Source organism: Phocoena phocoena, chromosome 7 (genome assembly GCF_963924675.1).
Source record: "Phocoena phocoena chromosome 7, mPhoPho1.1, whole genome shotgun sequence".
Lineage (NCBI taxonomy): Eukaryota > Metazoa > Chordata > Mammalia > Artiodactyla > Phocoenidae > Phocoena > Phocoena phocoena.
In genome coordinates this window covers 51,905,100-52,049,278 of record NC_089225.1, presented here as the reverse complement: position 1 = coordinate 52,049,278, position 144,179 = coordinate 51,905,100, and the positions used below count along the sequence as shown (strand labels likewise).

The window sequence follows — 144,179 nt, the reverse complement described above, 5'->3', positions numbered from 1 at the left end:
AAGTGGTGGTTTAAGACTTGGACTCAGCTCTAGCCACACTTCAGAGAAGCCCACCTCATGAAGAGGTAATGGGTTTATCCTACTGAGTGAGAATGTGCATTGTGTCCATGGAGAATTTGAGAGGTGTGTGGAACCCCTTAAGCTCCCAGGGTAGCATTAAGTATCAGTGGCTTGATAGGATTACCTGAGATTGGGGAACATTAGCAGAGAGAGTCAACATAAAACAAAGGACACTAAAGCATTCAATGACACAACTAAAGGTAAGTGATCATATTTACCACCAATTACTCCAAGAATAACTTGATGAGGAAAATGTGTTGCTATGAATACTCTGGAGATGCAGACACTGATTTGAATCAACCAAAAAAGACTCCAAAGAAATGACCAGGTGAGTCTACGATGGAAGAATAGATACAAGCATAAAAGGCAAAGAAATTGTATCATTCATAAAAATGCGGGGGGCGGGGGAAGTGACACCAGATGATCTCTCTCAGAGGAATCTTCTAGCTGTGATATAATATCATGATTCTAGAGTTTTTTCTTCCAAAAATTTTTTCTATGTACTCCATAGGATTTGAAAAGCTTTAACAGATGTTTCTACATTCATCAATGCATTAAACTTAACCAGTGCTATATCCTGAGATTTTTAATAAATGCTATAAAAGGAAGCCAACTTGGCATCCTGATAATTATTTTAATGAAGTAGGGGAGATTCAAGTTTGGGGGAATTATTAATGTCCACAACGATCAAGAACGAATTATATATATTTTTTGCTCCTTGTCATATGTGCTTCCTCTTTCCTCTCTCAGCCTCTCTTTGCTTGAAGAAAACTCACTGGAGAGGCAGCTGCCACGCTGATGAAAACACATGAGCATTCCATCAAGGGCAAGTTTTCACTGGGTTTAATTTCACAGACTCTCAAGAGTCCTGGCTCCTTGTTTTTTGACACATAGAAAGTAAGGAACAGAAAAGTGACCTATGGGTTATATGTCTTGGATTAGAAGCAGCAGTGTGCAGAAAACTTATAAAACTATTTAAATCCAAGCAATGCTCATCATTTTAATAAAAAAAGAATTAGCAATAATGAGTTCTAGGAATCCTTGAGTGTTCTGAATGATTTGTTCCTGATAATTGGACCAAACTTTGATTGCTGAAAAATTAAGGAATAGAGAGAAACAAGACTTTCAAAGAGAAAGTAAGCAGGAGTTATCCATATGGAAGAAGAATCAATAAGGGTGTGGTAATGTTTAGGTAAGGTGTAGGCACTCAGTACATTTTGATGGCTGAAGGAAATGTTGCAGTTATAAGAATCAAAGAGGAGTCAAGAGAATTTCTTTTTAGAAGAAACAAATGATTTTCCAGGTTTGGGAATTGGAGGAGCAAATGAACTAACAGAGAAAAGGTGAGGCTTAGCTAGATTCCTACTTTGAAAACTGTCTACGGATAGAAAATGCTAATTTCTTTAAATTACAACAACTCTCTACTGTTGTTGTTTGAGATAATGAATACTTTAAGGCATACAGGTCACAGTCTCATCAGGATAAACTTTAAAGATACCCAAATTCCTTTGGTTACTTGTTTTGTATATTACCCAATATTACTCTGAAAAGTAGAATATGAGATGGATCTTGGAAATTTTTTATTATGAATAACTTATATAATGGTGTACGTTTCAGTATTTTTTATGCAATTAACTGACAAATCTTATCTAAGGTGGCCTAATAATTTATGATTAAAGTGGTGCTCAGAATTGTTTTAATGATAAAGTATATCAGGAAAGAAAAGAAGGAAAAAGTCTAATTTCTACAAAAATTTTGAATAATCTTAAAGGTCTAGGCCTTTCGGAATGTTATTAATCTACTAACATTAAATCCACTAACATTCAAATTTAAGTTTGTCTCTAGAATGTTTTTAATTAAAAAGGTTGCGTAGTCTTTAAAGCTAGAATATATTTTATTGACTTCAAAATCATTGGCTGTTCAAAGAAGAAAGCATAATTATACGAAAGTAACGGATACATTCAAGGGGAATGATGCTTCTCAAAATGTCTAGTTAATCTTAAAGCAAGGGAATGTGCATGCAAAAATACATCATTATATAATTTTAGATGACCTATTTGTGAGCTACCAAAGTGATTATTGTATTATGGATTACATTGTATTATTGTATTATGGATTATTGTATTAATGTACCCAAAGGCACATTTAGAAAGTCATTAACCAATTAAACATATCCAACCCTATAATGTAATTGCTGTGAACTAATTAAGGTATTATCTTAAAGCAGAATCTTAATTTTCTATTCATTTTGCTATTTTGGATATGATAGAATTGAATAAGCACATTTCAATAACTAAAAATACACTAAGCTGAATTTTTCAAAAGACTTTCTGTGTTTGAAACTGTCATGTTCCAGGGCTACAGAGACTGGAGCAAAGCTGACCTGTGCAGAGTGGTGAATGACTTATCCATCCGACTGATGGTGTGGCCCAGGGCAGCTGTCACCATGACATACCAGACACATGATGAGCCCATTGCGTGGCCAGATGGACTTCCTGCAACAAGAAAGTGGCAATCCATTTGAAAGGTGGTTAATAGAGTATCACTATCAGAAATGGACAATAGAATAGCACATTAGCCATGAAAATTACAAACAACTCAGGAAAAAAAGCCACAGGGCACAGGCTCTATGTAATGTTTAGAAATAGGTAGAAATAAAGAAAACTGAGTCAAATTGAGCCTCAAAATACTATTTCAAAAATTTTCCCCAGGTTATTCAAGTTCATCAAAGTCCAGAAATCAAAATGTTCAAGGGTAAGTAAGAACTCAGGCTGCTGCATCAGAAAATCTGCCACATCCTTAGTCATTCTTCATATCTAATTGTTTTTAATTGATGAGAAAACTGAAGTACTTGGATTGGATCTTGAATCAGCTTATTTTCCTTGGGTTGAAAAGTCAAACATCTAAAGGCTATCATTGCTATGTCTGATTTACCAACTGACTGCTGGGTACCAACAGCTACCCCCATGCCTATCTTTTGGCTGGCCGCTGCAGAAGGAGTCTTTGTCATTAAAAGGATGAGGGAAGCTATAAAGGGGTATTAATCCTGGCAGAAGAAATCAGCAGACAGGTAGCCTTTCTATTCCCAGAATGCCTTTCCCATGTTGCTTGATCTTTTTTAAAAAATCACTTTACTTTGATGTCCTCCCTGAGTTTTTACCAAGGGGAGATTCATTCAAGTTAAACATCAGTCTCTCTCTCTTTTTTTTTTTTTTTCCGCGGTAGGCAGGCCTCTCACTGCTGTGGCCCCTCCCGTTGCGGAGCACAGGCTTCAGACGCGCAGGCTCAGCGGCCATGGCTCACGGGCCCAGCCGCTCCGCGGCATGTGGGATCCTCCCGGACCGGGGCACGAACCCGCGTCCCCTGCATCGGCAGGCGGACCCTCAACCACTGCGCCACCAGGAAAGCCCAACACCAGTCTCTTTGAAAAACACTAAGTTAAATAAAGACTAATCTATTTCTTCTAGATCTGTTTCTTTCAAGTCTATTTCTTAAACAGGAATTTTCAGAGCCTTTTATATGCTTCATGACTTGTAAATCTTCAAGGAGTGAATGTAAAATGTATTATTTCTTTTCTTTTCTTTTCTTTTTTTCAGAAAATGTCTCATAAGACAGAACACATGCTGGGAAGTTCTGGGGTAAACCAAAGTACCATTTCAATTGTCTGAAAGGCTATCCATCCATCCATCCATCCATCCATCCATTCATCCATCCATCCATCCCACATTGCTTTCACAAAGATAAAATACACACCACCCTGACATGATGGAATGCACAGTCTATTGGAGGAGCCAGATATTAAAGAATTAACTATAATATAGTTTGGTAAGTACTATAACAGATGGATGTCTACTCTTATGAGAGCAAAAAATAAAGATATTCAGAAAACTTATTAGGAACTTACACATTGACTGTATTCAGGGTTAGTCTCAGGATGTCAAATGCCAAGAATTTTAGTCTATGTAACAAATTGTGGTGAGGTACAATATAACACAGTCTTAGAAATTAAAACAACGTGTAGTTTACCTTTATATATATATATATTTAAAAACCTTTTTAAAAATCTTAAACTCAACTCCCATAGTAAAGATTTTACACTCATACAAATCTTATAATAAAAAAGAAAATGGATCAAGAAGTCTACTTATATACTGTATACACAAGAGAAAAAAGAAATTTAAAAGAAATAATTATAAGCTTAGAGAGAATTTCTATAGGCAATAGTAATACCAGGAAGTCCTTATCTTTCTTACGGAAACTGTGTCTATTGTCTCCTCATTCATGTGATTCTCAGAAGATCTATAATAACTTTGAAAATTGCAGAGCAGCAGATAAAGCTACATTTCTAGAATTTTAATATAGTTTTGGGGTAATTTGTTCTAGCTAATTGTTTTTTGTTTGTTTCAGTATCAAACCATGACATTTTTCTAAAAAACACCAACTATAAAATCATGTGGGGCTTCCCTGGTGGCGCAGTGGTTGAGAGTCCGCCTGCCGATGCAGGGGACACGGGTTCATGCCCCGGTCCGGGAGGATCCCACATGCCGCGGAGCGGCTGGGCCCGTGAGCCATGGCCACTGAGCCTGCGCGTCCGGAGCCTGTGCTCCGCAACGGGAGAGGCCACAACAGTGAGAGGCCCGCGTACAGCAAAAAAAAAAAAAAAAAAAATCATTTGGGGAATATTCTCTTAATTAACCCTTTTACAAATAAAAAAAATGAAAATTTCTTACTCATAAAACTTTTGTCCTTTTCATTAGCAATTTTTGTTTATGGACTTTTAGCATCCTCATGCATGACATTTTCTTTAGTACGCTTTATGATATCGTCCAGTTATTAGCTGATAATCATGCACAATGGCTCTCTATTGTAATATCTTTAGTTAACCTGCGGCTGCTATAATTGCTTACCTGGACCTGTTTCACACGTAGTGGGGAACTGTTCAAGGCATGGACTTGAGTGATTTGGGTAAATCTGAGTTTCTTGGACCCACCAGTAAGGCCGATGACCAAATAATATCCTGTATTTAAAGAAATATAAATATGCATATATATTTAAATATACAACTATTACTTAATTGGAGACCAACGATTCTCTCCTATAAAAATGAGTCAAGCAGAACATTGATGGGGAAAACTCGTGATTAAAAGACTTTGAAAGAACTTGCTTTCTGGCCTGTGTCTCAATACAGAGGATGACAGTCATTTGGAGTTTGGGCATCCTAGGTTCCAATAAAAACAGGGACATTTTTCCTTGCAGGGGAAGTCCTTGGGTGCTTAGGATACTTAGACTGGAAATTTCAGAGTGGTTCCTGGAATTATCCATCTGTTCATTACGATGCTGCTCGTTTAACTCACTTCTTGGTTAATCACATCATATACGTAACAGTCTTTCGGAATTTTCTTCTAAGTCAGATCAAGTATACATTTCTATGCCTTTATGTAAGTTCTATTTAGGAATAGGTGTTTCAAGTTAACTGGTATGTTTGAAAGATTTTCCAGGTAAAACTATACACATCTGAAATGTGATCATTAAGACCAAGCTACAAATTTAAGAATAAGCTTTAGGAAAAATGAAACAAAACAGAAGGCTTACCATTTAAAAATAAGATTGAACCAATCCCCAACGACTGCTACCCATATCATCTTGGTTCCAACTGCCTGATTAAGTTGAAACCAAAGTGGAAAATAAATAGAAAAGATATTCCGGGGATCTCCAACATTGGACATAAAATTTAGAAAGCTGTAGTAAGCTCGGTAGTCCTTCTGCAAATGCTGAATAATGAGCACTCCGTTCCTATGAAGGAAATCCATCTTGAAAGAGAGGCAATTCTACACATAGAGCAAGTGGAGCCGAAGTTCTCTGAGTCCCACTGTTTTTATATGGTACCTTCATGGCGTGTCCAGCCATTACTGCAACATGTGATACCGACCATCTGTGGAGAGGGCATGTCTGCCCTCCTCTACTGAGAAGCTCATCTGTTTATGATTTTAACTGGTGCCAAAGAGGTGAAGTACATGCTGATCTGTGACAAGTAGAGGAGAAATTTGGGTAGAGACACAATGCATTTCTTATGCAATCTCTCTTTTGTGTGAACAGTTGGATCATGTTTGCTTGAAATTTTTTGCACAGCTCATTTCCTTCAAGGGCAGAGACATTAGCAATTTCTATGCTTAGCTAGAAGACTATGCAAATAATTACTGCATGTCAAATAGCCCTTAAAGCCATGCATTTTAATTTAAAATAGACTGTGGCTCTTTGACTATTTTATTGGGTCTTTCAGGAAAATGGATGAGTAAATATCTGGGCATGAAAAATTTATATGATACGACAGATTGTTTTCTGATTGCAGACTTTTAAATAAAAAATATTTTGAGATTTCTTTAGCAAAGAGAATAATATGATGGATATGGAACAGAGAAGGAAATACATGGAATATATGAAATCTGGAAGTAAATGTGTTGCTTTTTGACCATGAAGCCAGAAAGCAGAGCTAGAGATCACTGGGTAGTAGATCTCCTGGGTAGTGGAACCGTTAGGAATGAGGCATATTTTTATTGACTAGAAAATACACTTGAGAGCACGGGAGAGTTGCTCACGTGACAGATTTCAAAAGGCTTTTGACCAATCAGGAAAATGGTTTGCTGAAAACAGAGCGTGCATTACGAGTACCTGGGAAGCACCAAAACAAACACGTAGATTGGGAATAAACAGAAGGGCAGCTCAAGAGGAACTGTGAATCCAAGTCAGAAATGAGATGCTGGATTTCAGAGAGCAAAGTTTTCTCTGCGAGGATGCCTGTGAAAGCTATCAAGCCCCACCAGGTGGCGGAAGGTGAAGGTAGGTAACCTGACTTATTTTACTATTCATAGTGTTGTCTTTGCTACTCCCAGCCACTTAGGCATCTTCTTCACAGGCTGTAAGTATCACTTTGAGCTTCTCTTGGAGCCCTGCCCCATCATTTAATGGCATCTTGCTACGGGGATCCGGTGTCTACAGGTACCTCCACAGGCTCTGTGGCTTCTCCTAGAGGAAATGTCTTGATTGACCATTAATCAAGGGGTCAATTTGGGGTGCTTCCAAACATCTCACGTCTTTGTCCTACCCCAGATAAATTAAATTTCTGGTGATGGGACCTAGGCATTGGCATTTTAAAAATACTTTCCAAATGATTGCAATGTGCAGTCAGGGTTAAGAATCACTGGGATAAAGCATTCATATATAACCTGTTCTCCTTTTGATCTTAAGCCCCTCTCTATGCCAAAAGTCAACCTGAAAGAAACTTCAGTGACATTTAATATGTCAGCTATTGGGTGTAACTGGATTTCCTGTCAAATTCGATTTTTGCACTAAGTGATTTATCTTGTTATCAAGGCTTCAGAGACTCTATCTCTAGAATTAAAGAATAAACCACCCTAATTTCCAGGAGAGGTGAAGCAATGGTGGCAGTTGAAATGCACTCCTCATAAAACAGGACGTAATGATGGCAACTTTGCTCACTGAGTTTCCTGGGCTGCTCACCTGGAAGGAGCTTAAAATACAGCCTGGTTTCTGTGGATGAGAACTCGGGTCTGATAGTCACTAAGTGTGATGGCAAATGGCACCAGGTCATTTTTCAGAAAGTGACTTTACAAGGCTTCCAGGAAGTGAATATTAATCTCTGTCCACAGTGAGAGCCTTACCAGTCTCCTTTATTATTCTTATTGCAGTGGGAGGAGAACCAGGGAGTAGTCAGCCAGCCCTGGCTCTCTCCACATTTCGCTCTTCCCTCAGGCAGCCCATGAATTACACTCACCCTCCTTCTGCCAGTAGTGTGCTAATCTGAATCCGAGTGATGTAAACGCTGGGATAAAATCAATTGTGCTGAAAACTCATTTGTGCTTTAGAATGTCTTGCATTTATGCTCTGCCAATTATTTACCTTTAAAAATACTCCATCTTATTATCCAATTTTAACTTCACAGAGGTCTAGTAATCCTCATTTTGGGGATGAGGAAATGAACAAGTAACCTGCCCCAGGTCATTTCTTTAGTGCAGGAGCCCTGTTTGGAGATGAAATTTTGTTTCCAGAGCAATGTTTCTTCTTAGTCTAAGCCTTGGCTGGGTTGCTCAAGGCCAACATTGGTGAGATTTTTAAACACCTGCAAAGTGAATAAAAGCTGATGCTATAACCAGCTTGTTTCAAATGCTTTCAACCACCCAGAACTCCAGTTTACCTGGATCATGACTGGTTGACACTGAAGCACATCTGGCCAGCTGCTTGATCACTAAGAACTTCACAGATACATTCACCACTTTGAATTGTTGGCTGGCTTATCCCATCATTTGACAGCAGGGACACAGTGGGGATTCAGTGGCTATTCTTACCTTCCCAGTCACTGACATCTTCCCTGAAGGAAATATCAAGTGGCATGAAGGTGGGCACCTCAGGGCTTGAAGGGGGCTCTGATTCCCATCCTCTACTGATGGCCCTGGGACCCAGCACACATTTTCTTCTCTGGGAACAGTCATGTATAGAAATAAATTAAAGCCACCCAAATGAGAGCAAACAGAGGTTATTTACTATTCTGCTCACTATAGCAAGAGTCAGCCACCATCTCATGCATCTGACACAAACTCAAAAATGGGCAGAGGAGTGGAAACACTTTATAGTGAAAAGAAGGAAGGCCTCAGGTATGTTCTGATGAGAGGTTGTTGGCATGGGCAAGCTAGAGAGGAGTTTACAAGAAACAGAGCATCTTAGGTGATTGGTTTGGGAAACATATTTTGTTTTCTCTGGTTGGTCCTGAGTTGAAGCCAGGGGCGAAAAATAGGGAAGCTAACAGTCACTGACCAAGTCCTGACCATTCTTGGCGTTTTGCTTCAGAGGCTGTGGTCAAAGTTCTGTTGTCATATTTGGTCCAGCCATTGTCCGTTTGTATGTTCAGTCTTTCACAAGACAAATTGAATAAGCATATGTCAGAAGTAGTTTATGTGGCATCCCACCAAGAAATGAGGGACTCCCATGTCTATCCTGTGGTTCTATAATTCTTATTATTCATTGAGTTAAAATGAAGACATACACTTCCTTGCCAAGGACAAATCAATTTATTCAAGTATATCACTACTCTGTGAGGCATTAGCCTTGACTAATCAGAGTCTGTGCTCCTGGCTTTTTTGTTTTTGCATATTCAGGTTCTATAATTTCCATAATCTCTTTAATGAACCATAAGGAAGGACATTGTTTTATTCTTTTTCTAAGAAGCGTTTGAGCTACATATTTCATCATATGCATTTTCTTCAGAAACGTCCTTAAATCAAGGTGTGAATGATATCAATACATTGTGTCTTATAATTAAAAATTCAACTTCCTGCTCATTCAGTCCTTCAGAGTCTGTGGACTGTACGGAAGTTGGCTGCATATTAGCTTTTCATCTTAGGTGGATAATTTTAGAAGACTGTCGCCTGGGGACCATCTGGTTCTGTAGACTGTGGGATAATTAACCAAAGCAAAGCACCTTGATTTCTTTTGCCTTTTAACAGGATCTGCAAAATCGGTTTCTTCCCCATAGTTCATCATTTTTCGTCTTTTCACATCTTAGCTTATATGAACTTTCTCAGAGTTGCCTTCTCTGATCAGCTTCCTCACCATTCCTGTAATAGTGCTTTCTCTCCAACACTCTTTTCTTTTACGGATTGTATTAGTCTTCCAGGGCTAATATATGCAGTACCGGACTGGGTGTTTTGTTTTCATTTTTAATTAATTAATTTATTTTTGGCTGTGTTGGGTCTTCGTTGCTGCACGCAGGCTTTCTCTAGTTGTGGTGAGCGGGGGCTACTCTTCGTTGCGGTGCACAGGCTTCTCACTGCGGTGGCTTCTCTTGTTTCGGAGCACGGGCTCTAGGCACGTGGGCTTCAGTAGTTGTGGCACACGGGCTCAGTAGTTGTGGCTCGCGGGCTTAGTTGCTCTGCGGCATGCAGGATCTTCCCGGACAAGGGGTCGAACCCGTGTCCCTTGTATTGGCAGGCAGATTCTTAACCACTGCGCCACCAGGGAAGTCCAGACTGGGTGGTTTAGATAACAGAAATTAGAGCCTACAAGTCTGAGATCAAGGTGTTGGCAGGGTTGATTTCTTCAGAGGCCTCCGTCCTTGGCTAGCAGGTGGCATCTTCTCCCTGTGTCCTCACATGGTCTTCCTTCTGTACAAATGTGTCCTAATCTCTTTTTATAAGGACAACAGTCGTACTGCATTAAGGCCCACCCTAATGACTTCGTTTTAACTTAATTACTTCTTTATATACCCTAACTCCAAATAGTCACATTCGGTAGTACTGTGGGTTAAGACTTCGACATATGAATTTGGGGGGGATGCAATTCAGCGCATAACAGGAATTTAATTACAATTTGTAATTGTATATTTGTCTTGAGCTTATGTGTTTAATCTCTCGCTCCTGCACCACAGTACAAGCTCCACAAAATAAAGGATCATGTTTGCTGTGTATACGAACCACCAGTACAGTCCCTAGCACAAGCCCATGCAGGGGCTGATTTCCCATGATGCTGGAGAATCTTGCGCGGGCCCCTGGCAGGGCAGGTTATTGCTGAGAGCTGCTGCAAGTTGTAATACTAATTTTATAGTCTTTTTCTTAAAGAGAGCACCCAATATTAAAGAAGCTTTAGATCCCACAAGATCTGGAACTAACCCTAGGCCTGTTATAGTTATTTAGTAAATGTTTTTTGAATGAATGGATTTATTAAGTCACAAAACTTGATATGACTGCTAACTTATACAGAGGCAGTTAATCTAAACTCGAATGCATTTTTCCACAGAGATGATGTTATAAGGTGTCCAGATCAGGAAAGCTCCTTTAAGGTAGAGAAAATTATGTAAAATGTTTATCTAAGAGAAGAGTAATATTTGTAAGCATCTGCTTATGTTTAAAGATAATAGAAGAATAAACAATTTTAAATGTTTTAAGGTTATCTATAAAGGAGAGAAGGGAATAGAGTATAGGGAATGGGAAAAACTAAATTTCTTCCAAGACACTTATTTTTTAGATTTGAATTAGAAGCCATGTAAATAGTTCACATAATTATAAAATTAAATTCAATTTTAAAAGCAATTCCTAAAAAATGTTAAAATGGAACACATGATGAAAAGGAGAACTGTGCTTACTTGACCCATTGTACCTGTAAACTCTTCACTTCCAGCTCTACAGTACTTATACGTGTTTATGATTTTGTTCCTGTGGGAACCCTGTTTTAAAGCATTTCCTTGGTCCTCCTCAGTTTGCCATCTGCCACCCGTTGCTTGGGGTGGAGATGCTCCCCAGAACTTTTCCTATGTGGGTCACAGCAGGAGGGAGATTCAGGAGGTTGGTTCTTTTTGGTACTAATAATCTTTGAGTGGATTTTTCCCACCAATAACAGAGCCTGCCTGATAAGCTGGGTCATTTCGAAGTAAAGGTTGGTAGAGTTCAAGGTTTCTCCCAGATCGATTGACCAAGTGATGGAGCAAAGCCATTTCTAAGCTCTGTAGATCAAGATCCAAAAATGGATAGTTTCCTCTTCCTCCTTTTCAGGTTGTCTTTCTCAAAGTGTGGTCTATGGACCACCTGCATGCAGATTACCAGGCGCAGTCCAGATCAGCTAATCAGACTCTTTGGGAACATGGTCCAGATATGTGCATTTTGGTAAGCTTCCTATGTGGTTCTTATGCGCATTAAATTTTAGAAGCTCCATCTTAATTCACCTCTCCCTTGATACAAGGCACCATACTCTTCCTGTGCATCCTATGTGTAGTTTACCCTTCTTTACAGAACTTTCTCACTTCTACCCTAAGGCATTTTCTCTCAATTACCTTATTTGGGGCCTATACTATCCCACTCTTTCCCGTGGATGTAGGCTGTGTGTTCTGGCATTCATCCTTTTATAATCTCATTTTCTTTCTTTTTTTATCTAAGGCCCATGGTAGACACCCCAAAAATCTTACCTATAATTAACATTAGTTTTTCTTATTTTGCAAAATAATGTGTATAAATGGAGTTGACTTCCAATTGTGAGATTCTTGATCAGAGTAGAGTAGAAGTAGGGCAAAGTGATAAAATTTCAGTCTTCCACTCAATTCTTCTGTTGCTTCTCCTTTGCACTGTGACACCTCTGCCTCTTCCTCCCTCTCTCCCTTTTCTCTCTCCTTCTTCCTCTCTCTCTCTCCTTGCCTCTGTCCCACCCTCACACTAAATACTTATTGAGCTCACTCTTTGAATCGGTCACAAACGTCAACCTTCTCCTATAGCCTGAGAGCAAAGACAACTCGAAGGGAGCAGACCCAAATCCGTACTGTTCACCGTTGTATCTCGGAATCAAGCCGGGTGTGCTCCACATAATGAGGGGCTTCAGAAAATTGTACAGCCAACCACCATGCCCTTTAGGATCAACACCTTTTCTTCCTGCTGTGGTAGAACTCTGCATTTAACATGTTCTGTTCATGTTTTGTATGATGACTAGAACTCTGCTAGTCAACTGACATGTGCCAGTAACAGCATGTCTGAACAAAAGAAATCTTTAGGAGTGTGTGCTTTGGGGTCTAATATTAGCCAAATCTGGTCAGTAGGCTAGGAGTCCCTTACCTGAATTTGATTTATTTAGAAGTCGTTGAACTTCTTGAAATCATATGCAAAATATCAGTGCATGTGCACATTTCTTTGAAGAAGGCCATAGCTTTCACAAGATTCTCAACGGCATCCCTGACTCAGACAAGTTAAGTAGAACATAAGGTTCACTGGGATCCCACCCACTCACTGTCCGTGGTGCTTTTGCCCAGGATTCCTTCATTTCCTCAGTCTCTTCAGAAATATCTTCAGTCCTCCAGTCTCCTCAGCACAATTTGTTTGTCTTAATGCCTTTTTTCCTCTTAACAGCTAGATTTAAAAAAATCTTTTGTTTGGGGGGCAGAGATAAATTAGGATCTTGGGATTAACATATACACACTACTATATATAAAATAGGTAAACAACAAGGGCCTACTGTATAGCACAGGGAACTATACTCAATAGCTTATAATAACCTATAATGGAAAAGAAGCTGAAAAAGAACATAGCACTGTGCTGTACACTTGAAACTAACACAACATTTTAAATTAACTATATTTCAATTAAAAAAAGTCTTTTAACCCGATAGCCAGTCTCAAAACCCTGTACTTGTTGCCTTATTTTTAGTTAATTCCAGTAGCTGAATGATTCCAGTTCTTCCCAGAACATTCTTATTCTGATTCATTTAGATTTTCCTGAGGTTTTGATTTTCAGTAAATCTTGCCTGTTTTACTTAGATTGCAACCTGTAGGGCAGAGGCTAGAATTTCTTCGATATGCTTTGCCATGCCAAATATTATATAACCACAAGATATATTCTTATAACATGAACCATTCATCTATGAGTTATAGCACTCACTGCAATTCAACATCATTCAGAGATATTTGATTTTAGCTTGTGTCACTGGTGCAGTGGCAATAAACAATAATTTCTTTTGGAGGCGTTGACCTTTAATGTCTCTGTGCATGGTCGTTATCCTTTTACCACAAGCTTATCTGCCTTCTGCCAAATAAATTGTATTTAAGATCTCTCCAGTGTCACCTTGCAATGTAAAATGGATTTATTTCAGACCGAGTTTATACCCTAGTGACTTTCAGAAAATAATTACCTCCACTCTGGCTAGCATCCCAGGAATACTGGCATTCCATAATGACACTATTATAAGTGACCCAGCTACAGCTGTTCCAGGTACCCCCTCCATGAGTCTCATTATGCATTCTTCCCTAGAAATGATCATGAACTATACATTTATAAACATTTTCCTGGATCACCAAAGGACCCAGTGGAGTTACCCTTGGACAATACTATTCATTTTCTTCACAGTAGGGTTAAGATACTTTATAGCTGGGTTCATATTTTGTAGATGGTCTAAAGAATTCCTACTGTGGGCTTCCCTGGTGGCGCAGTGGTTGAGAGTCCGCCTGCCGATGCAGGGGACACGGGTTCGTGCCCCAGTCTGGGAAGATCTCACATGCCGCGGAGCGGCTGGGCCTGTGAGCCATGGCCGCTGAGCCTGTGCGTCCAGAGCCTGTGCTCTGCAACGGGAGAGGCCACAACAGTGAGAGGCCCGCGTACCGGGCCTAGAATTCCTACTATGGAATTCTAGAAAATAGAATTCCTACTATGTGTATTCTCAAACTTCAGTGTGCATTAGAATTACCTGGATAACTTGCTAAATCACTAATTACTGGGACCCACACCCAGGGTTTTCAATTCAGTGGGAATGGAGATCAGTCTGAGAAGTTGCATTTCCAACAAATTCCTAGATGAGGGTGATATTGTTGGGTGCATGCAGAACATCACTTTTGAGCAGCACTAGTGGTGCAAGACATAATTCTTACCTGTACTGGTCAGGACAGGGCTAACTCATACCTCAAGGAGCTTGTGGTCTCGCAGGGAAGATATTTATGTAAATGACATACTGCTGTCTCCTTAGGGGGTAACAGATAGAGTAAGTGGACAAGAGGAAAAGCAGATTTAACTTTCAGCTTATGAGATCAAGGCAGCCTTTGTGGAGGAGGTGGCAAGTGACTGAGCCTCGACTGATGGGTAGAATTTAGAAATGCAAGACAGCAGGATGAAATGGAGAAATGCATTCCATTTGAAATATATTGCATTAAAAACTGTAAAAAAAATCCCCTTTTTTGATATTTACGAGGCAATTCAAAATTTGAAATTGTTAAAATTTTCAATTGTCTCATAGATGTCAAAATTGTTTTTTTTAAACAGATTTTTAATGCAATATGCTAATCAATTAATGTTAATGTTTTTAGTGTTCTAATGGTGTTGTGGTTATGTCAAAACGAGTCCCTAACTTTTAGAAAGTCATACTGAGATATTTGTGGGTGATATGACGTGCTGTCTGGGAAAGTGGATGGGGTCTGGATAGAGCAGTGTTGGCCAGTGGTTGATGATAGCTGGGGCCTTGTGACGAGTACATGAGAGATTCATTATACTATTTTATTCACTTTTGTGTATGTTAGAAATTCTTCATAATAAAATTTTTCAAAAACAGAAATTATATGAGCAAAATTAACCTAAAGAAGTGCAGGGCTCATTGTTTATTTCTATCAGAATATAAAGTAAACAATTGAACAATAAGGGTAAAATGGTAACTTGAGACCAAGTCAATCAATGATTTGACTTGAATGCCGCTAAGGAATATGGATTTTTAAAGATATTTTTAAGATAATGAAGGAACACTGAAAGCGTTTTGAACAGGGAAATAATATGAAAAAAGTGCACTTTGAGAATATTATTGTGGCAATGGTAGGCAAAACTGATTGGGAGGGCAAGAGTCTGAAGGTAAGGACCAGGTAGTAAGGGCCTGAATAGAGATCTAGAGAATAGAAAAAAGGGAAGGTGGGGGTGGTGGAATATAAGTGAATCTGTAGGTGTTGGCAACCAGTTAACTATAAAGAAGTCATGGAAGATACCAAGATTCTGAACTGGAGGACTGGGAGAACTCCAGTGCCATTAAAAGAAAGGGAATATTGTGGGCTTCCCTGGTGGTGCAGTGGTTAAGAATCCACCGGCCAATGCAGGGGACACGGGTTCGACCCCTGGTCCGGGAAGATCCCACATGCCGCAGAGCAACTAAGCCCGTGAGCCACAACTACTGAAGCCCGAGTGTCTACAGCCTGTGCTCCGCAACAAGAGAAGCCACTGCAATGAGAAGCCCGCGCACCACAACCAAGAGTAGCCCCCGCTCGCCGCAACTAGAGAAAGCCCGCGCACAGCAACGAAGAACCAACGCAGCCAAAGATAAAATAAATAAATTTTTAAAAAAGGGCATATTTACCAAGAAAATGATAAAGTTTGTTTTTGAAATGTTACTAGTGAGGAATCTTTGTGATATGACCAGAAGATAGCTAGAAATCTGTGACTGGAATGCAGAAAAGTGGGCAAAACAAGCTGAATCTGAGAGACAACTATATGAGATGGGATGAGATTGCCCTGGGAAATAAGTTGGTGGGAAACGAGGGTCAAGGACTTTGGGAAGCATCTAAATTTAGGGATTAGGGAAGAGAAGAGGAACCAGAGAAGGGACTAGTAGAGAGGTAGAAGGTATAAAACTTCACATTCGTGTAGGTACTTTAGCTTAGTGGCATCAACTATTCTGCCCATAACAATTAGACCAAAATTAAATTACGAGAAATAAAAACTGAATATTCTTTGTACACGCATGTTCATAGCAGCGTTATTCTAAATAACCAAAAGGTGGGAACAACCCAAATGTCCATCAATGGATGAATGGAGAAACAAAATGTATATGCATATGTATTAGTCAGGGTGCTACAGAGAAACAGAACCAAGAGGATGTGTATACATGTGTAATAAGGAATTTGCTTCTGTGAGGATCTTTTGGATGTTTCTGCCCACTCATACTAGAAGTCAACCTAACAAAAATAGTCCACTAAAGAGGGCAAAAAAATGTCAGGTACAAGATGTTCACCTTAGTCTAAGAGACGTAGTTGCAGCCTGTGTCAGTCTTGATTATCTCAAAGCCTTGCTAATGAGCAGTTTTTCCATTTTGCTCACGGATCAGTCATGCGCATCCAGATTCCATCAAAAATACATTAGAGAGATGGTGCAAGCATTATTCTAATCTGAAGAAATAATTTATTATCTTGAACTAGTAAATGGCCTAAAGAAATTGCTGGAAATGTTTTTGATTATTGTTAAAAATTTAGTATTCATTATGCTGAAACTAAAATTGTATTTGTGAGACACTGGCAAATTATTAAATGGATAATGCTAAATAACCACACCTAACTGATTAATTAATTCAACTTGGATTGGGGTGGAAGGGTTGAATTCTGTATTTATCCAGACATAGCAGAATGCATGTTTCCTTAAAAGAAGAATTGTACAAGTAGTGTGATTGTCTTGTTTTGGGAGCTACATGCATCGCCTTAGCTAAAGTTAGTAATGAATTGCAACAATTTCTCTATTTCTTTGCTAACTTAGATTTTGTTCTATTTAAAGTCTTATTTATATGTGTTTTAATATGACAACCTATTGTATAGGAAGTAGGTAGTGTATAAATCATAAAAACAAGAAGGCATTTTGAGTACTTACCTTATAAGGACCTAGTCCAAGGTATTTGCATTTACTTTCTCTTTTAGTCTTCACATTGGGTATAGGAGGAAGATACCACTCTTACTGTTATTATTATTATTACCCTCACTTTACAGATAAGGAAACTGAGGTTCAAGAGACCAAGTAGCTTACCCACCGTCACACTTATCAAATGATGGAGCCTGGATGTCAAACCCAGGCAGTCTTACTACAGAGTTGAAGCTGTTACCCACTGTGTAATTAATTGAAGAAGTAAGTTGACTACAGGACATTAGTACTTGGTTAATATGTACAACAATATCCTCTGAAACTGAACAGATTAAAATTATAATTCATGATGCTTCTGCCTCTCCACAACACCCCTCCCCCAACACACCAAGTCTACTGTGAAGGCAATTTCAATTCTGCCAGCAGTATCACCGTTGTCTCAAACCTTAAATTACCTCTGACTTATGTCTCTCCTTGCACTTTTATATACAGTACAGCCAATCAGAGACAGCAGGTAGCAAGAATCTTAGTTATTAAAAAATTTTTTAATCTATTATTTTTTATTTTTTTATAGTATTGAACAATACTATATTAGTTTCAGGTATACAACGTAATGATTCAATATTTTTATAGAGTATATTCCATTTAAAGGTATTTATAGGGCTTCCCTGGTGGCTCAGTGGTTAAGAATCCACCTGCCAATACAGGGGACATGGGTTCTAGCTCTGGTCCGGGAAGATCCCACATGCCGCGGAGCAACTAAGCCCATGCGCCACAACTACTGAAGTCCACGTGCCTAGAGCCCTGCTCTGCAACAAGAGAAGCCACCTCAGTGAGAAGCCCGCGCACCGCAACGAAGAGTAGCCCCCGCTCACTGTAACTGGAGAAAGCCCGCGTGCAGCAACGAACACCCAACGCAGCCAAAAATAAATAAATAAAACAAATTTATTTTAAAAAGGTATTATAAAATACTGGCTATATTCCCTGTGCTGTACAACACATCCTTGTTGCTTATTTATTTTATACATAGTAGTGTGTACCTCTTAATCCCCTACCCCTATCTTGCCCCTCTCCTGGCTCTTAAAAGTTTTGTGTCATTGAATTTCTACTGGGTTAGGGACTACCAGTACTAGGTACTGCCTTTTAATGTCTTTGCTTTAATTTACAGGATCAAAAACAGAGAATGAAGAAATTTTGGAATTTGTTATTATTAGAAGCCAGTAAACAGTAATATTTCAGCCACTTCCCAATGGAGAGTTATTAAATCATGAGACAGATTATGCAATGGTAGTTTTATTAGTTTTATTTAAGCTACGGGTAGTATCAAAGAAGAGGCTATATACTTGGCAACAGAATACAATTAAAGTCCAATATTTATATCTGTTACATAAACTTTTATTTGAAATGGATGAATGGTCCGTCAGGCCAGTCCTCCAGGAACTATTGATACCTTTCCTAAGGAGAGCGGAGAGTCCAGCCGCTCTCAGAAAGAACTACCTATCCCAGAATGCCCTTTTCTCCATCTTTCCCGCGAGAATCCCGGAAGGCTAGCTCAACCAATCCCTTCATGAAGAGCCTATACTATCAGCCAATCAGAAAGCGAAAGGGTGCACAAAGGCGGGAGGCGGAAGGCGCCATAGGTTTGAAATAAGAAAGTTGGCGCGGCTGCGGGATCCGGTTTTGGAGACCCGCTGTTGGCTGGTATCGGTTCGTGTCTTTGTGGGGCAGGTGGTCGGGCTCAGGCCTGCCGGAGAAGGTGGTAATTGAGCTGGGCTCCGAAACCCGCCTGTCGCGATTGGGGAAAGTGGGTTTGGAGGCGGAATGCGTGTTTTCGGGGGCGGAGTCTGAAATGCAGGTCTTGTTGCTGTTTGGGCGTCTGGGCCTTGCAGGGTGGGCAGCGACGAGGCAGAGGGGTTTGGGGTTTCGCCAAGACATGTCTGTGACCTTCCTGGAAAGATTTGACGTCACTGGGAAGGTTTTAGCGTTATAGAGAACTGGTGGGTCCTGGAGTCTTACAGGACATCCCTTTACAGAGGAGGACACTAGGCCCAGAGAGTCGAGGTCAAGTACTAGTCCTGGACTAAGCCCACTAAACTCCCCTCCAGTCTCCGTTTTACTGGTATCTTTCCCGGTCTGGGGGTGGGGGAGGGAGAGGGAGTGTAGATGTGTGCGATCTTATTCTATGATAGGGGCCCTGTCATTTGGGACCTGACAATCCAGGGTGGAATCAGAAAGGTCAGAGTTGGAAGGGGCCTTAGAAGTCACCAATTTTACTTGTGAAAAAAGGAGGCAGAGTCATTTCCCCAAGGTCAGAGAGTGTGTAAGTGTTATGTGTGGTCACACTACTAACGAATTCCTGGGAGGTAGAGTGTCCTGATTTCCTGCTGCACCTTGACCGTAGTTAAGTCTAGGAGGCTTGATCTGCCCTGGAATATCTGGAGTTAAAAGTAAGTCGTTATGAGAGTAGGGGATTAACAGATGCACATTATCCTATATAAAATAAACAACAAAGGTTTACTGTATAGCACAGGGAATTATATTCAATATGTTGTAATAAACTATAATGGAATAGAATTGAAAAATTATAGATATATACATATATATATAACTGAATCTCTTTGCTGTACACCTAAAACTAACACAATACTGTAAATCAACTGTACTTCAATAGGAAAAAAAAAAAAAGTAAGTTGCTAACCATTTTCTAGCAAAGATCAAACTGCCAAAATATACTTGATTGGAATATGTGGCTGATATGGTTTCAATAACTTAAAAGATATAATGTGTCCTGTTTGTTTTCTAGCATTGTCTTACAAAATGGTAGAGGACGAACTGGCACTATTCGATAAAAGCATAAATGAATTTTGGAATAAATTCAGAAGCACTGTCAGTGACACCTCCTGTCAGATGGTGGGCCTAAGAGATACCTACAAGGATTCCATTAAAGCATTTGCAGGTACCTCAGTTTAACTTGTAACATGCTGTTTTTGTTTGTTTTTTAGTGTAATTTCAGCTGAATTGAAACTTCACCTCCCAATTTCTCTTTCAGAAAAGCTGTCTGTGAAATTAAAGGAAGAAGAACGAATGGTTGAGATGTTTCTGGAATATCAAAATCGTATGTGACAATCTGTAGAAATGGATCACAGAGGGTTTTTTTCTAAATTAAACATCTTCATGAAATCCCTCATACAAGTAAAACAATGTATTTATAGATATACAGTGTATACACATATGAAAATAATGAACATATGTGTACCCATAATGCAGCTTCATAAATGGAACATCCCATGTTATACCTTCCTCTTCTCTCACCTTCTAGAACTAATCTGTCAATATTTTAATTTAGTATTGAGTTTTTGAATGTTACATAAATGGCATCATTTTGTATGTATTCTGTCCCTTTGTTCACTCAGCATTATGCTTGTGAGATTCATTTACACTGATGTGTAAATGCCTGAATTTTTTTGAAATGAGTTTCACAGACTAGGGTTTGAAAATCTGGAGTTCCCTCAGCTCTTTGGGTGTAGGGTTAATACTCTGACGGTTTCTCTTTCCATATTTTTACTGCTGTTCTTGCCTTCTCTTTACTGCGCCTCTGCAGATTGTCCAGAGTGGATCGGCAGCTTTTACTGAGTTCTCACACACAGACCACAGACGTGTAGCCACAGTGCGAAATCCACTGGAGATACTAAACTTAGCTGCACCATGTTTTGAACACTGCTAAATCAGAGTGCCTTTACGTGGGACACATGTGGTTAATAGGCCACAGTCCCTGATTGTTTCTTCTGCTTTGCTCTGAGCACTTAGTTTACTCATTATCTGGACCCTGAAGGCATTTGATCTTGGAAACCTGGTAGGCTGTTGTGGTAGACTTCTACCCATGTTTATTTTCTAAGCTGCCCTGAAGCTTCCATGTCCTTTTACTGCTTCTCATTCCCTCTGTAACCACTAGCAGGAAGGAAAACCGTGTGTGTGTGTGTTTGTAAGAGTGATATTGAGTTTAGGTCCTTTACACACTCTTGGTTTGTAGAATCCCTAGGGATTAGAAAATTAAGTTTGAAACTATAAATTTTCAAAAACTACAGTTCATCTCAAAGTGTGCTCTGAATGATTATCTGTAGTGTGAAGATGTGTTCTAAATAGTTTAAAATCTAAAAGCATTATCAATTATTTTTCTTTAAAAAAATCAGTTTATACTTGAACAGAAATATAATTTACATAAGTTTGATTAATTCGTTGAACATTCAACTGCTATTTGCCAAGCACCAAGGAGGCCAGATGTAAGCTATACACTGCTCACTTACATTCGTAAGATGTAAGCTATACACTGCTCGCTCACAATTTAGTGGAAGACATAGGTAGGAAAACTACAATTAAAATACATTGTAATAGTTGCTATAATGATGGGATGGGAATTTAGTGACGTAGAATCTGGAGAGCTTGAATTTTCCAGTGAGGATTACAAAATACTTAACAGCTAACCCTTATGTTATACACCACATGCCAGGCCCTATACTGAGCTCTTTACATATGGTGATTCACTGAATCCTCACAACAACCCTCCGAGGTATATTTATTGTTTTTAATCCTACCTTATGGATGAGGACATAGGCACAGAGAGGTTAAGTAAGTTGCTCAAGGTCAGACAGCTGGTAATCAACAGAAACATGATTTGAATGTGCACAGTCTGTCACACTGCCCTGGAGAAGGTCACATAGAAGAGGGTTGGGGAAGTCCATCAGAGTCAGTGCCCGTATTCTAGAGGAGGGAAGAGCATATGGAATGTGGTGGAAACATGAGAGCTTGTTGAGTTGTGGGATGGCTAGAGTACAGTGTGAATGGGGAGTGGCAGAGAAGTGGCCGGTCAGATGATGAAGTACATTATGTGTTGGGCAGAGGAGATTTATTTTGCAGATGAAGAAATTAAAGGCTCACTGAGGTTAGGAAACTTGCCTAAGATCATATATTTTGTAGATAGAGGGACTAGGATTGCAGCTGAAACGTCTGTGCTCTTTCCAGTGTACCATCTCACCTTTCCACATAGAAGGGAAAGTGTAAGGGCGGGTTCCCATGGTGAGTAGTGAAAGTTTGAAATATTGGCCCTGGCGAATAAAAGAGCTGACTATAAACATATAAAATAATAGTCATGCAATACTGAGGGCCCTTACATTTGTGTTGGCACAAATCCACACAATTGTTCAAATGTTAGAATGAAAACACTCACATATATGGTATTTATGTACCACTTAATAGTTTAAAACTTTTCAATTATCATTGGATACCCTAACCCTGTAGCGAAAGTAAATGGGCAGCCATTATTATTCTCGTTTTACAAATGAGGAAAAGAGGCCCCGAAGTTGTGATTTGATCAAGGTCCTTGGGTAACAACTGAGAAGCCAGATGGGAACTGAGAACTTTTGACTTTAAAACTGTATCTCTTTTGCAGTACCGTTCTACTTAATTATCCTTAAAAAGTAGCATTTTTCTTTCTGGTAATTCTGATAAGATGTTTATTTTTAAATTACACCTGATATAATGCGATCATGTCCAAATTCTTGGAAAATATAGAAAAAAAAATATCTGTAATGTTGAGAACCACACTTAACAGAAGACCTTATAATTTTTATTTTTCATATGCTATCTAGGTTTTTTTAAGATAATTGTGTTCATGGTATCTATATAACTTTGTATCATTTTTTTTTCTTTTATCTACTATGGCAGGATTTTCCCACATTACTGAATTCTTTGAAAATATATTACACATTATTGATATACTGTGTTTAATAATTTACTTATTACTCATATACAATGTTTTCAGTTTTTCAACATTATAAATAACACTGAAAATAATTTTTTGTATATGAATACTTGCACACATCTTGTTTTCTTAGAGGAACTTTGTAAAAATGAAATTACTGGATCAAAGGACATGAATATCCTTAAGACTTTTATTTTGCAATGTCAATATTTTCCAAAAAAAAAAAATTTTCCATGTGGACTCTAGTATTTTTCATTCTCAACACTAGCTATTATTTTTGTAAACATTGTTATAATAAATGAAAATTAGTGTTATTGCTTTATTTGCATTTCTATGATTACTGAGGTTAAATCATCTTTTGTATTTGATAACCATCTGCATTCTGTGTTTCCTCTGTTCATTCCTTTGCTGGTCTTTTTCTTAGGAATTTATATTTGTGTCTTCTTTAGATTAAGAATAATTACCTTTGTTGGGAGAGGATAGTTTAGTGGTCAAAATCATGACCTTTGAAGTTAAGACCTGAGTTTGAATCCAGGTCTTACTGTTGATTGCATTCTAGCAAGTAAAGCTGTGAGCAAGTTATTGAGTCTTGCTGAGTCTTTTCCTTCTTTTTTTTTTTAATTGAAGTTATAGTTGGTTTACAATGCGTTAGTTGCGTTAGTTTTGGGTGTACAGCAAAGCGATTCAGTTATATATATGTATGTATCTATTCTTTTTCGGATTCTTTTCCCTCATAGGTTATTACAAAATATTGAGTAGAGTTCCCTGTGCTATACAGTAGGTCCTTGTTGGTTATCTATTTTATATATAGTATTTTCTTTTTCTTTTAAAAAAGAGTAAGATGTACATGGTAATTGTATTACTGTGAAAGTTAAGTAAATTTATATAAGAACACAGTATCTAGCATATAGTAGAGTTTTTATGCTTATTTGAATCAAATATGAGTTTGTCTCCTTGCCTGCCTTTCTCTTTGATTTCTTTTTGCCTTTGAGTAAAACAATCTTTCCCCATATAGTTAATTTTATATTCACAGATACTGCCTTTTAGGTTTCATAAGATTTCATTTTACATTTAAATATTTAATAAATTTGTTTGGGGAACAATCTACTTCTTGACTTACGATATTTATCATATTAATTTGCTAAGTGTACCAACATTTGTTTTCGAATTTTTTTTTTGCTTTAACTGAGCTGTAGGTCTGTTCTTCCTCCCTACCTCCCTCTCTTCCTCTCTCGTTTCTTCTTTTTGGTATATTCCAGAATTATTTATATAACATTAAAGTTAGCTATTTCTTCAAAGCATCTACAAAGCCATCTTCTAGAGTTTGGTTGCCTTTGGTAGTAGGTTTTATTCATGTATTTATTTGGAGGGGAGAGCTGCAAAGGTCATGAACTTCTGATTTTGTATTTCGTGGTTTAATTTAGTATTCTCATTTTAATAAGTATTTTTGTCTCTCCATTTTTACTTTCAAAGACAAACAGGAAAGACTAGATATGGATTTTTGCTGTTCCTTTACAATTTTTACAATCATCGGGAAATGCTTACAATTAAAACATTCTTTATTAATTTTATGAAAGTCAGTACTTTGCTCTTATCTTAGATACATGTTGACAAGCAAAGCATATAGATTCTAGCTAATACTTTATGCTTCTTACAGAGATCTGCAGGCAGAATAAGCTCATTCAAGAAAAGAAAGAGAATTTGTTGAAGTTGATTGCTGAAGTAAAAGACAAAAAGCAGGAATTGGACGCACTGACTGCAAATATCCAGGATCTTAAGGAAGAATATGCTAGGAAGAGGGAAAGTAAGTTTCCAGTTGTACATGTATTTAAAACAACCTAAATTTCAAAGTGGTGATGGTTCACAGTGTGGACATCTTGCCTTCTCCCCAGCTCACCGCCACAGGTGGCTAACATACGTCACGGTCACAGCCAGCCATTCACCTCTCTGCAAGGTGTCTGTGAAGTTTGCTAAGTGCGTTTCATTTTCCTTCTTTTGCTTAAACATCCTTTTGATTTCTGATAGAACCAGAGAATAATGAAATTGATATGGGAGTTTAATTAAGCAAAGTGGGAGACAGTTTCACTAAGTAAGATTTGCCTGGGAGAAACCATAGTGTAATTCATGCAACAAATTTATTGATCATACATTCTCTGTCAGGAACTATTAAGCATGCTTTTCACACTGCAAAGCCTCTTTGTCTAAGACGTTCACATTTTTTTTTTTTTTTTTGCCGTACGCGGGCCTCTCACTGTTGTGGCCTCTCCCGTTGTGGAGCACAGGCTCCGGATGCGCAGGCTCAGCGGCCATGGCTCACGGGCCCAGCTGCTCCGCGGCATGTGGGATCTTCCCAGACCGGGGCATGAACCCACGTCCCCTGCATCGGCAGGCGGACTCCCAACCACTGTGCCACCAGGGAAGCCCCGTTCACGTTTTTTAAAAAGGGTGCTTCTTTTGGATAGGAGCCTTATTTGCCCACAAATGAAATAATCAATTCTAAAATCTCTTGAAAATAGCAAAGTTTGTTTTGTGACTGCTTTTCCTTATAGAGTTTGTGTACCAGTCAACATTATTTTTCTCATCTGCTAAGTATTACTTAGGGAATACTGCACTAAATTTTTAAAAAAATTCTAAACTAGCGTGAAATAAGGCTGACTTCTTGTGAGAAGTAGTTATGTTTAAAGAATAGAATATTTTTCCAGTGCAGCAACTGATATATCTTTGGCTAACCAGGAAAAGCAAAATAGTGTACAAGAAGTCTTTCTATTTCTGTGCTAGTCATGCAAGCCCTTGGCCTATTTATTCATGCTACTTCATAATAAAATAGAACAAAACTTATTCCTCATACTACCTGTATGTATTTTCTCATGCATTTTTTCCTTCCAGCTTGAATGAACAGAAGCCCCTTTTTGCAAATAGGTAGAGATAGAAACTGTAACAAATGTAAATGTAAGCTGATTCATTTGCCTGGCATCATTTTTTAGTATATGTGCTGCCGAAGCGAGCACTGCCTGGCATCATTTTTATAGTTGTTTTTAAGTTTGTTTTAACTAATTAACATTAATTGAATGTTATTTAAAATATTCGATACTCTGTGTCTGTGTTTTTAATCATAGCTATTTCCACTGCTAACAAAGCTAATGAAGAGAGGTTGAAAAGGCTACAGAAATCTGCAGACCTGTACACAGATCGACTTGGACTAGAAATTCGAAAAATTTATGGTAAGTATATTAAATGTAACTAAAACATAGGATATTAGAAAAGTCTGTCTTAAGTAGAAAAGAATTTTTAAAATATTTTCAAGTAAAATAATGGCCACATTATTAACTTTTTAGATAGTAGGAAAAAATTACAAAATTTTTATCACCCTAATGTAATTACTGATCCTTGGTTGTTTATCATCCAGTATTTTAATAAATGTATTTTAGGCATGTTGGCAACATGCAAATAAGTTTTGTTCCTTGTTCTTACTAGCATTGTATGATTAGTATTTCTCTTAATTGCTATAGCCTTCATAATGGTAATTTTTAAATGGTGGTGTAATAATTTGTTCCATAAGTGTAGCATAACTTATTCAATCATATCTATTGTTTAACCCGTATTACTCTAAGTTAACATTTGGATTTTACATTTTCCAGTTTTAGAAGTACTATAGTGAACATAGGTAGACGTCTCCATTTTTTTGACACAATTTCCATGGAATTCCCAGAGATGAATTACTGAGTTAAAGCATATGAATATTTTTGTGGCCATTATGTAAATATGTGCCAATTTACAGAAATATTTATTGTGTTGGGAGTTCCCGAGATTACATTCAGTTTTGGCGATTCACTGGAAAGTTTACAGGACTCAGCAGGGCTCAGATTTCTTGTGGTGAAAGGATACAAAACAAAATCAGCCCAAAGAAAAAAGGCACATGGGGCAAAATCTAGAGAAAACGAGCTTTTCAGACACAAGTTTTTAAGAGTCCTAACTCAGTGGAGTCACACAGGACGTACTTAATCCCTTCAGCATCGAATTGTGACAGTACATGTGAAGTGTTTTCTACCGGGGAAGCTCATTAGAGACTCTGGAAGCTTGTGCCTGGTTTTCCGTGGACTTCACCCCAGGTATCTTTTCCTGTTGCTGATTTTGCTGTATCGTTTCACTGTAATCATAGCACTGAGTATAACCATACGATGAGTCCTATGAGTGCTCCTAGTGAATTTTCAAACCTGTGGTGGTCTTGGGGATCTCTGACACATCAGGCAAGGACCAGCCTTGCAAGCAGGCCTTTTCTGGGGATAGCAGTCTCAGGCCTGCTATGTTAACTCTTCTGTGCAATCTGTCTACAATGTAAAGAGTACCCATTGCATTGTATTTGTGCCAGAATTGTAGTTTTTTTAAAGGTTTTGGTTTTATTTTGGTTTTTAGCAGTTGACTAGATATAATAGAAACTATTTTTTTAAATGCATTTCTTTAATTATTAATGAAAATGTGACCATTTTTCCCCATTGTTTACTAATTACACATCTTTCTGAGATTGATTGGGCCCTTTATTCATATATCTATTTGCCTTGGTTTTTGTTTTTCTTCCTGTCAGAATGAGTTTTTAATACAAAATATTAACCTTTGCTTAGAGGAGAACATAAGGTCCAGCTCTGAACTTTTGATCCATTGGTCTCTAACTTTATATTCACTGTTATCCTGAGGTGCTTTTTTGTGTTTTATTTCAAAACCAGTTTTAAAGCTTTAAAATTATTTTTATATTTAAAGTAGAAGTTTCTCATAGTCCTCAAAATCAGGAAATAATGTTTTAAAGAAGAGACAACACAAATTAAACTCTTCATTTTGCCTAAATGAATATCTTATGAAATCTTTTCTTTGGCATGCATACCTCCCATTACTGTTAACAGTTAAAAAAAATCTGGTATACTGACATAATTACTTCACTTTGAATTTAAATGCAAGACAAATTTTTTTCAGTGTTTCTGAAGATTTCTTTTTATAATTAAAAGCATTTTTTATGCTATAGAGTAAAACTGAAATGCATGTGAATTTCTACTTTGTGGCTGCCATTTTGAATTTCTACTGAGTATTTACTCCTTAGTAAGCATTTGGAGGTCTTTTGAAAAATAGGCTTTAAGTCCAGATAACTGTGTAGAAAAAGTCAAATTAAATTTGTCAAATTATTAAATGACAATAAAAACTTTTTATTGCGGTTAAATATATATAACAGAATTTGCCATTTTAACTCTATTTTATTGTAAAATTCAGTGGCATTAATTACATTCACAGTGTTGTGCAATCATTACCACCATCTGTTTCCAGAATTTTTCATCATCACAAACAGAAACTCTGTACCCATTAAATAATTCCCATTCCTCTCTCCCCTCAGCCCCTAATAACATCTAATTTACTTTCTGTCTACAAATTTGCCTATTCTAGGTATTTCATATAAGTGGAATCATATAATATTTGTCCTTCTGTGTCTGGCTTATTTCACTAAGCATAATGTTTTCAAGGTTCATCTATGTTGTAGCAAGTACCAAAACATCATTCCTTTTTATGGGTGAATGATATCGTGTATGTATACGCCATGTTTTGCTTATGTGTTCATCTGTTGGTGGACGCCAGATTACTCTCATCTTTTGGCTGCTGTGAGTAATGCTGCTGTGAACATTACATGCAGTTATCTGTTTGAGTCTCTATTCTCAGTTCTTTTGAGTATATACCGCAGAATGGAATTGCTGGGTCATGTAATTCTTTGTTTAAATTTTTTGAGGAACTGCCAAAGTCTTTTCTACAGCACCTGCACCATTTTACATTCCCACCAGCAACGTACAAGGGCTCCAATTTCTCCACATCTTTGCCCACATTGTTATTTATTTATTTTATTATAGTCATCCTAGTAGATGTGAAATGGTATCTCATTGTAGTTTTGGTTTATATTTTCTCAGTGATTAGTGGTAAGGAGTATCTTTTCATGTGCTTATTGGCCATTTGTATTTATTCTATGGAGAAATACCTATTCAAGTCCCTTTGTCCATTTTTGAATTGGGTTTTTCTTTTTGTTGTTCAGTTGTAGTTCTTTTCATATATCTTGTATATTAAACCCATATCAGATCTATGATTTGCAGATATTTTCTCCCATTCCGTGGGTTGTATTTTCACTCTCTTGATAGTGTCCTTTTAAGGGCAAAGTTTTAAATTTTGATAAAGTCCAATTTATCTATTTTTGTTGTTGTTGTTGCTTGTGCTTTTGGTCATATTTAAACTACAGTGCATTTCAAAGCTAGTTTGTAACTTGTATGTTTGGAGACATTGGTTAAGTGAATATATGTACTTAGCTATGTAGATATCGATCAGAGATGGAGGTAAGAAAGCTCATCTCCATTGAGAGCTTTGGCACAATAAAATAATTCTCATACTAAATAATTTAATCCCTTTTTTCAGGTGATAAGTTGCAGTTTATATTCACTAATATTGACCCTAAGCATCCTGAGAGCCCATTTATGTTTTCCCTGAGCCTAAATGAAGCGAGGGACTATGAAGGTATGTACTCCTGTCTCTTAACTGGTACTTAAGATTGGCATCCCAGAATGTTATTTGACTTAGAATATAAAGTAATGTGAAGGCAAGTAATATTCCCACAAGCTGTTGCTTTTTTTCCAGTCTTGCTTCTTGGGATATTGTCTTCTAAAGGCAATGAGTATAGTTTTTTTATAGATGTTATCCAGGAGCCTTAATAAGTAACTTTTCTTCAGGATGACACAGTGCCACAGTGGCTAAAAGACTTAAAAAACCAAAGATCACTGCATTTCATATGCAAGTATGAATTGTCCTCTTAGAGAATTTAAAACAAAGCTAAAGCTAATGACTGCCTAAATGTGGATATTGTAAGTTATCTAAGTAGGTGGTTTTAAAATTGAATGTAAAGTCAGAATGTGATCATTTAACACCCCCGCTCCCCCCAAGTTATCCTATCCTGAAAATCCCGAACGTTGATAATTTAGCTTAGTTACTGATTCTGCAGCAGGCCAGAGGGGCTTTGATGCATGGGAAATATATATGTTTGGCAATAGTGTGAACAAGAAGAGAATGGAAATATATTTATCTCTTTTTATTATTCTAAGGCCCCCTTTAAAGTAGTCCTTAACTTATTGGAATTCAGAAAAATGGTTCTTAGCTCTTTATACCTGTGTTCTCATCCTAAAGCGTTTATAGCAGACAGACGCTCAGGTAAACTGCTGAGTTGGCTCCCTGATGTGCTCTAGTGACTCAATTCCTATTCTAATGAAATTTATATTTTAGGAATCTATTTCAGGTACAAGTGTTTGATTTTTTTACTCTATAGGTAAATATCTTCTAATCTGATAATGGGTGCTAAATTTTAAAAAGCAAAGCAAACCCCCAAACCTCCTACCTAGCTTCTCAGTTTTCACCAACTTGGATAGCCTCTATTGCTAGGTAGTGTCACAGTATTTGATAATGTATTAAAATAGAATCTACAGTATCAATTTTGAACCAAGCACTCTTTGCTATTCTTTCTCTGCTTTGGTCGTGGGCATTGTTTCCTAAGCAGTCTCTACCAAAGAGCTGGAAATCTGATATGGTTGAATTTCTTCTCCTTGGACAAAGGTCAAGATTGACGGTAGAGAAAGTTGGATCATTCCTTTCCTTTGACCACTTTTACTGGAGACTTGCTCCCAGTGTGTACCAGCTGGTGCAACTGCATTCGAGGGTCATATTGTTCTTTGTCTTTTGAGTCTCATTTGATTACTAGGCCATGTAAATACCACTTTGGGAATAGCAACCACATTTTCTAATGACCCCCATTTCACTTGTAAAACTTCAGGTATTTCTTTCTACAGCTGTAAGTTATTAAGGGTTGCCATTGAAAGTTGTTCTTTTTTTGATCCAGTGACCAGAAATTCGAATTGAGGCCAAATTTTGCAGAGAAAACTGACAACAGTTCAAAAAAATATTGTTAAAATATTTTAAATAGTTAAAACAAAATGTATGGGAAATGGCATGCTGTTCTGTATCTCTAAGCTCTTCAATCCCTTGATTACCTTCTGTTTAAATTTAAAGCAAGATTATATATAGTACTTAACATTTGAATATTTAGAGATTAAACAAAGGAAAGGTCTAAAAGACAGGATACGAAAATCAGGTAAGTGTATCTATCATTCTATGCTGAAAGCATTTCAATAAAATGGAATTGAAATGGCTTGAATCAGATGAGAGCATCTAAGTTAGAAATATTTCTCTTCTATTAAAAAACTCATTCAAGGGGCTTCCCTGGTGGCGCAGTGGTTGAGAGTCCGCCTGCTGATGCAGGGGACCCGGGTTCGTGCCCCGGTGCGGGAAGATCCCACATGCCGCAGGGGCGGCTGGGCCCGTGAGCCATGGCCGCTGGCGTCCGGAGCCTGTGCTCCACAGCGGGAGGGACCACAGCAGTGAAAGCCCCGCGTACCGCAAAAAAAAAAAAAAACAAAAAAAAACAAAAAAAAAAACTCATTCAAATTTCCTTTTTTTCCCCCCATTCTAGTGTCAGATAGTGCTCCTCATCTTGAGTGCCTAGCAGAATTTCAAGAAAATGTAAGGAAGTCCAACAATTTCTCGGCTTTTCTTGCCAATGTTCGGAAAGCTTTTACTGCTATTGTTTATAATTAATGTATAAATAGTATATAAAAACCGTTATCCTATTGTGTTTCTCTTTTTAAAAAAGGTCTCATTATTTGTTGTTTGTCTATAATCCGTTTGTATTTTTGTAACATTTCTGTGTGCTATTTCTGTAAATTATTTAAATTAAAATCTTAGGAAAGAAGATTTATAAAGTCAAGCTTTTGGAGGTCATGGACCAGTAATAATAAAAAATGAGGGGGTGTGGGCCCAACCTAAGGTTTGCAATTTTTAAAATGTACTTAACAAAATAAATATTATTATCCTAATATCATAAAGGAAAGAATATTTTTATCTTAAACCAAGTGGGATCTACAGTTAAAATAAAGGACAAATCTTTACATCAGAAGAAGATTGGCAGTATTCTAAAATGTCTTTTAGAAAAGAATCTAATTTTGAAAATCCAAATATAGAAAATTTATAACCAATTTTCATCTTATAATATTTATACTGGTTAGTTGTGGTCTGGATACAAATTTGCCATCTTTGGAGTCTATTCAATACGAACTAGAACTCAATCAATTTCTAAGATTTCATTTTTGTCACCATTCTTTCTTTATAAATTTGGTTGTATTTAGGTCTGCTGGCTTTAGTGGAAGGCACGTACTACACCTCTCAGGATATCTTGGGCATACCTAAAAGCCATGGAGCAGTGGCCTTCGTGCTTTCAGCTACTGCTGTCTTCTTACAGTCTGGGAAAAGTTTAGACCAGTTGTCTAGTTAGGGTTGGAGGGAGTTTCAGAGCACTCTCCCTCAGTGGCCTCTCATGCCTAGGAAACCCAGGTCTGGAGGTAGATTAACCTCGAAAACTGAGCTAAGAGTAGGGATGTTGTAGTTCTCTAAATGGAAATAGACACTACATGTTTAACAGAAAAAAATAGCAGATGACTACTATAGTGAGTACATATTTACTGCTTGAAATATATTCTCAAGGAACAAACAGAACTTAAGAAAAGGTTTTCATTCATTGAAACTAGAGGAAAACCATGTCTCATACCAAAAATTCTTGATACAATGTTTTGAACCATACAGCGAGAAGGCACGAGGCATTGATTCTGAAAGATCCTCTTCACCTGCAAGTTAGAGAAATGAAGACGGGGGATGAGAGACTAAATGGGTAGCTCCGCACTTCGGTCCATTTCTCCTCAAGGACCACCATTCTTCACTTCTTCTAACTGGGGTGTGGAGGTAGGACAAGACCTCTGAATGAGGCCACATAGCAGGAAAGTCACAAAAGGATAGCATAGGAACCAGCTTTGCATCTGGGATCCAAGGTCAGACGTATGAATAAAGTTCACTCTCATACCAAACAAGGGGCCTTAAGCCATAGAAATTTATATCAATTTTTTTTCTCACCTGGAAAGTTGATTCATTCTAAAATTGGAATTGGGAATTCGTTAGGGCAGGCCACCTTAGAATAATAGTACTTTCTTAACTCTTCTTATGTGCCCAGCACTGTTCTAAGCCCTTTACAGATGTCACCTCATTTATATTCCCTCAACAACCTGTGAGGTAGGTACTATCCATAACCTAGTTCTACAGATAAGGAATCCAAAGCACAGAGAGTGTAAGTAACTTCAAGTCAGATAGCTGGGAAGTGTTAGAGTTGGGATTCAAACCCAGGTGGCAGTCTGGCACCTAACCCATGTGAACTTCACCTAGACTCTACCTTATGCCTTTCTATGCTATATTGCAGAGGAAGTATGTGAAGACAGAGTTCTTAACAAAGATTCTATACAAATTTGAATTTTTTTTTGTTTTTTGTTCTTTTTACAAATTTGAATTTTTATAATATAATTTTGCTCTTTTGTTTCTATAGAAGTATAATGATTAAGAAAAAAAAAGGGGGAATATGTTTTGTCTGGATCCTTAGTACCTGGCCTTCAGAACCCAAGTGACTCATTGAGAACCATCTCTAGGTATTCAGACTGCAGTTACCAACCCAGGTCTTTATGGAAATGGTGGATGGAGGACTGTTGACTTATGCGTAAGTCTTTATCTGTTCAATCAAGTATAAATGCCCTAATTTTTGAGGTTTGCTCTGTGCCAACCTAGGAATATTCTGGAGTCAACATTATTAGTATATTAGCTTAAATTTTAAAGTTTGATACATTATGAAAATTGCGCTTTGAATACATGTGAAAGGTAAACCAAGCTATTCCATTAAATTTGCTCTATCCATTTTATTTAGGATGCTATGTTGTAAATAAGAAATAATACTTTTAAGCATTTACAGTCTTCCTGGTACGGAAATAAAGCACAAGATACATAGATAAGAGATTTTCTTAAATGGGAAACAAATGCACACAAGTAGTAAAACTGAACTAGAATCCAAATCGGGTGGACTGACGTATTCCACATTTTGTAATAAAATGGAACAACAAGCCCTCTAAAATTAAACTCAATCACTAATTAAGTTAAAAAAACAGAATCAGCACAAAATCTGCTAAAATGTACTGCTAGTGGATTTAAAGTTTTGATTTCCCAGCTGATGAGGATTAGAATGTGTTGCTTCTCTTCCACTTCAGAGGATTCTTGTACAGAGACAATTAGTTATATTTTAATTTGTGTACCGTGACAGTGAAGTGCCTAGTATCACCCTAGCATAGTATCTAACACATAGTAGAAGCTTAGTAAGTATTTGTTAATGTCGAACACATTTCTAGACTCAATATAGGATTATTTAATGGGAAATTAAAATTACATCTTTGAAAAGGAGCTGACTTGTTCAGTAATACCTACAGGCATGTTGCTGAGATGTCCAGAAATTCTTAGAAGGTAAAGATATTTCTGCAGGCAATTCTTGACTAAATGACAAAGCTAATTGAGAATAAGACTCTTTCTGAATAAAGACAAGGGTTTCATCTAAGTAGAAAGAGAGTCTGTCAGTTAAGTAAGTAAACTGGAGAGTATATGAGCTGTTTAAATCAGCTCCTTTCTTGGTATTGTTAAACATACTGTAGTGTGAAGTGTGAACAATGTATGGTGAAATATGTGAAGAATGTTTGGAGTTTAGACACATGTTATCATTTTCCCTTAGCAACCAAGCAAGCTGGAAGTAGCTCCTGAAGCTAAGGTCCAACAAAGGGAAAAACTTCAAGGATGAAGTTATTTTACTCAGTTGGATAGATTTTTACAAAAATTCAGAAAGTGGCAATATTTGAGATCAAATAAATGTGATCTGTATAATGGTAAATCTTGAATACTCTTTTTTTGTGTGAAAAATTCTGCTTTCCGGCCCCAACACTGGTAATGTAGAAAGATTTGAGGATTAAGATGTGGTCCAGTCTTTGCTCTACTATTAAAATTGATACATGATGTTAGGCAAGTCATTTAATCTTCTGAGCATCAATTTTCTATCAGGCCAGACTGCACTATGTGTAGTTTCCCAAACTTGCTGTTTTCTTTTTTGTTGACCAGGCCAAGAAAGTTTTCGTCTATTTTCAGTTAACTAAAAGTAATTATCATGAATGTTTGTTGGATTTTATCATGTTTTTCTGTATCTTTATAGATTTTCATCTTGTATCTGCTAATGAGGAGATTTATATTAATAGGCTTAAAAAAGAAGTTGAATTAAACTTGCCTTCCTAGAATAAATCCAACTTAGTCATGGTGTGCAATCCTTTTAGTTTTGTTTTTAATAACGTTGGATTCAGTTTGTGAAACTTTTGTTTTAAATTTTTACATCTATAGCCATGAATTAGATTGGCTTTTAATTTTCCTTTGTATAAACTTCATGGGATGTTGGAGTCACAGTTATCCTAGGTCCTAGACCCTTGAAAATAGTTGAGATGTGTTCCTTTTTTTCTGTTTCCTCAAAAAGTTTGAATAAGAATTCCTGTTTTTGAACTCACATATAAAACTATGTGGGCCTGTGTTTTCTTTGTAGGAAGATGTTTTTAGAATGCTCGTTAAATTTTTTTAATAGTTACTGAATTATTCAGTTATTCTATTTCTTCCTGAGTTTTGATAAGGCATACGTTTTTGAGAAGTTTATCTCTTTTGCTGACATTTTTTGCAAATTAATTGGTATAAAGTTGTTGATAATATATAATTTTAGTTTTTGATATCTACTGCATCTGTAGTATGTCTACTTTTTCCTTAGAAGTAATATTTATTTATGCCTTTCTTAATTTTGCTAGAGGTTTGCTCAGTTGATTAATCCTTTCAAAGAACCAATGGATGGCTTTGTTCAACCCCTTATTTTGTTTTATATTTCATTAATTTCTGATCTTTTTCATTTCTTTTATTTGCTTTAGGTTGTTTCTGATGTTTTCATAAATTCATAATTAGGATGCTTAATTCATTAATTTTAGCCTTTCTCCTTTTTCTTATAGTACTTTTTTTAAGCTGCTTTCCTGAAACTACAGGTTTTAATACGTAGTAACTTTCTTATTTTTTATTTCTAACATTTAAAATTTTCCATTAAGATTTGTTCTTTGTCCATGTGTTATTCAGAAGTGTGTGCGTGTGTGCACATGTGCATTTGTATGTGTGCAGGGACACATATATATGTGTTCTCCAAACACACAGGGTTTTTTCACGTAACCTTTTCTTAATGATTTCTAACTTACCTTGTGGTCACACAGTTTCTAGAGTCTTACTTTGTGCCCTCATATGTAATCAATTTTTTACGTGTGTATTTTCCAGGGGTTACGTGCAGTACTTTCTTATCTGCCCGCAGCATCCACCTCACCCTTCCCACTTGCCTGACTCCTGCTCAGTTTGTACTTTCCCTGACTTCCTTGATCCTAATTAATGCCCCTCCTAAATGTTCTCATAACCTTCTTGATATACTCCTATTATAGCATTTATCACAGTGTATTGTGTTTACTGGTCTGTTTCCCTTTCAGAAGAGAGACTAAGGGCTCTCTGAGGAAAAGGGCTCATTGTCTTTTTAGTATTGAAGGGACAGAGTGATAGTGCCCCAGCCACTCTGTATGGTAACTTCTGTTCGCCCTTCAAAATCCCACCTTCTCCTGATCCCCTGCCCCCAGGCCCATCTTCCCTGAGTTAGACATTTTTCCTACTAACATTGCCACAGGCAATGGGATGTGTTGTTATTTTGATTCTCCAAATTAGGCTGATTACCCCCAAGGCCATCAAGACTTTGCGGAGGGGAGACTTTTTCTTGGAAGCTGGAACAAAGTTACATTATGTTCCAATTACTAATCAGATAAAGCCTGAAGATACTGTACAATAAAATTTAACCCAAACTAAATATTGTATTACTTTTTGATGGATCCAAATGGATCATAATATTCATTGTGAATATTAATTATTATGAGTAATTGAAAATGCAAAAAAAATTAATCTTTCTAGTTGACAGGATAATGGATAGTAAGCTTTTACTCTACCTGAAAGAAGACAGAGTAATGCTTTTGATATTTTTAGTGAAAATCTGGCTCAGACCTCCCTCTACTGCCTATATTTTAGGTTGTTATTGTTGCTAAAAACTTCCTGACATATGAAAACTGCCTAGTGGAGTATAATTAAGAAAGCCCAGTTAAAAGTTTAAAAGTATTCATATTAAAAATTATTTTAGTCTCTGTGGAAGACTTGGGCACATCATTATTCTTACCAATATGCACTTAATTTTTACCTAAATCTAAGGAGTACCATCCGTACCTGTCCTGCCAGAAAGTTCTTCCCCTTCTAAAAAGATATCCAAGTCTGTTATCCCCAACAATATTTGTATTTTTATTTGGTTTAAGACTATAGTATTTCTTTGAAGTTTAAAAATTACATATCACAGATGCAAAAAGGATTTGCAGCAACATTTTAAACCAGGAAAACCATTTATGTCTTTACAAAGTAAAACTGCTTTATGAAGAAAGAGAGGCCCCCCCCCCTTCTTTGAAAATTACTTCCAAAGAGTTTCAGGGCCCAACCACCATTATCATCACTTTCTCTATACAAATGATCGAGTGTAGGCTACAGTCAATTGCTATACAATTTTTTATCCATCAAGGCTTAATGGAAAGAAGTCAGATGAAGAGGAAATGTAAATTCAAAATCTCAGTTCATGGTCTAATGGCCCATTATTCAGCCTACTTTCTACGTGTGGAAAGTCTTCATTAATACACCATTAAGGATGACGTTAAAACTTCTGATCTGTTCTAGGCTGTAAGTTATGTCTCACATAACAAATTTTACTTGTGCTCCTTCGGGTCTGATATCTATATCTATAAATATCTCTATGTGTTAGTTATATCCTGCTATAGGAGTGTAATGGTGCAGAGTATAAAAAAATATATGTACCTTGGTTTGAAAATTTCCTTTATGAAAATATAAAATTTGACAGGATAAAAAAAATAAACAGAGGTAGGAGGCAGGAGAGTAACAGAATGGGTTTTAATTACTCCTTTAATGCCAGACTGTCTATTTGGCACAAAAGTAAATCTGCCCAGATGTATTATCATCAGTACCTTGACCTTCCATTCAATGGAGAGTGTGGTCTCCAGACTGACTTAGGTCATTTTCTGAAAGATGCTGCTGTACCACTTCTCTTCATTCTAAAATGTTCCCCTCGGGAAGAGTTTGGGATCTGCTCTCATTCTCAACCTTTTCCCGTTATAGGGCATTTGAGGAAGCAGCATAAATCTCTCTAAATTTTCCATTTTGACAAGTAAATGCTAGTTTCTAGAACTTTCCATCCAAACTAGAGACTCATTAGCACTTAAAGTGTCTTTCACTAGGAAGTTGCTTAGGGTATTCCTTTCATCGTGACCTGGAAGGGAAGTGCAGAATTCCTGGTTTCTGAATTGGCGTATGAAATTTCCAGCTGGGCAAGGAGGCATGAAATTTCTGGCACTGTCTCCTTCCTAACCTTTTCCTATCTGCCTTGCTCTCATCCTCTGATCCCCAGCCGTCTCTGGCACACACTTGACCTCACTCTAAGAGCAGTTCTGGTTGTGGGTAGAGGGTACCTCAGAAGGTCATTGGCTCAGGATGGTACTCCATTCTACCCTGAACTCCTCTGCCTGGTACATGGTCCTCGTCTACCACCCTCTCGTCCGACCACGCTGCCTCTTTGCCTTGGCTCCTGGTCCTTTATTTTAACGTCCTTAACCTGGGTCTGTCTCACTGGTGCCTTGCCTGCCTGTCTCTGCTAAGCTCCTCTTCTTGGACTTGATCTGTGTTCTCCCCCATCTCCCTGACACTGCTTGACCTCTTGTGGGCCTGCTGTGGCTATTTCCACCCAAGACCTCAGGAAAAAAAGACATCTGTGTCCTAATCTCTGTTGTGCTACCAGAAGACTGACTTCAGGCTGAACTGCCCTGGACTCAGTTTTCTCTCTCTCTCTGAGCAGAGGCTGTATTAGGTTATCTCTAGGGTCTCTTAGAATTAGAAAACTCTAGGAGCCATCAGGCCTCTTTCCCACCTCCCTTTACTCTCAGTCTTCTGACTCTGTTTCAAAGAACTAAGTGCAAAGCACTGTGACATGCAGGTCACATCACCATCACCCAGTTAGAAAGACAGAAGATCACAGCATTTGTCTTTATTTGCACCACACTGTATAATTTACAGGGTGTAAGGTGATGCCTTCAGAATCTTGCTTACGCTTGTGAAGATGTGTCCCCGGCATTTGAAGGGAGTTCCTCCACATAAGCAGCAGGAAAATGGCCTTTCTTTCCCTTTAAAGAACCAAACCACCATCCTTCATCTTTCTTCTTGTGTATAGTCACAATGTCACCTGTAAAAATGCACATACATATAGTTAAACAAGTGGGTTTCTGCACTTAAGCATGTGCCCGAGTCTGATAAGACAGTTTTTAAGGAGATCCTGCTTTCAAGGAGTTACTTGGTAGCATCATTTTTCTGCATGTGATTCAGATGAAGCAAAATTTATTGACCACCTCTGCACGAAGCGGGCAGAATGCAGAGAATATTAGAAAGAGTAAGGTAATGGACAAGTTGTGCCATAAAATAGTTTGATTAAAAACAAAATCGCTTTGGATCCTATGTCCTCGTGCTGCCTGGCTCACTTTGGATAGAGGTGATGGGTCATCCCCAAACTCTTTCTTGGTGTCTGTGCTTTAAGGGTTCCTCATGTTGGTGGCCAAAATAGTTTGGTGTGTTGACTACTAAGAGTATGTCTCAAGCTTCCAGACTTTTCTTTAGATCGAGGCAGCTTCTCTCCATTATATGAGCCAGCTTCAGAGTCCAAAGTTCCAACTCACAGCTTTGCATGACAATATAACTCCCTATTCAACAATGTAGATAATTTGAATAAAATATCAATTTGAGGAAAATACTCCTTTAAAGCAGTGATTCAAATAAACAGAATTCCTAGGAAACCCATGGCTCTTCTCTAATTCTCTATTAAAAAGAAAAAAAACACATTATTCCCTGTCTTGTAAGAGAGAGTCCTTTCTCTCTGGCTGCTTCCTGTACATCAAAGTGGAAATATCCACTTCCTTAAGGATCCAAGAGCTACTTGATCTTTAAGCATCACCATGAGGTCATTTTCAGTCTTTCTTTCTTTCATTCTTCTCCCCAGTAATTTTCTTTCTAAGGCAGAGGAGACCATTGATCCCCCTTCTATCTCTCCTTAGTCACATCACTATTTATTCTTGCAGGAGATCATTCTCAGGCTAAGGTCTCCATCTAATGAGTTCTCTCAGGTCAGTAGATTGACACAGCCTACTATCGGAATTCAAACGAATAACTTAAAATTTTATCACCAGCTTCCCCAAGCCTCCAACGAACTCGTTCCATTTAAAGAACCCACAGGATATAATGTATAAGTAGGCTTTGCAACCAACAGAACTGAAGACAAGATGATCAATTTGTGTTAACTATGTAACTCAGACTCAGGACCCTGGGTTCTAGGTGGCATCTGGGAAGTGTGTTTTAATTCATATGGAAAGTGGGAGTACTGCATTTCATTTACTCACTGGTGAAGGTAGCCTTAGGATGACATGATGAGTAACGAACTGACTTCTATAATACTGAAAACTTTTAAATTAAAGGCAACATTGATTTAAGATGCATGCAGGAGAGAGTCTACTTTCCTTTTTTCTTGTCTTTACTTATGTCTGAGCTACAAGGAAAAGTAACTGCCTGGAGAACTCTGACTGGCAAACTGAAAAGGAAGCACCTATAGTGCTTCTTTGAACCTATAGCAGATACATGGTATCCCTGTTGTTTGGCTGCAAAATCCATCTCAACTTTCTGTTGGTTCTGGGCACCATGTCCTGGTCATGGATTATAAATTTTCTCCTGTGACCCAATTCTTTCTCACTAACCATTTCATTTCCAGATCCCTGCCTTAGCTTACTATCCAAATGTGGTTGATAATTGGACACACAGAGAAAGTTGAGGCTGGTGACTTTTTCTTGTTTAATAATCTTGGGGTCTACACCATCCATTATATAATAACCTTTCCACGTTAAACAAAAATCTGTGACACAAAGAAGGGGGTCTGATTCCTTTAATTGGTCATAAAACCCTTTTTTGAGAGAGAAGTGTGAGAAATATTAAGCTGGGAGTCCTTTGACCGGGTTTAGAACTGGCACTTAGACTAAGCCATGAGAGGAAGTCACTTCACATTCTTGTATGAGTAACTTTTTGAAAAGGAAAAAGGTGGGGCTACCTCTCTGATAACTTTCCATTACTGACGTTCTACCCCAATGGAGCACTGTGATTAAGAGCGTGACTCGGAGTTTCTGAGACCAAATCCTGTGCCACTACTGCTGGTGACTTTAGCCAAAGTACTTAACCCTTCTGTGCCTCAGTCGCCTCAGTCATAAAATGGGCATAAATAATACCAACCTCAAACGTTTTTTAGGAATATTAAATTGGACAATGTGTTTGGAGCAATGTCTGGCACCTAGTAAACACCAAATATGTGTTAGCTGTTTTTATCATGTGAGCTTTCTTTTTGATGTGCTTTATCTTCTAAGAAGAGTGATTATAAACCTGAACTGCTTTGACCTGGTAATAACTTTTTTTTTTCCATAGAAAACAATTTTATGGTTACCGAAAGGGAAGGGGAGTGGGATAAATTAGGAATTTGGGATTAACATATACACACTACTATATATAAAAGAGATAAACAACAAGGACCTACTGTATAGCACCTGGAATTATATTCAATATCTTGTAATAGCCTATAATGGAAAAGAATCTGAAAAAGAACGTGTATGTGTGTGTATATATACAGATGTATACTTATATATGTGTGTATATATATCTATACATGTATACACACATAAATATATACATGTATATGTAACTGAACCACCATGCCATACACCTGAAAATAACACAACCTTGCAAATCAATTATACTTTGATAAAAAATTAATATATAAGAGATATTCATTTGGTTAAGAGTAATACATATCCTTGTTTTTAAGACAAACTGCAATTATTTATTTATTTATCTTTGTTCTTCAGCAAACATCTAAGAGGGAAGAAGAAACCAAAGAATAAGTAGTCAGTCAAATAATAGATTTGAACTTAGTCTGATAACAGCCAGGCTATGAATGCATGACCTGGTAATAACTTTTAACGCTAAGACAAGAGTTTTATTCAAGTTAAAAATTTCAACATGGGAAGGCAATTCAACTATTTGAGAATGATTCTTACCTTTTTCCAAATTCAATTCATCATCTTGCCTGGCTTGGAAAGAATATAAGGCCTTGCAGAGACCGTTGCCAAGCTGGGTCACACCGGAGGCTGAAAGTTGGATCAAGTTATAATGACTAATGCTGGGTCAGTAGGCAAGATGAACATGGTGGGAAGTGGTCTAGTTTTTCAGCCGTGTAGTGCAGAGCTTAAATATACTGAAATCTTCCCAAAAGGAAAGTTTATAATTGTATATAACATTCACTCTTTGATTCAGTAACCATTTCTGATGTACATACTATGTGGATGAACTGTGTATATTACATAATCAAAAGCTCTAACATAGAAAGTAAGTCTGGACAAAAAGTTACTGTAGTAGTAATGACAATTTTAAATTGTTTCCCACGTGAACTTAATCAACATCAGTTAGCTAAGCTGTGTGGTAACTGTATTCATGTTTTGGAAAACCAGCATCAGTTTTGCCAATCAGGAATAGATAGGAGAAACTTGGAGCAGGTGCTTCCTCCATCATCCCAAGGTACTTAGGGAACTGTTTCTCAAACAATGCAACCACGAGTCTTTAACATACCATGTGGACTACGATGGCCTGTGTTTGATTGAAACTTTTTTGCCAAGTTCTAATCAAGAATCTAGAGAGTCAATGTTATGGTAACTATAGTTGAACAATGACAGATGACGGGTGCTTGCATGTATATGTGTATATGTGTGTGTGTGTGTGTGTGTGTGTGTGTGTGTGTGTGTGTGTGTGGAAAGGTAAAAGGCAGTGGGGGCGTGGATGGAAAATGACTAAGTCAGGTGGCTGAACACAGCGGGTGGGTAGGCCTTGGGATCACCGTGTTTCCTGAAAAGAGGTTGGGATTTGCATGGCCCTTTGGAGGAGTCTGTGGAGACAAAACTGTAGAGTCCTCCCAATGTTTCCAGGCTGAATGTGTGGGCAGCAAATTGCAGGCTGTCTGAATAACATGGATGCCAGTGACTGGAGGTACCTTCTCATATTAGAGAATTCTTTTCCCAACCCTCCAATCTTCTTGAGTCCTTCCCACCTTTTGGATTACATTTGCACAGAAAGCTACACATTTTAACAAATTAATCAGTCCTAATTGAAACGTAAATTTCTTTGAGCCAATTTATGTCAATGTGGCTCTGAAAATAAAATATAATTTTGGCAATGTGCTTTACTGATAGGATCCAGCCCCAAATTATTCTGGGCATGAGATTACCTGTAGATGAAGAACTTGGAATTCTCTGCCCACCAGAAGATGACCTGCTCACAACATTCTCTAATCTCTTTGTCAGAAAAGGCCGAGATATTTTTACAGAACTATGTGTCTGCTGCTGTTTGAATAGTTAAAAAAAAAAAAAAAGTCATTTTTTACAACATTGTCATCAAAAGTATTTGCGAAAAGTAACTATCCTGCAGCTGTTTTCCTCAGGAATTTGTTTTTCAATTGTTGGGAGGAGGGTATAAAGAGAAAATTCAATACATTCCTAAACCCTACTCTAGCACATTCTTGTTTCTGAGACCTTAATATTTTCAGAATTAGACAATTACCATATTTTATAGCCTGTATTTGCAATTCTGACCTGTACCCCTAGGCCAAATAGTAACATTTCCAGCATTACTTCTACAATTTCAACTTGGTTTTAAAGCAAGTGAAATGATCATGACTCTGTGTCAATGACTGAGACCCTTTAAGAGCTTGAGTCTCTTGGAAAGAAAACTGTCCCTTCATCACAAGGTGGTTACAGCTCCCTCTTCTTGTAGGAAATGGAAAACAGCTACCTGTGTATATTCACACGCTCATCAATTCCTAGAGTGTAACACTGGGAAAATTCATGTGTGTGAGTTTTTTAAGTTGTGCACACGCATTCTCTACATTATGTACTATGTTAAATGGATGAGACTACTGCATATCACAAAACCTTACAGTTTAGGTCTGTATGAATACTAAGATTTTGATTTAATAGAAAATTTTACTATAACAGCACGTTCAAAGGATAAAGTGAGAAGTATGAGAAGGAAGAAGGAACCCAAAGTGTTTTTAACTCATTAATTTATAGATGAATACAAAGCATGTATTCATTTGTGTTTAGCTCTTGTTACTGTGCTCAAAAAATAAATAAATGTATCTTAAAATTGTGCAGCTGGGGATCTGAGCATATGGCATATATAACTCGTAACAGTCTTTTTGGCCTGTTGCTGCCTTAAGCCATTCCACCCAGCAAGCCCAGTCCAGAAATTATAGCCAACCTCTTAAATGCTTACCTTTTCTTTCCACTTGAAGATGGAGTTACTACAGACATGGCTGGGTTGAGGTCTTTGCTCAAGTTCTGCTAAGACGGATGACAGTTTATAGGCGTTTGCTTGCAAAAGCTTTAGTTTCAAGTTATTCTGTGGATACATCATTTGACCATATGAGTAAACTAGAAAATTTTGAGGCATAACTGCGTGGGTAAAGGGATATCAGGATAACTTCCAAAATGACAAAGAGGTCCAGAAAAATACACATTCAACTCATTTGCAACTCATGCAGAAAATGCTGAAGAGAGAAAAACAATGGACACTTTAAGTAGTCTAGAGGAAGGCCTTAGTTGTTGAGTGTGTCGTATTCTAGACCCTTGTAAATAAGGTAAACCAGAAACCTTGATGGGTATATTACTCAGCATTTTGTGGCAATGAATCGCTTTACTCGAATTTCTGCTGAGCAATGAGGTAGAGAATAATAAGTGTTGATTGCAGAAGGTAGGCTTTCGGAAGGCTTTGAAGAAAGGCAATGGTGCCATGGGCACTTAACATAAAGAACAGAAGTGAACTCATCAATAGAATCAAACTAAAATGGTGTGAGTCAGGGTTTTGTTGTTTATGTTATTGTTTCTTGAAGAGGTGAGGTCTTATATTACCCAGAAAGTCTGCAGTAACACTTCTGGAAACTAGAAACCATATTCTGGGGTATTGGAATATAAAAATAAAGACTGAAACTAAAGCTATTCTAGTCTCTCCTGTTCTGATTTGACCTTGAGCTAGAAACTTTATAATGACTTCTCTGTCAAGTTGTAAATCAAATCCTAGAATCTAAATATTGGAAGGGGTCTGCTTATCCAATCTTCTCCTCACCATTGTCTCTCCCTTTTCCACACCTCCCGCCTGGGGGTTCCTAATCCTAACATCCCGGCCAGGGGGTCATAGCCATGGACCAAACACCTCCAATCGATGGGGAAGGGCTCTAATCCTTGGAACAATCCACTGCATGGTGGGCAGGCTCAGCTAGGATGAAAGCAAAAGCTCCCCCATAGCTTCTAGCCTTAGATCTAGTCTGCACTTGAGAGCATCACAGATGTAGTCTCTCTGCTCTGTGGTGCTCCTGCCGGTATCCAAAGACAATATCTGCGCTAAATACCTCCAGTTTCCACAACAATTTCTCAGAGAATATGGCTTGCCAACATTCTTGCTTCAAATATAGCACTTCAAGGACCAAGAGTCAATGAATTAGGAAGAATTTCTGCGAAACAGAGCTTCTCCCTGCAAGAAACCTTCTCTGCGTAACACAAAATCAGTCTACCACTATCACGAGTTTCCTTCCATTAGAGGCAGACGTGCGTGACCGAATTACACGGATATTTGGCACCTACTATTTGAAGGCTCCATCACTAGATCATAAACACCATAAATTCAGGGGTCAGATCATCTCCCATCTTGCATCCTCCACTGTGTGAATCAGGCCAGTTGTGTACCAAGATGATCCTAATAACGTGTTCTATGTCAATGACAAAATTTTATGCAAGAACCCAAAGAAATAAACTTAAATCTTAATGCCATCATAAAACGCTCCATATGACTTTCTTTTGGTAAATATCATTTACATCGAATTAATTAACTAAACATTTTATGCTGTCACAGAAAATGTCTAACAGCCTGCTTTATAATTTTATAAAAATTGTAGCCATATGTCACTGCAAGGATATTAGACCTCTGTTCCCAAGTGAACAGAATTCAGGCCTGTCTTTTCACAGAAAGTGTCAGGTTTATTTCTGCAACACCACCTCCATTAAAGGAAGCTGCTAAAAAACAGATAAACTGTACCTGGCTGCATCTGTCTACTTTTACCAAAGAACTATTGAAATTGCTCATTTGGACAGAATTATTAGGTACCTACTTTTACAAGAGAGTTGTTTAGACTACGTGCAAGGTAAGGAAAGCTGGTTCAGCTTCCTGGATCCTTCAAAACACTGATAAAATTTTGATCTCTTCCTGAATTCTTCTCAGATTAACCGCAGTCAACTTCCTCTCCAATCACAGCAGAAACCCTGTATCTTGTACACATAGGTCATAGTATCTGTTCATTTTTATTCCTGTTTAAAATTCATGGGCCTTTACTAACTGCCCTTATAATGTGGGTTCTTCTGAAGAGGCTGCATTGCCCACAAATCCCAACAAATGTCTCGGGGCTGCCGCAGTCCAGCCTTTCAGCAAAAAGGCCCGGAGGTGCCTCTCCCTGCCCTCCGCTGACAGCATGTCCCCCTTCCTTCAAAACAACCTTGGCCTCTGAAGTCTTTTTCCTTGTTTCCCTGGAAGCTCTTGCCTCACACCCCAGTCGGCCATCTTCCTTCTGTGCGGCCACATCTCTCCTTTCCCCTGTTATACTCGGAAGACCCTGATGTTAGCTCAAGGATGAATGGAAAACAGCATCTCAATGATAATTACCAGGATTTCAATTCTCCTCTGTGCCCTGTGCTAGCATTTTCTAAATAATGCATCATCCTCACAAAACCCCTTAGGTAGCAACATCCCTCTTTAAAGATGAGAAAACTAAACTTGTCCCAGGTCCCTGTAAAAGGCAGAGCTAGATGCAGGCCTCTCTGAATGCAGACGCTGTGTTTTTGGTCACATCTGTTAACTGGAGTAAAGTACACATGGTCTTCAGACCTTAATTGAATGATTCTATTTGGGGGAATTCTATTTTAGGCACTTTTTTTTCCCCCTGGGAGGACACTAAATCAAACATTTCTAAGTAGCTGGATTTTTCCAGATTCCTCAAACCACTTGTCAAGGAGCTGAGTGTACAAGCTCTCCGCCTAGACTGTTGTATGTCATGAGAAAGGAAAGGCAAACAGAGGTCAAATGGTCCAGAAAACAAGCATTCCCAAAATAGCTCCTTCATCATTAAATCTAGGAAATGGCATTCTGCAAATGTTTACCTCGTCCATTAAGGCTGCTGTGCTTTTTTGGCTCTCTGTGTCTGAGAAGCAGGGGTGGCTGGAGTATGCTTTCAGCATTCGTTCCAGGCCTGAAAGTGAAATAAGGCTGTCAGTCTCTGTTCCTCTGGTCCTAGTGGGACACAACTGGCAGGTGGTTATACTCGGAGGGAGCCTGAGCCCAGAAGTGATGCCGGGAGCATTTCCCAAATGGCTGGGGCTGTTTCTGTGTGTAGTTGTTACTAAATTTTACTGAATGGGTGACCTGTACCTTCATTTAATGGGATTTGAGAAATGCTGGTGCTTAAGGAGTCTTGATTGTTATTTTTCAAAATGAGATTTTGCATCTTCCTTGTTGACCCATTCCATGGTGGATTCCTAACATTTACCGCCATGTTAAGCTCTCCTCCACTGATATTTACATTTCTAAACATTTTGCTCTCTTGGATTTCCTATCACGTATTACATTGCAACAGGGTTCTCTGGTCCACATAAAATAAGCTCTACATATCAGAATCATAAAAGTGGAGTTGTTTTTATTACCTGTAACACTTTAGAGCTGCTTCACGTTCTCACATACCTAACGTCTAAGTATAGGATTTAATTTGAATGACTTTCACATCATTCAGGAAGTTAGTTTAAAAAGAAACAAACACGTGGTGATCATTCTGTAATGTATAGAAATACTGAATCATTATGTTGTACACCTAGAACTAATGTAGTGTTGTACGTCAATTATATTTCAATTAAAAAAATTTATATAACTTAAAAAAATTTAAAAACCTATTAGCACCCCCCAATAGAATAAAATAAAATAATATGGGGGAAATAAATAAATAAACACAAGAAAATGAAAAGCCTTGTACACAGGAGGTTTACTGTCTTTTAAACCAAACGAATTGTCCCTCATATCAGCCAATTTCAGGAACACTGTAAAATGCTACACTTCCGGAAATGGTGGTATAGTACTTGTATAGATCTCACAGACCAGAATGTCATTTTCAATTTTTTTTGCTCTCTCCTTGCTTTTTCATTTTTCTTTATTCACACAAATTAGGTTTTATATTTGGTCTTGTAAATGAGATGATCTCTGCACCAGTCAGCAAAAGCAGAATCACCCTAACTCTGGATGAAACCTCCGAGTAGAATACTTTCCCTTACCAGGCCAGTCAAAGACGTAATTACACACCTTCCTGGTCTCGTGAGGCTTTTTCAATATCTTTTTGCAGTCTCAACAGTTTTGACTTTATTGAAGATGCCTGTCGCTCTTTACTCATTGCATTTTTAGGATCTTCTTCCTTTAGGAAAAAAAAAAGGAAGTTTAACAATTTAAAGGGAAAAAAGTAAGAGTTGCTACTCCTAGTTGCACTGAGACTTTCACTGACTATTCAATTTTAACTTGATGGAAGAAAAAAGTAAAAAAAAATTAAAGCAGGGTAACCTCTGGTTTTCTACAGATTGGTCTACCTTTTCTAGACCTACTGAATAAGAAGACAGCTCCGCGTTTACAACTTGTAAGTGTATAGCTGAGCACTTCCTTTAATAGATAAAAATTGTTCTTGGAGGGTGAACTTTACTATGGCTATTTCATAGGAGCATGAGGCTCACCAAGGGAAGGGGCATGAAAGCTTCAAGGAGACTAGCTGACTTAACCAGCACATTCCAGTTGAGGGGTAGGAGGGCAAAGGGCACGCCTTGCAGGAGAAATGGCACAAGCAAAGGACAGAGGCAGAGTTGTGTGAAATGTATGGGGAACAGTAAACAGACCAGTTGCTTGAGCAAATGTAGTGGAAGAAAAAACTGTCTAAGTAGTTTAGGTCAGATTTTCAGGCTGAAGTAGGGATTTTATCATGTAGGTTATGAGAACCATTAACAATAGCAGAGCTTTCATATACATTATTTCCAGAGTTGAAAGAAAAAAAAGGATGTTAGGACACAGTTTAAATGCCTAGTAACAAGTCAAAGCAAATATCCTACAGTGATATGCAACTTAAAATGATTAAAACCTTTATGTGAAAAAAAAAAAAAAGGATGTTAGGGTCAGGTTGGGAGGTGGCTGAACATAAGTGCAGTAGATGGACAGAAACCTTGGAGAGAGAGGGAAAACTGATGACTGAAGATGGAAGTACAGGAGTCAGGACTTATCTGGTAGGAAGGAGAAAAGCGAGGACCCTGAATATTGGTGGAGAGATTAGCTTTAGATAGACTGTCCTGAAGAAAGAGAAGAGAAGATTTAGAGCAAAGAGAATAATAGCCTTTACAAAAATATAATGTAGAGACTAAAATATTTAATATACATACTGTGTATTATATATTATAAAAATTTTCTCTATATCCTTTATTACATGTGACTCTTTGTGATTCTTATAACAACTCGACGAGATTGGTTTTATTTTCCCCATTTTACCTGTGACACTCAGAAATAAATGAAGGCCCAAGACGAAACAGCTAGTAAGTAATTACTGATGAAACCCAACTCCTGTGACTCCCAATTCTCCACCAGAGTCCACTCCTTCACATGTCTGCCTGAGGCTGAGGCCCAAGCTGACGTTACCTCCGCAGGTGAGCTCCGAGTGAACTGCAAGGATGCTTCAGTCCAACCCTCAGTCCTTCCTTGCTGGAGGAATGCACCTCATAATCTGACTCTCATGCCAGTCCAAGACTTCATTTGGTTTCTTTGGGGATGCCTATATTGTTCACAAATGTATTTCCACGGATAGATCACTACTGGATCAACTTGAGACAGATTAAACTGCCGTCAGTAACTTTCTTAAATTTGTCCTTCTCTTCCAAAAATTTGTCAGAAAGAAGATCAAAACCAGAGGAGGCATTTAAACTGCAGATACAATCTTTTGAACATGGCCTTTACAGTCACCTTACAAATATTTTTCACACTAATCACCAGCCCTCCAATATTCACATTCAGATAGTTCTCCTGTCTTACCCTCGTCCATGTAAATTTCATAGCACTCTATAAAAGCCAGTCTACACTTATTGCCAATGACTATAAAGTCAGATTTTGGAGGTGTTTTGCGTTAAGAATATTAGGACAATCCTATTCACCCATTTGGAGATACAGTCCATTCTCTTAGACAACAGATACATAGTTGTTAGTTCTGGTGCACTGAAATTTCATAGAAACCAAAAATTCCCATGGGCACATCAAATAAGATAAACCATTGTGGCTACTTCTTTACATTTCAATAGGAGCTTAGTCAAATTTTCAAGGAGAATGACCCTTATTTTATTGACAGGTTAGCTGATAGAGGCATTTTTACAAGAAAGTAATAGATATATTTTATTGTACATTTTCCCATCTCAGGGATCACCTACACGGTTTGGAAGAAAAAAAAAAAAGGTACTTTCCCCATGTAATCAAATCTTCCTTTCCACTTCCATCTCCACCTTTGTTTCTGCTTTAACAGACATTGCTATTGCTAATTTGCTTTGCCTTTGCCAGGGTCGGAAAAAAAGATTCAATTAAAGAAACAGCCGACCACTTATTGCTGTTTAGATGGTGGGAAGGAGAAAGCCGGTCAGAATTCATTATTGTGCCAGATCTAACTGCCTTCCCCTCTCCCCTCATCTCTTGTTCCCTGAGTGGGGGTCCTGGGATGTTGGTGTTGGCTATACTTTTACTCTTATAGGAGGACATGACCAGTGGTCCAGTTTTACACAGAGAGAGGGGTGAGCCTCCCAGACTGGACCTTGGAAGTCTGAGTGAAATACAGCAGAGGGCCCAAGAAGGAGCAACCAGGAGTTTTTTCCTGCAGATTTTGGTAATTAATGATCAGCATCTAGAACACTACAATTAAAAGTAACAAGAAGGGAGTGAAGGACAAAATCTTTGAGGCATGACCTGACCCAAGAAGATAAAGAATTTAGCCCAAGAGAGCAAACAGGCAAGATGTCTGGGCTCTGACCAGGGACACTGATCAGTTTTTAGCAAGGAAGGTCATGTGATAGTAGAATCACCTAAATGTCCTCAAAATAAGCCTCTGGAATGGCAATTAATTTATGACAAAGGAGGAAGAATATACAATGAGAAAAAGCCTCTTCAAAAAATGGTGTTGGGGGCTTCCCTGGTGGCACAGTGGTTGGGGGTCCGCCTGAGGATGCAGGGGACGCGGGTTCGTGCCCCGGTCCGGGAGGATCCCACATGCTGTGGAGCGGCTGGGCCCGTGAGCCATGGCCGCTGAGCCTGTGTGTCCGGAGCCTGTGCTCCGCAACGGGAGAGGCCACAACAGGGACAGGCCCGCGTACCGCAAAAAAAAAAAAAAAAAAAATGGTGCTGGGAAAACTGGACAGCTACATGCAAAAGAATCAAACTGGATTACTTTCTCTCACCATATATAAAAATAAACTCAAAATGGCTTAAAGACTTAAACATAACACCATAAAACTCCTAGAAGAGAACACAGGCAAAACATTCTCTGACATAAATTGTACCAATGTTTTCTTAGGTCAGTCTCCCAAGGCAATAGAAATAAAAACAAACAAATGAGAACTAGTCAAACTTACAAGCTTTTTCACAGCAAAGGAAAGCATAAACAAAACGAAGAAACAACCTACAGAATGGGAGAAAATATTTGCAAAAGATGCGAACGACAAGGGCTTAATTTCCAAAATATACAAGCAGCTCATACAACTCAACAACAAGAAAACAAAAAACCCAATCCAAAAATGGGCAGAAGACCTAAAGAGACATTTCTCCAAAGAAGACATATAGATGGCCAACAGGCACAAGAAAGGATGTTCAACATCACTAATTACCAGAGAAACACAAATCAAAACTAAAATGAGGTATCACCTCACACCAGTCAGAATGGCCATCATTAAAAAGTCTACAAATAACAAATGCTGGAGAGGGTGTGGAGAAAAGGGAACTCTCATACACTGTTGGTGGGAATGTAAGTTGGTGCAGCCACTGTGGAAAACAGTATAGAGTTTCCTCAGAAAACTAAAAATAGAATTACCATATAATCCAGCAATCTGACTCCTGGGCATATATCCAGACAAAACTGTAATTCAAAAAGATACATGTGCCCCTATGTTCACAGCAGCACTATTCACAATAGCCAAGACATGGAAACAACCTAAATGTCCACTGACAGACAAATGGATAAAGAATATGTGGTACATATATACAATGTAATACTACTCACCATAAAAAGAACAGAAAAATGCCATTTGGAGCAACATCATAATAAGTGACTATCATAATAAGTGAAGTAAGTCAGAAAGAGAAAGACAAATAACATATGATATCACTTATATGTGGAATCTAAAATATGACACAAATGAACCTATCTACAAAACAGAAACGTAAAATAGATAGCTAGTGGGAAGCAGCTGCATAGCACAGGGAGATCAGCTCAGTGCTTTGTGACCACCTAGAGGGGGAGGATAGGGAGAGTGGGAGGGAGGGAGACGCAAGAGGGAAGAGATATGGGAACATATGTATATGTATAACTGATTCCCTTTGTTATAAAGCAGAAACTAACACACCATTGTAAAGCAATTATACTCCAATAAAGTTGTAAAAAAAAATTCAAAAAACTGGAAGAAAATAAAAACACTGACAACAACAAAACCAGAATTATGGACATAGAAAACAGACTGGTGGTTGCCAAGAGGAAGGGGGATGGGGAAGGGGTGGAGTGGGAGTTTGGGTTAGCAGATGTCAGCTTTTATATATAGACTAGATAAACAACAAGGTCCTACTGTATAGCACAGAGGACTATATTCAATATCCTATGATAAACCATAATGGAAAAGAACATAAAGAAAGAATATATATATATATATATATATGTATAACTGAATCACTTTGCTCTATAGCAGTAATTAACACATTATAAATCAACTATACTTCAATAAAAAATTAATAAAATAAACTCAAAATGGATTAAAAACTTAAATGTAAGACTTGAAACCATAAAACTTCTAGAAGAAAACACAGGCAGAACATTCTTTGACACTGGTCTTAACAATATTTTTTTTGAGTATGTCTCAGGCAAGGGGAACAAAAGCAAAAATAAACAAATGAGACTACATCAAACTAAAAACTTTTGCACAGTGGAAGAAACGTCAACAAAACACAAATGAAACTTCCAACAAAACGAAAAGGCTACCTACTGAATGGGAGAAGAAATTTGCAAATGATTTATCTGACAAGGGGTTAATATCCAAAATATACAAGGAACTCATACAACTCAACATCAAAAAAACCAAACAACCCAATTAAAAACTGGGCAGAGGACCTGAATAGACATTTTTCCAGAGAAGACGTACAGATGGCCAACAGGCACATGAAAAGATGCTCAACATTACTAATCATCAGGGAAATGCAAATCAGAACCACAGTGAGCTATCACCTCACACCTGTCAGAACGGCCATCATTAAAAAGACAACAAATAAGTGTTGGTGAGGATATGGGGAAAAGGGAACTGTGGTACACTGTTGGTGGAAACTACCATACAATCCAGCAGTTCTACTCCTGGGTATATATCTGATGAAAGCAAAAACATTAATTTGAAAAGATATATGCACCCCAGTGTTCATTGCAGCATTATTTACAATAGCCAAGATACTGAAGCAACCTAAGTTCCCATCAATAGATGAATGGATAAAGAAGATTTGTTATATATATAATGGAATATTACTCAGCCACAAAAAAGAATGAAATCTTGCCATTTGTGACAACATGGATGGACCTAGAAGGTATTATTCTAAATGAAATAAGCCAGACAAAGAAAAACAAATACTGCATGATTTCACTTACAGTGGAATCTAAAAAAACAAAGGAACAAACACAACTAAACAAAAACAGAATCATAGGTATAGAGAACAAACCAGGTGGTTGACAGGGGAGAGGGCAGAGGAGGAAAGAAATAGGTGAGAGAGATTTAAGAGGTACAAACTTTCAGTTACACAATACATGAATCATAGGTATGAAATGTACAGTGTGGGGAATATTAGTCAATAATAATGTGATAACTTTGTAGGGTTACAGATAACAACGAACTTTATCATGGTGATCATTTTGTAACGTATAGAAATATCGAATCACTGTGTTGTGGTCCAGGAACTAACATCATGTTGTAGGTCAATTATACTTCAAAAAGAAACAAGCTCATAGAAAAAGATCAGATTTGTGGTTACCCGAGGTGAGCGCTGGGGAGAGGAGGAATTGGATGAAGGTGGTCAAAAGGTACAAACTTCCAGTTACAAGATAAGTAAGTACTGGGCATGTAACGCACAGCATGATAATAGAATGAACACTGCTGTGTGTTATATATGAAAGCTGTTAGGATAGTAAACCCTAAGAGCTCTCATCACAAGGAATAAGGTTTTTTTTCTATTTTTTTAAGGTTCTATCTATATGAGATAACGGATGTTCACTAAACTCGTGTAATCATTTCATGATGTATGTAAGTCAAATCATTATGGTGTACACCTGAAACTTATACAGTGCTGTATGTTCATTATATCTCAATAAAACCAGAAGAAAAAAGAAAAGATATAATCCTCTAATTAGGTTAAAGTTTTTCAAAGGCAAGGACCAGAAAGGATGCTGACAATAATTTGCACCTCCTAAGATTCATGCCTCTGTGTGATCCCTTCCCCTTGAGTGCGGGCTGTTTATTGACTTGCTTCTAACAAACAGAATCTGATGAGATGTCACTTCTGAGATTAGCTTATAAAAGACTATGCTTCCATCTTGGACACTCTGGCTCTGTCTCTCCTGCGTTGCTAGTTCCAGGGGAAGCAGGCTGATATGCTGTGAGCTCTCCATAGATGGAGAGACCCATACGGCAAGGAACTGATATCTCCCGCTAAAACCGTTCCCGAGGACCAGAGGCTTGCCATCAGCCACGTGAGTGAGCTTAGAAGCGGATCATCTCCCAGTAGAGCACTGAGATGTCTGCGTTCCCAGCTGACACCTTGATTACAGCCCTGTGTGGGACTCGGACACCCAGCTAACCCACACCTGGATTTCTGACCCACAGAAACTCTGAGATAATAAATGTTTGCTTCAAGCTGTTGAGTTTGGGGGTAAGTTGTTATGCAGCAACAGACAAACCAATGTGATACACGGTAATTATTTATAGAGTCTGAAGATTCAGTCTTGGGGGAAGGGACAGATCAGGAGTTTGGGATTGACATGTACACACTGCTATATTTAAAATAGATAACCAACAAGGACCTACTGTATAGCACAAGGAACTCCGCTCAGTACTCTGTAATAACCTAAATGGGAAAAGAATTTATAAAGGAATAGATACATATATATGTATAACTGAATCACTTTGCTGTACACCTGAAACTAACACAACATTGTTAATCAACTATGTTCCAATATAAAATTAAAAAAATTTTTTTAATTAAAAAAGTAAATGAAATAAAATATTTCCTTCAAAAAAAAAAAAAGATTCAGGCTAAAACCCTGTTTGGAGTTCTTCCCTTGCAGAGAATACCAAAGACAGGTTTGCATTGCCCAGTCTGTAAACCACACAGTTTTAAAATTTATACGGACTGTGAAAAAGTCAATATTTTTGTTTCCTAAACAATACGTTTCCTTTACAATTGCTCTCAATTCTTTTCAAAATGAATCCCTCAGTATATGACTAAGGTTTCCCATGAATGACACTTCCTTCCATCCCATACTTACAAAGTAATCAGTTAATAGGAACTCAGATTTATTTTCTGTAGATGAAACTGCGGTTTCTTGCATGAGAGCCTGGATATCATTTTCGACATCTATCTTGCTGATGGCACAGTGGATCTGCGTGTGGCACTGCAATGCCGAGGAAAGCAGAACAAGGTTGCAGAGGACATGTTTCCTGCCAGTTCTTACCATGCATACCAGAGATGGCGAATTCTTTACTACTCACTGTGGTCAGGGTTTGGCCAAAAACAGAAATATGTTGTGAGTACTGGTTTAAGTTATTGCATAAGAGTTGAATTCTTTCCTTCTCCAGCTCCAGGATGCTCTGAGAAGGATGAAAAATGAGATTAGATCAGCCCACTGTTATACAAAACTGAAGTCACCCACTAAGCACAAACACAACGAAGAAAGTCTGAGTGAGCCGTCCTGTCTGTGCCTCTTGATTACATTATATCCACATTGTGGAGGGGGGTAGCTTCCCAGGACAGGAATGTGATTTGATGTCTGTCTTATTTTATCCTCCATTAGGATCAATTTAACTCACACACTTTCTCCAGGCTTTTGTGGGCCAAAATTAGCACATAGGTGGATGCCACAGGTTACCTGATGTTCACAAAGAAGGGGGAGAAAGGAATCATTTGAAAAGAATCTGTGGGTTCCAAAAAAAGAATGAAGCCCAGTAAAACCCACGTCTGTATCTTGGAAATGCAGTCAGACACTAAGTATTTCTAGAATTGTTTGCAGCACATACAAGGCATTCTGCCGGTTCCGGCAGGGACAACGATGATGAGATGCAAATTTTCTGCTTAAGAAAATTATGTGATGAGAGCAGAAGCTTAAAGTCTGATCAATTCATCATCCTGACCTAAAATTAGGCCTGGGGGTCAGAGACCACTCTTGGAAGGTGGCAACACAGCCTCCCTGTTTTATGCGGGATGACAAAAATTCCACTTTTAGAGTTTTATGGCTTTTAGCTAGGAAGAGTAAATAAAGTAAGGGAGGTCACATTTGCCTTGTCAGCCATTAACATTTTAGAAAAAGTTAGTTATTTGATTCTCACCCCTCACTGCTAGCTGAGCTACAGACTGTTTTGAGGAAATACAGGGACGCTCAGCGACTAGGCATTGTCCAAGAAGGCTGGGTCAAGTGGAAATGCAGGGGGGATTCCTAAGCCTTGTGAGGGCCATAGGAGGCTGCTGGGTATGTGCCCCGAAGCCCGTGGGCTTCGACAGAGGTGGCAAGTGTCCAAGACAACATGCCTCATCCCGTTTCTGTAAGGACAAGGCCTAGGCTTTCCCCCTTTATCCAGGGGCTAGGTTGGTTCCTTTCATACCCGCCATCCCACCCTGCTTCTTCCCACACAGTAAAGAGTACTCATCAATAGTCCTTCCTGAGGAAGAAAGCCTTCTTGGGCAAATTGGTGGGTGGCATTATCGTGGAAATAAGAAGGGCGGACTGCGTCTCAAGGCCTTTGGTAGGGTGGAGGTGGGGAGACATCACAAAGGCCACTGGCTTCTCCCATCCTGTCTTTCAGCACACCTGCAGGGGCCACTAGTCTGTCCAGCCTGGTGTTCCTTTATACCCTTGTGTGTAGACTGCATTCACATCCTGCTGTTATTTAATCTATGGTATATAATCATTAAATTTTCAAAAAATTTTTCTGTGTAATAGTTACATGAAGTTTACCTGTTTTTAACCATTTTTAAGTGTACAGTTCAGTGGCATTAAGTCCATTCACATCGTTGTGCAACCATCACCACTACCCATATCCAGAACTGTTTTCATCTTGCAAACCTGAAACTCTGTACCCATTGACAATAATTCCCCATTCTCTCTCCCCTCATCTCCCCTGGCAGCCACCATTCTACTTGTTGTCCTCCATAAATTTGACTACCCTAGGTATCTCTTATAAGAGGAATCATACAATATTTGTCTTTTTGTGTCTGGTTTATTTCACTTAGCATAAAGTCTTCAACATTCATGCACATTGTAGCCTGTGTCAGAATTTCCTTCTTTTTTAAGGCTGAATAATGTTCCATTGTCTGTACTTACCACAGTTTGTTTACTAGTATATAGTCATTTTAATGCTGCTATTAAATGCAAGTGGTAAAAAGCTGGCAGTAACTGTGAACATCTCTGTCAACCACATGCAGATTTCAATTCTGTACCAAGTGTCCTGATGTTTGAATCGGGAAGCCTAGAGCTCTGTTCCCCCATGGCTACCTTTTTTGTCTAGTCAGAAGCTGCACAATTTTTGTAAGTCAATGGGAATGAAATACCTTTGTTTCTGCTCTTGGTCTCCTGAGTCTTTCTCCAAGATCTCAAGTACCAGCCATTTAAATGTGCCCTCTGTCCCCCAGGTACAGGTTTAAAGACACAGAAGAGTAGCCTAGTAAATGTAATGCTTCATCAAAGGGCACCAATCATATGCCTCCTCTAACAAATATGTAAAATAAATTCTGCTCAGTGTCTTAGACCTCAAGTGGGACAGTCTTCAAAAAGAAAGAGTCTTTATATTATGGGGAAAGATCTAGAAAGCAGCTGTTCTAGTTTAGCACCGTGAGCAAAGGACAGGACAGAAAACAAAAGCCAGGTTTGGGGAACACACTGCATCCCTGCTGGGCAGCTGTTTCTATACTGTGACAAGTGCTTAGCCACTAGCATCAATCTTTGACTAGAATAACCAGTGTCCCTTGGTGGCGATGGCAATATTTAAAAGATTTTAATTTCATTTCAGGGAAATCATTAAGATGATCTATGTCTGCTCGTGAAGAGAGGCTGAGACAAATTCCACTGTGGGAAGTGGAAATCCATATCTCATTTAATGAATTATTGCTTTCTATTATTTTGTTCTTTTTGTATAAAATAGGTCATAGAGAAGCAAGATACTCTGGAGGACCTCAAATTATCCTCCTGTGCTTTCATAATAGCACATAAGAGGAAAGTGGGATCAAAGAGTTATCAAGGAAGAGTAAATGGAGAGGCTGTCTGGGGCCCAGGCTTCATGATGATTCACACTCTTCATCCATTCTTTTCACTTCCTGCTGTCCTGACCTTCCGTTTGTACTACCCGGGGAGATTGGAGTGACTTCATTTTCATCTAAATTGTTTTCATAAAACTGATCAAAGAAGTACCTTGTTTTTTCTATAGCACGAACTCTCAAACTTTAGTACGTCTAGAGATCACCTAGGCCCCTTCCTAAAATCATTCAGAAGTTCTGACTTACCCCGTCTAGGAAGGCATTCAGGAATCTGAATTTTAACAAGCACCCTTGACATTGTCTTGGGGCCATAAAGGGCTACAAGAAAATAAATTTTAAAATCATTTGTAGTTCTTCCACCTAGAGATGACCACTGTTAACATTTTGATGTATTTTAGTCTGTCGAGGTATGTGTATGTATGATTTTATCTTCCTAGTTATCAACCAAATTATTCAAATTGGTATCTTGTTTTTTCACTTAACATTATACATAAGCAGTTTCCAATGCCACTAGTCTCCAAAACACCATTTTAATTAATAGTGCCTTGTGTAGAGTGTATTGATTTATTTAGTCATCCCCTTAATTTTGGCCATTTGTATTGCCTCTTCCCTTTTACTTTTAATGTATTTTTAACAGAAATCTGTATTTTGTTTTTCATCTACTTCCTCAAGATGGATTTATGGAAAGGAAATTAGGTTTTTCAACCGAGGTCCTAGGAGAGAATTAAACCCTAATGTCCTAAGGCATCTGTTATCTGCAATGAGTTACCATTTCTTCTCTGCATCTAGAGGGTATTAGTCACTACCATCCTTGGGGAACTGAGAAAACAGTCACTCACATTATTTTCTGTGTTCCGTGGTTCAGATGAGGAACACTAGTTGATAATGTGAACATTTTTAAGGCTGTTTGCATTTATTGCAAAAGGCTTTCTAAAATAATTCCTCTAGTAAATACTAACAGTACCAAACATTTGATTTGTGGTCACTTTTGATAGAGTGGCTATTATTATCATTATCATTATTATTATTTGGCCACACTGAGCAGCTTGCAGGATCTTAGTTCCCCAACCAGGGACTGAACCTGGGCTCATGGCAGTGACAGCATGGAGTCCTAATCACTGGGGCACCGGGGAATTCTCGAGTGGTTATTATTTTTCAAAATATATTATAGGTTATTTCTAACAACTGAATTGTTTCTTCTTGGAAGGTAGGAAATGTGGCTTGAACATAGAATAATTATGAAGTATTAAGACTAATTTTGACATGTGGTTTGTGCAATTGGTTTCATTACTTAATAATTGCACTTGAGACTTTACAGTATCTAGTAAACTACCTTAAGCATAGTTCAATGAATGTTCTCTGAAAGAATTTGTGAATCCAATCTGCAGAGTAAGAAGGGGTAAGAGGACACTTCATAAGACGTTAAAATACATTCTTATATTCCATTTTTACAGAAGAATGGTGGGAGAATGGAGAAAAAAATGAAATGGAACAACCCTGGTTGACCCATCTCCACTTTCCACACTTCTAATAAAATTCCATTTTAATTGAGTTCAGCCCACTTTTGTTATGTGTCTTCATGAATATCACATTTTACTCCTGTTGTTTGCAAACAACTGAGAATGAGGAATACATAGTGTAATATGTGAGTCAATGACTTGTTGGTATAGACTGAGTATGTACAATCCAACAAAATACTAAGTAAGGGAATCCTTATTGGTTACAGTTAGGCAAGGATGACTCGACAGGAGTATCTCAGGTGGGTCTAGTAGGGCTTGGTTTGGCACTCAGGGGGCAGAGGTTAGCTCTAAGCAAGAGGATAAGCTTAGAACTTAAACTTACAACTCTTATGGGAGTAAGAGGAACTGTGTGAACTCAAAGGAAGAGGGGGGAGAAATACCAGTGGCCTCCAGCATGGTGGTAGCAATAAACCAGGAAACAAAGAGGATGAAAGGAACCTTTCTTTTTTTTATGGAGATTCTGACTTGTAGTAGATTCTCTACCTGATTTGGATTCTAATTAAAAAACCGAGTCTTAAATATTTTTAAAGCTCAGTTGAAAGAAGCTCTTTTGAAAGGTAAATGATATACATCTTGTCACCATCACGAAGACTTTATAAGCAAAGAAGATAATTTCCATAGCTTCAACATAAAAGTTGGGACTGCTGAAAGCAGGCTGGGGTGGAAGGAGAAGGTGGAGGAGGACCCTAACAGGAGAAAAGGGCACTGAGAAAAAGGAAGGAGAGACCTAGTAAGAGCCTCTGATAAGGGTCCTTAGTAACAGCAATACCTAACACATCTCGAAGGCCAGCCAGACGTCCGCTACACCAGGAATCCTGGCAGCCATACCAGTAAGAATCATAATTATCTCCCGTTGTTGTGATATAGATAGAAAAATGAGACGGATGGAGACATCTAGGTTAAGTGTTTTTCTCATAGCCCTTGAAGGGTGCCTAGAAGATAGAATGCGAGCAGTGATTTCTCTCCCACACAAAGCTCTTTGGAAAAAGAAAGAAAGAAAGAAAAAAACTTGAATGCATAACTTACCTGGAAGCAATTTTCCAGTGTGTTCTCCCATTTCAGTCTGGTAGAACAGCTGGCCATGTTTTTTTGGTAGTAATTTTCATCTTCTTTTGACAACTTCTCAGTTGATTTTTTCAGTTTATTGAGGAGCTAAGGTAAAACATCAGTGTCACGTATTCATGAACGCATTTATGAAAGCCCTTTGTAATTCTGGAGAAAGAGTTATATGCATCCCAATGATGAGTTTCTTATCTCCCAGCTAAAGTCATAAACAGTGACAACAGATGACAAAATCAAAGACCTTTCTCAGAAAACAGGGATGTCAGAAATGAAAGGAAACCTAAGAGCCTTTCAATAGGATTCCTACAATTTTTCACGAGGAAATTGAGGTCCTTAAATACCATGTGATATGCCCACTTTCATCAGATGAAGGAAGAGGCCAAATGACAGGTGCAGAGAAGCGAGTACAGATCAGGAACCTCCAACTCAAGGCTGTAATCTACCAATGATGCCCGTTCTCTTATTTCGTAAATCCTTCAGGCCTCCGCATTTCTTACCGGGGCAGGTAGAGCTCTGCACGATCAGATAATTTATAAAACTAGCATTAGGCCTGGAGACCATCCTCTCACTCCACTTTCACTATTTAAACTCTGCATTATAACTCTGGAATCAGACTTCAGGATTAGAGTCCTGGTTCTGACTACAAGTGAGTTTACTTAAACTTCAAAAGCCACAGTTTTCTCATCTCTGTGATGGGGACAGCGATGCTCCCACTTCACTGTGTTGCTCTGAGGAATCAAGCAGGTGATACAGGTAAGAAACAGGGCACACCGCTTGACAGTTAGTATAGCACTCAAAGACTAGTGAGTGTTACTATTACTAGGGAAGAAAGAGCCTGAGATACATGCCATAGTTCACTGCAAGTTATGGACAGCTTGACAAATGCTTTCCTGTCATCCTGACCCCCAATGATACGCTCCTTCACAGAGAGCCCCTTCTGGCCAGTCACCAAAATTGGCCATCCTGACTGTGAAAATCAAAGTAATACAAAACTCTCTGGACCAGGGTAGTTTGAATTGAATTCTCAAAATGCTCAGACACATAATTTCACATCTCTGAGAAAGGAAGAAGTTGTATTACAGGAATGATTCTCAGACTTTAATATGCCTAGGAATGACCAGAGATTCTTGGAAAATTGCAGATTTTCAGGGTTCCACCAATAGCAATACTGATTCAGTAGCTCGGTAGTGGGACCAGGAAATCTGAATTTTCACTGCCTCCTCAGGTGATTCTGATGCAAATGGTCCTCAAGCCACAGTTCAAGGAGTACCAAGGAGCCCTGTGATTTAAGCAGTTTAGGATTTTCAAGGACAGAGATAAAGGTTTTTAAGAATGCTCCTCTTTATGTTTAAGGACACTCTGACTAACGTTTCAGTAGCGAAGAACATTCGTCCAAAATGCTGAATATTAACACCACTCACTTTATTATTCCAGTTGATATGCTAGCCATTCAACTGTCCCTCAGCTCTGATGTATGACCTACCCAGGACATGGATGGTTTTGTATATCAAGTGTAATGAGCCATTTATCTATAGAGATATGAGCTTGTGAATTTTAGCCTGATAATGATACAGAGAAAGGGTTGCATGTGTACCATGGCTATACTTGGCTAAGTCATTGTTCTTTGATTCTTACTGAGTGTGCCCAGCAATGAGAACAGAGTCAATCTGGAGACTGACTGCACAAATCTCTACCTGTCCTGGTAAGAAATGCCAAGGCCTGAAGGATTTACAGAGTAAGAGTACAGGAATCATTGGTAGATTACAGTCTTGAGTTGGAGGTTCCTGATCTGTACTTGCTTCTTCTCACCACTCACGTTCATCAGCCTACACTCTATAGAAGTTTCTGCTCAGCAAATTTACAGCAAATAACCCCAAACATATACAGAAGAAGAATGGAGACTCTTATATTCTTATTTAAGGAACTTCTCAGAAACTTTTCCTAAAATTTGTCAAAGATAAATACTTTTTCTTTCCTCTTTTCTTTCTCTTGGAACAAACATCGATTCATTAATTCATTAATTCATTCATCAAACATTTCTTGACTGCCACACCGTGTCATGTACTAGACACTGGGAATAGATAAAGGAACTAGATAGGCTCCCTCTCTAGTCAAAGACCCACACAGGCCATTGTTATCCTGTTTGATAGATCCCAAGATGATAGAAGTATTCAGGTGTCACAGAGTGGGTGCTCACAGAAATGATCCCTGTGTGAATAAACCTAAAATGAAAGTAGGAATTGGTGAGGCAAAATAGCATGACATGATACCAAAAAATATTTTGGTGAGGTTGGAGCACACAGTTTGAGAGAAATAATAGCAAGTGAAAATGCTGAAAAGTTAAGCAAGGGCCAAATCAGGGAGGGTCTTGAGGGCCACACAAAAGAGTCTGTGCTTTATCCTGAGGTCACCTGGAAACCTTTGAAGGCTTTTTAAAGGAGAATAACATGCTCAGATTCGAGTTCCAGAAAAGTCAGCTTGGCTTGTGTATGGGGGATAAGGAGAGGAAACACTGAAAGCCAAGACACCAATTTGTCAGTTGGAGTAACCCAAGCAGTGATGATGGTGGCCTGGGAGAGAGGAGTGGCAGTGGGGAGAAATATAAGTAGATAAATTCAGGAAGTATTTTGTTTAGGACTTAGAATTGGGAGGATATGGTAGATGGTGATATTCAAATATATAAAAAACAGAGGAATAAAAAATATTTTTGGTAGAGGGAAGTGATGGTTCTGATTTTGGATATTGAGTTTGAGATGCCAGAGAGCAGTTCAGAGACTGGTTTGGGCTGGAGACATAAGTTTGGGTATTGTCAGCAGAGACATGGTAGCCAAAGCCTTGAGAGTATATTTGTTGAGTACGTGCTGTGTATTGAGCACTTGAGAGTACTGTGTGGGACGCTGGAGATATGATGCCGAATAAAACAGAATGAGGCCCAGGAGAGAAATCATCAGGCACAACAATATAGAAAGTTCAGGCAGAATGAGGGAAGTCCATAAAGGAGCTTAAGAAAAAACTGACAGAAAGGAAAACCAAAAGAGTAAGATGGCGTTGTAGTTAAAAGAAGAGAATGTTTCTAGAAGGGGAAAGTCAATGATGCTCAATGCTTCTAAGAAATTAAAGTCAGAACTGGAAAGCACCCATTAGCTTTAGCAACAAGGACCACGTATTCAATGGCAAGAACATTTCTCGCGAATTGGTGGGGAAAGCTTGGTCGGTGGTTTGAGGAGTGGTTTGAGGAGTGAACGGGAGATGAAGTGGAGACAGAGCACAGATAACCCTTCCAATAAATCTTATTGTAAAAAGAAAGAGATGATGATATCTGGAGAGGAGCAGGAACAGGAATATCAGGGAGACAAAGGGTGTCTCCCTGATTCTTCCTACTCTCCCAAGATAGAGGGAAGTTGAAAAGGCTGATGGGAAGCAACCCTTAGAGATACAGGAGAGAAGGGAATAATCCAGGGAAGGGACTCTGAGAGGAGGCTGGGATGGGAATCAGAGCACAAGATGAAGAATTGGCCTGTCGCATTGCACACAGGACTTCAGTAGGGAGGTGGCTGTCCTGACTTCTATTTACTCTGTGACGCTGGAGGCAAGATGGTCTGCTGAGAGTGGGTGGTGAGGATGGAGGAGCGAGAAGAATGGAGATGCAGATCAGCTTCTGGTGAGAACAAGGATTGCTGAGCAGGAAAACAGGAAGGGTTGCTGAGCAGCACCGAACCAGCCCGGCTCAAGTGGGAGATCATGGGCACGTCTGTGTGAGATGCAAAAATGAACGCCGCCTTAGGCGTTGAGTTTTAGGACTAAAGTAGAGAAAGCTACCAGATAAAGTGATGACGATGGTAGGGGTCTGTGTTGTAATGACAGCCAAGGGCTATGGTTGACAGGACCAGGTGGAGGAGGGCAGGGGAGGATCATGAACTTCCGCCTCCCAGGGAGGCTGCTAATGAGGGAAGGAAGCAAAAATTTACCACTTAGCTGCCCATGCTTTTGCCTTTGTCATTCCTCGACATCAATAAAGAATAGCTTCTAATGAGGGCTCCAAATGCCTACAACGAGGTCCTGGAGCTTAGGTTTTTAACTTACTTTGGTTTTGCCTCCTCTTCGGAAGCTGTCTCATTATTCAGTACCTGTTATGATCATTTCAAACTGTGAAGATTGACACAAGAACCTTGTGATATCTTGCTAACAATGAATCTAAGTTATTCAACTGATAGTTTCCTCAGATGAAATAATAGAGTTACTTGGCAATGACAATTCTCTTTTTCTTTTAAGAATGTTTTGGGTTGCAGTGGTGCTGCCTGCACTTCCTTAGGGGGACTCCATCTCTGGGGGAAGATATTGACTATTTCAAAGGTTTCCAATCTGGGGCACATACCATAAGGGGTGTCCAAGATAATCTAATACTCCAATATTAGTTGTGTTCATTTTTGCCTAAAAAGAGTGTTCAAGCTTACTCTTATTCAATATATGAATTGATATTGGTGCCCATGTGTGGACAGTTGAGGATTCTGAAGTGTTCTGGAGGGAGAGTGGGCGTTTTATAACATGAGAAGCTGATGTGGGTCCCACAAATGCTTTCACTCTCAACATCCTAGGACATGTGCCCATCGGCAGAAGTCTGGATCATACGGATTTACAGATTTATTATCCACTTTAATTAGGTTAATACACACAAAATGAACACATGCCTTAAAAAGATGTCTGCTACGAAGCTGTAGATTGATGTTAATACAAACAATGTAAGCACAGGAAAGCCACAGGAAAATGCCAGAGCTGACGCTTTCTCCCACTCCCGATTACAGGTGCATCATCACCCACATGAAAAGGCAAAAACTGGCATGATCTAGTGAGAGCTGATGAGAAGCTGACCAAAAAACTGACATTATCAAGAAGACATACTAGAAATGCAAATTTATATTTACTATGGGTAAGGGTGAGCCTTGCCCCACATGTATATTTTGTCTGTATATGTCACTTAATCACTATATGAAGACATCATGATTAGCTAATCACTGAAAATATTATTTCATTTTTACCACATCCTTCAAATATTTCTACTTTGTTATGTTATATAATGTTCATAACATTAGTTTAATATAAAAAGTATTCTATATAATATACAAGATAGGTAAAGTATATTATATAATACATTATGCTATGTGTATATATTTTTTACTTATTTGGGGTGTGAGCTGAGAGGTGTTTAATCGGGCTCCTTATCAAAAATATTGGAGGGGCTTCCCTGGTGGCGCAGTGGTTGAGAATCTGCCTGCTAATGCAGGGGACACGGGTTCGCGCCCTGGTCTGGGAAGATCCCACATGCCGCGGAGCAACTAGGCCCGTGAGCCACAACTACTGAGCCTGCGTGTCTGGAGCCTGTGCTCTGCAACAAGAGAGGCCGCAATAGTGAGGCCCGCGCATCGCGATGAAGAGTCGCCCCCGCTTGCCACAACTAGAGAAAGCCCTCGCACAGAAACGAAGACCCAACACAGCCCAAAATTAATTAATTAATTAATAAAAAAAAAGAACTTAGCACAGTGCCCAGCATACAGTAGATAATTTAAAAAATATATATATATTGGACTCCACTGGTTTAATTTGTCATCTGTCAATAATACCTTTTAAAAATATATGGGGACTGGGACTTCCCTGGTGGTCCAGTGGGTAAAACTCTGAGCTCCCAATGCAGCGGGCCCGGGTTCGATCCCTGGTCAGGGAACTAGATCCCGCATGCATGCAGCAACTAAGAGTTCACATGCCGCAACTAAGAGTCTGCATGCTGCAACTAAGAAGCCCACATGCCGCAACTATGAGCCCGCATGCCACCAGGAAGATCCTGCGTGCCACAACTAAGACCCAGAGCAGCCAAAATAAATAAATATTTTTTTGGAAAAGATCTCTAAAATATATATATATATATGGGGACCAGGAATAACTTAGGATCCTTCTCATATTCTACCACACTACAGCCCTGCAGAGACCCCGCACAGAGGGGGAATCAGCCACTTCTCCTGTGTTCATAGCTAAGGGCAGGAAGCCCATCCATCTCTAAGCCATATGCACTCAGCCGGCCATGAGAGGTTACCTTCTGCTTCTCCTTCTCAGTCGTAATTTGCTTGGAGCTTTCTACAAGATGGAAAAGCGCTTCATGCTTCTTGGTACTAACCATCAATTTCTTCTTGGCCTAGAGTCAAAAACATACAAAAAAAGCAAAAAGGATCAGAAACTGATATCAAGAGAAAAACTCTTCTGTTCTGGAACAAGTTATGTTCACGTGCTAGCTTGAACGATTGTGTATGTTTAGTTCTTCATTTCTGCCCTCACCTCAAAATCTGCCTAAAATATCACAGTGGCTAACATTTTGCCCTGAGAACCACTGTGTATTTTTTTCATTACACTGAGTTCATTCAAGAGGTTTATACATTTTGTTAAATCACCAAAGGCTTGCGAGTTTCCAAAACATTGTTCTAGCTAGCATAATGCAAGGCAATGGCTTTACCAACCCCCGTACCCCTGCCAAAAAAATCACAACAAACATGGAAGACTGCTGGCATCATTCTTTTAAATCTGCTTGGCCACAATTGAGGTCATTTTAAGATGCTCTCTTAAAACTTAGAGCAAAAGAAAAATTTTGCTCCCTGATGCCTGGGCTTGAGAGCTGGGCATCTGCCTGGCATCTTGTGAACTACCCTGCATTTGTGGTGGGCAGGCGGAGGGAGGGGTCAAGAAGGAAGCAGCATTCAAAGTCCCTTACTCTGTTAATGCCTCCAGCCTTGGCCTGCGTTATGATGTGGGTGATCCGTCATTCCCTAGACAGTCCCAGCTTGGCAGAGCAGGATGCTCCAGAGATAAAACCAACAGAATTTGGTTTGAGTTGGATTTAGCCTATTCAGGAACTGGGTTGATTGAAAGATGCTATGGTTTTTCACCTCAAGTTGCAATGACTGTAAAACCAGAGAATGAAGGAAAAAGTCCAGGTCTTTCTTTCCCTAGGAAGTCAGAGGCAAAGCCTTCTGAAGGTCTCTAAACATATGAAACCTCTACAAAATGGAATTCAAGGAACAAGAAGCTCAGAGACCCTCCCCTCCACCTTCTGTCAGTCACATGCCTGCTGATAAATGAGAGTAGGAGCCAGGAGCATTTGGTTCTTTAAGGCTCTTCATTCGAGTCTCCAAAACAGACTACACCGCATTACTGACATGCTGAATCCCTTGAACTGTAACTGGAGAGAAAGCTATTATAGTGCAAGCATTTTATGTTCTCTAATTTCTCTGTCAATCTTCATAAAAAATAAAATCGTTCTATTTAGAAAAATTACTTGATGGAAACTGGGAAATAAAAAAAGATTTTTTTTTTTGTTCCTGAAAGCAGCGGCAGTTACTGAGCATAGTTTCTCTTTTGGTCCATTGTATTGCATTTCCTGTGAAAGCTGAATATTTACAGAATGTATTTTTAAAAACAAATTCTGTTTAAGAAACCTCATAAAATCAAGAGCAAAACTGAAAACAAACGACTGGACTCTCGTTTATGGAACCTTTAAATATTCACTATAAAAGTGATTCTTGTGAGCAGTCCTTTACCAGGACTGTTATTGTGGGCATAGAAATTCATTTATCTCAAACATTTCTGATTAATGTCCTTGTCTTATGGGGTCCTTGGTTCCAGCAGGAGCTTCAGAGGCAACACTGAGGGCTGAGATGCGGCTGCCTGTTTCTGAGGGTGTCTCCGCTTTTTTTGCACTCATGACCATCTACTTGGGAAAGAAAGTTCTCTTTGGGCACCAACCCTTTGAGATGAAAGAGAGAATTTCAACTTTGGTAGCACAAGTCCCCTCAAAGGGAATCATTGGGTTTTCTGAGCAGATTCCCTCTCCACTGGCTTCTAGTCCTTCCTACTCGAAATGAATTCCTCCTAAACTGGATTGTTCTAGAATAATCATATATATATATATATATATATATATATATATAGGCACCACCTGTGATTATCTCTGCTTAAGACCCTGTAATGATATGCTCTAAATTTTCACACCAGATCATAATTTCTTTCCTTAGAAGTCATTCACTCTTTCCTGCACACATGTTATCTAGCCAACTAAATTTTAAATTACATGGAAACAAGAACCATGTCTTAGTACAGTGTGGTGCACAAGGAGTGGGCCGTACATACTTGTGAAACCAATACAGGAATCCCCCTTCACACATCTTTACACACCCGTCACTGTGCTGCTCTCACTGGTGAGACAGAGATCACAAATGCCCTTATAAAAGATAAAACCAAAACTCAGTATTCATATCTTGCCCTAAGTTTCAAATTATACAAAGAGTCAGTCAGTGTAGGTAATGCTTATGGGCAGTGACCTTGGAGCCCAGTGACTTGGAATAATTCTTGGTTCAACCATTAACCAGCTTTGTAACATTAAGCAATTATTAACCTCTGTGTCTCTGCTTCCCTACTCATCTATAAAATGGGACAACACAAGGTCATATACCACATTGGTTGGTTTTTGTGATGATTCAACACATAAATATATAGCATTTGACATACAATAAACACCACATGTTAGCTATAAATAAAAGTCATATTTAGAGTTCTGCTCCTCTATTGATTTAGTTGAAAGATATATCTATATAATAACTCAGACGAGGAAACATTTTGCTTTTCAGTTAGCACTTAGAAATACTGACACTAAAACACACGATCACATTTGTACAAAAGCCAAAAGCTTCAATCCTGAAAATTGGGTTTACACAAATGATATTTGTGTATACTTGCCTTAATTTGATGATTCCAGTTGCTAATGACAAGATTTGCTGTCTTTTCAACTTCATTATCAAGCTATCGAAGGGAAGAAAAGAAAAAAAATTTTTTTTTGCTGTCTTCTTGTTGAGTCACAGTGCTGGCTTATTAATTCTGGTACAATTAGTAGCACAATTAAGTGGAATTTTAAAATCCTATAGAGGACATATTTCCTGAGAAAAGTAGTCAAGTCTCTTTTCCTCAGGTCAAGAATCTCTTCACAAGATTTACTCTGAATGCATTTGGTAAGATAATTATTTTTAATATATAACTCTGTAGAAACAATATAAATGGGTACAATCTGTGTGGAGGAGTATCTTGCATAGTTTGGTATCACTTCCAGTCCCATTACTTCCTCTTCAGCATTATTCCATGTGACCCAAATTTTAATACTGTGAGATTCAGTAGAAGTCCTAGCAGTGCTAATTTTACTGTCTTATTGCCTCTAAAGTGAATATTGCTTTAATTTCAAAAAGATTGACTTTTTCTCCTACTTTAAAATAGCCAATGGGGCAGTAAATGATGAAAATGGAACTAGGCAACCTCCTGAGGAGATCAGACTTAAGTTAGTGCAGAACCTTTTCTCCTGAACCATAGACCTTTCTTCAAAACCCACAGATCAGCCATTACTCAACCACTCTGAGATCTAGCAACACTGTACTTTTTTCTTTTTCTGTTCATTAAATTTGGAATATGTGGTTTAGCACAACAAACACAATTAAAATAATTTTATGCACTATGTCACTTTTGACTCTATGTTGCTGAAATATGGAACAAGTTCACTTTTAAAAATTCGACTTTTTTGTGAGAAAATGTGGCAGGGTGATAGGGGTGCAACAGAGAGGGGCAAATGCTGAAAAGAGGATTATAAACTGGACCAGCATTCTGAGGCGACCATGACATTAATTATCTAAAGCACTGTGATCACAGCACTGTGCCTAATTTAGTAAGTACTAAGGAAATTCTAGTGATTATCATATTATTATGTGGTATGACAATATTTTGTTATTAATGAAGTATAGTCTAGTGTTTGGCTTTTATTAAGTTGGTTTGCAAAGGCAGAAGATTATATTACTTTCTAGTAATTCCTGTAAACTTCCCCCATCACCCTAGCCCTAAGGAGAACATCCATTCTGGTAAAAATACATGGATGCCCACTAAACATCTATTCCATTTCCTGACTCAGTTTCATACGTTTGAATAAATTTTTTTTGGTATCATTTCTCTTCCATCAGGGCTTTCACAAATCCCCTCATTCTATGGACTTACCACCTTTAAGACCTGCTTTATCTGGCTGTGATTACTTGAAACTCCCCTTAGCCACTGCCCCTGCCCTTCTCAAATACCTCCTATTACTGCTCTGAACTTCTCACCTGTACCTGTCATTGACACAGATAATGACCATGACCCCATCCCTATCAGAGCTAAGCAGTGTTTATTAAATACCTCTTCATGTTGCCTGAAAATATATTTTAAAGTGCTTACTGACTGTATTACACGCAAATAAAAAGAAAACAGAACACAAATGAAATTGTTCTGGAAGGAAAAGTACACAGACAGACCAGAGAATACGCCATACAAGAGGACCAGGTGCCCTGAAAGAATTGTTTAGTTATTTTTCTTCAATTTTAAGGCTATTTGATGATTATACCTAGTATTTCTTTTACCTAATTCCAAGGTTATAAGTATAGAGAAGCATTTCCTTTCAAAAATTGCGTTTATAATTCTATTTACAAACGGTGTATCTATTCAGTGTAAAACAATGCAAATACAAAAAAGTACAAACAAATGAAATAAAAATAACCTCAAATTCCACTATCTAGAGATAATTCTTATCAACATTCTGGGGAGGTGCTTCCAGGTTTTTTTCTATGCATATATTCACACATTTATTTTACAAAACTGCAGTTATATTGTTAGATTTTCTCAGCTTGTTTTTTAATTTAGCACTACATCCCCATGTCATTAAATTCTGCTGAAATAAGATTTTTAATGGTTGCATAGTATTCCGTTGCTTGAATTCATTGTAATTTATTTTTGGATGATGAAGAAGTTTCCATTTATTCACTACTATAAACAATGCTTTAACAAACATCCTCGTACATAAATCTTTGGGTTTGTGTTTATTTTTATGATAAATTCCTGAAACGTAGGAGCACCTTTAGATCACCTTTTATTTCTTGAGCCAAAGACAGAAATCTTGCTTTAACAGGAAAAAAAGAAAGATTTTGACTCACTGATTTTCTCTTCTTTTCATGTGCACTCAGGACTTGATGAGTTGGTTTTACTGCTTCCAACTCAATTGCTTTGCCAAGTTTTCTGGAAATAGAACATGAAAGACACACAAGCCTAGTATTAGGATTTATATCTACTTTCCGAATTATTTTCTGGGGAAGTAAAATGGTGTGTTAGGCATTATCTAAAATGGTGTGTTGCATTATCAGTGCAAGTTTGCAGTGGAGTATTTGTAGCATACCCACTTTAAATATTTATGACTCCCTTTAGGGCTGGAGCAAGGCCAGCGTGTGGGTACTCACTGATGCAGGTCCGCTGCCGACCTCATGCCCTCCGAGACCCAGGCCCAGGCACTGACAACACAGCTGGAGGCAAAAACAAGGGAGCACAAGTGTGGGTGTCATTTTCCCAGGAGTCTGAGAAATAAAGCATCATGTCTGAGCCATTGCATTCGGCAATTGCACTCATATCACTAATCCTATTTCAATTTCTCCATGGGATTAAATTCTGCCAACATATTTATTTGCACTATTGTCATTACATAAACTGCGTTTTTTTCCCAATCATTTTTCATCCTGATTTCCACTTTTCATTTCATGTCTGTAGAAAATCAGGGAAATAAAGTAGCCAAGGGTGAGAAGCCACTTAGAACAGGCAGGAGAGAGCATGCTACCCTTAAAGACAACCTTTTCAGGCTCTTCATTTCACAGATGAATAAACGGAGGCTCAGAAAAGTTAAGTTATGGAGGACTCCAGAGCCCTGGTCATGTCCTGCGTGCTGCTCTTGGGGTTGGGGTCTAGGTCCTGTTCCCTGCTGGCCTTTAGGACAAACACTCAGATGTTCTACTGACTTGTGAGTATATCTCAATTTAACAAAAGGATAATTCGGCCCCGACCCTAGCAGCACAAAGGGAGAATTAGGAAATATGACGTTATTTTCCTCCTACATATAGTTGGCCTTCAAATAGGAAGCCCATTGTATCAATAAACCTCAGGGACAGAGCCAGTGTAGACTTTGATGGAAGGGAAGGGACAGATCGGTGCCCATGCTGAGAGCAAGACGGTGCAGAGGTTTGCCTCCATATGACTTAGGCTGCACCTGGCAGCCAGAGAATGGGAGAACTAGATCAAAGGCTGTCAGATTTTCTGTGTATCCAAAGCCCGGCATAAAACCAAGCACAAGAGAGTACCCACTGTATGCTTCCAATTATAGGAAAGTCCAGAAAAGACAAGACAATCTAGATTGAAAAAAAGCAGATCAGTGTTTCCTTGGGACTGTGTTGGGGGAAGGATTGTAGACAGGTATGAGGAGTCTTTTGGTGATGAAAATACGTATATTTTGATTTTGGTGGTGGATATATGGTGTATACATATGTCAAAATCAATCAAACCATATACTCAAAACGGGTGCGTCTTATTGCATGTAAACTAAATCTCAATAGAGTTGGTTTTTTTAAAAAAAAAAAAGAAGCCCAAGCACACTTTCAGGAAGAGAATCTGACATTTGCCCCTGGGAGGAGCTGGGTGGCAGAGCAGGAAGGAGAAGGCGTTGGCCTCAGAGGTTCTGTGTCTGAATCTACAAGCTCCCCTTTGTTTCCTGCATGACCTTGGAAGAATCACTTGATTTCACTGATCCTCACTTAACTGGTCTTTTAGAAGAGAAATAATTTGAGTTATTATACAAGTACCTAACAGATTTTGGTACAGATAAAAGTTCAGTTAATACTTATTATTAAATATTGTTGTACTAACCCTGGTTAACCAAGCATTCTGTTCATGCCAACTCCTTGGGAACACGATGCTGGATTCTAGGGTTCCCACACAATAAGACACACACCCCTACACCTACACCTCTCAACCTTTAGGAGGTAATCAAAACTAAAATCATAATGAACACTTAGGGAGCTTTGGCTCCAGCCAGGTATTAAAAACATTTCTTGTGTTATTTCATTTACTACTCACAGGAGTTATATGAGATGTGTTTTATTTCCATTTTAAATACACAATGAAAGGTAAAATAAATTGTCCTAATTTACCTACTTGGTAAGAGGTAGAGCCAGAATTTAAACATGGGTAGTCTAAATAAAGTCTATTTATACTCAACCACTGTGCTCTACTGGTTCCTTTGCAGGCTTCTAAAATACCATCCTAAAAATCAAGCTCAAAGTCAGAGCAATTTCAAAGCCATTATTTGCTGTTATGGATAATGCCTAGGGAGTAGGAATGTGGGCTCCAGAAGCCTTCCTTTTTTCTTTCCCTCTTTCTTTTACCATCAGAAGGGGTCTTTGCAATGGCACTGCCATTGGGTGGCATCTGCAAGCATTAGTCAAAAATCTTTGTAAGAAAATATCACTAATGGACCATTTTTAGAATACTAATACCTTTTTTCTCTCCCCAAAGAGAAGTAATTGACTTCATTCTCAACTGAATTGAAAAAAATGTGAACCAACATTTTTTCAGCATCTGATGTGCCAATATCTTTACATATATTACCTCGTTTAATATGCACCCCCCGATACACACACACACACACACATATACACACAATGGAGCACATCTTGTTACTCCACGTAACAGAGGAGGAAATCAAGGAAGGCCAGGTTGCTTGCTGAAGGTCATAAATTTGAGATAAAGCAGGATTCACACTTCCTGATTTCAAGAGCTTCCGACTTAACAACACTGCTTCCCAAGTTAATATCCTCACCAAGGCCTTTTACGAATATGAGCTTAGGAGTCACAAAGACACAGGATGAACCCAGCTCTGAAATTCATTATCTGTGTGACCAGGCAAGGTTCTTAAACTCTCCAAGCCTCAAGTCCTTGTTTGTAAATAGGGATCATAAAAAGACTTCTCAGAGATTGTTGTGAGGATTAAATGTAGAGTATCTATGAAAGCATTTAACACAGTGTCTGGCACACAGTAACAGCCCAAGAACTGGAAGCCATGCTTGACTCTCTGGACTTTCCACATTTATATGAGGAAGCTGGAATTGAACATATGTCGCTTTTTATTACTTTTAGGAGTGATTTTGCCTTATCTCTTCCATATACTTACTTTTTCTTTGTGCTCTGTAATGTTTTGCTGAGTTTGGTTGCCAGTTTCTGAAGTCCTTTGGCATAACTGATCTCCAAATTTGCCCTGTTAGCAAAGGGATAGATGTTAGATAGGATACAACGGCTGGAAATCAAGCAAAACCACACACACACACACACACACACACACAGAGACACACAAATATATGAAGGAGGACTCAGGCTGATAATGCAATGAATAAAGAGATGATTTGTCTACTATAAGGATTCTCCTGTCTTAGGTGTAATCTTTAAGGATATCCAAGAGAATCCTACAAAAGGAGTGAAGTTTTTATTTAAACTTCTTGTACACTAGTGTTATGGGTTGAACTATATTCCCCCACAAAGGCGCTTAAGTTCTAACCCTGCTGTCTGTGAATGTGGCCTTATTTGGAAATAGGGTCTTTGCAAATAATCAAGTTCAGATGCAGTCACTAGGATTGGCTAGAACTCAGTATGGATGTGTCCTTATGAATGGGAGAAATTTGGGCACAGTCTCACACACACACACACACACACACACACACACACACACACAGAATGCTGTGTGAAGATGAAGGGGCAGAGATTGGGATAATGTATTATAAGTTAAGGGATGCCGAAGGTTAATCGTCAGCAGACCACCAGAAACTAGGAGAGAGACACGGAATAGATTCTCCCTCACAGCTCTCGGAAGGAACCAACCTGACCAAACACATTGATCTCAGACTTCCAGCCTCCAGGAATGTGAGAAAATACGTTTTTGTAGTTTAAGCTACAGTAAGAGACTGTGTAAGTTAAGTAACCCAGTCTGTAGTACCTTGTTATGGCAGTCCTAGCAAACTAATCCAGCTACTTTCCTACTTATCCTGAGACACAAGCACCAACTAGCTCTAGATTATAACAGCTGGCAATACAATAATACATTATGATGGAATTAACCAAACAGTAACTTTCTAATGGGCCAGCACGAGATTTAGAAAATGAATTCCCATTACCTTCCATGCAGGACAAGACTCAGTAGGGAATCTGGGCATATCCTCCCAAAGAAAACTTGGTTCTTTGGATGGATTGAGTCACTCTTAGCTTAAGCTGATTTTTCCATGTCCTAATTTAAGCCCATCTATAGCTAAAATGAAGACACATTTTTATTCATTTCACTTTTCAATGAAAATAATAAAAATGTAGGATATTAAGTTCAATTTATGCTACTTTTTTCATCTTTATATGGACCAGAGAGTCTTTGTTGCATATTTTTCAGTCTTTTAATTCTACTTTTATTATAAAACATCATTAGAATTATTTGTGACTCCATTTCATTTGGGGAACAATCCCAGGACTCTCCAGTAATTAACTTAATCCTTGGATGTTTTTACACAGATTAGGCTCAGTGTTATAGACCAAAAAAGGAAAGACCTCTTTTATGAATGGAACCCAGAGATCATGGGCTATGGACCTATCGCTAAGATTCTCTTCATTTTTCCTCTTTAGTACAGCTGTGCTCAAAGTTATTTTTAGCACCTTTTAAAAGAAAGAAAACCATTGTAGGATGCATGTTAAGGCCTAAGTGCAGAAAATACCCATTTGGCATCAGGCCTTGGCCAAGTATAAGAAAAAGTTAGGGTAAATATTTTTAAATAATGAAGATGGTAAAGAAATATCTCATAGTGTTTTAAAAAAGATTTTTCTGCTCTAGGAATATGTGGTGATTGATGGAGAGAGAAAGTCCTGGTCAGCAGCAAGCTGGGAGAGACCGCCCCCCTCAATAAACTTGGATGCTCTAGAATCCCAAGAGAACGCTATGGCTCAGTAGGGTGGCTTTGGGCAACATTAAAATGAATTAATCAGACTTACCTCAATGAGGTTTATGATAATTAAAAATTAAATTTAAAAAATTTTTAATTAAATTAATAATTAAATTTAATTTTAAAAAAATTAAATTTTTTTAATTTAAAAAAATTAATTTAAAAAATGTGGTAATCACCCAAAACCAACAGGGGCTCAAGGACTGAAATGATTTTTATTGATTTGCACAACCCAAGCCCTGGCTCCCTCTCTGATTTCCCCTCCTACTAGTCATCCCCTTGTTCATTGCTTAGTGGCCAAATGTCATCCTGCTTTAGGGCCTTTGCACTTGCTGTGGCCTCTGCCGTGTATTCCTTCTGCTACATAACCCCATGGCATTCTTCTTCACGTCAACCCCAACAAGTCTTGTTCAAACATCACCACCTCAAAGCCTACCCTATTGAAAAGAGCATTCTTGTCACTATCTCCCTACAGCTTTATTTATGCCCTAGCATTTATCACTATCTTACATCACATCATTTTTTACTGTGCTTCTGTGAATACCCCTAGAGTGTAAGCTCCATAAGGGTAAAGATTTTGTGTTGCTCATTGCTATATCCCGAGGCCTAGAACAGTGCCTGCCATGTTATTGGTGCTCAGCATGTATTTCTTGAAAGAATGAATGAATGAATGGACTTCCCATCAGGTCTTGGTTAGAATTTTTAACCAGTCTCCACTACAAGTCTGTTCTCATTTCACCACTTTTGAAAACTTTAAACTGCTGAAGTATTTAAATTCAGTCCCACAAGTTTGAGGTGTGCTCAGCTCTGATGTCAGCGTACGTGGCTTTCTAGCACTCGAAATAGCTAGACTCATTAAACCCTCTCCTAATCCGTCTTTAACCAGCGGGTTCCTTAGGACTTTCCTTTCCAGCATTCCATTCTTGCTTAGAAGCAGCACATAGAACATTAAATATGATGATGCATTTGTCGTGCTCAGCTGGTGCTGGGCACCAAAAATTTCTTAATAAATATTAATTTTTCTAATGTTATTATGGTATGTATCCAAAAGGATCTCTAAACATTCAGAAATACACAGAGATGGGGAGAAGTGGGGGAAAGAATGCACATTTTTCTCATCCATCAGCTCTAGAACAATCCTGAATGGCTTCCCACAGGAAAGGGAATGCTGTCAGGCACAGCCTCTTCCTCAGAATTCAGTTTCACTTTTACCCTGTTCTTGCAGGTCCTACAAAATGGCTCAGAGGCTAAGCAGAAATAAAAAGGACAACGATGAGAGGGAAGTGTGGCATTCCCTTACATCGTTAACTTAATCTGATTCTAGAAAAAAGTTGGGCTTTGGTGTCAAGAAAGGGAGAGGGTCCTGCTCTCTTTGAATTGATGGGCTGTTGTTTTGAACCTGGCTTTATTCTTGAACCCCTGTATTTCTGCTGGCTTTCTCTTAAGTACAGTAGAAAACCAGCCTAAAGAGAGGCAATTACGAGAGGAGGGGGAGATGGTGAAAGAGTAAGACGCGGAGATCACCTTCCTCCCCACAGATACACCAGAAATACATCTACACGTGGAACAACTCCTACAGAACACCTACTGAATGCTGGCAGACCTCAGACCTCCCAAAAGGCAAGAAACTCCCCACGTACCTGGGTAGGGCAAAAGAAAAAAGAATAAACAGAGACAAAAGGATAGGGACGGGTCCTGCACCAGTGGGAGGGAGCCGTGAAGGAGGAAAAGTTTCCACACACTAGAAGCCCCTTCGCGGGTGGAGACTGCGGGTGGCAGAGGGGGGAAGCTTCGGAGCCGCGGAGGAGAGCACAGCAACAGGGGTGCGGAGGGCAAAGCGGAGAGATTCCCGCACAGAGGATCGGCGCCGACGGGCACTCACCAGCCCGAGAGGCTTGTCTGCTCACCTGCGGGGGCGGGCGGGGCTGGGAGCTGAGGCTCGTGCTTCAGAGGTCGGATTGCAGGGAGAGGACTGGGGTTGGCAGCGTCAACACAGCCTGCAGGGGGTTAGTGCGCCACGGCTAGCCGGGAGGGAGTCCGGGGAAAGTCCGGATCTGCCGAAGAGGCAAGAGACTTTTTCTTCCCTCTTTGCTTCCAGGTGCGTGAGGAGAGGGGATTAAGAGCGCTGCTTAAAGGAGCTCCAGAGACGGGCGCGAGCCGCGGCTAAAAGTGCGGACCCCAGAGACGGGCATGAGACGCTAAGGCTGCTGCTGCCGCCACCAAGAAGCCTGTGTGCGAACACAGGTCACCATCCCCACTCTCCTTCCTGGGAGCCTGTCCAGCCCGCCGCTGCCAGGGTCCCGGGATCCAAGGACAACTTCCCCGGGAGAACGCACGGCGCGCCTCAGGCTGGTGCAACGTCACGCCGGCGCGACGTCACGCCGGCGCGACGTCATGCCGGCCTCTGCCGCCGCAGGCTCGCCCCGCACTCCGTGCCCCTCCCTCCCCCCCGGCCTGAGTGAGCCAGAGTCCCCGAAGCAGCTGCTCCTTTAACCCCATCCTGTCTGAGCGAAGAACAGACGCCCTCCGGCGACCTCCACGCAGAGGCAGGGCCAAATCCAAAGCTGAGCCCTTGTGAGCTGTGAGAACAAAGAAGAGAAAGGGAAATCTCTCCCCGCAGCCTCAGAAACAGCTGACAATCAACTTGATGTACCCTGCATCTGTGGAATACATGAATAGACAACGAGTCATCCCAAATTGAGGAGGTGGACTTTAAGAGCAAGATTTATTATTTTTTTCCCCTTTTCCTCTTTTTGAGAGTGTGTATGAGTATGCTTCTGTGTGAGATTTTGTCTGTATAGCTTTGCTTCCACCATTTGTCCTAGGGTTCTATGCGTCCGTTTTTTTTTCTTTTTTAAAAAAATTTTTTTTCTTAATAATTTTTTTTATGTCAATAACTTTATTTTACTTTATCTTCTTTCTTTCTTTCCTTCCTTCCCTCCTTTAGACAACGAATCATCCCAAATTGAGGATGTGGACTTTGAAAGCAAGATTTATGATTTTTTCCCCTTTTCCTCTTTTTGAGAGAGTGTATGTGTCTGCTTCTGTGTGAGATTTTGTCTGTATAGCTTTGCTTCCACCATTTCTCCAAGGGTTCTATCCATCCGTTTTTAAAATTTTTTTCTTAATAATTATTTTTTATTTTAATAACTTTATTATATTTAACTTATTTTATTTTACTTTATCTTCTTTCTTTCTTTTTTCCTTCCTTCCTCCCTCCCTCCCTCCTTTCTTTCTTTCTTTCTTTCTACTTCTACTAATTCTTTCTTTCTACTTTTTCTCCCTTTTATTCTGAGCCGTGTGGATGAAAGGCTCTTGGTGCTACAGCCAGGAGTCAGTGCTGTGCCTCTGAGGTGGGAGAGCCAACTTCAGGACACTGGTCCACAAGAGACCTCCCAGCTCCACATAATATCAAACGGCAAAAATCTCCCAGAGATCTCCATCTCAACACCAGCACCCAGCTTCACTCAATGACCAGCAAGCTACAGTGCTGGACACCTTATGCCAAACAACTAGCAAGACAGGAACACAACCCCACCCATTAGCAGAGAGGCTGCCTAAAATAATAATAAGTCCACAGACACCCCAAAACACACCACCAGACGTGAACCTGCCCACCAGAAAGACAAGATCAAGCCTGATCCACCAGAACACAGGCACTAGTCCCCTCCACCAGGAAGCCTACACAACCCACTGAACCAACCTTAGCCACTGGGAACAGACACCAAAAACAACGGGAACTACGAACCTGCAGCCTGCAAAAAAGAGACCCCAAACACAGTAAGATAAGCAAAATGAGAAGACAGAAAAACACACAGCAGATGAAGGAGCAAGATAAAAACCCACTAGACCTAACAAATGAAGAGGAAATAGGCAGTCTACCTGAAAAAGAATTCAGAATAATGATAGTAAAGATGATCTAAAATCTTGGAAATAAAATAGACAAAATGCAAGAAACATTTAACAAGGACCTAGAAGAACTAAAGATGAAACAAACAACGATGAACAACACAATAGATGAAATTAAAAATACTCTAGATGGGATCAATAGCAGAATAACTGAGGCAGAAGAACGGATAAGTGACCTGGAATATAAAACAGTGGAAATAAATACTGCAGAGCAGAATAAAGGAAAAAGAATGAAAAGAACTGAGGACAGTCTCAGAGACCTCTGGGACAACATTAAATGCACCAACATTCAAATTATAGGGGTTCCAGAAGAAGAAGAGAAAAAGAAAGAGACTGAGAAAATATTTGAAGAGATTATAGTTGAAAACTTCCCTAATATGGGAAAGGTAATAGTTAATCAAGTTCAGGAAGAACAGAGAGTCTCATACAGGATAAATCCAAGGAGAAATACACCAAGACACATATTACTCAAACTGTCAAAAATTAAATACAAAGAAAACATATTAAAAGCAGCAAGGGAAAAACAACAAATAACACACAAGGGAATCCCCAGAAGGTGAACAGCAGATCTTTCAGCAGAAACTCTGCAAGCCAGAAGGGACTGGCAGGACATATTTAAAGTGATGGAGGAGAAAAACCTGACACCAAGATTACTCTACCCAGCAAGGATCTCATTCAGATTTGATGGAGAAATTAAAACCTTTACAGACAAGCAAAAGCTGAGAGAGTTCAGCACCACCAAACCAGCTTTAAAACAAATGCTAAAGGAACTTTTCTAGGCAGGAAACACAAGAGAAGGAAAAGACCTACAATAACGAACCCAAAACAATTAAGAAAATGGGAATAGGAACATACATATCGATAATTACCTTACATGTAAATGGACTAAATGCTCCCACCAAAAGACACAGATTGGCTGAATGGGTACAAAAACAAGACCCATATATATGCTGTCTACAAGAGACCCACTTCAGACCTAGAGACACATACAGACTGAAAGTAAGGGGATGGAAAAAGATATTCCATGCAAGTGGAAACGAAAAGAAAGCTGGAGTAGCAATTCTCATATCAGACAAAATAGACTTTAAAATAAAGACTATTACAAGAGACAGAGAAGGACACTACATAATGATCAAGGGATCGATCCAAGAAGAAGATATAACAATTGTAAATATTTATGCACCCAACATAGGAGCACCTCAATACATAAGACAAATACTAACAGCCATAAAAGGGGAAATCGACAGTAACACATTCATAGTAGGGGACTTTAACACCCCACTTTCACCAATGGACAGATCATCCAAAATGAAAATAAATAAGGAAACACAAGCTTTAAATGATACATTAAACAAGATGGACTTAATTGATATTTATAGGACATTCCATCCAAAAACAACAGAATACACATTTCTCTCAAGTGCTCATGGAACATTCTCCAGGATAGATCATATCTTGGGTCACAAATCAAGCCTTGGTAAATTTAAGAAAATTGAAATTGTATCAAGTATCTTTTCCGACCACAACGCTGTGAGACTAGATATCAATTACAGGAAAAGATCTGTAAAAAATACAAACACATGGAGGCTAAACAATAACTACTTAATAACGAAGTGATCACTGAAGAAATCAAAGAGGAAATTTAAAAATACCTAGAAACAAATGACAATGGAGACACGACGACCCAAAACCTATGGGATTCAGCAAAAGCAGTTCTAAGAGGGAAGTTTATAGCAATACAATCCTACCTTAAGAAACAGGAAACATCTCGAATAAACAACCTAACCTTTCACCTAAAGCAATTAGAGAAAGAAGAACAAAAAAACCTCAAAGTTAGCAGAAGGAAAGAAATCATAAAAATCAGATCAGAAATAAATGAAAAAGAAATGAAGGAAATGATAGCAAAGATTAATAAAAGTAGAAGCTGGTTCTTTGCGAAGATAAACAAAATTGATAAACCATTAGCCAGACTCATCAAGAAAGAAAGGGAGAAGACTCAAATCAATAGAATTAGAAATGAAAAAGGAGAAGTAATAAGTGACACTGAAGAAATACAAAAGATCATGAGCTATTACTACAAGCAACTCTATGCCAATAAAATGGACAACCTGGAAGAAATGGACAAATTCTTAGAAATGCACAACCTGCCAAGACTGAATCAGGAAGAAATAGAAAATATGAACAGACCAATCACAAGCACTGAAATTGAAACTGTGATTAAAAATCTTCCAACAGGGCTTCCCCGGTGGCGCAGTGGTTGAGAGTCCGCCTGCGGATGCAGGGGACGCAGGTTCGTGCCCCAGTCCGGGAGGATCCCACATGCCATGGAGCAGCTGGGCCTGTGAGCCATGGCCACTAAGCCTGTGCGTCTGGAGCCTGTTGCTCCGCAATGGGAGCGGCCACAACAGGGAGAGGCCCACGTACCGCAAAAAAAAAATCTTCCAACAAACAAAAGCCCAGGACCACATGGCTTCACAGGCGATTTCTATCAAACATTTAGAAAAGAGCTCACACCTATCCTTCTCAAACTCTTCCAAAATATAGCAGAGGGAGGAACACTCCCAAATTCATCCTATGAGGCCACCATCACCTTGATACCAAAACCAGACAAGGATGTCACAAAGAAAGAAAACTACAGGCCAATATCACTGATGAACATAGATGCAAAAATCCTCAACAAAATACTAGCAAACAGAATCCAACAGCACATTAAAAGCATCATACACCATGATCAAGTGGGGTTTATTCCAGGAATGCAAGGATTCTTCAATATATGCAAATCAATCAACGTGATACGCCATATTAACAAATTGAAGGAGAAAAACCATATGATCATCTCAACAGATGCAGAGAAAGCTTTTGACAAAATTCAACACCCATTTATGATAAAAACCCTCCAGAAAGTAGGCATAGAGGGAACTTTCGTCAACATAATAAAGGCCATATATGACAAACCCACAGCCAACATCGTCCTCAATGGTGAAAAACTGAAAGCATTTCCACTAAGATCAGGAACAAGACAAGGCTGCCCACTCTCACCACTCTTATTCAACATAGTTTTGGAAGTTTTAGCCACAGCAATCAGAGAATAAAAGGAATCCAAATCGGAAAAGAAGAAGTAAAGCTGTCACTGTGTGCAGATGACATGATACTATACATAGAGAATCCTAAAGATGCTACCAGAAAACTACTAGAGCTAATCAATGAATTTGGTAAAGTAGCAGGATACAAAATTAATGCACAGAAATCTCTGGCATTCCTATAGACCAATGATGAAAAATCTGAAAGTGACATCAAGAAAACACTCCCATTTACCATTGCAACAAAAAAATAAAATATCTAGGAATAAACCTACCTAAGGAGACAAAAGACATGTATGCAGAAAATCATAAGACACTGATGAAACAAATTAAAGATGATACAAATACATGGAAAGGTATACCATGTTCTTGAATTGGAAGAATCAACATTGTGAAAATGACTCTACTACCCAAAGCAATCTACAGATTCAATGCAATCCCTATCAAACTACCACTGGCATTTTTCACAGAACTAGAGCAAAAAAGTTCACAATTTGTATGGAAACACAAAAGACCCCGAATAGCAAAAGCAATCTTGAGAAAGAAAAACAGAGCTGGAGGAATCAGGCTCCCTGACTTCAAACTAAACTACAAAGCTACAGTAATCAAGACAGTATGATACTGGCACAAAAACAGAAAGATAGATCAATGGAACAGGATAGAAAGCCCAGAGATAAACCCACGCACATATGGTCACCTTATCTTTGATAAAGGAGGCAAAAATGTACAGTGGAGAAAGGACAGTCTCTTCAATAAGGGGTGCTGGGAAAACTGGACAGGTACATTTAAAAGTATGAGATTAGATCACTCCCTAACACCACACACAAAAATAAGCTCAAAATAGATTAAAGACTTAAATGTAAGGCCAGAAACTACCAAACTCTTAGAGGAAAACATAGGCAGGACACTTTATGACATAAATCACAGCAAGATCCTTTTTGACCCACCTCCTAGAGAAATGGAAATAAAAACAAAAATAAACAAATGGGACCTAATGAAACTTAAAAGCTTTTGCACAGCAAAGGAAACCATAAACAAGACCAAAAGACAACCCTCAGAATGGGAGAAAATATTTGCAAATGAAGTGACTGACAAAGGATTAATCTCCAAAATTTATAAGCAGCTCATGCAGCTCAATATCAAAAAAAACCAAACAACCCAATCCAAAAATGGGCAGAAGACCTAAATAGACATTTCTCCAAAGAAGATATACAGACTGCCAACAAACACGTGAAAGAATGCTCAACATCATTAATCATTAGAGAAATGCAAATCAAAACTACAATGAGATATCATCTCACACCAGTCAGAATGGCCATCATCAAAATATCTAGTAACAATAAATGCTGGAGAGGGTGTGGAGAAAAGGGAACACTCTTGCACTGCTGGTGGGAATGTGAATTGGTACAGCCACTATGGAGAACAGTATGGAGGTTCCTTAAAAAACTAAAAATAGAACGACCATATGACCCAGCAATCCCACTACTGGGCATATACCCTGAGAAAACCATAATTCAAAAAGAGTCGTGTACCAAAATATTCATTGCAGCTCTATTTACAATAGCCCGGAGATGGAAACAACCTAAGTGCCATCATCAGATGAATGGATAAAGAAGATGTGGCACATATATACAATGGAATATTACTCAGCCATAAAATGAAACGAAATTGAGCTATTTGTAATGAGGTGGATAGACCTAGAGTCTGTCATACAGAGTGAAGTAAATCAGAAAGAGAAAGACAAATACCGTATGCTAACACATATATATGGAATTTAAGGGGAAAAAATGTCATGAACAACCTAGGGGTAAGACAGGAATAAAGACACAGACCTACTAGAGAACGGACTTGAGGATATGGGGAGGGGGAAGGGTGAGCTGTGACAAAGCGAGAGAGAGGCATTGACATATATACACTACCAAACGTAAGGTAGATAGCTAGTGGGAAGCAGCCGCATAGCACAGGGAGATCAGCTCGGTGCTTTGTGACCGTCTGGATGGGTGGGATAGGGAGGGTGGGAGGGACGGAGACGCAAGAGGGAAGAGATATGGGAACATATGTATATGTATAACTGATTCACTTTGTTACAAAGCAGAAACTAACACACTATTGTAAAGCAATTATACTCCAATAAAGACGTAAAAAAAGAAGAAAAAAAAAAAGAGAGAGAGGCAATTACCACACAGCATTTCTTGCTTCAGAGCAGTAAGAGGATGTGTAGTTTTACAGGTTGGTATACAGCTTAAAAATTCTTGTAATCCTGCCCATGAAGTTCGTGTCCAAACTGTGCTCTCTCTCCCAACAAATGTGCTCCCATCACCTTTGTGACATGTTGCTGATGCTTGACCTTGTGTGTTCTGTCTACACACAAACTAGTGACATCCAACATTTATTGTATACAATGTGCCAGGCACCATTCTGAGTGTTTTAAGTACATTTCGTCATTTAACCTGCAATACCTCCCAACAGGAAGGCACACTTACTCTACCCATTTCATGGAGGGGAACACCAAGGCACAGAGTTTAGTCAGTAACTTGCCCGAGGTCATTCATGGAGAAGTGACCTCTGGGATTCAAACCCTTGTCTGGCTCAAGAACCTGCCTGTCCAGCACTCCACTCTCCTGCCTCTGAAACTGTGGGGAAGCAGCTGGAGAAGGAGAATTGCGGGGGAGTCAAAGGCAAGTGCTTTTTAAAATTGACACCGCCTCTCCCTTTGCCTTTAATTGAGGTGTTCTGAATCACCACAGCTCTGGCGGCTTAGCAGCTAGAAACGGGATCCACAGCAGCCTCTGTGTAGACAGAACGAGCTTCCCGGGGCCTCTTCCAAGAGCATCTTTGCAGTTCCTGGACGTGTTGAGGGTCTAAAAAAGTGGGGAAGAGGGGGCTCTGACATCAAACGTCACCAAGGTAGCCCTCTGAGACCAGACACGGCCTCTCTGAGCAGCATGATTGTACCCTTCAACTCCGCCTTCAATACTATATCGGTGACCCTAATATACAAATATTTATTATATATTTCATATTTAAAACCAGCTTTAGAATCAACCAAGCAAAACAGGCTGCAATCATTTTCTCTTGCATTTTCAACCCTAATAACCATTTCAGAATCCTCAGCAGATTACCCCACACATCAGAAAGAAATGAAATGATGAAGTCGGGAGGATGAGTTTGGATACATGAGGAGTGGAACCCGTCACTAGGCTTCTTTTCTGGTGAGTTTGCCTACAACTGAAAAACTCTCTGGCCTCTAACCCTGAATGGCCTTTATCTTAGCACAGGTTAATGGGTAAATTCCTCCCCAGAGGAAATCGCTCTAAGAAGCCATGTTCCAACTGGCAAGCGTGGAGAGAGCTGTCACTTTTGTAAGTTGGAACAAACACTGCCATGTGGCTCATCCGTGCTTAGGATCTAATGAAGCAGAATATATAGCCTTTCAGAATTCCTGCTAAACAGAAGTGAAAGGACAGAGTTCAAAAGGGACACCTTTTCCCAAGGCAGAGGTGGCAATTTGCACCTCCAAGCACACTGGTTTCTTCTAAGGGAGCTGTTTTATCATGGTTTCTGGCCTAAAAAGCCCCACATGCAAAAGAAGTGAAGAAAGGCAGAGCTAATCTCAAACTGAGACGTGGAATTTTTTTCCCCTCATTAAAATAAGCAGAAAAGAGTTTATAAGAACATTGAGCTTAATGTTCTAGCCCTACAGCTACTACATCTAATAGGAGTTGAGATTCTCCAAGCAATTGTCTTGGCACATGTGAAATTGATGATATATATTTCTTTGGATGGGTAACTCAATCTCAGAATATTCCGGTGAGTCTTAAAGATCCCTAACCAGGGAAATGGCATGCACCGACTTTTAATCCATTTATATTCTAATTTCCTCCCAGCATGTGGAGGCAGGTCAATAAATTTTCATTAGTAATAATGAAGACCGACCAATAAGTCAAAGACTAACATTTGTCTTAGGTTTGAAAATAAATTATATTTATATTTTTGAAAGAAAGGAGAGATTGAAAATATCAGATTCAATATTTTAGACAGACCACAAATTAAACTGTAAGACTATAAGTGACCAGGTAATAAATTTTAGAGTACCGTGCTCTAAGAAAATTAAAATGATAAAAAGTGATAGAAAACAAACACTGTAGCTGGCCCCTGTGTCTATGAGGAATTAATTAAAATTGAACTAAGGCTCTCTTAAGCTTGAAAACAGCAGGTGACTGAGCCCTCCCTTTACTACGAATTAAGAAGAAATTTTAGTAATCTGAAAATCTTTGCAGTTTCACACCCCCATCTCTGCCCTTCTACTTTCTATCAGCAACAGCTTCTTGGGGCCTGGTATGCTGACATTTTCCACCCAAGTTTTATCAGTTTGCCTTTTGAAAGAGTCACAAGCTCATACAAATAGGCTTGTGTTTAAAAGTTAGTTATTAACAACCTGAAAAACATTTTTACACAGCAGCTCTGTTTCTTGAGTGGTTAGGTTCTCTGGCTAGCCCACAACGCCCGCTTCGTCATTACTCATTGCCTTAATTCTGGCTCCTGACGGCAGTATAAAAAAGGAGAAATGGGAGGATGAGACCTGGAGGTCGCCCTGTTTTGGGCCAGTCTGGGAGTTCCACTGAGTCACTGCTCACTTCCGGCCCAGGGAAGGCACAGCTAAGGTAGGTGTAGCATTTCAGATCCTCTGTGTCTGTTAATTCCTGAACTGAGTGAGTTTATGTGGGGTGGGAAGGAGTGTTGTCATGGGGGAAGGCAGGTAAAATGGACAAGAAGAGTGAGTTTTTAAACTTTTTAGCTGGAAAACAAAATTTTATACAGCATCCCACCATATCATAAAGATATTATGTTCTGAATAAGTGGGAACAGGAGTGACAAGGGCTCTGAGCCCTGCCCATTTAATTTCCTCCTACCCCCTGAAGTGGCCCTTGAGAGCTCCCCACAGACCCCTGTGCTACCAGGTTTGAAAGCCACTGAGCTTGATGACCGCTGGTATCCCTTCCCATAGAAAACCCTCTGTGAAGGGAGATGGGCCAGGACCCCGAGTGTGCTGGGACACCCATAGCAGTGCCCCAAAGTGCCTGCCCACTCGAAAGATTCCCTTACAACAAGCCTGGGTAGAGCTGGGTAGAAGTCAAAATGTATCACCTTCTCCATACCCCATCTGTAAATCAGGGGTGGATGAGAGTATTCGCATACTGCATTGGGTTCTGAGAATTTAAGTAAAAGAGACCAAGGATCAGACACATCTAACGCAGTGCTTGATCTATAGATGGTGCTGGATAAATGGTCTCTTCTGTGATTTTATTATTCTTTTCTAGCTTTTGTTCAAAATAACATTCTATACACGATGTAAGTAAATTTCTTTGACACACTCATTTATTGCTCCTTGTAAAGAGCCTAACTTAAACTTCTTAAAAGTTATGAGTGCCTGAGGCACAGAGTCACTCATACACAAATGCATTCATTCCCTCAGTGAACATCTATTGAATGCCTGCTCTGTGCTAGTCACGTGGGATACAAAGACCCTCAAGGAGTGGTGGAGGAGGCAGACAAGTCAACAGAAAGTAACAGTGTAGGCAGTAGAGCGATAGCAGAGGTAAGCACTGGTTCTGTACATCTCTGAGGAGCACTCTTTTGACACTGGGGACTGGAATCTTGACTTGAAGGCCCACCAGGGTGGGATGACTGAATCTTGAAGAATGCATTGAGTGGAGGCTGGCAATGCAGGTGAAGAAGTGTCTACCGGGCAGTGGATACAGCAGGTACAAATGCCGGGACCCATGGAGGCAGGTGGGAGGGATGGCAGGGAGCCATGGGGGGTGATTACAAGTGGTTCTGTAAGCAGTGACTGTAGGTAAGATGGAGAGATGTGGGGTCATGCAGAGATGGAGAGAGACAAGCTGGATAGGAAGGCAGGGCCCAGATCTCAAAGCTCCTTTTATGAAATACTACAAAGGCTGAATTTTATACTAAAGGTCATGGGAGTCTTTGAAGGGTCTTAAACAGGGTCCTGGCCACAGAGTAGAAGATGTATTAGATGCTCCCTAGTTGAGGCAACTTGCTTGGACTAGAAAAAGGAGATCCTCTGAGGGGACACAGCTCTGAGCCCATGTACCAGACTCGAGGGTTGAGAGTGGATTAGATGTCTGCCTTCACTCTGCCCATCAGCCAGGTGATTTTGTGCAGTGTACAAACTGCACAGCTGCAAGGTAGTACCCCAGGCAGGAGGACGGGTTGAGAGTTCTGTCAGAACAATGGCAGAGGCCATGAAATGAAAAGAAAGCTATAGGAATAAGAGGTGTTTGGAAGAGAGAAATATACAGACTTGGTCATGAGTTGAGACAGAAGGGGTCATGGGTGGCTCTGAGGTACTGGGCTTGATTGGGTGGGCAGAGGTACCGGTAATCATGGTTAAAAATCCAGAAGGAGTACCAGCTTTCGGGAAAAGCCGATCAACTCTGTTTTGGATAGGCTGTCTTTGTGGTTTCATGGAACGTCCAGCTGGAAATGTCCAATAGACTGTTGGATATATGGTTTGAAGTATGGATAAGACATACTGCCTAGTAATGTATATATGGGAGTCATCAATATGCAAAAAAAGAGCTGAAGTTATGGGAATTAAGATCACTCAGGCTATGGGTAGACTAGAAAAGGTAAGAATTTATCAAAGATTTCATTTTAATCATTTATCTTTCGTTGACAGCATCTGCAATGAATTGTAGATGGAATAATGACCAACTACATTTCCTTCTTTGTTTTTTTCTTTTCTTTTCTTCTATTTTTTAATTAAAAAAAAATTTATGTCCGGAGTTGTGGTACTTGCCATTTGAAAACCTGACCTTAAGTTTCCTTAGAGAGAAAAAATTGACTTTCCCCATCAAAGTCTGTTTAAACCTTAGCTGTGAGGGTGCAGGGAACCAAACACTTAAATCGTTTCTGGAAATGTGCCTTTGTCTTTTTGAATCTGATCTGTGATTGTGCTGAAATGAACTGATGACTTTGGCATTAGGCATCTTAGGAGCTGCTGTGTGTTTCTGGCTAAATCTGAGTTACTACTATAAAAAAAGAAACTGGAGAAACTAATTGGATAAAAGAAGCTAAGCAATACCATGAATTACAGAAATTCCAGGCAAAATGGTGTTTCAATACTAACACTTTTCTATCAACACCAATTAGAACAAATGCAAGAAGGCAGCTGAGAATAGAAATAAACCATTATCTGGCCTCAGAGCTTAATTGGGATGCAGTCCCTTGTAGCCACAAGCTAATACAGAAGTGTTAGAAGAACCACATTCCAATGGATTCTTAAGCAAGGTGTCTGGAATTGTTAATATACAACAATAGTAAAGACCCTGTTCTAATAATGTAGATGTAATAATAAGAAAATAAACCCTTAACTATCTTTCATTTATTTATTCATTCAATCTACAAGGATTTACTGAATGCATTTTTTTTTTCGGTACACGGACCACAATTGGCCACAGCAGTGGAAGGCCCGTGTACCGTGAAAAAAAAAATCACATTTGGGGACTTCCCTGGTGGTCTAGCAGTTGAGACTCCACGCTCCCAATGCAGGGGGCCCGGGTTCGATCCCTGGTCAGGAAACTAGATCTCACATGCCACAACTAAAGATCCTGCACGTCGCAACGAAGATCCCACACCGGGCAATGAAGATCCCGCATGCCTGAAACTAAGCCCCGGCACAGATAAATAAATAAATAAATATTAAAACAAAAGGTAATCCAAATTCTTTACAAGCATTCGTTAAATAAATATAATTTTTTTTTTAAAAAAAAGCACATTTGAACTCTCCTGTATCTTTCCTTGGCCTCATTCATCAGTCCTGATAAAGCTAATGTTCTCCCTTGCTCTTGACCTACTAATACAGGATGCAATCAACTCAGGCATCTTTGTTCTTATGGTACACACACAATATTTTAAATTTAAAATGGGTTCCCTTGAAAAGAATAAACAATCTTTTTTGAAGGTCTCTTTGGAGTTGTTTATTACAGAGCTGTCTGGACATAGGGAAATGGCCTAAGCACCCTTGATGGCCCCATTCAGTCCTCGTGGACTCTAATTTTAAGCAGGAATTTTTGTAACTTTCTTAACTGAGTTCAGTGTGTTCATTTCACCACAGTGAACAGCTTTACACGTGATTGTATCTAGTATTAGGAGAAGATGATAGTGTTGGGGATATACGTATATCTATAGCTGATTCGCTTTGTTATAAGGCAGAAACTAACACACCATTGTAAAGCAATTATACTCCAATAGTGATGTTAAAAAAAAAAAGCAAATAACAAAAAAAGAGAGAGAAGATGATACTGAAAAAGGTGACTTTTCATTCATCCACGCATTCATTCAACAGACACTTACTGAAGAAGTCAAAAGGCCAGACTCTAAGAGCTCAGCGTACAAAGATGAGTAAGACACAGCCACTACCCTCGCTAGGGAGACAGAAATGTAAACGAATAATTGCCATCTGTGTGAGGAGCACACTAATGGTAGTACACATCGGTACAATGGTGGGCCCCAGGAGAGGGCAGTGATCAGAAGGGACCTGGCTGAGCCTTCCCAAGCAGAATTACATCCTGTTGTTTCCTGATTTTTATGGTGCCCCAATGATAAATGTGCAATAACAGAGAATCACTCTTCAAAGCAATTTCTCAAGTACCAAAATATAACGTTGTGTTCTGGAAAGTAGGACAGCTGTAATCACTCCTCCACTTATATCGCTTGCTGCAACTAAAGAGGAAGAACTGCTTCATGCAAACATGCATTTTGTACCTTTGCTGAAGAATGGATGTGATCTGCTTGCAGAAATCTTCTCCATTTTGAGAAAACTCCTTTAGGTTCTTGTATACTTTATTATACTGAAAAAGATGCACAGAAGGTTCATGAGCATTTCCAAAGACTGAACTCCTATAAATTCAGAACGGTGCTGTAATGATGACTGTCATTGTAAATGATCACGCAGCTACAGAATGCACACCTTTTTGGTGAGTTCTTAAAATAAAGATGACGTCTCCTCTGCGTGGATGTGAAAGATCCTGGAGAACTTTTTAAAAATAAAGCTGGTCTACCTGTCTCTTCCTAGGCCAAATGCAAACAGTTCAACAGTGGGGTGCATTTGGATTCCTGTCACCCCTATTATTCCCAGGAAGGCTAAAAGTACATTCTGAAATACACTGCATATTCCCCGCAAATTCCAAAATACTATCCCTGGACCTCATGACAAACCCTGAACCATTAAACTGAGTACTTCTTGGCTGAGATAGAAAATGTAAGTGAATAATTTGGTAATAAAATTTCTCCTAGGGGAAAGGGAAGGAAACTCACACTTCCTGAGCACCTACTATGGGGCAGGCATGTTCCCATTATATGAATCCTCAGAGCTGAGGCAACCTTTCAGCTATAGCACCTGGAGTAAGCAGCTAGCAGAGTAGTAAAGAGGACGTAGGGCACAGAGGTAGAAAGACCTAAAGAAATGACCTAAGCCAGGTCCCTACCTTCAGGGGTGGAACCAACCAATACCTAGGATGTAGAAACATAATCCTATAGATACCAAATCTTTTTCTCTTTATACAGTAGTTTAACTTTCCCCTGAATTTAACACAGAAAGCCATGACAGGATTTGGTAGACACACAATAGGAGCAAACAGCTTCATTGAAACTGCCTGGGACACAAAAACAACTGTGAGAGGGCAAAGCTCTTTAGAAGGACATTGTTAACTCCTAAAGCAAGGTTTGCAAAAATTCGGTGCCTATAGGCACCTGGATGAGGGAGGCGCAGGGTGGGGACAGTGAACTGGAGAGACAGCTGCCACAACAACTCTGGATCATGGACCAGCTTTTTTTGTGCAAAAAAGCTGAAATGAGGATTGGTATCTGAAACATAACTTTTAAAATTTTGCAGCAAACAATTCACAAAATTTTCAACTCTTTGCCAAGCAAGCAAAACATACCTGTAGTGCAATCCAAGTGTAGCCTCCGTCATGAAGAAATGATTCTCCTCTAAGCCATGAGAGTAAAATCACTATTGGGCAACCAAGCTTTCTCATTTTTATTTCCACAAACATAAGTTGTCATCTATGAATGATGTGATACTTTCAGGCCTCCTTCCTCCCCTTACAAGTACAATGGAAGAGTTTGGTAAGCATTTTTAAATTGTTTAGCTTTTTTGTTTATTCCTTTGTTACCTAAACACTTTCAATAAATTGCCCCTTAAGGCTTTCATTTTCTTCCCATAACACCAAATAACATCCAATAAAACATACGTAGGTATCATGAGAAGAAAACAGAGACATGTTGAGCAGGCACATGCCCTTGGAATAAAGTCATTTCTCAGCCCCTCTCACCCTTAGCTGTATTAGCCATGTGACTAAATGCTTCCCAAAGAGGTATGGGTGAAAGTTTTGTGTTGGGTTTTAGTGAAAATTCCTTCCTCCTTTTTCCTGAAACCTGGACTTAAAATGACAGCTGATGCCGTAAGGTGATCTTGAGGATGGATGCCACATGCTAAGATCTTAGATCAGAAAGCGAGAAAGAGCCTGGGTCCCTGATGCCCTGGAGGCCACCACAGAAGCCCCCAACTCTCTACTTTTGGACTTATTTTATGTATGAGAGAAACATAACAGTAGGCTTTTTTAAAAGCCACTTTTATTTTGGGTTTTCTAAATATGCAGGTAAACATAGTTCTAACTCATACACAGTCTTTTAACTTTTTATTTTATATTATGAAACATTTTTATGTTTTATAAATAAGAATGATACAAACAATAATTATGATACACATTATATTCTCACTAACTAGGTTACAGATATATTGACACTTTTCTTCTGCTTTTTTTAAATAACAATTTTTCCTTTTAATAATTTCTTTGACTATTTTTGCACATTTGTTCTTCCGTATCAACATTTATCTAATTACAATTTTAAAAATCCCTGTTGAGATCGTAAGTGGAATCGCATTACATCTATATATCTCAATTTGAGGAAATTAACTTTTTTATGGTATTTAGACTTCCCACTCACGGGCATAGTAAGTCTTTTCATTTGTTCAAATCTTATTTCATGTTCAATAAAATTTTATGGTTTTCTTTATAGGTCCTGTAGCATTCTTATTTACTTAGAAATATCTCACAGTATTACACACTATTAAGCTATCTTTTAAAAATAGTGTCTTACCTGTTTCTCTCTCCAGCTTACACCAAAACAGAAACAAAGACCCAACAAAAACATCAGGGGGCCATGTGCAGGAGAGAAAGATTTGGATGCATGCTTGCAAAGTGAATTTTTCTGTTCTCAAACACTGTAAGGCTGGGGCTGGGAGAAGACAAAGCAGAGAGTTGGATGGAAGGATGCCTTCCAAGCAGCAGAGAGAAGAAACTCCCATCAGGAAAACTAGGAGGGGAGGGAAGGGACTCTGAGATGAGCTGTCTTAGGACACGGACCCCCATCAGCCCACCATCACCAGAAGAGGCGATTTGCATCCAATAGTCCTGGGGAAAGAATAGGGTGCCTCAGATACCATGTATGAGGATGAGGAAGGTAGGGGAAAACTTGCTCCAAACAAAGTGGAAATGAGCAGAACCAGTTGAGAATTTTTCCCTGTCCTGGGGCTGCAGGGGCTACTGCATTTCCCGAACTTATCAAGCCATCAAAACTCTCCAAGACACATTTTTAAAATACTATCTCCACAGGACTAGTTCTAGGAAGCCAGAAAGCCTGGAAAGTTTATAAACCAATGATTCAAAACTCGGTTGCTTTTAGAGGAGAGTGGCTGAGCTGTGGCAGTATGGAGACCGCCTGTCTTTCCCTAAGGCATTCAGATTCAACTTTTTTAAGCAAGAATCTTTTTTAAGCAAGAAGCACATCTTATGGCATCAGTTGCCCCTGGGGCTCCCAGGTTTGGATTTTGGAAGGATTTTCCTGTCATTTAATAGGCTAGTACTTCCTAACTTCCTAATTTTTTCACATCATGATATACGTAGAAAATGATATTTGTACTGAAACAATGTGGTAAATGGACAAAGTTGTTCAAGGTAGAGGCAACTGGCCCATGGGCTCAGCCCCCCAGCTACACCCCCCCTGTAACTCATCCCCCAGACCCCTGGGCACTTGTGTGCCCAGGTACACACAAGTCAGGAAGTTCTTCGATACATTATGTTGTTGTTAACTCAATGATCAGATACGAGTGGGATGTTCTGCTTATTACAGCAATGGGGAGAATCTTTATCATTGACTCTACATATAATGTACTGGACACTCCATGACAAACCCTGATCCAGACTGAGGTAAAGGTGATATCAATAAATAAAAGAGTGACTAAGAATAGTTCCATTATTTCAGCATAACCCCTTTTTTGATGCAATGATTCTGTACCTTTCATCTTGTGCCATCTACTCAGACTTGAAGACAAAATCTGTCTTGCAAAAGCAGACTTGCATAAACATCAAAGCAGACCCCAGAGACCATCTCATCCAGTGCGTGCGTGCGTGTGTGTGTGTGTGTGTGTGTGTGTGTGTGTGTGTAATCAGAAAATCTTAGAACTTATCTGCTTTGAGGGGATGAAGTCTCTTGACCTTGGCTTTGGCTCTCCTCCTCTCCCATCTTTCTTCCCCACCCCACTCTCACCCAGCACAGGGGCCCTGAAGGGATTCCATGGAGCACAGTTTGGAAACCACTAAAGTCCAATCCTCTTATTTTATAGTTAAGGCCGTAACAGCAAAAGATAACCTCATTAGTTAGAGACAGAACTGTGATTAGAAATGTTAAGTGAGCAAATCAACTAGAGAATCTATTAGAAATAAGTATATAGTATTATGAGCAGGGCAGATCGCTCGCCAATGTCATCAACCAGCACAGAAGGCTTTGCTCTACTCAGAGTCGTGGAAGATGAATTTTTCCTGTTTTTTTTCCCACCTATTGAGCTTTTGAATACCCCACCCCCTACCAAATATTCATTCCAGGAAAGAACCTACTGTTGATCTTACATCTCCACTTGAATTTATATTAACATGCTGCTTTTCCATAACGTCATTAAGTACTAGGAAAAACCGACATGTTTTTTTGTTCCCTGATAAAGGGATTGCAGGCTGGTGGAGAAATATGTGGGATCTTTCTGAGAATCTAAAAATCCCTTCAGGTAGATAACTAATGTACACAGAGATGTCCCATTCTGCCATTAAGAAAATGCTTCTGCCCAGCACTTATAAGCAAATTCTGTCAGATAAATATTGTCGTTATGAAAAAACTTAGTAACCTAGGCAATTGGCACATGAAATGATTAGACAGAGGTCTTGTGAACAACAAAAAATTCACTTTATCAACCTTGGCCTAGCTGCTCTTTCTGACTTTCCATGATCTGAATGATTAAGAAGGTTAAATTCAATTACTCTAGAAAAATCCATTTTCATTCTAGGTGCAAGTATGAAAAGTTTGCTTTTTTTTTTTTTTGGTGGGCGGGGAGTAATGATGACCCTCATAGTGTTAAACAAACCATGATATTCTACTTAAAGTTAATCAAATAAGCTTTTGTTGGATGCCTTTCACCTGTCAGGCACTGCTACTGATTTCATGTGGTATACTATTTCTAAGTACTGCTTTTGTGAACTAAGAGATTGTATTTATTAGGCACCTAGGTAATATTTAGAATCTCCATGGCAGGCTGTCATAGATTGTGAGATACATTAAAGAACATAGTCTACTTCATCCTCTCCCCCTCTTACTTTACAGATGAGGAAACAGAGGCCCACAAAATGTGAAATGGCACATCACACATCTCACAGATGCACACTGGGGATGCTGTGGGCCGACATCCAGGCCAGACCCAAGCTGCCTCCTTATCTCTGCAGTGTCCCAGAACCCCTCAGGAGCCATGGACCATTGCCCCAGCATCTTTTATATTAGTGCCAGTTAATATCTTCTGACCCAGGCTGAGCCACTGAAATGGGATGCTCGGGTTGGTGTCTGAACCAGGCTGAAGAAGCAGCCCCACAGTACTGTTTCAACAGCTGATGAAGAGAAGAGGCTGACTATGTGGACCCAGAGAAGAGGCTGACTATGTGGACCCAGGGAAGCCTGCTTTGACAGCTCCCTACCTGGATACTGAAGGAGTGAGTAAAAGGAAAACCTTGCTTATAGTTAATTATTTGCCCTTGATTTCTATGGCGTTGTTTCTTAGGAAGGTGCTATTTTTTTTTTTTTTTTAATGATTAGATTATTTCATTTGGAGATGATCTGATCCTGTTTCCTTGCACATGGATTTGTAAATGATTTCCTTTGGCATATTTTGAGGATTAGAAGCTAAGCTCACAGGCATTAAGGCATCAAGGCCCAGAGCCAATTCTTCTCTTTTTCAAAAAGAGAACTTTAAAAAAATCTCCTTCAAATAAGTTCTGACTTTCTCGAGATTAGTTAAAAGCCCTACACAGCATTCAAGCAATCTGTGTGGTACCCTGGTAACTGATAATTTGTGCATAGACACTAACCCAGCTCTTTGAGGTAGAATGGCCCAGCTATCAGCGTATCTTACTCATTGCAGCATGACATAAAAGAAGAGGTTTTAAAATTTTTTCTGGAGTCTGGTGAGACCTATTTTACTCAGAAAACTATTTTCAAATGCATAAAACAAAATAACAGGATTATAAAGGAAACTAGTTACATTGATATGTGTTTTATAAAATATAATTTTAAATCATATTTTATATGCTTTTTAATTAACATACTAAATAATGAGTCTTAAGATTTACCCAAATTTCTAAGTCACACTGAGTGTGAGTAAATAGTATTTCTAGATATCTGTAAACAAATGTAATGTTATATAAAAATATAAGTGCTTTTTATTAGTTACAAAGTCACAGACACTGCAGCTGTACTAGGGCTTGCTGCTTGTATTCAAAACTGGAGGAAATTCTAAATTGCAGTTAGAAACTAACACAAATAAATAGGTCATGCTTTTCCCATTGAAGGTCACACAAACCACTGTTTCCATATGTGGATCCACTGGGGTAGACCAAGTTAAGAACTGTAGCTAAGCTAAGGCTTTATGAATTAGTTGTGTTCCGTGTAACCCTAGGGACTCATGAAATGGGATATTTTGCAGAAAGTTAAAGCTTTGCGTTCTTTTTGGTTTCTTCCTGAAACTACCTGTTTCATGAAGCATTCTTTTGCAGTCCACTCCCTTGTTTTATTCTGTTGCCAAATTGCAGCCTCATCTTCACACAGCCTTTTTGCCCAAGCGCAAACTAGGACTGCACCAGGAAATCAACTTGAACGCTTGCTGAAGATGAAACAATTGCAAATAAATAAAGATTCTGTGACTTCAGAGGATTCAGAAACCCTGGCTGAAGGAATATCCTCCCGCTCTCGACTACGTTTGGTGGCAGTGCACCCAGAAAGATGACTTTCAAGTTTGGAGACAAGGACAGGAGTTCTTGGGGCAATAGTTCAGCACAGGGAAAAGGACTCCACATGTCAGGGAGGGAGCATTAAGCTGACATAGAGATATGGTGATGGGCTGTCTTGGGAGCTGCTCAAAGGAAATATTTCTCCTAGGTCCAGGTCTGAAGTCAGCCTTAGAAAGGGATATTAGGCTTTTGGTTTTTAGTTTCTGTTTTTGTTTTAACTTATCCTGGCTTCAGTTTTCCTCTCCACTATCTCACTCTTCCCTTGGTCTTGATTTCTTCTTTGGTGACCGTTGGTGCCAAGGTTTTGCTTCCACTTATCCCATCCCTGTGCCACTCACCCACCCTATACAAAAACATTATCGCTAACCTATCAGGAGAAAGGAGAGGAGTCAACATTTTGGTAATGGAGCAAATGCAAGGAGTGAAAAATAAACAAACAACAAATACATAAATGAGAAAAGACTTTTTGAAAAGTTGTCTGTTAGCTTACCAATAGAGACAAGATTGGGGTGGAGGAAATCAAATGGAGGAGGTTTCGCCCTTAAAATCTGTATACAACCACATTGTTGGAATTTCTTTTTACCTTAGACGCATGTGACTATTGTGTGGTTTTTTTTTTACGATTTTTAAAAATATTTATTTATTTAGGTTGCACCAGGTCTTAGTTGCGGCAGGCAGACTTTTTTTTTTTTTTACAAGACAAGACATAAATAAACTGACAGCAAGCATTGTAAATGGATGACCACAACAAAAGCAACAATGATTGCGATTACCAAACACGAAACACACTCAGACTATGTCATAATATTGACATTCAGTCCAGGAATCCCCCACTGTAACAGCTCCTCTACTTTGCAGTGAAAATTGATTTGTATATTTTTTGCCTCTGAGAGTATTGTGTTTTTAAAAAGTAAAAGTAGGCAGAGCCTGCTACTACGCTGTCATTATTAATATCACTAGCCACCATGACTTTATCTCATTTAGCTCGTCTGATTCCTGAACTCATTCTGTGGGATGGTGGATACAGTTTCATCTTTGCTAAGCCTGTGCTTTCCACATCCACTGAATAAACACAAACGAAACCAATAATTCTCTGTTGATCTTTTTCTTTATGGTTTTATGGCAGCCCCTGTTTATCTGCTTCTCCACATTTTTTTTTGTTTGTTTTTAATAAAATACTTGAAGGATGAATACAACCCCTTGCTTCTGATGTCACCAGTTTTAGTTTTTTGGCACCATTTCTTGGGATAACACACTGACAATCTTTGATTACTTTATTTCCTCCCCCCTCCATTTTAATTGCTCCTCATTTCCTAAACTACATCTCTGCTCTTGCAGCTAAGGACCTCACAACTTGACCAACCTTCTATTTTTGGTACCGCTCCCAGGATTGAAACAAACACGCTGGTAAACGTGTCCAAGGACCACCGCAGGGCGGACAGAGTGCGGAGCCTGTACTTCCTCCCTCGGCCCTTGAAGTTCTGGGCTCTAAATGATATGGGAAAATACGCAAAACCCTTGCATCCTGACTTCATTCCCAGAGCCCCAAACTAGCTGCAGATATTCTGCGCATTTGTGTGTCTACAGTACGCATGATATTGGCACCACTGGCATATATTTGAAGAATGTTTCCCAAACAGCCACCATCTGCATGCAAATATAATGCTACATACACTCAAAGTTTTTTCAACAATGTGAGAATAAAAGATGACAATTACCTGCCCTGTCATTTGCTAGAAAGAGCTCTGTTTTAAATTGAACCAAAGAAAAACCACAGACTTTTGTACCAGTGCCAATATCTAAACATGTTTGGCTTCTGAGTGTCCCAAATTTCTTAAGTTCAAATCCATTAGTACATAAATCTACTCCTCAGCCACCCTCTCACACACAGGCAAACCACACTGAGCCACTCACCGAACAATCTGTCAGTGGGTCCCTCATGGTGAGATGTTTGCTTCAGTCCTTTTAGCTATGCTCCGGCATACAGGATGCTGCACCAAAGGTTGGGTGTGTCCTGGACTTCCGGGATTCAAAGGGCCTAGAGTACGTCAGTCCTTTTCAAACACCCCAAGGAGGAAGTCCCAGCCCTGGACTTTAATCCCATTTGTTTTCTGAAAAAGGAAAGAATGGCTCCGGGTCAAGAGAGCTGGAGTGAGATGGTGAGAATGACTCCTGTAAATACTTAGGGGGTCAGAATACTGTGTCCTGAACTGCGTGGCCTTGAAAGAAATCCCAGAGGTTATAAAGCGCTCCTGGTAACTCAGTCACTCAGGGCTGAGAGTAGAGGGATTCTCTCAGCTTGCCATATTCACCCTGTTTTTATTTTCTGTATTTTCAGTTGCTGTGACACACTGGGGTCTTTTGGGTTGGGGAGGAGGGACTGCTCCTTCCAGGGTTAGCTAATTCCTAGAGATAGTAGACAACTAGCTTATAAGCATGGCTTTGATATGCGATCCAACCCTCCAGAGCTCAGACCCCCAATCACTTCCCTTATCTACCTTTCACACACCAAGCCAATAGTCCTCCTGCCCCAAATCACCCCAGGGCCAGGGTACCAAACAACTAAGACCACCCCTATATAACCATGACTATAGTGGAAAATGTCCAGAAAAGGCTATCAGGGAGCAGGCATACATTAACTACCTCGAGGGGCCTAACACAACAGAACCCTCACTACCGTCCCAAGAGGACCAAGAAGCTAAGCTATCAAGTCAAGGAGGATTTTTCTATGTTCAACCTCGTGTTTAAAAATCACTCAGAAGGATAAACTGAACCGGAAATCAGCCATCAGCAACTTATTTTTTATTGCTTTCTCTGCATCTGTGGCCCAGGGGTCAATCCTGGGATTTCCAGCCAATGGCCTGTTGCCTTGTGAGAGCTGGTCTGTGGGCAGCTTTGCTCTGACCGGCAGACAGGTCCCCAGCCCAGAAGGAGCTCCATCCACACAGCCCAGGGGAACACTCCAGAGCTGCCCAGGGGTCTCAGACTCCACCCATTTGCCCTTGATGTGCAAGTTCCATTCACAGTCCCTGGAAATAACACAGGAAGAGGGAGAGACAATGAGGGAGGAGGATTTGCCCTGTAATCTGAGGGAGGGGTCCTTAGTCAGGGATCACCATTCACACACTTAACAAGGTTCTCCCCTGAGCTTCTGCAAAGGAACGTTATCACTGTAGGTTACCACGTGGAGCCATAGCTATCGACAGATTGTAAAGTGAGGTTAGTAATATGTCACTCCAGATATGTCCCACTGGAGGGCTTCCTTGCCTTCAGAGATGGTAGATAGACTTGGCTGGTGCCTTGGATCCAGGGCCTGGGGCAGCTCCGTGTCTTCCCCCAATTCCTGCTGCGCTTGGTCTCAGATCAGGCCCAACTCAGTTCAGAATGGGGAGACTGGCCTCCCTTGCCAACCCCACAAGAAATGCCATGACACCAAGCTTACCGTGGTCTCTGTGGCCCTCTGGGAGGTTGGTAGGACATGCTCACGTCCATACTCCTCATGTGTGTCTCTCCCAGAAGACTAACTAGCTTTCCCTCAGTCCTCGTGGAGAAATTAAAGTATCTCCATCTTACTACAGTATTCCTCCCACAGACCGTTGTACAGGCAGCAGGGGGTCCTGGCCGAATTCATACTGAGAATCAGTTTGGCTATTTGTTGAGCTTCTCAGAAGGGTGCTGGAATCTGCAACAAAACCTTGATTTTGGAGGTTAGAAAGAGGGCTGTATCAGTCACTTCTTGTCACAGTAATGCTGCGTAATAAACAGAAAACCCAGTGGCTTCACATGACTTTATTTAGTTCGCAAGTGTGTGGTTTAGTTGGGTGATTCTTTGGGTCTCCCTGGCCCTGCTCTTGCGAAAGCAGGTCATCTACAAACGTCTCTTGATCTTGGCAGGGCAGCTCTTCTGGGGTCTGCTGGTTGGGTGGCTGGCTGTGAGCTGAGGCGAGCCTTCCTCAGCCTGAAATCTAAGCCAGGCTGTTCTAGGGCGTGTTGAGGAACCAAGAGAGTGAATGGAAGTGCTCAGGCCTCTCGAGGTGCAGGCGTGGAACCGACACACCATCACCTCAGCCTCATTCAGCTGACCAAAGCCAGTCACAGGCCAGCCCAAATTCAAGGGGCTGTGGGAGATTCCAGTCCTTAATGGGAGGAGCTGAGTGTCTCATTGTAAAGGGCACACACACAGAAAGGGGCAGAGAATTGGGATTTCTTTTACATTCAACCCACTGCAACGGTCAGTTCATATTTGTTCTTCAGTGACTCGAGAGATAAAGCAGATGGGACACCGGGGGTGGGGGGATGACTGAAGTATGTCAGCCTTTCCCTGTCTTCAATTCAGCCTCAGGCGACTTGTCTGGAACTTCAGCAGAGATTGAGGTCAGGGAGAGAAATGAGGGGAGTTAAGTTCAGGACAGACTCTAGACACAGATTTGGAGATAGGGTCATTCTCCCCTCTGACCCCGCATCCCATCTTACACATACTCTGCCACGCACACCTCCCACGCTGTGGAGGGTAGGGGTGGGGATGAAGTAGCAGAGCAGGTTCTCCAAGGTGGCTGCAGCACCTGAGGCCGTGGCTGGTGAGGCACCTTGGCAAGGAGGTTTGTCCTTGAGCATATGAGAATCCCCAATCCCTGACTCCCAGAAATGGCCCAGGGAGACTGGGAGGAGGAAACTGAGTTCCTGCATGAGCAAAAGGGGGAAGAGCTTATAGTTCTGGAATTGATATTCACATCACCTCGTTTGTATCTACAGGTTGATGAGAACTATATATAGTGAAGCATCTCAAAGAACGTATACTATACTTCTTTCAAAACGTTGGTGCCCAAGGCATCCTTTTGAGTCCTCTCACTTCAGGTTTGTCTCTGGCCGTATGTTCCCGGCTGGCACTCATTCTCCGGCTTCTTTCCGGTCCAGGCCTCCAGCTTGACCTACCGTCTGATCATTCTGATCCTCGTCTTCCTGCTTTCTTTCCCTGTGTGTGCTCAGCATTTGCCTGCCGGCATGGCCTCTCCGCAGAAAGAAAACCTGCAGCGGACTGATCTGGAAGACACTCTGCCGCATCCCACCCACCCCTTTGTGTGCTTCCGCCAAAGAGGACGTTCCGCCAAAGAGGACACATCTGCTGAGTGTCTGTAAGCGGATGTTGGCGCCAGTAAGTTTGTAAGAAGGACCCCAAATGTAACAGAGGTTAAGGGCAGTTCAAAACTTGCCTTGAAGTTTCTTTAGTAGCCAAAGCATGCAAAGAATTGGAAATGGCGCAAACATCCATCAGTAGGGACCTGCTTAAATAACTTATGGTAATATGGGCTCACATTTAGAGGACTTACCATGTGCCAATATGTAATATTTGTAAACATATTCTAAGTGCTTTGCAAATATTAACTTTTAAAATCATCATAGCAATCATTTGAGATAGATCTGTATAGATCCTTATAATACACATAGGAAAACTGAGGCACAAGATGGTTAAGTGACTTACCTAAGGTCACACAGTTAGGAGTGAGAGAGCTGGGATTCATCTAATTCCAGTGCTTCCGTGTTTCATAACTATGCTGCACTGCCACTCAACCTGGATGTTGGGAAAAAACAGAGCCAAACAATGAGGAGCGAATATAAAATATCTAGTTGTATATACTTAGAAACAGACTGCAAAAGAATGAGTATGAGTGTAGTTTGGTACCTATATAAGAAAAAATATCCAGGCAGATATACACCAGGCAGACAATAGTATATCTCTGAAGGATGGGACTGTGGAGGACTCTTCCTTTCTAGGTCATACATTTCTATATAATTTTAACGTTTGAAACAAACATGTATTGCTTTAGAAAACAAACAAGACAAATAACACTTTTTTTAAAGGATGACAATTATGCTAACTTTAATCTTTTAAAAAGTTAGAACTAATAAGTGAGATGGTGACAGCAGGCCTTGTTAGTTCATATCTTCAGGACTTTGCGTAATGCTGGCTCCTTCTACCTAGAATTCCTTCTACCTTTACGTGGCCTTCGTGGGCTTTCGTTTATCTCCAAAGTCCAGCTTGTGTCATTTTCCCCGGACACAGTACACTCTTGCCTTTGTACTATTGTTATCCATGGCTTGCCCTTCTTTTGATTCATTTACCCCATTGTGCCGCGATTATTCGTTTCATGGTCTGCCTCCCACTCTACTCAGTGAACTCTTTATATAAAGTATGTGGAGCAAAGTAAATGTCCAATAAATAATTGTTTTCACTTAATTGAATTCAACTCTGAGAAAGTGGCCCCGGTAGCTAGTTCCTCTCCATCCACAAGACGGAGAATGTTGCTTATGGGTAGGCCTATATCCTCAGCTCTTGGGAAGCAGAGTTCAAAACACTGAGAGCAAAGATAAGTATGACCGGGCAGGAACTCTAAAATGGGAAATGGGCCAAATGCCCTTGGGAGACTCCACTGCTCTGATTAAAAATGGCCTTGACAAGCAGGAAACTGAGAAGGAATCAGAAGAATCCCAAGGGGCCACTTAGAGAACTTTCTTGGAGAATTGTTGGTTAAAAATATATACATAGGAGATAAGAAAAGTCTTGGGACCAAGGATAAAATCAAAGGGTGGCCTAATGCTAGGAATAAATTTAAGAAAGCTGGAATCTAAAATAAGCCAAGTTCTGCAAAGTGTGCCAAGAACATCTGAGATAATTTTTACCATATCTACAGCAAGAAGAATGTAAAGGGACAGCCTCTGGGCTTGGGGCTGCTGGCCTCTGTTTCTGACGACAGAGTAAGGAGGAGCGCTTGGTCAGGCTGCTGGGCTCAGGGTTAGAGGGTCAGGCAGAGAGGCTGGCCAGCGTGCCACATCCTCACTGTGCCTTCACACATCCTGCTTCCTGAATCCTGGACGAAGACCCCACTCCCTGGACTGTTTGAGCTGACAGAGGACCAGTACCATCTCTGCAGCCATTCTAAGCACGTGAGAGCCACGGACAGTGTTTACAAGGCATGACATCACTTCCCCCAATCACCCTCAGAGGGAACTATAGAAGCAATCTCATTCTGACTAAACAACGTTTTATTTTTAGTCTCTGGTTGCTGCAGTGATTAGTTTCCTTAATTTCCATATCTCTCCAAACCTGGAAGAAACATTTCTAAAGCCTTTCCTTAATGTATACATTAAAAAAAAAAAAAAGTACCTATGCCCAAAGCCTGAGGACGAGGAAAAAAAAAAATCTGTCTAATTTAGAAGCACTAATGAGTGTTTTAAACTATAGCAGGAGTGGAGGAAGGGTATGGGGGCGGGCACCCGGATATCGTTATTGTTAATAGCCAGCCTAATTTGTAGCGTCTAAAGTAACTGTTTACGCTCAGTTTGTACTAATTGTCTTGTGGTTTTTAAAATTGCACAAAATAGGTTTTTTTTTTTTTTTACCACTTTCTACTTCATAAAAATTACCTAATTTTTAAATTAAAGTCCAAATGATCACAATTAACTTACTTTATAAATACAAACCTGTATTCAGTGTGCTAGGGCTGAATTTTCATTGTTGTGCGTGTCCAAGTTTCATATATATTAATTTAAAATCTCCAGTTGTTAATGGACAATAAAGGAGAAATCAAATAGATGAATTTGCATAAAACAAATTAGTGTAAATTTACTTTTCCCCAATAAGCCCTAGGAAATGAAAACTTAATTATCAAGTCATCCTACAGCCGTGATCTATGGCTTGACTTCCCCCCAAAAAAGCCTAAGAAAAATATTTTACAAATGCAGATTAGCCTGAATTACATTATATCTTCATTGGATCACCTGTGTTAATATTCATGTGCTATCACTTACATTTTCCTAAGCTCATCTAGGACCAAACTTACAGATTCCAATTAAAATGCACTCTGGAATGTCAAGCAGAGGGTTGCTTGTCTCCAGGGCACAGTATGAGTTTGGCATTTTTGCTTATGTACATAAAGTGCCACCCAGGATTTATTTGCCTTTTTCAGCATGGTTATACTTCTATGTTATAAATCATCGATTTATAGTTATTTCCTATAAATCATTGCCAGGTTATGGAGATAGAATCTTAGAAAACAAAAGCACTCCAAATGGTTATTTACCTTGATTCCTTCTGCAACTGGAATTTAGGAGCTGGGGGATGGGTGTGGAGAGGAGGAAGAGCTTTACTATTTCCCTTTTCACATTTAGAATTTTATATGATGTGCTTGCATTACCTAGTCAGAAGTATAAACTAATTTTTTAAAGCCGTTGCTCATCCCTGAGACTGAGGGCACGCAGTATATAAACCGGTTTACTCAGAACTTAGGTTCAGTCAACCAGCCCTCTGTGTACTTGTTTAAAATCTTCCCGTTGTCCTCTTACTCAAATTATTTAACCCCTTATTCAGCTTCTCCCGCAATGCTTCTGAAATGGTTCTCCTGAAAATCACCGTTTCTTTCATTTTTGCCTCTCGGAAGCATCTTGTACGATTGATAATTCATTGATGCCTATTCGTTCTTTCAGTCATTCAGTGAGGTCTGATGTAGCCCCCTCTTTGATCCAGGCACTCTGAGGGACACAAAGACAAATAAACTCCAATCCCTTCTTTCAAGGAGCTCAGTGTGATGAAGGACGGTTATATTACATTGTGATAGGTTATATGAAAGAGGTCTTTACAGAAATGTGATGGGAACTCTAAAGACATACCCTGCTCAGCTTGGTTGGGGAAGGGGAGAATGCCAGAAAATGATGGCAAGAGACAGTCACTCTTGCTGATGCTTCAAGGGCACAGACTAATTATCTGTGCATAAGAGAGTGTGTTGGTGTATTCAGAAGAGTTCCTTGAGTACACAGTTTGCGTGGGACTTTATATTACAGTTGAGGCTGTCATGTCAGTCAGAGACGAGACATGGGAAGCCTTAGGTGCCAAGTTTTAACTTTAACCCAAAGGTAATTGGAGCCACACAGGGGTCTTCTTCCACGTAGGATTTTAAGCATATTTGTGATATTCAGATGCGTATTTCAGACCAATCACTCTGACAGCAGTATGGAGACTCTAGAAAAGGAAGACATAAGGATCAGAAAGACTGGGAGCCTGTTGCCAGGAACCAGGAGAAAAATGGCGAGTCCTTAACTTACATGGAGAGGAAAGGATAGAGTTTTAAAATGGAACCAGGACGACTCAGTGATGAATTGGATTGGGAGTAAACAATGAAGGAATGGTTGGATCTGGAATGAAGCCTAGGCTTCTGATATCTTCCCTAAGATTCCCTTCTCTATGGCCTCCATGGGAGGCACTAGAGGGCAGGAATTAATAGTACAGGCTTTGGAACGTGAAAAATATGGTTTTAAAAGTTGGCTGTACTATACATTAATATGCTAAGTTGGGGGGAAATTTCTTAACCCCTTTAAGCTTCAATTTCCTGATAGGTAAAATGGAAGTGATATACCACATAACTCATAGCAAAGTATACATAATAAATGTTCAATAAACAGTAGCTGTTTACTATTACTGTTATCATTATCGTTCTAATTTATTTTTGCCAAATAAAGTAAGGCATTATTAAAGATGATTGTATTATACACATAAAACATTGAAAACTGCAACTATTATAATTCAAAAATTGCAAAAAACTAACATGACTATTCTACTTAAACAATTTAGAATTCTCAAGAAGTTTTAGCTAATGTATTTTCTTCTTTCTCTAAACTTCTCTTTAAGTGGCTGAGACAGTTTGTATTGCTTTATTGCTCTTGGAACTCAAAGATGGCATTCTCATTTTTAAAAAGTGATCTTGCTGCATCTAAATATCTAAAAATTTCACTTGAGACATTGTTAGGGTTTTGAAAACAAATATATTGATTTTAAAAATTATCTCAAATTTACAGACAAATTGCAAGCTCAGTACACAGAATTTTTTCTTTTTTCCATACTTTAATATCTTAGTGTGTATTTCCTACAAACAAGGACATTCTTCAACAAAACCACAATACAACCGTGGAAAGCAGGAAATTAACATCGCTTCATTACTACCATCTACTCCTCGGTTCCACCCATTGTCCTCATTATGTTCTCCATAGCAACAGGATGCAGTTCAGGATCATGCATTGCATCCAGTTGTCAAGTCTCTTTCGTCTCCTTCACTCTGAAAGAGTTCTTCAGTCTTTGCTTGACTTTCATGCCATTGAGCTGAAGATTACCAGTTAATTATTTTGTAGAACGCCTCTCCATTTGCATTTATCTGATATTTGCTCATGATGAGATTCAGGTTATGCATCTAATCATATATATGATTCCTCTTGGCAGGAATATCAACAGAAGTGATGTTGCTTTCTTATTGCATCCAATCAAGTGACTCAAGATTCCATTTGTACCATTACCGATGGCATTTACTTAATTAAGATGGTGTCTGCCAGGCTTCTTTGCTGTAAAATTACAACTTTTGCCTTTGAGGTTAATAAACATGTTGCAGGGATGTACCTTGAAACTATGCAAACACCTCACTCCTCATCAAACTTTCAGATTATTCATTTACTAATGTATATGAACTCACAGTTTCCCATTTTATTCAATGCATCATAATCAGTTACTATTATTAATTTTGATGCACAAAATGTCCTAACTTTGGCCAGTGAGAGTCCCATCAACTTGGTTCTGTGCCTTATACCATTTTCCCATCATTCTTTGGGCATTTCCTTGCTTTCTGGCTCGACACAATGTTCCATTCCAATCTGTGCTTTCCTGCCCAGCCCTGGATTTAGCCACTTCTTCATGGAGCCCTGGTTCCTGTCAGTGGAGAATGGATTTAGGATGGATTTAGAGACCAAGACCTGGGGCACTTAGTTGTGTTCACTGGGGAGTCACTGGTTCCAGACCCTGAGGTGGACACCTAGGGAATGTAGAATATAAATACACTCACATATACACAGATATATACTTACATTTATTTTTTTATCTATTTATATTTATTTTGATATCTATTTGATATATTCATTATATATTTAATTTATCTTGATATCTATCTATATATTGAAAACCATGAGTTTACATGGGTACTTATAATTTTTATTTTTTTGAGGCTGGAACAACACAAGCTTTATTCAATGGCCAAAGAATGGAGAAGTGGGCACCTAGTTCACAAATCAACTTCTCCATGTATTTATAATTTTTTTTTTTTTTTTTTTTTTTTTTGCGGTACGCAGGCCTCTCACTGCTGCGGCCCCTCCCGTTGCGGAGCACAGGCTTCGGACGCGCAGGACCAGCGGCCACAGCTCACGGGCCCAGCCGCTCCGCGACATGTGGGATCCTCCCGGACTGGGGCACGAACCCGCGTCCCCCGCATCAGCAGGTGGATTCCCAACCACTGCACCACCAGGGAAGCCCTGTATTTATAATTTTAATCCAATACTACTAAGTTCATTCAGTTTTCTCCCCCTCCATATTTGTAATTCCCTTTTCTGACAGTGGCTCCCATTATCCTTAATATATTATATATTTGATCAATTGCCCTGCATGTAAGCAGTCTCCCACTGCAGCCATTCCGACTTTCTATGCCAGGCTGCGTCTCTGCAGGGATGCCCTCATCCTGCTGCTCAGGCTCAATGACTTGTGTTGGGCCCCACCTTGTATGGGCACCCTCTTCACCCATCCACCTCCAGTTCTCCATGCGGTGCTGTCCTCCCTCTGCAGAAATGTCCATAAGCCCATTTGGCCTCCAGCACCCAACTCTGGGCCATCATGACTCCCTCACCTGGCACAGACATCACCCTGCTCTGTCCCATCTTAGGTGTTAGGACTGAACAGGTCAGGAAGAGAAAGAAAGGAAGGGAGAAAGGGGCAGAAGGGAAGGTCATCATTATCATTAACATCATTGTATTTCTTTCTATCTTGGTGAGTTCTTTCCTGGCTTATCGTCTTCCTTGTATCCATCTACTCTGGGCATTTCCCAAAGTTCTGCTTCAGTAGGCAACAGGGGAACAACTCAGAGCTTGGACTAAGTTATCTGCATTACTGCTTTCTGGCTCTGAGACATTGGCAAGGTTCTTATCCTCTTTGTGCATCTGTCTCTCTATCTGAAGAAGTGGAAATAATAATGGTACCTAGTTATAGACCCATCTTTCCAATTTTGGGCACACATTTCCAGATGAATGGGCTCACATCAGCTCAAATTCAAAATGTAAAAATCAGCTCATTTTTCCCTTACAAAGCATCTTCATCTTCCTGAATTTCCTATTTCTGTAAATATATACATTCATTCTACAAGCATTTATTGAGTGCTTACTATGCAGCAAGCGTGGTGGCTAAGGATCCAGATGTAAAAAGCAAAGTCTTTGCCCCCAAGATGCTTACAATCAAGTGAGGGAGGTAGTGTGATAAGCACCCTGATGGAGTTAAATGGTTGCACCTTTTCTCCTCTAGGAAGAGTACCACGTTCCACCTTTCTAACAGGAGGACCATACAAGAGTTAGCTGGATGGAGAAGAGGGAAATGGCCTTCTAGGCAGAGTGAGTAGTATGGCCAAAATGCCAGAGATATAACACAACAGAGCACATTCTGAGGCTACGGACTTGAGAACTAGGTCGAGAGAGGCCATGGGGAGGGATGAGGTTGGAGTGAGAGGTGACAGGGTTTAGGGGGCGCTGCTAAGGGCTTACTCACTGGTTCTCCTATACCCTTTGTCTCAAATGCCCTTCCTCTTCCCACTTGACTCATCCAAATCCTATCCATTCTTGTTGGCTTTCTCCTTGAGACCTTTTCTTATCTGATCCTTAAGCAACTTCCCTTTCCTCTGAACTTTTCTGGCAATGACTATACTACACTGTATTTTATATGATGACGATAATGATGTCTTATATATGTAGAGTAATTACAGTTTTCAAAAACATTTTACCTTTCTCCTAAAGTTTGATCTGCATACTAGAACAAGTGTTATTGCTTTTACAGCTACCTGACCCATTAAAATAACCACTGCTTGTGCCCTGCCCCTCTAAGTAGATTGCGAACTCCTTCAATTCAGCAGTTTTGCCGTTGTCTTATTTATATCTCTCACGATGCCTACCAGAAAGCCTCATAGAGAATTGGTGCTCAAGACATGTATTGTCTTGATATTGATGTGAATTTTATTGGATTCATTAGCATTGTAGAGTTTTTAGCTAGCATGGCATAAATTGTCTTATATATGCTCAGAAATGACTTGTAAGTGGTATAACTAAGAAATGGCAGCACTGGACGTATACTATGTCAGGGCTCTGTTCTATGAACCATCTAGTGCCCTCAACTGAGAGAAAAAAACACTCATTACTTTTAAAAACTTTAGGGACCCTTTTGAACTCATCTTTGGTGATATGGCTCCAAATGGCCTGGCATCTTACACTTTGCTTGCTGGCTGGCTTACTGGGTAGTTACAAGTAAGCCTGGGTCAATAAAACTAATAGGAAACAGGAGTTTAATCTTGATAATCTAATTAATTGCTGCAACTCAAAAAAGGAAGGCTGGTAATCGCCCTTTTATTTCCTATAACCTCCTCTCTCTCTAGCTCCATCTCTACTCACCCTTAGGAGTACTTCTCTATGAGATTTTCAGCCGAGTCTTAAAACCCAGATGTCTGAATAACTATTTCCACTACCTAGATATCTTCTATCCTTCTAACCTGCAATGTGTTGAATTATTGAACTGTTTGAATTGGTTCCTTTTAAACCTGTGTTCTGTGTTATATGTTTGTGTTATATGTTCTGTGTTATATGTTTGCCCTTACAAGCTCCCAGGGTTAGGTTGGGGAAAGATGTATGTGCCTTGTGAACTGGAAAGATGCAGTGAACTTGGAAAATTGAGTTCAATCACTGATGTATTAGGTTTATTGAGAATCTCCCCTAAGAAGGGCCCCTGATGTAGCTGAGAGCACTAAATAATATAACATTGAAAGGAGGGAAAACAGGGATGAAAACTACAGGGGTAAAATTTTGAAATCTGTAAGAAAAATTAAAGGTGGTAATAAGAAAAAGCCAATGGACAATTCAAATGTGGTAGAAAGCTGGGCATCCCAAGTCTTCAAACAAAGGCAAATATTGGAAGAAGTGTAATGTACTAGGAAGACATAGGTATAAGTTTTGAAATCACTCAGGTCTAGGGTCAAATCTCACCTCTACTGCTCGATAGCTGGGTGACAGAGATCCATGACTTCTCTGAGTCCTAGTTTCTGCATCTATAAATTGTGGGTGATTGTGGCGTGCTGGTAAATATTTAACAACTGGATCATACAAACAAACATCGCAATTTTCAGGTTTTGCCCATTGCCATAGAGTAAATACTTCCACCACAGCTGATTTCAAGCTGCCTATTTAATGTCACTGAACATAGGGTCAGGAAGAAACGCATAATAGCACACCATCATATAGTATTCCCATCTTAATTCAAGAGCATAGGCCATATTAAAATGTAGGCAAATAATTAGAAAGGGGTGTTTTTGAGTATTACCTATACTTTAAAATATAATTTTAAATTGTAAGTTTATATAATTTTTAATAATGGCTGTTTAATAACCAGTCTGCAAAATTCCAGAATATTTCACAATTAGCTCGTACAAGCTTGGTTCAGGCATATGTTTCGGTGCTTTTAGCTGTGAGTTCAGTGTTGATGAATTTACAATATGTATTACATAAAAGTGTCTTTAAACAAAAGCAAGTGTAAAACAAAGTGATGTATTGATCAGCTGATGAAACTGTTGTGAACAGAGGCTCGCAGGAACCCAGCCCTGTGTTTCTCATAGGAGCGATGATTCACACCGAGTTTATAGAACATCACTCCAGTGAGTAACAAGAAAGCAAGTGTATCTACCTTTTCAGGGATGGTTTGATTGAGATAGTTCTGCACTTAGCATGATGCCTGCACACGGTAGGAAAGCCCTAAGAGGTCCCTTCTCTTCCGCAGCTCGCCTTCCCTGTCTGGGGAGTGCTGTGCTAAACCAGGCAGGCTAGCTCAGACGCTACCATCAGTTATGAAATGTACAAACAGCAAGTATCGTTATTGTTGGATGCTCGGCTCCTTCAGGGAGGTGTTTTGGAAATTGTGATCATCTGTCAATTTGCAGTCCATGAGATGCCTTTGAACAAAGAAATGTGTTAACATTGACAACACAAAAGAACTACATTCAGTCAGGAAGTTTGCCCTCCCCGCCAGGGTTCTCCCTGCCTGATGATTGCCAATGTCGTATTTTTTCAAGCTGCTTTCCTTAAAGGAAACTGGGGGCTTTTCCTGTCCCACAGCTCAGCATCAGTAAAATCTTACGGTAAAATCTTCCACCTCTCATTCTCTGTCCAGACTTACTTTGTCGCCTATCGGTTGAATCCTCAGCAATGCTTAGTCCTTTATTTCTTCCAATGGCCATGTGCCCATCACCCTGCCTTGTCACGTGATGCCCACTACACCCCTGCACACACTGCTGACTCGCTCAAAGTTGGAGCAGTTTTTCCAGTAATGGTTACGATGGGCATTACTTAGCCCATGTTCTTTTTCTCATGAAAAATGACAACATGGAGCTTCCCTGGTGGCGCAGTGGTTGAGAGTCCGCCTGCCGATGCAGGGGACACGGGTTCGTGCCCCGGTCCAGGAGGATCCCACATGCCGCGGAGCGGCTGGGCCCGTGAGCCATGGCCGCTGGGCCTGCGCATCCGGAGCCTGTGCTCCGCGACGGGAGAGGCCACAGCAGTGAGAGGCCCGCGTACCGCAAAAAAAAAAAAGGCAACATGTCATTTTATGCTACTTCTTGCTTAAGTCCTTGAAAGGTTCCCCATTACTCTTATCCTAAAACTTGCCCTCCTTACCCTGGAACACAGACCCTGTATGACCCGTCCCTCCCTAACTTTCGAATGACGTCACCTGCTCTCTCCTCGTCTATCTTGCTTCATCACATTGGCCTTCTCGGTGCTCCTTGAACTTCCAAGCCTGTTCCCTCAGCGGCTTGGTGTTTCGGGCTCCTGCTGCCTGGTCTGCAGCTGTCCAAGTTCTTCCTCCAGCCACTCCTGTCAGTTACATCTTAGCCCAAATCCCCTGTCTGGAAGTTGTCTGTGACCACCCAGTCTGAAGAGCCCTGGCAGACATGTAATCACTTTGTTTCTTCTTTACTTTTGTCCTGTGTCACTATGTGAAATTATCGTGCTTTATGGGCTAAGTTGTGTCCCCCCAAATTCATGTTGAAACCCTAACCCCTAATACTTCAGGAGATGACTGTATTTTGAGGTGAGGCCTTTAAAGAGGCCTTAAGATACCTTTCACATTTATGCATTCTATGTACATATCCCTAAAAGCCCCAGAAATAGATTACATGTATGAATCAGTGTTCATTGCAGAAGATGGAGGATGTTAACTTTTTGCCAAATTGTGATACCCTTGAAACTTTTTTTTCCCTTTTGTTGGAAAAAGGAGATTAACATGATAAAAATTTCATCGATGGTTAGAAAAAGAGGTGATTAAGGTAAAACGAGGCCCTTGGGGTGGGCCCTAACTCAGTATGACTGCTGTCCTTAAAAGAAGAGATTAGGACACAGACAGATACACAGAGAAATGACCATGTGAAGATACAGTGAGAAGGCAAGCCAAAGAAACAATCAACCTACTGACACCTTGATCTCCGACTTCTATCCTCTGTAGAGAAAGGGGTTGCAGGGGGGATAAATTTCTGTTAAGTCACCCAGTCTGTGATATCTTGTTATGGCAGCCCTAGCAAACTAATGCGCCTCGTTTCTTTGTTTTCTTTTTTCCTTTTCTTACTAGATTGGAAGTTCCATGAAAGCAGGAACCATATCTGTGTTATTCTATTCTTAGTGCCTGCAACAATTCCTGGCACCTAATGGGCTCTCTATAAATATTTTAAAATGATTGAATGATGCAGCCAGGAACCTGAGACTTTGGTGTTCAAGTTATCTCTGGCTAGGCCAATAGATTCATTACTCATTAATTAAAAAACAAACAAAACTCTTGCCTAAAGAATTGCTTCAAGACTCAAGTCATGAGTCCCAGTGCTTAGACCTTCTCACCCCATATTTTTCACAATTCCATTTGATTAGTTCTCCAGCTCTTCAACACCCTCTCTACTCAGTTCTTCTGTTTGTTTCTAGACACTTCTCTAGCCTGCACCTTTCTCCGCTGATGCCCTGCATGCCTGGGTCTGGGAAGCTGGTACCACAGGTGGCTTCCCTTACCTGAGTCCTGCCACAAAACCCCTCAGCTTTCGTGTCCCCAGCACCAGTGAGAGGAGGTGGCCCCCACACAGGGAAATGCCGAGTTCAGAAAGACTTGGAGACAAAGTGTGATCTCATGCTCACCTTGTTTCCTAAGAGATGGAATGTTATTGTTGATAGCTCAAATTTCACCAGCAGTCTCCTAAGCGGGTTCTTTCATTCTGCTAACATTCTCTGTGCCCTATTACCTGCCAGGCCCTAGGTGAGGCTCCAGGAACACCACCAGCTTTATGCTGGTTACTCTGTTTGCCCTCCAGCTCCCCCCCCCCCCACCAGATCTCTGCTCTACACGTGGCAGGTGGACCTCTGCTACCCACATCTCCCTGGGTGCCCACTGGCAGCTTTCTGGCTGAGTTCAGCCAATGGTGGCACGAGAAAGCAGGAAGAGAGAGATGTCAGAGATGCTGACTCCCCATCCAAGTTTCCAGCTCCCACAAGGCAGCTTCTCCATCCACTCCCTCCCACTGGCCTCTGGTTACAGCCCAGGGGGCTAACAGTTTCCCATGCTTGCTGGCCTCTGGGTGCCTTACCATCCAGTTTGACCTTATAGTCCTGCCCAGGCCTCTGAAAATAGTCCTTCGGTTGAAGTTTCTTCCACTCAAACATCTACTAGTGACTTGTTTCCTGCCTGGACTCTGAAACACACTTTACATAATTCTTAAACTACAGCGTTTAGGAATGATGTAACTTTTCTCTCCTTATGCTACAGCGGCTTTGGGGATAATCCAGGATGTGGTCCTCAGGCTCGTCGCTGAGGTGATTAGTTCTGAGGGACCACCCTGCACCCTAGTAGATCCTGGTGCGTGACCCCGCTGTTGGGTTGTCCTGCCATCTTTCACCATTGTGGACGCTGCTGCCACTGCTCCAGGTAAAGCAAGTACAGGGTTGGTAGAAACAGAATTAGGGGGCAGAAATCACATGTGCTTTAGATGGATGTGGCCCAGCAATAAGGAAGGGGGCCCAAGAGAAGCTGAGTTGCATCGTGGCTATTTGGTAGAGATGCTTGCAGAGTTAGACTCTGCTGTGTTAACAGAACTGGAAGAGTTCTTGGTTTCCCCAAATGGTGCATTTGCTTATAGTCTATCTTTCTGTACCTCAGAGAAATTCTGGTGGTTTGATTTATCACAATAACTCATGCTTGGAATCAGAATGTTGCTGGGGGTGGTTATAATATTTGTAAGATTTTTAATAGGCTGTCTGCTTTATTTTTTATAATGCTGGTGGTGGTGGGCATGTCTGGTTGAATGTCAGTGCTATTTTTATGGCTCTTGAGATATGAGATGACATAAGCTTAAAGCAGAAGAGCAGCTGGGGAAGAAAGAGTTATACAGGAAAGACAAAGAGGGAGAGAAGGTCTAACAAAGTGGGGCACAGACCCCGAGAAGATGATGTCAACCAAGCTGAGTGCACAAACTCTGAGGGACAATTTTGTGTGTGTTGTGCATCCTAAGTGCCTCTTTTACAGTTTGGAAATACAGTCTGATATATTTGATCTGATATCTTTATAAATTATATTTTTCCAGAATGAAGTACTACATAAAACTTAACTTGAAGCTTTTATATCTTAATTTGCAAAGAGATACTATAACATAGATATATGTTATGTATGTGTGTGTGTGTGTGTATATATATACATATATATATATACATATATATATATATATATATATATATGAGTTTGTTAAATTAACCTTTGTTAAGTGGAGCACAGGGTGTCGGATGGTGAACCCACAACAGAGTTCAACAGACCACAGGAGAACTTGAAATAGAGAGGTTTATTATTCACAGGTCCTAGGGGGAGTATATGGCACACCTGAAGGGGCCACACAGGGAGGTCAAGGCAGGGTACAGACAGAGAGAAAGAAACAGGACCTTGGGTACATGCTTTCATCAGGGTCCACACGTGGAGTGCTCCGGGGTCCCTGGGCTATGGCCAGATCAGTCAATTCAAGCCAAAAGAGGGAGGTTTTGGTAAGCCCCCTGGGGGAGTCTTATCTAAGGGATGCATAAGGCATACAAGCACTGGGAGGCAGGAGAGACTGTTGATCACAAGGGCTGAAGTCATATATCAGGGACTTACATTTGCTTGTGACTCTAGGCTGCTATTCAGGACATGCACCTGTATGAGGGGCCAGTGTCAAGTTACGGTCCCTGCAGGCTGCGTGGCAAACAAAATGGTTGCTAAGGCAACACCACCATCAAGTAGCTTAGCTAAATTCTCGACAAAATAACATATAAATAGAACATTATATGGAACGTATAAATATTACATCCTTTTTTTGTAATCATAGCAACTACTGGGGTTTGAGGAGGCTTACAGGAAACTCATAGGGTGATGTGAGGATAAATCTTGTCCAGGAAGATGTGACACATTACCAACACAAGCTTGGTAGTGCTTACAGAAAAGGGCATTTACACTGTACTCTTAATACTTATCTTTATTATGAAAGTGTTTTCAAAGTAAAATGATCCTCATTACAATGATTGCTTCCAGGGATCAAGAATGAATAATCATATTTTCATATAAAAATCAGCAAAACATAGTAACAATACATAAAATAATTCTAATTGGCTAACAGTACATCATTCCATTTCTGACAGAGATGCTCAAGCGCTGAATTGTCTTACCAAGTAAAGGTCTTGTCACCTATTCTATTTCTCACGGCAAGTTGGAAAAAATCAAATCCCCAAACTAACCACCTTCCCCTTGCATGACACCAAATGGCTATGGAGGTAACTGATCATGTGGGTAAAGGGGTGATGAAAACCATGAGCTTAGAGGCTTTATGAAACTTTGGGAAATCAAACTTGGAGGGTGTTTTCCATGTTTAAATTAATGAAGCTCTAAGTTCCAGAATCACCACATAACTATTCCTATTACAGAGCTAATTTCTCTTTGGCAACTAATCTTTAAAAACCCCTAATTTTTAAGAGCAGTTTTACAACGACAGTTTTAAAAAATTACTGTAGATCCAAAAGAAAAAAAGATGTCTTTATAAAATCTAATTTTTCACTTAACATAGAAATCATACCAACAACTGTTGTTCCCTGGTTTCCAGGCCATGCAACATATACCGAAATAGGAAGCCAAGCTTTCACAGACTTGTGTTAAGGAAAACAGGCTCACGTGGGCACAATAGTTTTTAGGAAAAATGGAATCAGGCATAGAAGGAAGTATGGTACACAACTGATCCAAAGGCTATTGGGAAATTGATAGCAGATAAGTGACAATATTCTGGCTTCCTTTTATTAAGAGTCCCAGGAGACTTAAAGGAATGTGAGTGAAAGATAAACAAGACAGATCCTAGGCTAGTGGTCCCCTCCCATTGCTTCCTGGGCAATCTTGAGACTGTCTAGTCTTGTGGAGACACCATATGATGGGCTGTCTGCCTGCAGAGACTTTGATCAGATGGGGTCTCAGCTTGCGGCCATTTGGTAATGTGCTCCTTTCAAAGGCTTCAGGTTGAACTCACGTTGGAAAGACTAAAGTTCTCCTTTGGGTGTCTACAGATCTTATTAACAGTTACTTATGATGTTTTACGTTCTCTAACACAATTTTCTCCATAAAAGCCATTAGCAGGTATGCTCCCTCTGAGCGCACGTTAGAGGCGCTCCAACAGCATAGAGTGGCCCAGTGAACAGGCCTCCTCGGCATCTACTGAGCGCCCCCTAGGGGACGGGAGGGGACCATGCATACAAATGCAAACCACAGGGCCTTTTTCTGGCCTATTACTAATGAAGAATTAAAATGTGGCCACAGCGAACCAGTGCTAATTACTATCTGGTAATTTGATAATGGTACACTTTCATTTAACCAAGAGAAACTTATCCCTGCTCTGGGGACAACAATAACTTCATTTAAAAAAATATCTTGCTGCATTTTGCGTGAACTGTTTGTGACTGACAGTACTCCTTCTATGGACAGCACACAAGTGCAGACTTCGATCTCATTTGATCTTTTCTTATTTTAACGTTAGGAACATTTCAGGGCTACTAATATTTATCTACAAAGCAGGAATGAGCCAAAGACAAAGTAAAAAAAGTAAGCTAATTAGAACCTTAAGATCTCAAATAGCACATGAAATGTAAACATTTAACCTCTTACTTCCAAAGGATTTCTTGAAAGCTCTTTGGACATAATGATATCATCGCACATACTGATAAAGAGAATTATTTAATACCTTCAGAATTCTTCTGTATACTTTTCATACTTCCAATTAAGAGAAAAATACTCAAATATTCAGGCAACTTTGGCATTAACATCTCCAAGAAGGGGACAAAAATAACTACCAATGCAAAAATCATGAATAGATTGGGAACAATCACGGGTGTCCATAAAGTTCTCTTGGAAGAGCTCTTTTGTAAAGACTCAGGTAACTTGGAATGAAATGTAATTTTTTACTTTGGCCCAGATAAATGAGGTTGAAAAATATAGAGTGGAAGATTCAGGCCCTTTCTACCCAAGGTGCAAGCATTTAGTTTGCTCAAATTCAAACGCTATCCAATACTCAGAACGGAAAGTTTGGTAATAGAACTGGACATTTTGAGATTTACCCACCATTTTGGCTAAAGGTGACCTGATTTTATCTCACTAAAGAGTTATTTCTCTCATCCAATTGCTTGTTTTCTTGGAGAGCCTATCTTTTTTCCTAGTTCATCTTTGTTAGATGGCTGTTTCATTATCTGATGGTACCTCAGGATACCATCTGTCTAGCAGCCTAGCAGGAGTTGGATGTTAATAAAATCCTGGGGTGAAGCAGAAATCATGTGCATTTTTTCCAACACTTAGTTTAATAATCCAAAGTAGTTGCTCCTCCATTCTCAACGTTCGTATCACTTAGTTTGGAAATGGGAACTACTTAGATGCTGACTTTAGGGCCTCCATGATCTTAGCTCTGAGACAAAGAGGCTGAAGGAGTCTACCACTCTCAGCTGTCGTGGAACCATGAACAGGAAGTGGGGAAGGAGGTGGGAAGTTTCTATTGCACATGGCAGATGGTTTTCATGAAAAGAATATGGATAAGGACCAGTCAGTGATATTCTGGTTTTATCATGTTTTTTTGAGAAACATACAGGTACATACATAGATCACACATTTTTATATCATTTACTGACCCAAGGCCAAATTCTACTTGATTTTCTACATTCTTCTCCTTCTAATCAATCTACAAAAGCTATAGAATTGGAGAATAAGATATTACCTTTTCTAGACTCCTTCCTGCGTATCTCTTTGTACCTTGGGAAGGTCTGAATATGACCAGGACAGGCTAAGTTAATCAATGGGAAACAACACTCTTACTAAACCTATAGTTTACTTTACAAAATCCACTTCCAAAGCTATGGCTTGGCACAGGTAGAAGATAGGCTGTCTCACATATTTTCCTCTCTCAGCCTTATCAGGCCACCATGGGAGAGCAGTAGACAAGATATATTATTCTTCATCTCAAAAGCCCTACAAACACCATTCTGATTAGTCAAAAAGAACCCTTTGCCTTAAAATGTAAAATGAAATAAAAACCCACAGATACATAGAGGACTGCATTAAGTTACTGCCATTGGTCAGAGAGGCTCTGAGAATTCTCAATCCTTCTAAGTGACTTTTGGGAAAAACAAAAGATTGTTCAGATGTCTTTGCTAAGGACAGACTTAATTTTCTTCATTTCACGCAAATCTTCTAGACCTTTAATTTACAGGCTGATATTCTGAAATTATTTTTCTGTGCTAAAAGTGTCAGATGATCCAAAGTTGAACACACTGTGGTTCTCTGGTTTATTTCACCCATCAGGGGACTTGCTCTAGACACTAAAGCAAGGCACGAGTCATTCTTCTGTTCCATATTTTAGCTGATAAGAAACTTTCACCTTCTCAAAAATTTTCAGCTATAACATGCATGCTGTTTACTTTTTATATGTCTGCATTTTAGCAGATGTTCAGATGACTTAACAAGTGTATTTGGTATTTAACGATCAGTCTTACAGACACGACCATCCACAAATTACACTCCTAGACATATCCCTGTTCTGTGAAATAAAATAATAAGGCTTTACAAGAAGAGTTAGTTATACTGTTTCCTCAATAAACAAGCAGACATATTTCCAAGGCTCTTCAATCATTACTATGGACCATACCAAAACCACACTATTTTATAAATAGGTGGGAAAAGAGTTAACATTACAGCGTGAGGTTTTTGTTTGGAAGTATTAACACTCATGTTGTGCACTGTGGGCACAAAGCTTTATTTCAATTTTTAAAAGAATTGAATTGAATATGAATGGTTTTGGGCAGGACATGCACTTGCTAGTATTTTGCTGTTCCCTTCACTAGCCCTGACTTGTGCATTGATATCACTGCATTGTGGTTTGGGGCTCTTTTTTTAGAAGATGGTCTTTCTGATTTATGAAATAAGTATTTATAATACCTTTTTATTCCCTCTCACTAAAAGTTGGTTTCAAGAAAAGAGATAAAATCTTTGGTTTATGTGTGTGGTTTTTTATCTATACATAAATAACACTGCCCTGTAGGAGACTATGGAAACTTATTTTTTCAGTAATCTTTCTCATTGCCGAGTAGAATTTTTATTGTTTTTTTTCTGGAAATAGCTCCCTTTGAACAAAAATTCCTGGAAACTGATCAAGTTCCTCAAAGAAGCAAACAAAAGGACTTAGAGCCTAACACTGCTCAGTTTCTAGTAACAGGAAATTCTGTTATGTTATGGGTTATGTTTAAGGAGAAAAGACAAAGGGTAAAATGTTCTTTCTCCCATTGGCTTTATTTTGCTCATAAAAATAAAAATATCAAGATCAAATACTAGATAGGGCGCTTTCTTGAAAGCTGGTTGCGGTAAAGTGCTCTGCATCAGAGGTGACTTTTGCCAACTCTTGGAAGTCTCCTTTATCTGTTCCAAAATATACTTAGCTTCTTTCTTTCATGACATGGCAAAAGATGGCGCTAATTACAGGGGTAGTGGTAAAACCTGGTTGAAATCTGCTGCTCTCTTTGTATTATTCTCAGATCATGGGACAAGTTCCCAGTAGGAAGAGCGACTTCTTTGTTTGTAACCATGACCTTGAGTCTTCCTTCAGAGCCGGAGCACTGACCCCGTCATAGATAATAAAAAAATCTCTGTAACCTCCAAAGTTAATCCCCAGCTAGCTGCCATTCTCACGGAAGAAATCTTGGCTGTGGGAATAAGAAATGACAGCTAATCCAAAGCAATTTAGTACAAAACAAATTTTTTAAGTCCTCCAATAACCACACTCTTTCATTGCAACAGCTACTGGACCACGAAGAGTGACAATGACAAACCTGAGCTCATCCTGCTCCAACTTTACACTGGGACGAAGCTCACTGAGACTGTACGGGCCATTTCGAAACAGGCACTGTAACACAAAGAAAGCAAACCTACTTGGAGCTGTAGGAGAATCCTGCGCTGGGATTTGCTTGCTCTGAGTGGCCAATTAAGCTAATGCTCCTCGTGGACTGGCTTAGGGGAACAGAAAGGGGTAGAGGCAGATGGAGCGTCTCCCTCACTGTCATGAACCCCGAGAGTAAAAAGGAGTGAGGAAACCCTCTTTTGTCCACAGATTCACAAACAAATACAAAAAAAAATAAATAATATTCTAAGACAGTACAAACGCAAATACTGTTCCCTTGTGCCAATTACATAAAGCATGCCTACATATACAGAATGGTAATTCTTCCTCATTCACAGACAGGACGTATGGCAGTGCACTATTCAAAATGCTTTGATAATCCTAATTTTTGTTTCTGGTGCTGACAGATTATGAAAGGAACTGCATTTGCAACTTATTAAATACTTCCAGGAACCAACAGTTCACTTTATTTGGGACTTGTAGTTTTGAGTAATTAATCATCCATGGAGCAAGGGCCAGGGAGGAGATACCCGTTGGTACCACTGGTCCCATTGGTGGTGGTCGCAGCATGGGGGTTACTCCCCGGAGGTTCCGAGTCCTCCTCATCTGAGCTAGACTCAATATCGCTTCGATCGTCCTTGGACACCTGTGGAATACGAGAAGGTGAGTGCAGCCAGCTCCGAAGGAACCGTTAAGGTATGGCATGCTCAGAAGTATACGCACAAGCATACATGAAGAAAAACAGATCTATAAAACATCGAGGAGGATAGGAACATTGCCGTAGTAATAAGTTCCCCTTCTTTGGAGACAGACATTTGGGTGACTAAGTCAGTTATCAAGGAATGTAGGTGGATTTAGGCATCACAGGGGGCTAGCTTTGTTGACTTCCTTAAGGTGCCTTTGGATACTGAGAATGTACTAGACCATGAACCCCACTCTTACTGGCAAAGTGGCATATGGTACTACTGGAATGGCAGTATAGGAATTTGGTACAAATGGATCCATTTATTCTCGGATGATCACATTCTCTCTGAGAATCATTTAAAGTCAGCTCTTAATTAACTACACTAATGGAGATATTCACTAGCTCTGTTCACCAAAACATCATTCTTATTTGGCTTTTTTTTTTTTTTTTTTGCGGTACGCGGGCCTCTCACTGCTGCGGCCTCTCCCGCTGCGGAGCACAGGCTCCGGACGCGCAGGCTCAGCGGCCATGGCTCACGGGCCCAGCCGCTCCGCGGCACGTGGAATCCTCCCGGACCGGGGCACGAACCGGCGTCCCCTGCATCGGCAGGTGAAGTCTCAACCACTGCGCCACCAGGGAAGCCCTTATTTGGCTTTTTAATGCATTCTTTGATGACTTAATTTTTCTGTCTGCTAGAATTAAGCAGAAATTTTGTTTTGTATACCACATTGGGGCACTTGCTGGGTGAGGTCTAGTTGAAAGTATTTCCCAAGAAAAATCTACTGGCTCGATCATCATGAATTGGCTCCCATCATTCCAGGGTTCTTCCCCCTTCCATTCAGACTCTACAAGTCATGAGTAAGGCACCAGGATATAAATCTATATGTTATCATAAAGGATGAAAAAAAATCATACTGTCTCACAAGGAGGTAATGTAGGAAGAAATTACAGAAATACTCTACTGCTTATAAAACTGAAAGAGTTTGAACCTCCTACTCTATGTCTACATCATGGTAAACATTTTTACCCCACAGGCCTTAAGACCTTTGAGTAACTGCGTGCTGTTTACTTATTGTCTAAGGGGGGTGGTGGTAGCAATAGGGACCTGGTGGCTTGCTTGGCTTCATAGAAAGTTTCCCAGTCTAGTCCCTTATGATTCTCTAAGAGGTGGCTTGGGAAGTTGGCAGAATCTCCTGGGAGGCTTTTCAGAACGAACTGGGTTCCACATCTCATCCTCTCTGTCACTGCTACCCCCAACCGGAGAACCCTGGAATCCACTGCCCTCCCAATTTGAGAAGCCACCATCACTGCAGGAGAACGTCACCTTCGTCAGGTGGGGTGGGGTGAGGTGGGGACAGGAGAAAGTCCTGAGCCGAACACTGCTGCTCCAGCCTAAGCAGAGATGACTGAGTAAATATGTAAAAATGGACCTCACTCCAATGGCCCTTGAGATGAGATGAGACTCACAAGGACCATCTCCAAGAAGATTTAGATACTGAAACACCAAAATGACTAGATTACAAGGATACTTTAACTTAAAAAAAAAATGGATCACAAAGACAGCATTAGAATAAGAGCTCCACTACGTTTGGAAATCCATTAGTCATAAATTAAGCTAATAGGAAAGAAAACTCCAGTTTCAGAGAGCGATTAATTTACATGTGCATGCTTAGTAAGATTTTTTTAATTGCATTTGGGAAAAAAATCTATACTTATGTTACCTCCAAAGGAAAGAACAATTTAGAATATCTCAAAATAACCCACAGGAAAATAGAGTCCATAACTCATGGCCAAGATGAATCTTACTGCCCTAGGTGAACAGCAAAGGCAGTTAAGATATTTTGAAGCCTGAGATCTGGAATAAAATTGACTGTCTCCTAATAAAGTTGAAGAAGTAAACTAGAGAGAAGACAGCGTATCTGGTGGAAATAGCCATGCAATAAGGTGACAAATCATCTAATCTACAGCCTCCTTGCATCTTCAGTTACCATTATCATATTGACAGTATTGTGCACATTGATTTAATTTGTATCCAAATGAGGACAGGAGCGTTTTTAAAAATAGAAATACATGCTCATTTTAAAGAGTACGAGGTCACAGAGAAAAAATGAATTCTTGCTTTTAAACAATTCATTGCTAAAAATATTTTGTATTTACATAGGAGCTGGTGCCGAGAATTGGCTTCATAGTACGTGACGAGATGTCCCGAGCCCCGGCGGAAGGGTCTCACAAAGCGGTCACGTGCTGCCCCGCTGCCCAGGGCAGCCCTGGCAAAGAGCCGATGCTCTGGCCTCCCTTCCGGACCGCGCTGATCCGCTCCCCAACTTAGCTCTGTTTCTCCTACTTCCCTTTGGTCCGTTTCTGTTTTTTAGCTGACATGTTGAACACCAGTTAAAGAAATCCATCTCCTCCGTTGGATCATGCAAAATTTAGCAGAATGAAAGCTCACACAAAAGGTCACTAACTGAGCTGTCCCTAGCATCCCTCACAGCTGGTGGGAGCCACACCTTGGTTAGAGCCTCCAGGCAGTGCCAACAGATTAGACAGAACAATATGCATGGAAACAAAAGCATCAGAGTGCCCCTCCAACGGGCTAACGTGGGACCCAGGACTGGCATAGAGAGAGAGGCGTGAGAAACTTACATGTAAAGGGTTCCACTTCCCAGACTTCCAGGTTGGCAGAAGGAAGAGAACGAACAATGAAAGTAAGAAAATGTCACAGAGAACGTTCCAGAAAAGTCACTGCTCTACACAGAGGGCTTGAGGCCTGGGAAGCTTTATTCAAATCAGCTTCGCGAGCCCATCTTTAACCAAAGGGATTTAACTAAATTTTTACTGACAAAGTCATAAATGGTCATACTGCATCAAGCAACCCTTTCTCATAAAATAAAAGAATTATTAAATTTCTGTCTGGTATAAGTATAATCAGAGGAGGACCAAGGGAGACAGAGAAAGGGAGAGTAGGAACACAACAAATAATATACCTCCATTGAATCTAAAATTATAAATGCAGATCATTTTACATGTAGCAAAGCGATGCTACATGTAAAAAAATCAACTAAACAGAAGAAAATGAAAGTTTGTATTGTGTTTCAAAGAGGTTATGCTAAACCTTGAAGGAGAAAAAACAGTTTTGATGATATTCTAAATAATAAATAATGTTCTTGTTGATTAGAAGAACACAAAACCATAATTTTCTGGGACATATTAGAAAGGGTGAGTTTTATCTTACCTTGCCTTTTGAAATAGCTTTGCAAGCTATTTTTACGATCAAGTAAGACCAGAAGCAGTTCAAGCCTTGTATTACCAACAGCAGTAGGTTAAAAACCCACCAGGAAGGGTAAGGTCCAACAATCTCCCAACTTTCAAATAATGTGGTATTTAACACCCTAAGGAAAAGGAGAAAGTAATCATTGAACACAGCTTTTCACTCTGCCTTCAAAGGAACTCTAGTTACTGCAAAGAAGCACGAAGTCAATGATATCCACTGATTACTCCCTGCAAGGACGGTCTGAAGGCTGACAACGTACCTAGAAGAGTCATCACCGGAACGATTCCCCTGGTGCCATAACATTCCTTTGGATTCTAGCTTGAATAGTGTACTTGTGCTCCCATTCACTTTTGTTGTCATTTCTCCCGTTAATTTTCATTACGTTTTCAATTGATTCTATTTCTCACTACTGGTTAAAAGGCCTGTATCATCCTTGAAGTTGCTTTGGGCCTTTAAATACGTGTGAGGAATACCATTTAATAATATTACATTACAAGGGAAAAAAAAAGAGTAATTCCAGACACACTAGTTAAGTTTAAACTATATGCTTAGCACAGTGAGTTAGAATATACTTAAGACCTAATGCCTGTCCTCAAGTGGTTTATAGTCTAGTAGGGGAGCCTGTACTGGGTCCTGAATTTTGTAAGCCTTCCCCTGGGAAAGAACTGGCAACTGAAAGGCATCATATTGAAGTGATGTCTTGAGATGAGTGTTGGAAGGATTTTTTTTTTAATTATTAGAATATAATGAATATACTTAGTTTTAAGAGTATGTACTTGAGGCAGGCGAAAGTGTTTGAAGTAATTGGTTCCCTCTGTTATCCACCATCAGGACCAGGATGGAGCAGCCACCTGGGGCAGATACAGGATGGCTGGTTTCAGGGCTTGGCTCTCATCCTTGCTGTATCTGCTCCTAAGCCTTTGGAAGTTGATTCATGCCTTTTGGACTCATACTGCTGCCACACAGAAGCACGGTAGCCACAAAATTTTGGAATTACTCTCACTTCCTTGCTTTCCTCTTCAGCTTAGTGATGGGCTGGTTTGGAGATCTAAGTGGACTGACAAAACTCATCGAAGCGTATTTCCACCAACTGTCCCTGCAGTGCTTTGCCGGGACCCTCAGGAGAGGTTAGGTGGACAATACTCAGTGACTAAGGGGGAGGGATGGAAAACTCTTGAATGTAAGACACAGACCACTCATACAAGAACAGAAGGCACATATACAGAAAATTTTAATATAAGAGTGTGATGAATGCTTTGAGAGAGGTTAAGAAAAGTACTTAGTGAATTCACAAAAGGAAAAAAAAAACCACATTGATTTGAGGTGGGATAAGAGGTAAGGAAAAAACGGAGAATGAATAATAGACATAAACAGGTTCTCCATGCCCAGTTTCAGCAACCTGCATTCATAGACCAGAATGAGACAAACAGAGTGTGTCTCTAACCCTGCCATATTAGTTATCTCTCAAGAACAATGCTCAATACACATGGATTTTAAATCCTAAAATCAATAGTATGGAGCTGAATTTGACAATTCATTAAAATTATATTACTCTATGATATAGTAGTATTCATTCTGGTGGAGGGGGACCAACATTAGGAAATCTATTAATATAATTATCACACGTCCACAGGCCAAATTGGAACAAACCTAATTATTCCACCTGCACTGAAAGACATTTGGCAATGTTCAATTCTCCACTGCTGATGTTTAAAACTTGGAACTTAAAGCACTTACTATGATTTTTATCCAGCTCAACTCAGCAGTGGTCATAATACTTAACAAATACCAGAGTTACTGACTTTATAATTAGGAACAAACCATGAACAACCAGCATCACCATTATTATTTAACCCTACTGTAGTAGTTCTGGCTGTTAAGTATGGTAAAAAGTCAGAGTTCATTTCAAATAATAGGCATTAAATCTCTGTAACTGTTTCAAAAACAGCAAACAATCAAAATCTCCAATAACAGGTAGTGGTTAAAAAACTATTAAGATATTCCAGAAATTATAAAGTCACTCACAATATTAAACATGTTTCAAGAGTTTCTTATGATAGAGAAAAATCATAATATCTCAATTCCATAAAATACACACAGAAAAAGTAAGAGAATTATAATTCATTGGAAGGAATTAAAGCCATTATAGACTTTCTTTCTTTGGTGGATTAGGGAATTTTGTATTTTCTTCTTTATGTTCTTCTCTTTTCCAAATCCATGACAAATAATTAGGACAAAATACAAGTAATTTATAAAAAGGAATAAGTTAGGATAATGCCTATATTCCTGCCTTGTTTGTTATCCCAAGAGGCAGCCATGTCTTTATACACAGTCTGCAGGCCACAGGACAACAGGTCTAAACAAAGGTGAACTCCACGACAGCAAGGGAGGACTTACATACCTTATGCTTTTCTATCTCCAGCACCTTGCAAAACACTGCGAAGTAATGTGCTCGCTGGACCTGATGGCTGATTGACTGTGTGTTTGTTCAGTAATCAAATAAAATAGATATGCACAAGACAACTCGGGAATAATCACAATGATTTTATTTCAGAACCAGCTCTGCTTCTTGACATATTAAAACATGTTGACCTGCAGAGGGAATTCAGTTTCATTTGAACAGAAAGAGGTCCTGTAGAAATGGCAACCACGACTGCGTGATGCTACACATTATAAATTAGCCTTTGCTGAATTATAAGTTTGAGAACCTTTCTCACCATTACAGTTTGCTTGGCTTATTATGAACAGAGTGTCATGCAGTCGCTGGTGACATGATATTCACATTAATTTCTGAAACACTGCATCAGAATTTACAGGCTTTGCCATGACAATTAGCGGCACCTCTGAAATGCCACTCGAAAGTAATGGGATTTCTTTGAAAATTGACTTGGCTGCCTGCAGAGACAATTGAGAAAAAACAATCAGTGCACCAAAGAGCTATATCTCTCAGTAAGAAGCTTGGTAAGGAAAACAATATGTGAGGAATTGAGATTGAGGAGAGAGACATTATGCCACTTGGATTCTGAAAAACAGCAAACCCAGGAAATGGCGCCTTTGTTTAGCCACAGAATGTTTCTGATGAGAAAACTGTCCCCTTTTGGGCAAACTATTAAAATGGTGATTACAGGATTTTATCCTTTCCCAGAGGTTAGGGTTAGGAGTACATACGTTAATGATGTCATTACAAATCTACGGTGACAGGGCTCTGACGGGTGGTATCTCTGAGGGAGGATTGAGGGGACAGGACAGGAGGGAGGCTGCTGGCATGCTGAAAACACTCTCTATCCTGATTCAGGTAGCGATTATGCAGATTATACACATGCAAAATTTTACAAATGTAAAAATGTATCACGAAGATTTGTGTACGACACTGTGCGCATTATACCTCAATAAACTAAAATGGAAAAAAGTACTCTGGGGCAAACACTGCCAATATGCAACCTCTGGCTTGCATAATTACTATAATATCAGTGTTTCTACCCCTCCTCCCCACTAGTTTGGGGTCAATATATGGCTTCTAAGAAAATAGATTTTTTTTCTTCCCCCAAAATAGCCTACAGCATCAAACCTCCTGCTGCTCCAATCAAGTGGTGGAGAGTTTGGAAGCATAAGGGGCCAGAAAAGACCATTTTCCTTTTCATTAATGTTAGGGTCACTTAACCACTAGATGGCGCATCACGCACGTACAAAGCGTGCTCAAGTAGGTCTATTCTGCCAGAACCTTCTGCCAAAGTCTGGGTCCCAGCACAGAAATCACTCCATCTTCAGGTTACACCTTCCTTTCTAAGAATCTTCCCCAACAATGGAATGAAGAGGCTCCCGTCTGTGCTGCTTTCTTCCTGCGTGATTCCCAATAGAAACGAAGCCCGCAGGGCAAAGCTCCAAGCAGTTCACTGGTGATGTAAAGATGCACCACTTACCACCCCAATAGCTTAGCCCTGATGGGTTATTTTAACGGCTGTTGAATGAATCGTAATTTAATTTGACTTGCCCTATAGTTACTTTTGCTCAGGCTTACCCTTTATGGATTTTTCATCTTAAATTTGATTATCACAGAAATATGTATATACAGGCTATGTGGGGATAGGAGGAGGGGAATGTATACATTCATGCAGAAAAGTTTAGCCACTTTTTCTTAAGCAAAGCAAAGTCAGAGTACTTTCAATTTAATACTATATCTAAGGCTTTACTCATTCATATTCCAAGCATCAATGTGACTTCTGCTTGCCCCTTAAACCTCAGAAGTCCAGAAGCCTTCTGCTGTCATACAGCAGTGTGAAAAGATCTCCACTGGTGTCTCATTCAGAAAAGCTATAACCAATGCTTTTTTTTTTTTTTTTCATTTTTATCGTGACTGCCAACTCAAAAGTTTATCTTTAGTATGCAAAGTTAGATAAATATCCTTACTTTCCGCTCCATATATCTTACTTTTAAAATATTCCAGTGATTTAGAGGCAGGATCACATAATGGTGGTTGAGTTATTAAAGATGACAGAGGCCTAGGTGCTCTCACTGTGTGAACGAAGTTACAGGTGGACGTTTACGATAAGGCCATGGCAAGTAATCACAAGCTTTGCCTGCGCCCCTTCCTCTTCTACCCCCACCAAAGAGCTCCACCTGAGCCTTGGTTGTGTGTTTCTGGAATGATCTATAGAAAAACCACAATAATTAGATCCATGTCAAATATCCAAAGAGAGCCAAGATTGCTTCTCAGGGAGAGTCAGGTTCAGGGCCTCACGCTGAGGACTTCTGCATGATGCCAGTGAGGGTAGATTAAAAAGGAAAACTTGTTTTACAGTCAAAATTATTTCAGAGCTTTTGAATGGTCTTGACTTTGCTTTCCCAGACAGACCGCAGTATATTTCAGGATGTGTGTGCTGCTCTGGCATTTACTTTCACGTGACCTACACAAAACATAAATGAAAAGTAGATTCTACCTAAAGCTTATCTGTAATCTACCAGCATGTTTTGCTCATTTTAAAGTAGATGGTAATAGAAAAGCATTTCAAATGTACTCTCAACAGAAACCATGGACACTTAACACCTGAAAAAGAAAAGTCAGGTAATTAATTCACTGTTATAAGCAATGCTCTTTGTCCTGGTTTTTCTAAAGTAATAAAAGCTCCAGACTTGAGAACAATTTGGTCAAGCGTTGGGTAGTCAAGGCTGCTAGACAGCCGCAAACCTTGCTCACAATGCCTGGATGCCTAATTATCTCGAATAATAGATTCGCAGCCTGTAGCAGACACAGAATTAGCTCCTCTATCCCTGAAAGGAAGCTGAACTTGAACACGGAGGGACCATCTGTCTTTCCTCTAGCAATGGGCATATCGGTTCTGTCATATTGTTATCCGAGTAAGACATGGGGATCAACTCATTTATTTTTACTTTTAGGTCACAGCCTGGCCAGACTTAGACACTGATCCCCTATATCACAGGAAGTTTGTCACTAGTAACTTCCTGGCTGGGGTGGATGTTTTGCTCAAAATGAGTCATTGCCCTCTTGGTGCCCCATTTGCTGTCTGTCTGCCTGAGTTCCCAACCCCTCCACTGCCTGGTCTGCCTTTCTATGTTCCTCATCTCCCAACCTGAGTTTCCCTAGAGAAGAACATGTCCTTCAGGCTGTATCCTGATTCCAACATACTTACACTTTCAACCCTCCTCTTTGTTGCCTACGTGCCCCTAAAACAGACTTGTCTGGTTCTCAATAACTGCTCTTTTTTTAAAGATTTTTTTGATGTGGACCATTTTTAAAGGCTTTATTGAATTTGTTACAATATTGCTTTTGTTTTTTATGTTTTGGCTTTTTGGCTGCAAGGCATGTGGGATCTTAGCTCCCCAACCAGGGATCAAACCCGTACCCCCTGCATTGGAAGGCGAAGTCTTAACCACTGGACCGCCAGGGAAGTCCCCATAACTGCTCTTTATTGAGTAATTAGTATGTGTTGAGCACTGGCCCAAACACGTTATATACATTGTTTTACTTAATCCTTTCAATACCTCATACAGAAGAATCCCCATATAGTAGAATTCTTACACTAGGCTAATATTTATTGAGCTTTATGTGTCAGGAACTGGGCTCAGGTTTTAATGTGCTAACGCATAATCCTCATGAAATAAACCCTATGTGATAAATTCTATTTTTTTTCAAAGTAGGTATTATTATGTCTATTTCACAGATGAAGAAACTAAAGCACAGGTTTGTACTGTATGCCCAACACTGTCCCCACTGTTGGGACACATATTCGTGGGCCTCAAAGAACTCATAATCTAGTTGGGGAGCTGGGGACGGAATATAAATTGGCATATTGTATTTAGTGGGTAATGTTACCACATGTATCAAAATGTACATACCTACTGAGACTATGATTCTATTTCCAACCTTTTGTCCTACGGAAGAACTTCAGGGATTTGGAAGATTTAGCCATAAGGATGTTCATTTAAATATTATTTATAGTAGCATACTACTTGAAATATCCTAGATGATGTTTACAAATAGGATACTGATGAATAAACAATGACCTACTCAGAAGACGGAATATTCTGTAACCGATATAATTACGTTATAAAGGAATACTTAATGAAATGGAAAAATGCTTATAGTACAACGTTAAATGAGAAAGACAAAGCTATGAAACAGTATGTGCAGAATGATCGCATTTTGGTAAAGAAAAAGATGTAATTTTAAGCATATAAAATGTTAGAAACAAAGACATCAAATTATGAACAGTGGTTATTTCAGAATTATGGGATTGGGATTTTGTTTTCTTCTTTGTGGTGTTTCATATTCCATAAAATTCCTGTAATGAATATTTAAGTATAACATGTATATAATCCCATAAATAAATATCAGTTTAAGTTAAAATTTGAGGAGACCATAGGAGAATGATAACAGATAGCCAAGTGCTAACAGAAGCCTCTAAAGGTCTTAACTAAGGCAAACAGGGCAACAGATTTTCGCAGAGCTGGATGCATTTCCCCAAAGCTACCTCACTAAGTCTCAGAGCCGCACAGGGGAAGCCTGGCTTGGCCATGGATAGGTCTGTTCACAGCGCTGCCTCCAAAGACAGATGCTTTTATTCCCTCTGAACAAAGGAAGCAGCTCTCTAGGTTCATTCGTGGTTATGGGTGTGGAGATTCTGAGACGGTAGAGAGGCCAACTTGAACACACATCATAAGCACATTTGATCGCTTTTGTCCCTGGAATGGGGCTTTGTTGGCATGTTTGGAGCTGTTTTTGTCAGAGTCCTCTGATTTTGTTAGAGCTTAGTAACTGGCCTAAGAACTGTGAAACCTGCCTGATCTCTGCACTCTCCTTCTGTTATCTTATTTCATGATTCTGTGGAAGAAATGTGTTTTGCAAGATATAAGACAGAGCTTCTGGAAACTATGGGGGCAATACCTGCAAATCTTGTCTTGGGGGCAGGAAGAAACAGAAACAAGGAAGGGGAAAGGAAAGAGAGAGAAGGGGAATGGGCGGATGGGAAACGGGCAGACAGAGGGGACGAGGAGACAGGGGACCCGCTTCCCTGAGGCACTGCTCATGTCTGTAACTTGAATCAGGACGAGGCCTTGAACAAACTCTGTGCGACATTTAATACCACACCATTTCTGGGATTACATATTACACTAATAAAAAGAGAGCCACAAGACAAATAGTTGTGCCCTGGAACTTAGGAGGGGGAAATGGCTGTGCAAAGCTCAGGGCCTGAAACTCAAAAGCTTCTTCCACCTGTAACTGCCGGGCTGGGAATCTGCTGGGTGTGATTTATCTGCTGGCAAACTCAGCGCAGGTACATATTCTAACAATTTACTGAGGAAGAAAGAAATACAAACCCTGCTTTGGAGAGGACGGCTGAAATGCAGCAAACCCAGAGGCCTCCCCCGCCACCCCATCTGACTCAGGTGGTCCCAGGACAGTTGTTCAGCAAAGGTGTGCAGACTCAGGAGCTGGATAGCAAAGAGTTCTTTTGCAGAAATCCCAACTGCAAACATATCAAGATAGTGGCCCTCGAGACAGTGGTTTTATTTGGTAAAACTTATCTTCGAATACAGTATACAGTGTCCTAGGGCAGTGGTCCCCAACCTTTTTGGCACCAGGGACTGGTCTCATGGAAGACAATTTTCCCACGGACGGGGTTGGAGGGGGTGATAGGGTTTGTTCAGGCGGTAACGTGAGCGATGGGGAGCGGCTGTAAATAGAGATGAAGCTTCCCTCGCTCGCCCGCTGCTCACCGCCTGCTGTGCAGCCTGGTTCCTAACAGGCCACGGACCAGGGGTTGGGGACCCCTGTCCTAGGGGGCTCCATCTAAACGGCAAAAAGCCAATTTAACTGACAGGACAAGACACTCTCTCTGCTCCTACTAGCTATAGTGTGTTTAACAGTGCTTACCCATTCAACCTCAATCACTTCTTTCCATAGTCCGTGGCCATGAATAGAATGTTTACAGTCAATGAGATGAATATAAGCCTTCTCTTCTGACAGAAATAGCAATAGCCAAGGCCATACCTTAAATCACAAGGAAAATTTCTTACACACCATTGGCTATCCGTGCGTACTGGGCCTAGCACCTTGTTAGGAGGTTTGAGTGGTATTTGGGTAGCATTTGATGCAGCTTTCACTCACATGCATCATAGATGTTGACGATGAAAGTGCTACATCATCAATGGAGAAGTAGGCAAAGGATATGGACAGTTCACAGAAAAAATACAAATACAAATGACTTATGAAAACATGCATGAAATGTTCCACTGTGCTTATAATCCAATGAATACAAAATTAAAACAAGAGATATGTATGCCATAGTTTTTGGAATGATGTGTCATGACATCTGCAACCCACTTTCAGATGATTTGACAAATGTAAGAGAAATGCATGTATGTAAAAGAAATGCAGTGGGTACTGCAAGGGGTAACAGTTGATGAGGGCAGGTGGGAGTATGTGAGTATTCATTATATATTTTTTTCAAATTCTCTGTGGGTTTGGACATGTTCAAACTAACAAATTAAATTAAAAGAGAAAACGTTTAAACTATCAAATCAAAAGGCATAGAGTGGCTGAATGGATAAAAGAACAAGACCCTATATGTTACCTACAAGAGATTCACTTCAGAAGTAAGTACACACAGAGACTGAAGGTGAAGGGACGAAAAAGGATATTCCACGTATATGGAAATGAAAAGAAAGCTCAAGTAACTATACTCATATCAGACCAAGCAGACTTTAAAACAAAGAATGCAATAAAATCAAAACGAAAAGACCACCTACTGAGTGGGAGAAGATGTTTGCAAACCATACACTTGACAAGGCATAATAGCCAAGCTATATAAAGAACACATACAACTCAACAACAACGAAACAACTCAATTAAAAAATGGGGAGATGGGCTTCCCTGGTGGCACAGTGGTTGGGAGTCCACCTGCCGATGCAGGGGGCGCGGGTTTGTGCCCCGGTCTGGGGGGATCCCACGTGCCGCGGAGCGGCTGGGCCCGTGAGCCATGGCCGTTGGGCCTGCGCGTCCAGGGCCTGTGCTCCACAATGGGAGAGGCCACAGCAGTGAGAGGCCTGCGTACAGCAAAAAAAAAAAAAAATGGGGAGAGGATCTGAATAGACATTTTTCCAAAGAAGACATACAGATGGCCAACAGGCACATGAAAAGATGTTCATCATCACTAATCCTCAGGGAAATGCAAATCAAAACCACAGTGAGATATCACCTCACACCTGTCAGAATGGTTATCAGGAAAAAGACAGGAGTAACAAGTGTTGGAGAGGATGTGGAGGAAAGGAAACCCTTGAACACTGTTGATGGGACTATAAACTGGTTGGAGCCACTATGGAAAACAGTATGGAGATTCCTCAAAAAATCAAGAATAGAACTACCATATGATCCAGCTATTCCACTTCTGGGTATTTACCTGAAGAACATGAAAACACTATTTTGAAAAGATACATGCAAAACGGAAGCAATCTAAGTGTCCATCAATAGATGAATGGGTAAAGAAGATGTGGTGTGTACACACACACACAATGGAATATCTCTCAACCATGAAAAAGAGTGAAATCCTACTATTTGGGACAACATGGATGGACCTTTTATTTTTGAAGAGTAAACTATTCGGTTTTTATTAAATGAGTAAACATTTGTTATTCAAGTCACACATTATTTGACATTTCTTACAAGCAAATAACTCCTTAGAAATTCTGTGCTTGTGAAAATTAGACTGTTATAACTTACTGTATTTAAGATTGTGTTAAGTGCCTCTGACTTCTTTGAACTCAGACACCCCTAACTTCATACACTGTCTCCTACTGAGAATAATCTTCAAACTTTATACTGATTAGAACGTGGATGGACCTTGAAGGTGTGATGCTAAGTGAAATAAGTCAGACAGAGAAAGACTAATGCTGTATGATTTCATTCATATGTGGAATCTAAAAAAAACAACAAACAGACAAAACAAACAAACAAAAAAACTCCTTGATACAGAGAACAGATTAGTGGTTATCAGAGGGGAAGGGGGTAGGCGAAGTGGATGAAGGGGGCCAACTGTACAGTGATGGATGATAACTAGACTTGTGGTAGTGATCATTTTGTACTGTATACAGATGTTAAACTATAATGCTGTATACCTGAAGCTTATATAATTAAACTATCAAATACATGTAAAAAAGAAGATAAACCACTGTGCTGCCAAAAATAAAATAAAAGCAACGCTCTTGTAAGTGGTTGGTTGGAGTGTAAATTGGTGCAATCTTTATAGAAAATTTGACCATACATATAAATATTTTTAAATGATTGTTTATCCTCATAAATTTACTTTTCCAGTTATCTATCTTTATCTTTAAATAAATACATTGTCAACCAATTTAAAAACATACTGTTTTTAATGGCAAAAAAGAAACAAATACATGGTTAAAATGTGTATCTGTATGGTAGAATGTTATTCATACATTAAGATCATCTCTTCTATTTAATAACATGGGAGAATCCTCACAATTTAATGAAAAGTGAAAAAATCATATTAAAATCATATGCAGTATGATCTCCAGTTTTCATATGTATGTGTTAATACATGCGTATATAAAATGCGATTAAATTGTGATTAAAAGAAAATATTCTAAAATGTTCACATTGGCTACTTCTGATCCTAGGAATTTAAAATAAAAGATTTTCTACATGTATGTAGTATTCTTGAAGAAAACACTTAAGAACTTTTTTCAAGGATGATGGTCTAAAAAACTTTAACCCTTTCAAGTTAGTTCAAAAATACCTATTTGTGTTCCACTCTCAGCGGGGGAAAAGGTGAAGCTGAATCTTCGGTGTCGGGGCCTGAACACCTTTAGGAATGCCCAAGGTGTACACATGGAGGGGAACTCGAATCTGAGCCACACTTGTTGGTTTTAGGATTCACGTTTCTATGAGCGAGTATCCTTAGCATGGCACTCAGATGGTACTAGAGAAACAAATCCAAGAAGAAAAATTCCAGGAGGTCAGATGGACCTTCCCGATTATTCTGCCCAACTCTTCCTGACTGAGATCTCACCTGGAACATGATGGCAAGACATGGCCTTCCACCTGCATTCTTGTCCTGGGACCCCCAATGTGAGGGTGAAGAGTCTAGGGTGAAGCATATAGCAGGTGCTCCACAAATACCAAGTTTTTGGCAAATATTTTAGGTTAATGAGTAAATATACATGTGATTTCTGGAGTCTCTATAAACATATATATATATATATATATATATATATATATATATATATATAACATGTCCATTGACAATGTTCAAAATCAGTTTTTAATCAGAATGGTGTTTTCCAGTTTTAAACTAATTCCCCTTAATCTGTAGAATTTAGAAACCTGGTTTCTTCGAGTCCCACCTTGTGCCACGTGCTTCAATGAGGCTGTTCTGCAGGGCGGCAGTTCCCAGGCCTGCTGCTCACTGGGATTCCCTGGGGAGCATTAACAGTACTGATGCCTGTGACGGCCTCCAGAGACTGTAATTCAGATGGTCTGGGGCATAGATTGGGTGGTGCAATCTTTAAAAGGTCCCCAGATGACTCCAATGTGCAGACAAGTTTGGAAACTGCCTCTTTTGTTCTCTAATTCCCTTTTGTACTTGTTGTTTTTTTTTTTTTTTTAAATCTACAAACAATTCTGAATAACTTTTGATGATCCATTTCTGCTCTCAGTAGACGTGATGACTGCAGGTCATTTATGATTGTGTGTGGCTGAATGACAGTTACCAGGCTGTGCATGAAATGTTTAAAATTTTGTCCCCTCGCCCACTTTAATGAGAACAATAGCACCCTGGCAACAGAAGCCCCAACTCTGAGGTTTCAAACTGCCCCAACTCAGAGATAGTTGAGGACCCCACTCTTCCCAGCCCCTTGCTTACCCTCCTTTGGGCTACACAAAGCTTATGTTTAACCTCCCAGGATTTTGCAGAAATTGTCCTTCGAAGAAAGGGTCTGAAGCATGAGCTTGTAAACTCATTCAGACAATAAGTAAAGCCCGATGCAAAGGAGGGAGAGTGTCCACAGAACCAGATCAAGAAGCCCAAAACTGGAAAAGAAGATGGCGCCCTTATCCCTGCCCACATATAATTGATATTAAAAATGATTCCAAACCACAAAACAATAAGAAAATCCCTAAAAATCTTTTCCTCTTCTGGCATGGGGAATCAAGTCAATTCTTGTTGAAATGTAAAACTATAAAAAAAAATGCTTATGGCCCACTTTGCTTGTGTCCTAAGCACACACTTAATTGATCTATTAGGCACCCAGCATGGAGCGTCCTTGGTGAGTGTTTGTGATTCATCACCCAGTTACAATGACTTGGGTCACTTAACAACCATGTTGCTAAAGAGAGAGCAGTGCTCATTATAGATTTTTACTTGATAAGAATATTCCCCTTTAGCTTCAGTCAATGTCATCAAGTTTCCTAAGATATATCACTGGGCTTGTTATGTTTAAAACACCAGAGGAGACTGTATAAAAGATTTTCATGTTCATTTTTGAAAAGCAACTCTCACACGGCTCCAGCTAGTAACTCACTGTCTCTTCGACCTTACCTCAAGTTGCCCCTTCCATCAGGATGGAAAATATAAATATGGACACAAATATTACCCTACTTCTCTAACTGGGAGGGTTAGGAATGGTCCCAAGTAGTGTGAGGCCCTGGGGCAAACTATCCCTTCCTCACCTAGGATACTGGGAAAATCAGTCTGCCTGGAAAGGCAACCGAAGTCCCAAATAATCCATCCCAAGGAGAAGGGTGTTGAGGGGCAGCAGGTAGCCATTCTACTGCTCTGTAGCAGTGATGCCGAAAGGTCTCAGGAATAATCATAACTGTTTGAATCACTCTCCTGCTTTGAGCCTTCTAATCACGGCCCACTGCAATAAGAATAAAATCCCAAACACATCCCAAGGCCCATAAAAGTTCCTAATCTGGACCTCTCCTACCTCTCCAACCTCAACTCTGACCATCTCCCTCTTGTTCATCAAGCTTTCTGTTCCAGAAATAGGCCAACACTGTTCCCACCCCAGGGTACTGGCACTCGCAGTTTCCTATGCCTGGCCTCTTCCTATGACTTGTTCCTTAATGTGTGTCTGTTTCATTTTAGATATTCTCCCATGATTTTACTGCCTCTCGCTTTAAAGCATAAGCTCTAAGAGTGCAATGATTGTGTGCATTTGACCTGCTTTGGATCTGCCAAGGCACTTTACAGAATATTAGGTGCTGAGAATGGGGGATGCTTGATCAGTTCCCTTTCCAAGAAAACTGACAGCAGGCGTGGCCCTCCCTTCAGCAGTCCCCAGAGTATTCCTGCTGGATACACCGATTTACAAGCACCGATAGGGCAGGGCTGCTTTTCACACTTGCTTTGTGATATTTATACCCATAGGCATAATTATTCAGCGCATTGTGCCAGGATAATTGTTTTGGGCTTGTTTACTGCCAAGATGTTCGTTTTAGCAGCAGCATTAGACACGCAACAGAAAAAAAAAAATGAGAACATTAGGCCCCTGAAAATAAAATTATTAGGATGTTAGGCAATAAAGGAGACGATATCTCACATTGAGACTAACACAGGGTGGCTTTGGAAGCCTTTTCAAGCGAACACTATAACATGCAGAACCGAAGCAATCTGCAATACCAACAAAATGCTAATATGCATTTTTATCATGATCCACTGTGATTTGTTTCTTTCTCCGCAGAACAAGACAAATGACAGTGAAGTCAAAGCTCAATTGTTTTTGTCCTTAAAGCTCTGACTTTTCCCCTTAAAGCCTGGGTCCTCAACAACCTCGGAGCTGCCAAGAATGCGCTCATCCTTTGAAACAAATGCTACGCTGAGACTGAAGTTTTCAGATGCTAACTGTATAACCCGGGGACTTCTCTGTTATTTACATGCCCCTTGTACCAAGGAACCAATACTTAGAATGTTACCCCTGCTGCTCTTGAATGCAGCGGTCACATTTATGGTCTTTGGATATGAAGAGTGACACACCTTTACAGTGTGCCTGCCTAAGCTAGAAACTGTGGTCCCGAAATAACAATTTTCTTGATTTCTCTGTGAACTTTGATCTCACTACCAGCCTGAGCTCATGAAACAAAAGAGCACACGTTCAAAGTCATGCTTGTGATTCTTTTCTTCAGTTTGGTTTTCCAGCCAAGTCTATCTTCTTTTGTTTTCTTTTGAAATGCTCCTAGACACACGCACACACACACACACACACACACACGCCTGCATGGCACCTCCTCTTCGATATTTATGAGGCACCTCCAAAGCCAAATTTATATTTTCCCCAAGCCTATTCCTATTAAATGTAACACCACTGCCACAACTACTGCCACTCTTATTATTAACCGTCATAACTCCAGGGACATACTATTGTGTTCATCCTCAAATTTTGCAGAAGAGTTTAGAGTGAGTAGGTAATCCACCAAGAGTCATACAGTCAGAGTGACAGACCCAGGATGTGAACATGTACCAGGTTTATCCAGAGCTCATTCTGTAACCACCATCTCCTTAATTCAGTAAATGGCTTTAGCCCTCATTGAGTTACTTAAGCCAAAATTGTGGTGTCACCCTTTACCCATCCCCTCTATAACCAATGTGGCTATACACCCTGTCAATCTCCTGAATTCCTCTGGAATCCAGTTACTTCTGTCTACACTGCTACTACTACTCTCTACCACCATCAACTCCTACCTAGGAAGTTACTGTAACAGGATTCTAACTAGATTAGTCCAACCTAGATCTTGTTGCAAGGTGATTACAAACAAAAAGACAATGTGAACATGTCAATCCCACACTCCCAATCTATCCCTCCCCCTTACCCTTGCCCTCTGTATTTAACCAACAAGGGCCTACTGCATAGCACAGGGAACTCTGCTCAATATTCTGTAATAACCTATGTGGGAAAAGAATTTGAAAAAGAATAGATACATGTATATGTATAACTGAATCACTTCGCTGTACACCTGAAACTCACACAACATTGTAAATCAACTATGCTCCAATATAAAATAAAAATTTAAATAAAAAACAAAACTACCAATTCCATAAATACCACAAAAACCCAAGAAATAAAGTAACACTTTAACAACAAAAGCAAGAAAAAGACAATGCGAGTAATGAAATCACGTGGCAGTATTTGGTCAGGAGGGACTCACTCAGATAATCCAGATTATATATATTTTAAAAATTCAG

The 144,179-nt window shown here is 39.8% G+C and overlaps 4 protein-coding genes across 7 annotated transcripts in view; 1 reads left to right on the top strand and 3 right to left on the bottom strand.

Annotated features, from left to right (window-relative positions):
- The window catches only part of G6PC2 (glucose-6-phosphatase catalytic subunit 2), a 6,896-nt gene extending 1,026 nt beyond the window's left edge, over positions 1 to 5,870 (bottom strand). Inside the window, exons 1-4 of the mRNA XM_065881109.1 lie at positions 5,653 to 5,870; positions 4,968 to 5,077; positions 2,444 to 2,555; positions 279 to 394 (exon numbers count right to left, since the gene is read on the bottom strand). Of these exons, the coding sequence (XP_065737181.1) occupies positions 279 to 394; positions 2,444 to 2,555; positions 4,968 to 5,077; positions 5,653 to 5,870 (556 nt within the window). The remainder of the gene's footprint in view (positions 1 to 278; positions 395 to 2,443; positions 2,556 to 4,967; positions 5,078 to 5,652) is intronic.
- A 12,975-nt stretch (positions 5,871 to 18,845) lies between these two features.
- On the top strand, positions 18,846 to 31,822 carry SPC25 (SPC25 component of NDC80 kinetochore complex). Its single transcript, XM_065881055.1, has 7 exons — positions 18,846 to 18,951; positions 19,999 to 20,151; positions 20,245 to 20,310; positions 24,611 to 24,757; positions 26,070 to 26,174; positions 29,389 to 29,487; positions 31,487 to 31,822. The coding sequence occupies exons 2-7, from the start codon at positions 20,013 to 20,015 to the stop codon at positions 31,609 to 31,611; spliced, it is 681 nt and encodes a 226-aa protein (XP_065737127.1). The 5' UTR covers positions 18,846 to 18,951; positions 19,999 to 20,012; the 3' UTR covers positions 31,612 to 31,822.
- Positions 31,823 to 39,100: 7,278 nt separating this feature from the next.
- On the bottom strand, positions 39,101 to 101,931 carry NOSTRIN (nitric oxide synthase trafficking). 3 transcript variants are annotated; one of them, XM_065880555.1, is made up of 16 exons: positions 101,853 to 101,931; positions 93,316 to 93,401; positions 75,733 to 75,816; positions 72,980 to 73,042; positions 72,680 to 72,761; positions 70,419 to 70,481; positions 67,729 to 67,827; positions 61,608 to 61,733; positions 56,307 to 56,405; positions 56,084 to 56,209; positions 48,598 to 48,706; positions 47,412 to 47,500; positions 44,482 to 44,607; positions 43,436 to 43,547; positions 42,216 to 42,305; positions 39,101 to 39,316 (listed from the first exon to the last, which is right to left on the bottom strand). In XM_065880555.1, exons 1-16 carry the CDS (start codon positions 101,877 to 101,879, stop codon positions 39,180 to 39,182), a joined length of 1,518 nt encoding a protein of 505 aa, XP_065736627.1. In that variant the 5' UTR covers positions 101,880 to 101,931; the 3' UTR covers positions 39,101 to 39,179. The 3 variants fall into 3 exon arrangements, with proteins under 3 accessions (XP_065736627.1, XP_065736626.1, XP_065736628.1); XM_065880554.1 differs by having other exon boundaries at positions 43,436 to 43,550; positions 101,853 to 101,927; XM_065880556.1 differs by lacking the exon at positions 75,733 to 75,816 and having other exon boundaries at positions 43,436 to 43,550; positions 101,853 to 101,879.
- Positions 101,932 to 124,997: 23,066 nt separating this feature from the next.
- The window catches only part of CERS6 (ceramide synthase 6), a 321,038-nt gene continuing 301,856 nt past the window's right edge, over positions 124,998 to 144,179 (bottom strand). The window contains exons 9-11 of one of the 2 annotated variants that reach the window (XM_065880566.1): positions 128,422 to 128,578; positions 127,833 to 127,856; positions 124,998 to 125,150 (exon numbers count right to left, since the gene is read on the bottom strand). In XM_065880566.1, the coding sequence (XP_065736638.1) occupies positions 124,998 to 125,150; positions 127,833 to 127,856; positions 128,422 to 128,578 (334 nt within the window). The remainder of the gene's footprint in view (positions 125,151 to 127,832; positions 127,857 to 128,421; positions 128,579 to 144,179) is intronic. The other variant, XM_065880567.1, reaches the window with a different exon arrangement.

Bases quoted from the DNA above. Each gene is read 5' to 3' on its own strand.
- NOSTRIN (XM_065880554.1), bottom strand. From the start codon at position 101,879: ATGAGGGACCCACTGACAGATTGTTCG. The intron at 70,482-72,679 runs GTGAGTCAAAAT...TCCCTTCGATAG, and splicing joins ATGAAAAGAAGAGAAAATCA to CTTGATAATGAAGTTGAAAA. The intron at 56,210-56,306 runs GTGAGTAGTAAA...TCGGCATTGCAG, and splicing joins TTGGCCAAACCCTGACCACA to TGCCACACGCAGATCCACTG.
- SPC25 (XM_065881055.1), top strand. From the start codon at position 20,013: ATGGTAGAGGACGAACTGGCACTATTCGATAAAAGCATAAATGAATTT. The intron at 20,152-20,244 runs GTACCTCAGTTT...TTTCTCTTTCAG, and splicing joins TTCCATTAAAGCATTTGCAG to AAAAGCTGTCTGTGAAATTA. The intron at 26,175-29,388 runs GTAAGTATATTA...CCCTTTTTTCAG, and splicing joins AGAAATTCGAAAAATTTATG to GTGATAAGTTGCAGTTTATA.